This window comes from Trachurus trachurus, assembly GCF_905171665.1.
Source record: "Trachurus trachurus genome assembly, chromosome: 1".
Classification (NCBI taxonomy): domain Eukaryota; kingdom Metazoa; phylum Chordata; class Actinopteri; order Carangiformes; family Carangidae; genus Trachurus; species Trachurus trachurus.
In genome coordinates this window covers 24,921,503-25,054,815 of record NC_139891.1, presented here as the reverse complement: position 1 = coordinate 25,054,815, position 133,313 = coordinate 24,921,503, and the positions used below count along the sequence as shown (strand labels likewise).

The window sequence follows — 133,313 nt, the reverse complement described above, 5'->3', positions numbered from 1 at the left end:
TAAATGAAAAAAACAAAACAAAACAAAACAAAAAAAACGGGTTCCTCCTCGAGAAGGGCTCGCTCCACTCGCACGTTGTTTCCCCACGTTTGTTCAACAAACTTCATATCGATATCTCGTCGTGTTTCCTGTCTCGCCTCGGGGGTGCGATGACCCGCGCGGAGCCACGGACGGAGACCAGTGTTCACCAAAGTGTCGTCTTCCTCCCGTGGCTTGGCCGACGTCCACAAAACGTCCACACATCTGTCCGAGAAGATGGGGAAAAAGGGGGGGGGGGGGGGGGGGGGGAGACAGGCTGTACTTTTCTCGTTGCCATGGCAAAGGTCGGGGGTTAACAGTGGCGGGGCTGCACAAGAGGTCAGAGTGTCGCGGGCTACGTGTGAGGTCATTTCCTGGTGTGAAGGCTCTCCTGGAACTTGGTGCTCGTGTAGCGGATGTGGAAGCCCTTCTTGCTGATTGTGTCGTCGCTATGGAAACGGATCAGCATGGCGTCTCCGGGGGAGTAAATCCCCTCCCTTGGCTGAGGAAAGGGAAGATAGAGAGACATGTTGTGAAGCTTCTCTTAAAAGGTTCATACAGGAGTTCCTGCATGTTTCAGCTCATTTTACAAATCAAACAGCAGCGTCTTTGCAAAAAAAAAAACATTTTGATGGATACATTTTGTATTTTTTACACCTTTCAAACAAGTTAAAAGACCAAAAAAGACCAAATACAACAATACATTACTCCATCTCTTAATACCTGCCCCAGCTGGACACTGTGACTCATATTGGAAAGAATGGTGCATTTGTTAAGTGCATTTTTTTCCACAAATGAACAAGCATGTACAGTAGTGTGTTAATGAATATTTATAGCAACAGGATACGGGTACGTGGAAAAATTAGCTACAGTTCATGGATCACATGATGTGGATGATATGGATGTGTTTTTATTAGTGTTTGGATGAAAATGGGCTTTTATCACAGAGAAATAAGCAATACATAAAGATATATGAGATCTTTTCATGAAATCTGTTGTTAATAACAAATATATTAAAGTCTACTACGACTACTTCACACTGTTCATCCTTTTTTTCTATCCCTCTCTCTCTCTTTTTATTCTCAACAAATTCAATATGCCTGCTTAATACCACTTTTCACAATTCCATTCCCTGTTCTTTGTTTTGTTCTGTCTTTGATTGTTTGTTTGTTCTGTAATTGCCCTTTGTCCCATACTGTCCTGTAATGTGTGTATAAATGTTCAATAAAATTTTTTTTTTTAAAGTTTAGGATCAAAAGGAAATGAATGAAAACTAACAACTGCCTTTCCATCATTTGGCAACTGGCAACTCTAATGAATGAACCATGTATGAAGTCATGATGACGTCTTACCCCTGAGCCACAGAAGCGTCCGAGTCGATGTGAGTTGGCGTCGTACCCGTTGTACAGCTCGATGTAGTCATAACCACAGTCGGCTTCCTCCTCGACCTCGAATGTGATGAAGCTCAGCTCGATGCCGTAGCCCTGTTCAGCCATCAGCAGCCACTCGCAGTCGGTGTGGCCCGGGTAGTTGTTGTCTCCAAACTGGGAGTGAGAGTAGAGGTTCTTCTGACGAGCTTCTGCCTTCAGACGACCCCCGCACTCTGAGGAGAGACGGACGGAGGGGAGAGTGAATTTTGATCCTCTAAATTTGGCATTTATTAGTTTTTGTGCTGATCAAGAGAGAAATAAAAGTCAAGTCAGGTTTCACGAATGACTTCCCTCTTGTATGTGCTGTTAAGAACCACTAGAGGGAGATAGTGCTCTTAAAAACCTTAGAGATTCAAGTTGGTGACTGTGAGTGATGCTCTTGTTGTAAAACACAAAAACTCACCAACACAAAGTCCTTTTAACCTAAGTCATAATGCACACAGAGACTCAGACACACGTCCACACAGATACACACCTGTGGAGTGTGTAGCTTGGAAGCCCTTCCTTTGCACCGAGGCGTCCGAGATGAAGCGGAGGTACATCTTGTTTCCGGTGGAGACCAGAGGCTCCGGGATTTTACTGCCGCACAGTCGACCCAAGATGGCCGCCGTGTCACTGTCGCCGTCGAAGGCCTCCAGGTGGTCGTACGCACACTCCTGGTGCTGCTCGATCTCGAATTCATTGAAGGTCTAAAGAGGAGGAGGCAGAGAGGGAGAGAGAGAGAGGAGACAGTGTTGAAACGTGACCTGTTAACCTCCACTGAAATATTTGATATGTCAATCATCCACAATAATCAATAATAACTAACAAAAAATAAATGCATTTCTGAAAAGACACTTTGCTTTTCTATTTTTACTGCAGAACAGGTAAATGGGATGATTTTTTTCTTTGCAAATTGGGTGAAATTACCCTTTAAACCTGCATTATGAACTTAATGCAGGTTTTTTAAAGTGACTATGAGGACTTTCAAAAAGCGAAAGTGTTTTCACATTATATTTCCCATGAGCCTCCACGCGCACGGTGAAATTCTTGGACCGGCGCAAGACGGACGAAAGCAAAAGCATGCCATGTGCCAAGAATGTTTTCATGAAACAAGAACGAAAGTCGGAGGTTCGAAGACGATCAGATACCGTCGTAGTTCCGACCATAAACGATGCCAACTAGCGATTCGGCGGCTTTATTCCCATGACCCGCTGGGCAGCATCCGGGAAACTAGGAAACCAGAAAATGCTGGGCGAGTCGACCACTAATAATAATATCAAAATAACTATTAAGACAAAACGATATATTTATCGAAAATGGACCCATTAACAAGTGTGGGTAACGTAGATTCATCCACATTAACATGAGACTCTTTTATAACCAAAAGCAAACTCCTCGGGGTCTCTTTAATGAATGAAAATATCTTCTCCTTATGTCACATGAACACATTAAATAATAACAGAGGAAGGGTGTTCAGAGGCCTGTCCAGTCGTCCCAGTGATTGTTTTCACTGTTTATATGGAATCAAAGCAAAAGTCTCAACTTCACAAACTATATGTTGAGTCCAAAAGAAAAAAAAAAGTCTGAGACCAGTGACTCATGAAAGGACTGGAAGCAGCAGAGTGAGGAAGAGAGGGACACTAATGAGCAGAGTGTGTCCTCTGCAGCAACCATCATTATATTGTGTCTTCATTAAACACACTTTTCTTCATGGTGTCAAAAGTATCACTGCACAAACAAGCTCGGCCTTTAATTAACTTAAAACACAACAAAACTCTGTCAGCGCTAACTCAGCTGGAACAAGATGAGAGTCAGTTTCTTTCCAACCATCTTTCTAAAAACATATATCAAACTCTTTCTATTGTGGTAGAAATGATATTTTAAAGTCCATTTAATCTGTGTCTGATGTCATGAATGTTGTAAACTATCTATTTCTTGACAGTGTGGAAATGGTTTTTTCTATAATTCACAGAGCAGTGACGACAACTGGATATTAGTTTTCCGTCGTTATTTTTAACCCAATTAGTTGGATTATGTTGTGTGGAGATAAATAAAAACTCAACATTTTTACTGAGAGTTAGACATGTTTTCAAAATATATATATATACACGTTCTGCATTTTTAAATACATCAGAGGAGGAACCCGCGGCCTCGCTCCGTCTTTGCCTACACATCGCTGACACTCTGACATGCATGTAACACAGGAGTCACGATTCATAATCTAATCAAGTCGCTGTGAGCTGACTCATAACACCTTGCAGGCCTCTCTCTCTCTCCCACGCACAGTCACACACACACCCTGACTCCAACTCGTCTCCTGAGCCGCACTCCATCACGCCACCGCAAATCATCACCATCACCACCACCGCCGCCGCCGCACCGACGACGACCGACCCAGGCGGAAGGAGATGCGGCGTGTGAAGGTGGGCTGATGTTTCTGAGGATGTCGTTTTGCTGTGAGGGCTCTGAGTGTTCGGTTGTGAGGACGATGGTGATGGCTTCCAGATGTGTCTCTCTCTCTCGCTGTGGCTCGGGGTGAGACACTAGAGTTTGTGGATCTGTTTACTGTTCCCAAGTGAACTGTGTGTGTGTGTTTGTGCGAGTGTGTGTGTGAAAGAGTGAGAGTGAAGAAGCAATAACAGAATGACCTTCATGGCTATGTGCAGATTTCTGGTATTAAATTTATCCTGCTGTGATGTCATTACTGTGGATATAGAGCGCACCCTTGCTAATCTCAGCAAACACACACACTCACACACACACACACACATACACGATTTGCTGAGTGTGGATAAAAGATAGCAACACTCAAAGTACCCATCTGCTGAATCTGTGTATAGATCACATGTCGTCAAGGTGTGACGGCACGGTGTAAAAAAAAAACAGTGTCAACGTGTGATCGTAACCGGTAACGTACGTGATGTAATATGTTTTTTAGTTGTTGCGTAACCGATAATAAGAGATTATCAAAACTAAATAACGGCTGATGAGGCTGATGACAATTTTGATAAGATGCAGCCAGTAAGGAGCCAAATCCGAATATTCTGTAGGACTACACACTGCAGACTGTGTGTGTGTGTGTGTGTGTGACACTACTTGCATTTGGGAACACGAGTAGGTTTTAGGAGGATTATCCGAAGCACGCTTTGTAAATGTGACTGTGTCTGTGTCTGTGTCTGCATTTGGGTCTTTGTGAGGACACATTTGAGTTTTGTGTTTGTGATATTCAAGTTTTAAATGAACTGATCAATAGTCTAATAGTCCAATTGAACAACCAATGAATCAGTTCTCAAACTTAAACACCAAAGTTTAGCTGCTTTTCTTTGTCTTTAGCCACAGTAAAGTGAATATGTTCAGATAAACCTTCAGCTTCCATCAGCCAGGACGGTATTTTCCTCTATTGTGATGTTTCACACACCAAATGATGAATTGATTCATCAAGAAAATAATCACCAGATTGATCAAAAATCAAAAATTCATGCATTCAGTCACTTAGCTGCAGCTGTAGTGCATTTAACTGTGCATACCCAGGAGTGTTGCTTGCATGCTGCTGCAGAAATTAATGTCAGATGCCTTTTGAGATCACAGTTAAAGCACGTGAACAAGTGGGAGCGGTGGTCTGGTGTTAACTAAACATGGTGAGATGCTGACTCTGATCGGCTGTGGTGGGAGAGACTTGTATGCGCAGGTATGTGAATAATGTGACTCAGATTGTAGCCAGTTGTTTGTGTGTACGTAGGAACTGATACAAAGAAAGTCTCAGATGTTAACAGGGTCAACTGGTCTGGCACCCATTTCGTCGATGAGCTGTTTGAGGGCATCAGGTTCACAGTTACAACACAGTTTAAGTTTAAAGTAAGAATATGGGTTGTGGGTGTTTTGTATCTTGGATGTTTAATCACTCCACTAGCTAGCCTGTGATATTTTACAGAGCTTGAATCTTCATTTAAACTTAATTTAAAGGGGAACTATGTAAGTCCGGTCGCTTTACCACTGTTTTGCTAACCATCCTCCTGGCCATGTGCATTTGTTTACAACAAAGCCAGCGAGAAATCAATCAATAGAGCGGTGCATAACGTTATATACCATATACGATGTTACAACGTGTATATTTGTGTAGTCTTATCTGTCATAAACAGGAGATGGCGGGTTATGGGGCGTTTTTTTTGTTGTGGTGCGCGGAAACGAGAGCTGGGACACCGGGTCGTAGGCTCTGATCTTACAAAGTTGTTTTTTCAGCCAAGAGACGCTAGGTGGAAGGCAGAGAGCCTCCATGCTCCCACGTAACAAGTTACATGTCATTTTTTAAAACACAACAACACAATTACTCCAAAGCTGTTTAATCAAGGTAAAAATGTAGCATAGTTGAGGTTAAAATCCTGCATAGTTCCTCTTTAAATAATTAGTCGCTTGGGAAAGCAACTTTTGCGTTTCGTTTTTCTTCAGTTCTCTAATTTATCTACAGAGGGGCTGTTATACTGTTGTTCCGGCAGCACAATGTGGGACATGACAACTGTCAAAGATCATCAAAAAGTGTATCCATTATCTCTTGAACACAATAAACACATGTATATAATGTAAATATGCAGAAGTGAGATGCTTGGTTCGGCGCTTTGGAAAGATTCAATTTTCTGGTCTTTGGCGTGGAACAGTTTCCAACCAGCCCACAGACGACAGCGCATCACTATATTCTTGTCCTTTATCTCGAGGAGGGAAACATAACGTCTGTATTTTCCAGGACAGTCAATTCAACCCTGGACAGTCCGTCATTGTGTCGACTACTAGTGGTGTGATCACACCCACCAAGTCACGTGATCAATGACCATAAACCGTATAATCCTCTGAGGTCTGCGATTTTCAAATTAAATAAGAAGTTAACCCATTGAAGTAACTGTATTTGTGTTACTTCAAAATTACATTTGAAAAAAATAATTCGTTACACTACTCATTACTGCAAAAATTAGTATAGAAGTACATACTCATGAATGTCAAGACCACTCCAAGTGAAGTGCAAACAGTGTCGAGCATCCCTCGTGAACACACCTGAGACAGGAGATCATCTCTTCAACATCCTGCTCACACTGTCAGTCACACAACATCTGTCTGAGCTGATGTGCCGTCACCAAACTCTATCTCTCTCTATTTCTGCCCCTTGTCGCCGTCTCGTCATCATAAATAACAATAACAATGCAAACATGAGCTGACAACAAAACTCCAAAGTATTAAATATGTTGTCGGGTTGTTGAATCATAACTGTTTCATTCATTCATTCATTCAGTGTTTTAATGAATAAGTAGAACTGCAGTAACTAACTATCTGTGTCGACACACAAAAATGCTTATACACACTCAAACGTATGCATGTGTGTGTGCGCGCACATGCAGCCTGCAAACACACACACACAGAAAAACACAAAGACACAGATGGCCACTGCCCAAGGCCTCTTTCTAACGCATGAGCACACGCTTGCAGTTAGCCTGAATATACAAACGTGCTCTCTCTCTTTCGTTCTCTCTTTCCCCCCGTTCACATTTGGATTTCATATGTGGAACATGTGAAAGAGAGATCATCGTGTAAGAAGGAGGGGGGGCAGCCCGAGGGTTTTTTACACAACCCACAGACAGAATAATGTATTGTTATGAGGGAAGGAGGAGGCATCCCAGTGATCCTCAAGAAAATGTGTTGAGTGCTGCTTCGTTTGATGAACACTTACGATCTTGACTCTGTGGCCCGGCGTGGCTGTGATGTCCCAGGTGCACTCCTTACGGCTGGGATACTTGTCCGGCCAGTTAGGGCTGCTCAGGGTCCCACTGGGGCTGTGGATCTTATGCTCACACTCAGCTGGACACACGCACGCACACATAGAAACACGCAAGCACACACATGAAGAGGAAGTTAAAAATCGTGGCTGCACAGGAAAAGGTCAGAGGAAATGGAAAGAGAACAGGAAGGAGAGAAATGAGAGAACCAAACTAGAGAGAAAAGATCTCAAAGAAACACATCCTGGTGACAAGTTCACTGAGGATTTCATGTGCACAAAGACACTGTAGTTTGTGTAGTTGCTGTACTGGGCAAACTTCATTCACAGACATCATAAAAAAAACATAGAGAAACGATCAAATATGATACTAAAATGTTACATTTTCATTAGTTTTAGCAGTAGCAGGAGATTAACTAAATGTTAAGTTTAAATCCATGTAGAAGTCAACCAAATGATCATCCTACAGTATGTCATTTCTTTGAATGTTTACATAAGCAACTACCCAATAATATTAATCTATTATGGACTAATAAAATACATCTTTAAATATTCGTACACACACAGAATTTGTTGCAGACACTGCAACTTAAAGTCCCGAGCCTTATTTACACCGATGTTTAGGAGCATTGTGGGTAAATTGAGATGTTTGCAGTGGCTGTGTTGCAGGCTTCTTTTTTTTTTCTTTTTTTTTGCACCTTTACTGTTCCTGTACAATCCAAATCCTCTTGACCAATCAATACTCTGTTACTGTACATCATGGAAACAGTTATCAGCAATTTATCTGGGCAAACTTTTTGGGTGTCTCAATGTGATGATCCCACAATGCATTGCTAAGAACCCTGATTGAAAAAAAGAAAACACTACTTTGAGATTTACTGCAGCATAGAAGCTTGGTTTCACTCATGGGCAAGTGACTAAATCCTGGCAGCAATGCCACACACTAAGTTCTTGGCTGAAGTTGGACTCTTGGAAAGTTTGCATCAGTTACAAACTGCACCAGATGAAGGAAATACAGCACATGTGTGTTTAGTGTGTTTGTGCATTTGGTATAGGTTAAATGGATGTGGCACAATGAAGATGATGGGATGCAGGAGGCATTCACAAGACAACACAATGTGCTCCAGAGAGACAGTTTTTTTTATTTAGAGTCAGATAAACTGGACCCATGTACAGAATGAGACCAATGGATTTACATGAACAATGTAGAAATGTAAAGGAGAGTTTTACAACATGCAATATAATGAACACAGACGTCATATTCCACAGGAGACTCTACAGACCCTCAGACTGTCAGCAGTTGAAAATAAACTATTTGCATGATATAGATTTGATCTCTGACATTGAATTCTGTCATAATTATCGTGCCTGACAAAGCATCAGAGGCAAAAATACTCAAATCTTTCACATTGTCAAGTTGATGACAGTAACAGAAGTATGACTGCATCACAATATTAAAAGAAATTAGGTTAAAAAGAAAATCAGCTTCACGAAAAGGAAGAAACTAAATCTCTGAAAGTTTACTTGTCTTTCTTTCATTTCCTCTTGTCTCATAGTGTTACACACCTCTGGCAGGTGAGAGACATCCCTTAATCCAACACGTTAACAGCACATGCCAGTCTGTGCAAATGTGTCTCCACAGGTTGGTCAAACCACACGCACACACAGTATGTACAATATGGATGTAAACACACATACAAACACACACACACAGAGGAAGACCGCACTACATGCGACGCTTTTTAAGCTCCCAGATGTTTGAAACATGAGTCTTTTTATGAGCGGCACAGGGAGCCTTTAGTGAGGTGTGTATGTGAGTGGTGATGTGATGTGTGTGCGTACACGTTCAAAAGTTCAACTTCAAAGGGATGAGTATAATATGTCAATTCAAGAGTTGTGTATTTGCATGTGTGCGCACATGGGAATGTGTCGGTGGCTTTTAATAAATAATGTTTTATGTCAAACTGAAACCCCCCTGTGATTTGTGTTTCTCACACGCAAACACACATCACAGTAAACACAGCTTTGGTGACTTACAGGCAGAGCTGTTTGTCTTTTGAAGCAGGTTCAAGTCCAATCCCAAGTCATGTCAAACAAGTTCATGTTAAGGTTAAAGTCTGGAGAAGAAAAGCATTGATTCCCAACCCTTGTGCTGCAGACTGGTGCTCGTTAACAAACAAGCTTCTCAGAGGGGAACTGTGAGGAACATAATAACGTTGTATCTTCAGAAGATTTTCTTACAGCGGTAAATTTGAACTTGTCATTTGTGCTGCATGTGCTAAAAAATGTTTTTTTAAAGTCTGCAGTGCACGAAAGGTAAGAAACCACTACTTTAGACCAAGTGCAAGCAGAGGCGATTTTAGCCCAAACTCGCTTTGCAGAATCTCATTTTCATGTCTCTTTTCTCTTTCCATGATTGGCTTCTTCCCCAAACTTTTACAATTTTTTAAATATACGGCTTTATGTTTGTGGGTGGTATGGCGTGACACATCTCTGTTTGTGTTGTGCTGTTTTTATCTTTACGTCTTAGAGCTACGATTTACCTGGCATTCATCGCAGCATTTGTCTCGCTTCAAGACAGTTTACACAGATTATGACTAAGACTTTAAAATACCTGTCTTGTGCAATATGACGTGTAAGATTGTTGTTTTTATATAGTTTACATCAAACAAATTGCAAGTTAAGTCTTAAATCTCTCAGATAAAGGTTTTAAAGGACGTTCGAGTCAAGTCTCGTCGTTAAGATCAAGTTTTTTAAAGGACCAGTGTGCAGGATTTAGCGACATCTAGTGGTGAGGTGTTGGACTGCACCTAAATGAATACCCCCTACCCTTTAAAAGTGGGTGGGAGAACCTGCAGTAAAGACTTTCTCTAGAGACTGTGTTCGGTTTGTCCATAATGAGCACCAGTAGAAACATGGCGGGCTCCATAGAAGAGAAACTGCTGCCTATTCAGATATAGGCAGCGCGAAACCCAAGCTAACAAAAACACAGTTCATAGTATTACATACATTAATGAATGTATTATCAATTATATATTCAATTTCACCAATAGGTCATTTGAAATCCTACACACTGGTCCTTAAGGAAAAGTTTAAATCACGTCTTATATGTTGAGTCTTTTATATAACTGACTCCATGTGCTTTCACTGCACAGACTTAATGATTATATATAATAGAAAGAAATCACATGTAGCATTAAAAGTGTGTTGCAAGGCCTGTCTGGCACTTTTTTTTGTTTTTGTTTAGTTTTTTAGGTCAAACCCTGAGAGTTTCATGTTTTTGTCTCCAGCCTCAGGTCGACAGGAGATTAAAAAAAACAAAAAAACCACCAACCTTTCCTCAAATGGGGAGGGTCAGTCTGCTGTCATGCGGACTCTGATGCGGGTAGACAGAGTAGGGATTGTACGATGGACGATGACTGTTTTTATGAATGAGCACATGCTTGTGTGGGTGTGTCAGGACATGCATGTGCGCTCCAATGTTTTTGTGCCAGTGTGTGTGCGGATGTGAATGTACGTGAAACCCACCTTCCTTACAGTCATGTTTGTTCTCATGCAGTACAAAGCCATGGCGACACTGACAAACGTAAGAGCCCACTGTGTTGATGCACTCGTGCTGGCAGCCGCCGTTGTCCTTGCTGCACTCATCTTTGTCTGTGAGAGATACACATGCAACACATCACTCATGTGGAAACAGCAAAGAGACTGGGTGGAGGGAAGGAAGAGGTCAAGCTGGGGGAGAGGAGTGGAAGGATGAGACCTTAAGGACGAGGGGGTGGGGAGGTGGAGTATGAGAAAGAAAAGATAAAGTAAGTAAGTAAAGGAAGGGAGGGGAGGGAGTCAGTGAAGGAGAATGTGAGGTAAAAATTAAAAGGAAAGTGACAGAAATAGATGAGCAAAAACCAAGAGTATGAGCTGACACGTCCACCCAGATCATTATTCAACTGTCAACTCAAAGTTTTAATTAGGAGGCTGATAGTTAAAGCCCAACACGATGGCCCAAAAAGGCAGAACCATCACAGCTTTAAACACAATCTGCAGCTCAAACCAAAACCACACAAACACTTAAAGCTTTCCAACAGGGTGAGGTGAGAGGAAACCAACGACTAACAACAGAAATCAGTGTGTGAACAGGGAGCTAAAGAGATAAACGCCCTCAAAATAAAAAGACACCTCCAAAGAGTTAAGTTTGTTTGTGTGTATGTGTGTGTGTGTGTGTGTGTGTGTCAGGTTCAGTTGGTCTGTGAAACTGTCTTTGTGCTACTCGGGGTCATGGCTACAGCTGCTCTGTGGTCAAACGTCTCTTGACCTCAAAAAGCTCTTTTCAGATCAGCTGTGCTGTCCTCGGGCCAGACCACCACGGCTCCGTCAGTCTGAGGAGAAGCTGTGAGACCTGACGGGAGCTTCGGTCTGTCTTCACGTTACAGTATGAATCCCAGAAATACAAAAAAAAAAACCTCTCCACAGTAACAACTGAACCAGACCTACTTCTGTGTGACGTCCCGACATCACAGTAACATGGTAGGATATGTGGGACATTAAGTTGCCATGGTGATGCCGTAATGTAGACCACAAATTCTCCCTAAAAATAAACTGATTAGTTTTTGAAGAACTTTGGTCCATAAATTTGCATACTAACAAGGAGGACTGGTTTTCTTCAAAGAACAATAGCAGCTTTACTGCTGCACATGAAATGAATGAAATGTGTGTTTTTTTAAGTCATTAACAGCTGCTTATACTGTGTTGTTATGATGCTGGTAGCTACACGTACAGTAGTGCACTCTGTGAGAATAGTTTACTCAGTTAAAGAGCAATTCCTGTCGTAATCAATGTTTACCTCAGATATCAGGTCACCTATGATCAGATCATTTCATACCATCCATACTCCCAACTGCAGCGTGTGGACGTTTACATTTGTTTTTGTTCAAGAATCTATCGTTTTTTCAATGTTCATTAATGAGCTCCAGACTAATTTTAAAATTCTTCTGAGGTTGCAAGTAACGTCCTTTTGACCATCACCTAAATTTTAAAATCCGCTTTACAATTAAATTAAATCAAAATTCAGACGCATTTCGGACGCATTGTTTCTTTCCGGGTCAGAGAACAAACGCCTCAGACGCCTCAGACTCAAATTCAGCGGCTGCAGCCTTCAGTCCCTCTACTGTTGTGTTCTCTGACCCGTGGTACTGTAAGTCCGAATTTGCTTTAATGCATTAATGAACATTGAACAAACGATAGATTCTTGAACAAAAATGAATACAAACGTCCCGAGTATGGATGGTATGAAATGAACTGATCATAGGTGACCTGATATCTGAGGTAAACATTGATTACGACTGGAAATGCCCTTTAAGTATATTGTTACCACTCTTGCATTTGTCTGCTAAATATAAATCTATATGCTGCAGACAGCATATGGATACCAAATGGACTACTACTCTTTAAGACTTTTGCATGATTTCATACATACTTCCCCAATTTCCAACTGATATATTTTAGCATCTTTGGGAATTTGGGGATCTGCACTGATTGTTTGGCTGCCAGGTGTGAATTTAAAACGATTGACAGACTGACATACAGTATGGAGAGACCTCAAACAACAAGAGCCGACACAACAAAGGTGTTTTTTTTCTCACTGCATGCTCATTTTACTCTCCCTCATCCTCTAATTTGTGGCCTTTTTTTTACGACCACATGGCTCCTCCACCAGGATGTCTGGGTGATGATGACAAAGGCCCCTGTAGTGAAGCCGAACGCTGTGTGGGGAGCAGAACGGATCACTGCGTGGAGGTGGAAGAGGCTCTGTGTGGGGCTGCTGCCACGTTGACAACGACCACAGTGTCAGAAAGACAGAGAGCAGGAGATGGACAGATGACCGCACAGGAAGACTGAAGAGTGTGGGAGACGGAGCTGTGTGTGTGTGTGTGTGTGTGTGTGTTTGTGTGTGTAACTGTGAGGGACAGATTCCTATAAAGAGATGTGAGATTAGACACAGACACTGAGTCTCACCTCAACTCCAGAGCTTGTGAATCAAACTAGATCTGCTTTTAATGAAACCACTAAATCCTTCTCTTGCTCTCTCTCTCTCTCCCTCTCTCCCTCCCTCTCTCTCTCTCTCTCCCCTACTCCGTGTGTGTGTGTGTGTGTGTGTCTGTGTCTGATGTGGTATTACGGTGCTATTGTGGGCTCAGTCTCACCCTATCACAGGCTAAGAAGCTTTGCGGTTGATGCTACACAGTGTTCATTGTAGCTTTCTTCAGGTCAAGCACACAATGTCCACATGCACACACACATGCACGCACTCACACTCACACACACTCACACACACACTCACACTCACATGGATTAGTAGTGTGTGGGAGGTTTGAAGGGACCTCCCTAAAGCTGCTGGCGTGTCGCCAACCAAAAGCTATCCCTGGAAGTTTCTGACAACAGCTGAGCCACTCACAACAACTTTTTACACATGCACTCGAACGCATCATCTGTGTCTGACTAAGTCGTTTCTGCACAGCCGCACTCCACTGAGCGCGTCGGCCGTGTGCTGCAGGTGTTCTGCAGGTAGCTGACGAAACAGTCGACAGCTCTACGTCATCTGAAGTGGGAGGAAGTCGTTTTGGAGCAGAGAGAGAAACTGGCGTCTTAAAACTGTTATTATAACCGATAATCTTCATTATCTGGTGTTAGCATACAACAAATTCATCCGTGCTACAGCGAGTAGAGGATGTTTGTTGCGTTTTGACCGGAAAATCACAGCTGTGTCCAAATTCCACACTATGTAATAATAATAATTCTCACGGTATACACTGTATTCATACTAGCGAAGTTAAAAAAAATAATTAAATAATATGCATTTGATGTATGTCTTGACTTTTCAAGGTGGTGCTGACGGTGCACTTTTGTCCCATAATGCAATGCACAAGAGAAGAGCTTCTCACAGCAGCAAAACATTGAGACACTCCTGAAGGATCACTAAAAATTTTGAAACTGACTCTATATACTGTAAGTTGGCTTGCTTGGCATCTATTTGTACACATTATGTGTGATTTCCTTGTATAAATAACACAGTATTGTAATACAGATGTGTAAATATTTTACTGATGTCTGCAAAATCACATATAAAACTAATGTTGAGAGCAATGACGGCTCCATTTGCATCTATTAAATTAGAAAATCTCTTGATTACAGCTGACAGAGAGGGAAATGTGTAAATCAAAAATGTTTTATTATTAAATGTGACTTGGTTTTGCATCTTGAAAACAAAAGAAGGATCAGAGACCTTCTATTTAACAAAAATGTTCATGCCTTTATATCATCCAGAGCTTTTTACTTCTATTTTTTTTTGTTTCTTTTAAGCACATTGAATGACCACTACATATGATAATGTGCTATACAAAAACATTTGTCTTGCCTTGCCTTTCTTCTTGATACTCTTGATTTCTACTGGCTGGTGTGGAATTGGGACACAGCACATGTTTCCCTCTGGAGGAGAATGGATTGGACAACGATCCACGCCATGAAAGCAGGATCCATCCATTCCCTTGAATCACCAATCAGAGAGGCCGATTGTGAGGTCATGTTACCTCTGACCTTTGATGAGGCCGCCAGCTTGTTGTTGATGCGGCCACGAGCGGGAGAGCGGCCGTGCTTTATGTCCTGGCATGACTCAAACACAAACATACGCTCCTGACACAGAGCCAGCCTGTCTGAAGGAGAGAGGGCAGAGCGTGGGGTGGGTGGGTGGGTGGGTGCAGGACGACAGGGAGGAGGCTCAGGAGGAGCAGCAGCACAGACAGACACAACACAAGCAGACAAACTTATACTGTATGGACACAGACATATGCATATGGACACAAATGCAAGCAAACGTACACAAACACAAAGCAGAGGTGGGCAGATATGAAATGTCAAACAGGCCTCCCTCCCTATGCTGTGGATGAACTCTCCCAAAGCCAGCAGCAAAGAGAGGAAACTTAAATACTCAGCACAAGTCCACAAAGCTCTGTTCATGCACAACGCAATGAAGTTACTACAAAAAATCTAATTTCCACCTGTTACAAACCTACTTCAGCTAAACTGCTCTGCACTCTCCTGGCTCTTTATACAGTGTCTAAGTGCAGATGGCACGAGCTGTAACGAACGGCCCAAGTCCAGTCCAGCCCCCCACACCCTCCCACGCTCAGTCAGTTTGCACGTTCCTACGAAGGGTCCAAGTGTTGTTCCGACCCAACGAGCCTGAAGTGGGAGTGGGTTGTAAAGCCGTTCCAAAACCAACAACAGGCCTGTATCGATGCAGGTTTACCAACCACTCACACTGCCAGAGAAGTTGCAGCTTCACTTCTTTGCTTCTGAGCGAGATTACCTCACCTCAGACTATTTCTCGTGCAAATTATCTTTCAGATCAATATTGATATAATTACAATATCCTGTCTGGTATATTTTGGGGTGAAAAATTAATTTCCTGTTTCAATCAGAGAGCAGCGGGCGAGGACGTCCCAAAGCTCGCCAGTAAATTTATACCTTCCCTCTATGAAACACTCACTCCATCTCTGAGCAGTAGCGTGCAGGGACGGTACTGAAATCGGGCCTATTTCCAACTGTGAAATGTCAGTCCATTGAAACTACCTCAAACTGCTCCTGCAGAAAAATCAACACATCTGGTGTCCGTATGTTGTGTATGCTAATTATGCTCCAAACACTCACATATTTGCACAGATATGGCTCCATGGTTCCACCCACCCACAAAGACATATAAACCCACACACACACACACAGCACACACTCACACACTTGTCCTACCTGAGAAGAAATGGGCCTTGAAGCCTTTCTTGGAGACAGTGTTGTCAGACTTGAACTCGATTCTCATGTTGTTGTACTGAGAGGTGATGACTTCAGGGACCTCGGTGCCGCAGTATTTCCCATGCAGCTTAGAGTCGGACGAGAGGCCGCTCCGCACCTCCACATAGTCGTATTTACACACCTAAACACACACACACACAAACAACTCTATGACACACACCCACTCTCCTTTTGTATTGTGATTAACATAACGCATAAAAACACAGACACACTCACCTCGTTTCCCTCCAGCTCAAAGGCCTCAAACTGCATGGAGATGCGGTACTGAGTGGGAGCGACCACCTGCCACACACAGTTCTTGTTTGGTGGATACTCTTTAGGCCAACCAGGGGTGCTGATGGTCCCATTCAACTTAGAGAGGAGACCGCCGCACGCCGCTGCAAACACACACACAAACCATTCAGAGAGAGACAAGATAGAAAGAGCAGGAATTTGAGACTGAGTGGTGTTTGAGCTAGATGATAAAACATGGTGGCAGACAGGTGGGATGACACTCATATAACAGGGTCTATAAGTCCCTGCTTGCTCTCCCCTCATCTCTTGCCACCTCTATATAATGTGCTGTCCAATGAAAGCAACTTGCAAATCTTTAAAAATGCAGAAAATACTATGTGTTTACTTGTTTTACCTGAATGCAAAAGTATATTGTCATGTCAGAGTAAACTACATCTTCAAAAGCTGACAGAGCACACAGTTGATTGATGGACGTGAAATACTTCCCCAATGATTGGATGAGAAGATCCCGTAGCATAAAACTGCAAAGAAGCTGCTGAAATGTATCGATCCAGCTCCAGACAGTCGGACAAATCATATATTGACGGCTGATTAAATCTATATACTGTAAAATCATCGGGTTCTCCCAACTGCAGAAAAATGTAGTTGGGATGTTCATCCTCTTAATTTATCAGCATAAACCAAACCATGTTGAATCAGATGGACTTTTAGTTTTTATTCCTTAGTTTGGTTTCTAATGCCTTGACTCTTGCGTGCAATGGCTTAAATTACTTTAAGGGATCCTTTGTGTATAAGGCAAGAGCATGGAGAAACGCTCACAACTTTAGATTTTAATGGTGTATTGTGCAAGTGTTTTTATTTCAAGAAAATCTTAAATTGGACTCTAATGACTCTTACTTTAAGATGCTTTGTGCCACTGGCTCCAGGACTCTCTGACTATCTGCCACAGCCCACAGTGCTGACAAAAGCAGCCATTGTCTTTTTTCTTCTTTTTTTTAAACAGTTTTGGTTCAAGATTTACTAGTTTTCAAAATTGTGAACTATTGCATTTGTGAGTGAACAGACTCCAGCCCGTCATGTCCACAATTTCTCCACCGCAGCTGTGAGTTATCATGGTTGAGCAGTCAGCTTTGTGCATGCAGGGTTGGGATTTTACTGCCACAGCTGTGCGTAACGTTAATTTTGGTCAGGAGGGTGATATTCCTGATACAGTAAAGGCTGGAATGTGGAAAGCCTCTGCTTCCATCCATCCCAGTGGGAATATTTTTTCCCCAGAGCCCCCCCAGAGTCTGCTAAAACGGAAATGTGCTTGGAAAGTCATCGCTACTGATGTTTGTTAATTTCTTCACAGGAAATGGGCAAAGTTACTCACAAAAAGCACCTGTCCACTTCACCACATTTCCTGATGTGGCCCAGCAGCTATTTCTCCTGACCCCGTTCTCACCGCCAGGCTCAGCGTTAGACAGCTACAGACCTCAGCATATTTCCAAACTCATAGGTTTCGTGTTTGTTTTTTTGGGATAATCCACTTTCTTCAACATTTTCTCACACTTTTTATTCAAGGTGGATGCCAATGGTAACTACTGCTCTTCAAAGAAACACAGCAAAAAAACAAAAAAAAACCCACAATTTGGATATTTCACTAGCAGAGCTTTTTCTCTGTGCCTCTGAAGTGGTTTGCTCAGTTGTTTCAGTATGTGGGTCATTACGGGTTGTTAATCTATTTTGCGGGATTAAAGGACGTTCACAGCGTTTGTGGCACAGGAACAACGAGGCATGTGGCTTTGTGTCAGAAAGATGTTTTTTCCTGTTGATCGAGGCCGGTCGGATGTTGTTTTTTTTTTCTTTCTTGATGAGTTCGACTCATATCCGACAGAAACAAAGGAATGCACACGCAATCATGAGTTTAGCATACCACACACATACACACACGCGCGCTGTTACCTTCACAGCTCTTCTTGTCAGGAGCTAGTTCATAGCCAGGGTCACAGGCACACTTGAAGCTGCCCAGAGTGTTTACACACCTCTGTTCACATCCTCCATTGTCTGGTTTGGCACACTCATCCTCCTCTGAAAAACACACACGTCAGAGCACATTTTCACGCACATAAATAAAAACGCTTTGGTCCATGTGAGCAAAAAAAACAACACACAATTATACACACACGCACACACACACACACACACCTTTGAAAAAGTTTGCAGCAAAGCCGGCCTTGTTCACCGTCCCGTCGGAGACAAACTTCATCCAGAGGGTGTGTGACGTGGAGCGCACGTCCTCTGGTTTGTCGTAGCCGCAGAAGCGACCAATCAGGGGGCTCGTCTCCAGAGGGCCGTCCCGGACCTCCAGGTAGTCGTACGCACAGCTGTCGTGCCTCTCGATCTACAAAAGCATTCACGCAGGTGCACACGAACACACAAATACACAAAACATCACAGTCAGCTTCAAATATCTCTGTGACAAAAACATCTTACGAGCTACATAATATAGCACAAAGTTTTCAATACATATTTTTGTCGTGAAATTATAACAGGCACTGCAAAACACATACAGTTTGGTCTCTTTCATGTATGAACATTATCTACATTATTTATTACTTATGTATTATTATATTTACATTAAATTTTATTGAGCTAGCACCAGTGCTCTTAAATTTTATCATCACTTTGCACAATATGGGCACCTTTTTAATTGAATTGTTGAATGTTGTTGTTGTCTGTTGTTAAGTGCGTGTACTTAGTTTAGAGTATATCAGTGTGTTTTTTTGAGTTTCCTTTAGTCAGATTAATGTGCTGTCTTGTCATGTTTCTTGTTTTTCTTAATTGCACAGTCACTGGAGTATTGCACATATTATTTCACTGCAATGATCCTGTATTATTGTATGTGACTGAATAAATTCTCTTGAACTCTTGAAAATCTTTTAAAAGAAAACTCAATGTTTTCACAAGCTGGGGTTTGTCCATCATATTGGTTATAAGAACGTACAGTAATTGCGGTTTAAGAGAGGTGGAGATGCTGCTTTCCTCAGCTGCATCTTAAAGGGTTAATACTATGCAACAGCTGCTCACACACAATGTAATCAGCAGCATTGTTTCACCTTGTTATGCAAAGTTGTTCATTAAGTCTAATTCATGATTAAAACTGTTCACCAAGTCTGATCGCCAAAACAAACTTGATGCCAAAACAACAAAAATTAAAACCAGATAAAAGACTAAAATTAGCAGCAGCAAGAGACATCATGAACACTATCGGATATTTCCCCCCCTAAAATATTTAGTTTTATGTCCAGGGATTATCGGGGGGGGATTTTTGTAAATGAATCATAAAAAGATTTAAGTCCTGTGTGTCACAGAGTGTGTGTGTGTGTGTGTGAGGCTGGCGCGGTGTGTAAGAGGTTGATCTGAGCAGCAGCAGTGAACTTTTTACCTTTCATGTGGGGGAACAGATCAAGTCATTTAGCACGTTGACAGTTTTAAAGCGTAACGACAAATCTACTCCTCAACTGTCTGCTCTGTGTCTCTATACGCCCTCTCTCTCTCTCACACACACACACACACACACACACACACACACACACACACACACACACACACACACACACACACACACACACACACACACACACACACACACACACACACACACACACACACACACACACACACACACACCATCTTTATTAACTTCCTAGCAGTTATACGAGCGTGAAATTTGACCCAGACATTCCTAAACACACACACACACACACATGAACATGAACACAGAGGGAGAGACAGACGTAAAGAGAAATTGAGAAACACATGCACATGCACACGCGCACACACACACCAAGTCACCTCAAAAGCCTGGAAGCTGAGCCCGACGTTGTAGCCCTCTGACACCGTGATCCTCCACACACACTCTTTGGAAGGTCTGTAGTCATCGGGGTAGTTTGGAGACTGAATCTGTCCCGAGTCCTTGGTGATCTCACCCCCGCAGATCGCTGCACACACACACAGAGACAGACACACACACACACACAGACAGAGAGAGACAGAGAGACGGTGAAAGAGAGAAGGGCAGATGGGATGTGTTACCTCTCACTGCACTGACCCAACGCACCTGAAACACATTCTGTGTTCCCTCTGAATAATGAAAGCCCCGAGAAAACATCACACCAAAGTCACAAGTCGAGCCTCTTCTTGTTTCACAGTGTGCAGCGGCTCTGCAGTCCGTGCATTATTCACATTGTGTGTATTTGTGTGTTTATTTATTAATTGATTACTGAGTGAGTGAGTGAGTGAGTGATGGAGGTTACCTTCATAAATAGCAGCGAAGCCTTTTCCCACCCAGTTGCTGCTGCTGCGGAACTCAATCCACATTCGGCTATCGGTGGAAATCAAGACGTCAGGAACTTTATCTCCACAAAACCGGCCTGTAAAACACACACATGCACACACACGCATTAACCCTGTGAGGACTGAACTGTTGAAAAAATTTGGGCAATATTATAAAAGATCAAAGTGAAACTTCCTGTAGTGAAAATAAATGAATACATAACTTCTTGCATGGACAATGTAGCGTTTTGCTAAATAACAAACTGCGATAACGTTCAGTAATTGTAAAATCCTGCCTCTCAGACGTGCACAACAGCTGTGGAGCATCTGGGCTTCTAATAAGTCAACAGTCACAACGTTCAAGTCCAATATTTTCCACTGAATTGCGGTGAATGATAAAAGTTGGAAAGTTAATATGGGAGTTATTTGCATAATTGATCCTTTACTACAGTTAAACAAGCTGTGTAGTTCAGGGTGTCCTGGCAGGTCGAGTTGCTAATTGTGTCTTAACTTCTATGAACTTTATATGAACAATTACACAGCTGTTTCCTCCTTTAATCAGTCGCTCGGCGTATACGTATAGGCCATTAGAAGATCTATTTCTAATGCATTTACAGTGTATGTATGGTAGCCATTATTCTGTGCAAAGATGTGTTGAAAAGCTTCAGTTGATATAAGTCAAACCAGTGTTTTTCAACCCAGGGATCGGGACGCCACGTGGGGTCGCCTGGAATTCAAATGGGGTCACCTGAAATGTCTAGTAATTGATAAAAAAAAATACTGATAAAAATATTTTTTTAAACTAATTCAAAATTAAAGCAGAAGTGAGTGATATATTTGTGTTAATATAAGTCTTAAATAGTTATATCTTCCGACAGCAATCACTTACATAGAGTGTTTGGACTGAAACACGGGTCTCTCAGTCCCAGGTCGGAAAAACACGAGTGGGTTGCCTGAAACGCTACAAAGTCGTAAGTTGTGACTTGAAGCTGTAATTTACGATTTCAAAAGCCTGCCTGGAACGCAGCATTAGCGAAAACGACCGGATCACTCACTTCTGCTTTAATTCAAATAAAATGTAGCATATAAAAATATCTGAGCTGGCGCATCCTGATTGACGGACGCAATCACGTGACTGCACATGATTGCCAAAAAAATGGGGTCACGAATCACGAACCACTCAGTTAAACTGTTGAGAGAAGAGAGCGAGAGCTTCATACTAAAACTGTAACTTATTGATAAGATGATAAGAAGGAGAAGAAAAAGCTGTTCATGTGAGCACCTGAATGATTTTAAAAGACAGATTTGAGAAATTGTGAGGCTATGCTACTGTGTGTCAGATCACTTCGTCTTGATCTTACCGAGCAGTGGAGCTTTCCTCCAGTATCCATCCCGAACCTCGATGTAGTCATACCAGCACAGGCTGCTCTTGTACAGATCCATGGTGGTGAAGTTCAGAACAATCTGGAAGAGTAGAGACAGGATGAAGGAGGAGGGAGCGGGGGGTCAGACCTTAGGAAGAGGGTGGTACCTGTAGTGTTAGGACTTAATCAATATACAGTCATTCTGTCAGCAGTCTCTTATTGTTACTGGCCAAGCATGCACATTCACAGCACTGCAGGGTGCTACTGTGTGTGTGTGTGTGTGTGTGTGTGTGTGTGTGTGTGTGTGTGTGTGTGTGTGTGTGTGTGTGTGTGTGTGTGTGTGTGTGTGTGTGTGTGTGTGTGTGTGTGTGTGTGTGTGTGTGTGTGTGTGTGTGTGTGTGTGCGCGTGTGTGTGTACCTTCTCTCCGGGTGTAACAGATATTCTCCAGACACAGTGAGTGTATGAAGGGTATCCGTTGGGGTAACCAGGAGACGAGAAGTTGCCCGTTGACTCTTGAAGCGTCTCTCCACACGCTGCAACGCACAGACACACATGCAAAAACACACACACACGCAGATGGAGTTACATTTTTGTGGCAACTCCTGCTGTTGAGCATAATCCCCTCGACTGTGCGCTGCTGATGACTTCAGATCGGTATGCTACTAAAGAGCACACGGCTCCAGCATCTATTATTATTATCAATCAGCACAAAACTATTATTTTTTACTGCCAATTTACCCAAATAAATACACATCGGACTATTCTGTCAAAGCAACAGCCTCACACATTCTTTTGTGCCAATGTTTGTGTCTGCATTATCCCATCTGTCCATATGGAAGCTGTTAGAAATGTATTTTGAGTCAGAAAACAGTAAAGGAATTAAAACCTCCCTCCCAAACAAACTCATGTTTCATGTTGTCTTTGGCTGCTCTCAGTTTTGCATGTAGGAGGCTTCAGCCTGTGTGTTTGTATTCCTGTGTGTATATCAGTACGCTTGTGAGGTCCGACCACGATCATCAAGCCCCGTCACCATTTAGCGGCAGGAAACGAACCCCAGCGGAGTCGTTTACTGTAAGTGGATGAGAGCGATGGACAGCAAAGGAAATAAGCAGCACACTGAAGCTGAATGGGGTCTTCATGGAAAAATATCCAGACAATATTGTTTCTCTTTATGCTTCGTTTTTTTGAGTTTAACGCCGTCGCTCCCTTTCAAAAGGAGGTTAGCCAAATGTGCCCCTCCTATCCCATCATGCATGCTGTTTTCCCCCCACAATGCCCTGGGGCTCTGTTCATCTGTCAGTGAATATGGTATCACTCAAATATGACCTTATAAGGTTGAAGTTGTTTCTATTTCCAGCTGGGACACACTAACACAGTCTTCTCCTCTCTCCTGTATCAAAATGGATTTAGAGGAATTCATTTAATTCAGATTAATGGCATTTAAATAGAGCAAAATCAGCCAGAAAGAATGAATGCACACTAAAAAAAAAACTAAGGCTTGTGTGAATCTAACTGGACCCACATTTATTACATCATTTAATCGGTTTGTCTCGCTGACAATACATCATGCAAACACGATGAATGAGTGTCTGAGGATGTAGCTGCGCGTGTGTGGGCCTGACGGGGATGGCAGCCTCTGCGATCGTAAACGTTTGCGACATTAACTGCACAGCCCGGTTGGAGAGCAGCTCCAGATCACGTCAGAGCAACTCACCAGGGACCAGAGGGACGCCAGCACATCAGCAGTGTGCGCAAGAACTGATGGGAAGAGTGTGTGAGTGTGTTTATGTTTGAGATGTGTTTGAGCCCCGGAAAACAGAGAGAGGCGAGCGTCACATGGAAAAACAAATTACTCAACTTCACCTCTGTGCCTCGGAGAGCGAAGGGGTGAGCCAATTTCACACTAAAGATGTGAGAGTCGGACAAACAGGGGTCGTCTTTTTTTTTTTGTTTCCCAGCTCTGACGACAGCACACACATGCAACAACACAAACCGCATGCACACTGTGGTCTCATAGTAAATGTAGCAGTACCTGGACATCTATACAGCTTCCTTGCCTGTGCAATGTCTCCTTTACTGAGCCTGGTCCGCTGGCCAATAGCAGGCCGGACCCCGTTTTCATCTCTGGATGGAAGGATGGTGTCGAGAAACATCCCCCTGCAGAGAGCACAGCAGAGATTTCATAAACACACCCTGCTCTGATTTCAGGGAAATTAAATGTGACCCAACACATGGGTTTATCTGGAAAACAATAATCATTTGATTCGCTGTAAGAACAAACTGTAATTCTGAAACACCAGTGACCTGCATGCAAAACGTTGTTTCCCTCAACCGTTGTGTTGTGTTGTGTTGTGTTGTGTGTTTGTGTCCTATGTGTGAGAGTTAGGGCTGCGTGGGGAATGGGAGAGGTTCCTGGGAGAAGATATGGCAAAAATTTCAAAAGCATCCTCACATGAAAAGCATGTAACGAGAACACATGATTGGTCTCACATCCAAATCTTTGGGAAATTGGGAAAAAATAAAATAAAAAAGGTATTTCATGGTGCTGAAAACTTTCCATCAGTTTTTATGGCTAGAAAAGTCTCAGCGTGTGTTTAGAGCTCAGATACGCAAATATACACATCTCTAACCCCCTCAAAGGAGGTAAAGTCCAGCTGAATGACTCAATGGATGAAGGAACATTTTGTCTTTATTTATATTTTCACCTCAACATTTTTCCTTTTGTTGTGAATGATGCATGAAATATTCAGGTTGTGGCCACATGTTGGTGAGCGGTCCGAAGCCTTAAAGGCTCACACAGACACATCTGTTCTACCACGGGCCACAAAAAACAACTGACGGTGATTAAAGGGATACCATAAAACAATAATCAATGAAGGGTTGATATCAGTGCAATCAGGAGTGTGGAGAGTGTAAGTGCTCGAAAACAAAGGGCTAACAAAGAACTCAACCATTTCCTGTGTACAACAATTGCACAAAACAGACAATAGCACCTGCTCTGTTTTCATTGTTCCATGTTATTGTTTGTTGTATTACTTGGAAAGAGCCGGGACATGACGGCTCACAAGGCTGACTAGAGTTAATGATGCAAAATGCTGATGTTGATCAAAAGTTGATGTTGATCAACGATCAGTTCCACCCAACAACAATAAACCACATGTTTAAGAAAAAAAAGAAAAAAAGAAAACATCAAGGTTTCTGTTTCCCAAAATATGGAGCAGACTTAACAGTTGAGAAAAATCCATTTTGGCAGAGTGTGTTGTCTGATCTGTGAGTTCAAAACAAGTCAACAGATGATGAGACTTTGCTGCCGCCGCTTTCTGCTGCTGCTGCTGCTGCTGCTGCTGCTTACCGTGAGAAGGTGTTCCTGGCGTAGTGCATGATGCTATCAAAATCATATGGCTCCCCGAGAGAGTTGACCTCCCCTGGCTCCATCTTGAGGAAGTTATACTCCTGGCCTGGGAACCACATAAATGCGCACACACAAACACACACAAACAAACACACACACACACACACAGACAGCAGCATGAGAAAGTTTAGTTTTACCACAAGTTCAGAGTCTTCATCATTTTGTGTGTTTGTGTCACAATAAACATGATTTATTTGATTGAGTCTGAACACATGAGACGTTTTAAGGTCATTGCTTGGAGATGTAGTTTCTAAATAAAAACTTGAGGTCAGGGTTGATTCCCTTCGATACGTCATTTTGGTTTAACACCTGTCAGGTGCCGGACGCCTTCTGGTGCTTCGGAGCGAATGAGAGGAAACGCAGCCGGCGCTCTGGGGGTCTAGGTGACTTCACAGTCATTAAAAGCCTCATTCACACTCGGCACACAGCCGGACACGAGTGTGAGATTGAAAACATACACTACACACACGCCGTCCACTTTAGTGTTTCCTTGTCTCCAGATTAGGGATGTCACAATTACTTGTTTTCACAATTAATCGCGGTATTAAATGCCACAATTAATTGATCGTAAAGATCCCTAAATACCGTCACTTTCTGAAAAAGATTATGTTGGAACCATATCGGCAAATGTGCACCAATGTAAAGGTTTAACGCACAGATACTGGTCCATTTACCTAACGTAACACTGAATTGGTAGGAAGTGCTAGAGTGTCATTTGTACTGTAACTAAAAGAAAATTATTCAAATGAACTTAAACATTTGGTATAGATGACAATTAATGACTTGAATATTTCAAACACTTCCCCTGGGGGAGTAATGATTGGTCATATTTTAACAGATACTGTACTTAAAATATTTTAATAATTAATAAATAATTAGTAATGAATTATATTTTGACTATATTTGATTTTACACATTAATAGTGTTGTGAAATTAATCCATGCATAATAATCGTGATAATCGCAATACCGTGATTATTTCTCTGACAATAATCGTACCAAGAAAATCTATAATCTATAGAGACGACGACGTTGTATCATCATTCAAGCAGAAACCCAGGTGCATCATGGGTATCAAGCCCCGCCCGCCCTCACCTGGCTGGATGTTATCCCGGATGATGGTCACATGATCGTCACGGTCGGGCCGCGTGTGCTCGTGCCAGAAGCCGATGACGTGGCCCAGTTCGTGCACCACGATGCCAAACTTGTCACAGTTCTTGCCGATGGATATCGCCTGGGGCCCGTTGCCACGACGACCCACATAGGAACAACACCTAATAAGGATTAGTAGGAAGTTGATAGTAGGGAGATGACATTTACTACAGGTTTGACAGTGGAAAAAAAGCATCAGCAGCAGAGTTGTATTCACTTTACACTGACCACACACACACACACATGCACACACATGCACACACACACATACACATACATGCACATGCACACACACAAAAACACAAAGTCTTTTCAGGATTTCCTGCCACGTACTACATCCACCAGAGGAAAAGCGGCAGGATTTGTTTACATACAACGTTCCAATAACGCTGCAGTTTCATAACCCAAAGTGAGCAAGCTGTGAGAATTCACATATCGCTGCTCACACAACACACACACACACACACACACACACACACACACACACACACACACACACACACACACACACACACACACACACACACACACACACACACACACACACACACACACACACACACACACACACACACACACACACACACACGCGTTCATTCTCTTTTTCTGGTTAGCCGAGACATCCGTGCCAGGCTAACAAATCTGATTAAAGTTATCCAGCGAGCTGATTGCAGAGTAAGGATCAGGAGTCACTGGAGTAGATAGAGTCTTTTCTTGCAGCATTTGCAGAGCCTGTATCAGTACAAGTACTTCACACACACACACACACACACACATACATACATAAACACACACGCACACACATACATACAACAGGTGCCATAGAATTTACTGTGCTGCACTTAAACCAGCAGCACTTTGCTTTTCTGCCTCTCTTTGTCACACACATCACAAATCCAAGCTGCAGGATATTTATACAGCAGATTAAAGCGTCTAATCTCTGATGCGGCCGAGCCTATCACAGAACACGAGACCGACGGCATCATCAGTTAACACGCAGATCTGTGGCTCATCTACACGCCTGCATCTACATGCCTTTAATCAATTACTCAGAGAACTTGTCCACCTGCAGAATTATGACATGACGTTGTGTAACTACGTGTTGAAGTGAAAAACAGAGGTATGCACATCCGAGGAAACTATTCAACAGGAAACAGGAAATATAAAGGCAAGAAAAAAAACATGCCTCTAGTTCCAACAATAATTTTCTAATCACAGTTTCAGTGCGATGTTTTGATTATATAGATCTTTGTCAGGCACAAAATATTATTTTAGGAGAAAATATATTGTGTGAGACTTTTCTCTCTTTTACTATCATTGTTCAATTTGCAGAAGTGCTTTCAAATTTTAGGTGGACTTGAAAATGTTCATTGCTGGGGTTTTAGATTTGAAAATTATGTTTTTGGCATTTTATTGGAGAAATTAACTAAACTGAATCACAAATCTGACCAGATATTCAATGAGAGATTTCAGTGGTTGACCGTTTTTTTTTGATGATTAACGGTGCTCTGGACACATAAGTCACTACTACAGTAACAGCAGGTTTTAACCACAAACTTGTGGTCCAGATCTCAAGGTTTTCAATAAAATGTGTCGGTGTGAATGAAAGGAAAGTGTTGACAAAAAAAAGTGGCACAGCTTCAGCTTTGAAACAAGTTAACACTGAATATTTGATCTTTCACTTTCACTTGAAAGTTGCCTCGTGAGTGGAGACAGAAAGACTTTGATAACATATTTTTACTTTTGCTCTTGATTAATATGTTGCCTTTTGTTTTTTAAATCAAGTTATTAGAAATGTTATTAGAAATGTTTATACTCATTTTACTGTCCAACACACTGTTAAACTGCTAATTAAGTTAAGAAAATTAAGTTTTTGTATTATTATTATTATTAAATCTATGAATGAAACAATAGACTCTTTGAGATCGAGATATCTTCGTTGAGAGCCCTGTCTACAAATTAACATTTTACACACTGACAGAGACACACAAAGAGGCTCTGTACATTGTGTCCAGATTATTTTTACATCAGTGAACTTACTGTTAACTTCAATAATTACATAGTGAGAATCTAACCTATCAACATGCTAATATTCATTCACCTCTTCACAGAGTTTTCAGCATAGTTTTAACTGGAAAGTCAAGAACTGTAGTTAATTATAATTATAAAACTGAAAAAGCATCAAAATGATCATTTTATCATAAGCTGGAACCTGTTTGTTATCTTTTGTTTGATAAATGGTTAACAGAGAAAAGCTGCTGTTGGTTAATTATTTTGCTGATCAACTTATTATTTGAGCCTCTAATACTGAAAGTTCACAGATGCAGCTATCCTGCTCTTTCATACCCAGATGTCCTGATCTGAGCCGCTCTGAAACCTCACCACTCACAGCCAGTGAAGTGCCACCACTGTACAAACACACTCTGACCCCGCCGTGCTGCCACTCAACAGAACAATGCAACTTCTGCAGAGTATGAACAAAAAAACTGCACAAACATACAAACACTTAAACCGAGCCGCGTGATTGGTGGGATGGGGAAACAGGAGGAGGACAGGAAGGAAAGCGGAGCCATTGTTGAGTGACCATGTCGTCTCTCGCTGTGACAAGGTCACTACTGAACTCAAGGTACACACACACACACAAATACACACATAATCACACAAACACAATCACGCATGTCACACAGAGACCGTTCAAGCTCACCCGCAGGGCCTGTAGGTGAAGACTATGTAGCTTTCCTCGTCCGTCTTCTCAATGAAAGTTACGCACGTCTGCTTCTCCCAGTGACGCATGGCCTGTTTAAACATGGCCCTCTGGCTGCCTGGAAAACACACACATTTTACATCCTACTTTTTTACACAATCGCACTCGGTGTGTGTGTGTTTTACTGCTGAGCAGCACAGGCAGCGGTCCAGCAGAGTTGCTTACCAGTGAAGTTTCCTCCTATGACGTAGGGGATGACTCCTCCAGGCCATATCCTCTCAGCCCGGGATGTGGCCGCTCGAGGAATACGGCTCTTTGCGACGCTCGCGCCTCTTCCACCTTTCCCAGTTTGGCTCTTGGGACCGGCAGCTCCCTTGCTGGCATTCTTGGGGAGATAGTCTAACAGAGTAGAGATGGGTTGAAAAATTACAGGCTGTTAATATCACTATCAGTTCATACTATCTGATTACACCATTTTTTATTATAGGTAGCCTTTTCAAAGTTTGTTCTAAGATCTGAGAGTAATAAAACCCAGACAGAAATAGTCTGTTTGAGTAAACATTAATTTAAAGAAGGTTATTATCTAAACTGCAGGAGCTACAGTAGAGTAAAGGTTTCTCACCCACTTCATCTACTGAAAAGTAAAGTGTGTGGAGTGAATCTTGAATTGTTCACACACACATGTAGTATTGAGAATAACCTCATGATAAAAACCTTTCAGTCTGTGGCCGTCATTCTTAAAATAACAGAATCTTTGATTCAGTGAAACAGACATTTACCATTTGCCAGTGGTTTGCATGACATTAAAAATGAAAAAAATAAAAAATAAAATAAAATAGAATTACCACTATGCAGTTTTCTGCCTCCTTTCAATCCCTGTTTATCTAGAATAACACAAAATGTTAAAAAATATGTGTGAAATTTTGACCATGAAAGTCTGATCATTTTGTCTCAGAGTTCAAGTCAATGTTTTTTTTTTTTTTTTTCCCAAATGTGAAATGAGATTTCTTCTGAGGAGTTCTCAGGCCAAAATCATGTTTTGTGAGGTCACTGTGACACTGTGACCTTTGGCCACTAAAATCCCACCAGTTGGTCCTTGAGTCCAAGACAATTGCTCGTACCAAGTGTGTGGAGGTTCATTGAATGAGTAACTGAGTTGTCATGTCGCGGAGAACGGGTTGAAACAACCGGGGAGCAATCTGCCCTCCGAGGCTCTTCTGAGAGGGTGGTGATCGACCATTTGGCCATTTGATTTATAACAAATATCAAGTGGCAAATACAGCTCTTACAGTTCATTCCTATTTGTTTTCAAGTTTTAAGAGGAGCCAAAAGAGCTGCAGCTGCACCACATGTTCATGTTGTTGCAGTTACAGTGGTTGGATCACAACAGAGACTCGAACTGGAACAAGATTTAGCAACTAAAAGTTGGCAGCTGAGAGGCTGACAAGTCAATAATTTCATTTAGTTCAGTTTCAAATGATTTTTTATTGTATTTATACAAATACAATTGTATGTCCCCTGTCTTTATTCATAGCAGAAAGGAACTCAGAGAAAGAAACTGCTTGAGATGATCATGTATCACAGTGAGCAAGTCATCATCTCCGTCATCAAAGTTTGAAAAGCTGCAGTTGCAACACAAACCAAGAGTCGAGTTGGAAAACGAAGTGTAAAGTAAAAATTGAAGATTCTGCAGATTTTGTTTTTTAAGTGGACTGAAATGAATGGAAACCAGTGGACTCCACTATGTCATGTATGTATGTGTGCATTAATGGAAAACATAGTATTTGTGGTTAATTGGCTAAAACATGCAGAAGCACCTGTGTGTTTTTGGTATTCAGGGTCCTTACCGAAGCCGAATCTACGTATTCTTTCCAGCAGCAGGTATAACGAGCTTCTCTTCTTTGCAATTTCATGTTCCTCCAGGCCACCTGTCACACACACACACACACACACACACACAAACAATGTACAACAATAAATGATGTCCTCAGGTGTCCTGCTGCTGTCTACTTCCTGTCCAGGTTGCTTCACACTGCAGCTGATGTTGTGATGAGAGAGTTTCAGTAGGAAACACCACAGAGATCATCGATTACGTGTCGACTGTACAAGTGAGAGTGAGATGCTGAGGTCGACTCACCAGACGTGTGCCCCTGTCGGGAGTGTGTGCGCATGTGTGTGTGCTGTGTGAGGTCTATCGTCCTGTCGATCTGGAACATCCGCAGGTCCTCCTCGTCTAAAGCGATGTCGCCCCAGAAAACAGCTGGAACAGAGAGGAGAAACATCATCATCAGCTCTGTATCACTATCAACTATATCATTGTACATCATCTTTGGAAATGATTGCATGAATATATAAAATTGTAATAATAATAATTCTAATAATTCTCTTTATCCTGTGTGTAACTAGGTTATAAACAATGTAGAAGAAGATTTTCATTTCCGCAGTACAGCCATCTAACTACCATTTGAATGCATTTAAAAGCATCGATAGGTTTAAGGTTTCACTGTCACACTTACAATACAATACAACTGAGTCTGAGACGAGCTGCATACTTCGCCATATTGTTTTTTCTGTATCTGTCTTTTTCCAGTTCAGACTAAATCCAACTGAGACCATGAAAAGCATGTTCATTCAGTGTTCCTTGTACGTATGTGGTCTATTCAGTCATTTTCTCATCATTATTGGGTATTTATCACACTAAATTACATAACGTTTGACTCACGATTTCCTATGTACCTGTACTGTGATGTAAACTTGTGCAAATGGCAATAAAACCCCCAGATCCCCAAAACTGATGGAGAGATGGAGCAGGGACCGCCTACTATATTGTATAAAATTGTGTTTTATATTAAACAGGGCCTAGTGCCATGTATATTCTATTTTGATTCTCTCGTTTTCGAGTCCGTACCTGACTGTGCACCTTAAATTTCGTTGTACACACGTGTATAATGACAATAAAGTGTCTTGAATCTTGAATCTTGAATAAACATACCTTGATATTGTGCATTCAACACTAAGTTACTCAAATAATACACAGGTTCATATATTAAACAGGCATAGTGAGTGACTAGTAGGGCTGTTAACTGATACCAATGCAAGTATCAACAATGTCGGGGCGTCGCGTGGCGTAGTGGTTAGAGCAGGCGCCCCATGTATAGAGGCACAGTCCTCGCTGCAGTCGGCCCTGGTTCAAGTCCTGCGTCGGACGCCATTTACTGCGTGTCATTCCCTCTCTCTCTGCCTCCCCGTTTCCTGTTTGTCTCAACTGTACTATCAAAACATCAACAATGTCTGTCAGGGACCCCCTGTTGAAGACCTCTACTCTGTTCTATATAAAACCATATTTCTTATTAATAAGATGGTGCATGGTTTGAGTCAGACATGGCGACAAAAATAAAACCTCCCCCAAGAGACTGGAAATTAATTGTAAGCGGTGTCTTCACAAACAAAGTGCACACTGTAGTAAGTAACCACAGAAAAATGGGGGCATTGAAACCAACTGGGACAAAAAAAAAAAAAATCTAATTAACGAGGATATTTTTCAGAGAGAGGCTGATGTTTTGTTTTCTTCGTCTTAGAGGAAGTTTCTGAAATAAACTAAGACCTCCAGTGCAGAGCCATGAGAACTGAAGCTACATACAAAGTGGGTAGAGGAAGTAGCTACAGTACTGTGGGTATCACACCAGTGCAGCCCTGGCACACCAGTGTTGCCAGGTTATAACTGAATCCTCTGGTTATTGATTCTCTGAGTTATAACATTACAGTCATACCACAGCACAGAGTCACCGGGGTTTCACCCACTCCAGTCATGCATCCAAAACTCCACCCAAAGATGTAGAAACTTGTGTTTAATATCAACAGGAGGAGAGACTGAGCTCCGGACAGCTTTGTCCTCTCTCTGTACTGTAGCCCACACACACACACACACACACACACACACACAGAGCCACCAGCACCCGGTGGTCTTACAATGGTACGATATCAGGCCATGTGTAAGCCTTTTGGCAAGTGACACTCCCACCGCTGTTCCCTCCACTTCTCTCCCCCCTCCCTCGCCTCCCTGCCTCCCTGCCTATTCGTACCACTCCAGTCTCTCCCCCCTCGTCCTCCCGTCCTCCCTCGTTTCATACAATCTGACTAAAGGTTTCCACACACTGTCCACATCCATTAATGTACACACTGCAGTGCTCTCAGCCATGCAGCAGCTACAGTAGCACTGACTCGCTGGGTTTGCATAGAGGACGTCACCTCGGCCTCTGAAACTGGAGACAATGACCTGACATTGTATTTTTTTGTGGTAATTCAGCCTAAAGCTAAGAATTAGCTGCTTTGATTTCAATTCTTTTATACATTAATTTCTCCTGTCGTGTGCCTTTAAGGTAGTAAACTAGAAGTAGTGTGCTTATTTACTATTGAATTCTACTGCCTTTTTTCCCAATGGGATGTTTACGAGTCCTGCAACAACTGCAGATTAAAAAGCCTTTTCTTCTTCACAGCTTGCAAACACTTTTTTTGTGTAGCAGCTTCAAGTCTGTCTGTGTGTTTGTCTTGTCTTATTTTTTTGTCATTCCTCCTGCAGACCCTCAAGTTCTGAGATATTTTTAGACGTCTCACACTAAAGAACCAGCATGTTTAGCTCATGTGTCTGCAGAGCAATGATGTACGCACAGAAACTGCCAAAAAAAACTTGAATTCATTGAACAAATATGAAAATAAAAGTTATGTGAAACCCAAGCTAAGTCGGACTGTAGTGGTCACACAGACCAGGAATCGCAGCAGTCGGTGCGTCACAATGTTTTTTCGAATTAGAGACACAAATTCAAAGTCTATAGGCTGTAATGACATCAGCATCAGTAGGTTTGCAGCAGCATAAAGAACAATATGGATCAGCACAAAAGGAGTGCAGTGCTCATAAACCCAGAAGCCCTCTGTGTCTTCATCATCATCATCTTCCTCCTGCTGCTGCAACCTCCTCCTTCTCTGACTCTCATGCATCACAACACTATCGCTGTGTACGTGGCTGCAGCATCACACAACAACGGCACATCTTGGACCCCATGGTACTCCGTTCCTCCCTCCTCCCTCCATATCTACAATATCTGTCACAAGCGTCTAACAATGCACAACTGAACGATAACCATCACTAAATGATTAGCCGAGCAGAGTTATTGCCCTCCACGGGGACTCTAGACACTGATACATTAACAATGGCATGGGAGAAGCTTGTCACTTAGCTAATTAGGATTGCCACTAAAGGAAACGGGGGGTCAGGGTGCCATTGTGCTCAACTCTGTGCTATTGTTGGAGAAAGGAGAAAAACCACAATGACCACAGATGGTTTACAAATCAGGATATCAAATATAGACTAGGAGTGTGTGCTGTTGAATGGTGGTATATTAGATTTTGATCGGACGGACAGATAAGAGGCTAATGTCTGATCTGGAGGGTGGAGCTCCAGTACTCTATTTATTATTGCATATAATGTATCTATTATGTAGACAATAACACTGAATGGTTCACTTTCACATCTATAAATAACTCAAAATGACCACATAGCACAATGCATTAGATTATTACACAAATAGAACACATAATGAATATCTGTGCATAATTTATGGTTTGATTAATTCAAATGTAAAATGTTTTATTACAGTGACAGTTGGACTAATGAAGCCAGCCAGCAACTGACTAGTGTATGACTAGCATAAAGACTGGAAACGGGGAAACAGCTGACCTGGATCTGCTTAAAGGTAAATATTTGGTAAATATTTGGGCACTGCTACAATAGAAATGTGATGAGGTAATTAGTGAGGTTCACTGGAGCTGGTTTCCTTTAGACAAATCCAGATTAGCCACTTCCCTGTTTCCTGATCCATGCTAACCTACTCACATAGTTAGATTTTTCTTTTTAATTCATCACAATTTGCTAGTTTATTCTGTCTATTTTTAAATGTATTAGTTTATTTCATAGGGACAGTGCACCACTAATCAACAGAGTTAAAAGAAAAACTGTAAGTGGACCAGAGTTAGCCAACAAGGCTAGTTTTCATCCATTGTCCCTGGCCAGATGTTAAAGGCAACCTAAAAACCAAAAAAGGGGCAACAATTATAATTAATTATCATTATATCAGATCATATCACTTTTATCTGTCATATTTTAACAATCTTAATATTGTTATCTCTTTATCTGCTCTAACCTGCCCAGGGACTACAGGTGGAAATTAGCAAATGTTGCTACAACCTGGCTCAAGGCATCTTCTCTTGTCTCATGATGTCCTGTTCTAAATAAATAAATCCCTATTCCTATTCCTATTCCTATTCCTATTCCTATTCCTATTCCTATTCCTATTCCTATTCCTATACATAATTATTGGTCTGGGGATGGTTGTAACAAAGGGATGGTTTTAACAACATTAGAGTGATGTGATCAATATCATGTGTTATCACTCCCTCACTGATATTGCATATGAATTTGAATGGCTCTATGAAGAAATGTGTAGGTTTTACAGCCCAAAAACGTCAGAAACTAATCTTTTAGACCAAATCCTAGTTCTGACGAGTATCGATACCGTTGGCGTTTGAATTAGGTAGCTTGTATAAAATGAAAGAGCAGGTTCTTAGGTAAAATGTGAGTCATTTCATCAATGTTTATATCAAACCACCATGCTGGTACAGCTGGTCAAACAATGACTGACAGGGGTGGGGATGGTTGTAACACCTTTTATCTTTGTTGTTTTATTAAGTGTCATTAAGTGTCACCATCTTTCCTGGAATTATACATGAGTTATTAGCTGCTTCTGACCTCTTGCTGAAGGTTTACATTCATACATGTTCACCTTTCATCTGTATTATCAGAAGATGTTCTTTAAGAAGCTTTCTAATGTTAGGATCGACACCATTGTCACTGCTTATTTAGCCGTCAGTGATGGGTTTTTCTGTTCATACTGAACCACAGGAAGACGCTTTAGTGTTGGAACATGCACAATAAACTTACATAGATCCATATTTTTTGGTTTGGTCTCAGTTTTTAGTTTTTAATCTCACTGTTACAATTTACCCCAGGTTGTGTGTTACAACCTACCCCGGGTAGGTTGTACAGTAACAGTGGCACTGGCACTCCTTGCATTTGACATCAAATAGTGAATTCTGTGATACAGTTTAAGAAGTTCAAGGCACTGCTACTTGTAGTGGACAAACGAGGGTATTCTGTGTCAAAATTTGAGAGCCCCACCATGAGCCCTCTGCAAGTTATAGGAGCTGAGACAAAAAAAAAGTTACAACCATCCCCGGTCTCCCCTATTCAAACAGGTGGCAGTGGCACAGGTCTGACTGGGGCGACCTGTTGTCACCAGTCAAACTCCTAGCTTTGTGGGGCGGTGCGTGGCGCAGTGGGTAGAGCGGCCGCCCCATGTAGAGGCTACAGTCCTCAACGCAGGCGTCCCCGGTTAGAATCCCGCGTCGGGCAGACCTTTCCTGCATGTCATTCCCCTCTCCCTGCCTCCCCCTTTCCTGTCTATCTATACTATGGCTATCAAATAAAGGCATAAAAAGCCAAAAAATATACTTAAAAAAAAAACAAAAAAACTCCTAGCTTTGTGATGTCACCACAGTGTTTTCTGACACATTTCACCACTTGAAAAATACACAATAATTAAATCTTCCCACATAATAAACTCTGTGGCGTAAATTCAAAAGTGTTCCTCGTGTGTTTTGTTTTTGATGTCAGACATTTGGAAAAGGCGGCATCCAGTGCTGTATCACACATGTGTAAAAGAAGTTTATGTGGATCTGAATTGGTTCATGTGGGTGTGACTTTGCCTTATAAAACAGCAAAAATAACAGAATGAGACCAACATGTGCACTTAGATGTGGTCTGAACATGCTCTGGTACAACTGTTATTTCTGACAACAAATTGCACTGTGGGCAATACAGCGCCGGTCTCTGCAGTCCCTCCCCTCGGCTGCAGCCTCTGCATCGGTCGTGTCACACTGAGCCACAAAAACCAAATAGGTGCAAAAAAAAAAAAATCCACTCACGCCTTCGGAAACTTCTGCTTCAACCATATCACATTACACCTGCATTAGAAATGATATTCCCTCAGCTTTTGTTCCTGGTTATGGGACAGTGAGTTTGTGACAGTGCACCAGCTTCACACTGGTATTTTAGGACAACAAGCAAAAAAAAACCAAAAAACACAAGGACTAAAAGTTTTCCAGAAAAAAAAAAAAAAAAAGCTGACACAAGCAGAGGTACAGAGCAAGAAGAGGAGGAAGAGTACAGTAAATGTTAGTTTGGCCCATTGATTGTCGGGGTCCTGTTAATCCATAGAGATACCATAAATAGCCCAAAGTCAAGCCAGTGGGTGAGGAGGGGTGAGGACAGTGAGGCAGGGAGATGCAGGAGGAAAAGTATTGATCCAAAAAACCCCAGGACGTCCCGGGGGACCTACATCATGCTGACCAGGGCCTTACTGCATGCCCTTCAGCAGGGGCACTGCAGCAGACACACACTCAAGCACACAAGGACACACACACACACACACACACATAGGAGTAATGCACCAAACACAAACTAAGAGGAAAACTTCCTTCCCACGCACCCAGCACCTCCCACCATGCTCGCTGTTTGGAGAACAAGGAGACCAGTTTGAATCGTATTGATCAAGTTCCCTAGACTAATATTGGCTTTCTGCATGTTCACTCTGCAGCTCGGGAACAAATGTCAAACACTCACACAACAGTCTGGCTCTGTGTGGAAGATGAATATGTGGATATGTGACCATGATCATCGTCTGAAGCATTGTTTGCACCTGACCATTGTTACTTATTCAGACAAAACTTTACTTACTATTACTCTTATCCGTCAATTAACCTATACATTGCAGTACAGTAAAAGCATTTGTTGCAACGTATATTATTTCTATTATTATAGTATCTTGTACATTATTCTGATTGACAATTGACATGTTGGTGACAGTGTGTGCATGTTTTTGTTGCTTTCAAAGTTTCATTCTTGACAGACATCATGTTGATGTTGAAGGTTTCTCTGATACTCTCCTCCATTATGTGAACATTAGTTCAGTTTGCAACTATCCACGGTCCACAGATCTGAACTCATTTAATGTGTGTTCTTACAGCTGCACTGGTCCCAGTTGGCGGGAGAAAAGATGCTTAGATACATGAGTTTTTTTGTTTTTTTTTGCTGTACAATATCGTTTATAGTTTCCCTCATTATTATTTACTGCAGACTTAATCTTTTTCTTTTCCTTTTGACATTTTATAGACACTCCAGCACAGTACAATAGAGAATTATGCATTGCTGAGTTCATGCTGTAGTCAGTGGGGTGTACTAATACAAACACACACACACCTCACTAAGCTCCTCATTAAGCAAATATAAGGTCACGCTGTAGGTGGGCTGCTATGCGTGTGTGTGTGTGCGTGCACATGTGTGTGAGCATGTGCATGTGCACAAGTCGAGCCACCTGTGTAATATTATTACAGTGTATATAGCGGTGACTGTGAGCGTAGCGCGATATTAAAAAGAGATTATCTTGGCCATGTTGGCAGATTTTCTCTGAAACTAATCATTGTGCAGGTTTGATCCATATTAACACTTTGTGAGCAGGTTCAGTGGTTTATAAGTTCAGAGTGCACCGATGAGGAACGGTACCAAAAGCACCAAAGACTCAAAAACTGTGCAACACATCAATACACACAGCAGCACACAGTCCACCTGAGTGGAACCACTGATGTGATACTCTACCCAAAAATCATTTCACTATGAAACACTAATCTCTCAAAAATGGGACGGTGGTTGTAAGAAGTCTGTTCTCTATAATAATATTAATAATCATATATTTTATTTATAAGTGCCTTTGAAAACACCCAACCCAAGCACACTTTGAATAAGACGTATACAAACAGCAGCAACAATGACATAAGTATAAGTAAAAGAATTATATATTGTGAGACAATGGTGTATTTTCACCAAGCACCAAAAAAGGCCGGTTTCTAAGTGTCTTTTTTCTAGGTGGTGACGTAGAAGAAGCAACAGATGTGCACTGGTACAAACCCTGAGGGAGAGCATTCCAGAGGTTGAGGCCAGATACACTACAGACCCCGGCTGCACCCATATTACAGAGTCTAAAGGGGGGTGGTGGTGGGGGGGGGGGGTTACAGAGCAGAGAGATGGGCATCATATCAGATGGACATAGCGATGGAGCCCCAGGTTTACAGGGATGGAAAAAAACTGGACTGGCAGGGACGCACCGAGCCACAGAGAGACAGATTAAACGAGGAGAAGTGCTTTAAAATGAGTGCGGTCTCTAAATGGGAGCTGGTGCTGTTGGTGATCTGCCCCCAGGACCATGTGCAGTCTGTACACTGCCATTATTGTTGCTTTTTTCTTATTGTGAACACCAAAATTAGAAATTAGCCTCGGCTACAATCTCATGGATATTTACATGGAAATGTTAATTAATATGTTTGTCCCATTTAAAAGACATAAATATCACACAGAAGAGAGGAGTGAGGCTTTAAAATAATTACTTCAGGTGTAGATGAGAGACTCCACAAACAGAAATCACTGTCATAATAAAACAGAGGCTTTGTTTTCCTTGAATTCACAGTTTTTTTCAATGAATTCTCCTAATGACAAGTTTAAAAACGTCACCGCTTCCTGCTCCTCTACTGGGTCACAACTGCTCGAGGTTGGGGAGAGGTCATCGTTACAGTAAAGGGTGAATGCTGATTGCACATCTGTGACCTGTGCTACACACTCATCCAACACCTCCCACAACTCTCTGTCACGTCAGAAACTGGACGTGCATCCTAGTCGACTCGCAGCTGATTGATGCCTTAAGAGCGGTTTCTATGAATGGATGCAAAATCACTAGGATCCAAAATAAATCTATTGTCCATTGCGGTGGAAACTATCACTTAAGTTTGCATTTTAAACTTGAAATAAACCTTCATATTTTTCTTTTTGACGGAGGAATAATGATGTGCTGCCTCGCTCTGTAAGGTGTTGGAATGTGAAGAGATGCTGGAGTCGGTCATGTCACTGGTCAGAAATGTGCTTTTAGAGGAAAAAAAATAAAAAAAATGTAGAAACTTAGGCCAAGTTCAGAAAGTTCACACCCCCGCCCTCCTGTGTGTGAGCGTGTGTGTGAAAAAGAGACAGAGAAAGAGGAGACAGATGATAATGACAAACTTTACAAACCACCAGTGACATGGACAATCTCAGCTTTGACTTTTACCACTATTCTTCTTTTCCAGATGTTCAGAGCACATCTGAGGAGTTAAGGATAGTGTGTGTGTGTGTGTGTGTGTGTGTGTGTTTGTGTGTGTGTGTGTGTGTGATGTCACAAGTCCACAGGCCCAGAAACAAACAAATGCACACACACACACTTAATCATATGTTTTTTTTTTTTTACTGGCTTAAACACAGTCCCAGACGCTGCCAAAGACCCAATTACACACCTCTACACTGACACATCACTGTGTTTACCTCCAGCACAGTGTGTGAATGTGTGTGAATGTGTGTGTGTTTGTCTGCAGACTCTCGCAGGCTAAGTTTCCTCATGCATGAACAGATAAAAACAGATGGTGAAGCAGTCAGGCGGACGACTGGACATCTCAAACGACCCGGAAATAAAAACCCAGACTGATCATAAACAAATCCAATTAATAAGGAATAGACAGTCAGACTGTCATCGGTTACCGAGCAGAGCTGTTAACCTTTTTAATCAGAGATAAAACTGAGTGTCCGCTCAACCAAAACACCTGAGAAGACACAGGATTACGTACAGTAGAGTGACTATTAACAAAAAACATGCCGTGTGTTTCACTGTAACTGAAATAAAATGTAGATAATTATAAGATCCAGGGCAAAAGTAAAAAAAAAAGGAACATCTGTAACTTCAAAAGCACTGCACACTTAAATGGAGCTCCGCCACATAAACTGGAGTAGATAACAGGCAAAGAAATGTTTGGTATGAGACAAAATAACATAATATCATATGACACACACACACTCTTTCACACACGCAAACACGCACGCACATACACACACAGCACTGGTGTAAACTCCTAATCACATTACTGTGACACTGAGATTCTTCTCCAGCAGGTCATGGGTTTGGCCAGACATTGTGACGGGACATGATCAGGTCTCGATTTACCACCAGGACGCCCTGGATGTGCACTCGTCAACAAGCTCTACCAGGTACCAAGATCAAATTAAAGTTATATAAGAGAGTTATTTTTGTGAAGATGGAAGACAGTTCTGATCAGATCATCAGGTGTGACTGCATGTCTCCACTCACTTGCAAGACAACGTGTCTTTTTTTTTTCTTTTTTAGCTTTGACGCAGCTTTGATGTCAGTATAAATACTATGAGGAGTGAGTTTCAGGTTACCATGAATAATGAATGAATAAATCAAGTCAGGACATGAAATGTGACACAGCTGTGTGACACAGTTTCAAACCGCCACTGACTGAAGACACTCATTCAGTGACGTTTTTTTCCAAGATATTTTTTTTTTTATATTGCTGGTCAGGTACTGAGATACTCTACATTCATACAGTAAACACACCTGTTAGCATCTATCTATCTATCTATCTATCTATCTATCTATCTATCTATCTATCTATCTATCTATCTATCTATCTATCTATCTATCTATCTATCTATCTATCTATCTATCTAATGGGCGGATTCAGAATAAGTTTAAAAACACTGTAGGAGCCATGATTTATAGATGTAGAAATAGGTTGAGATTTAGATTGAATTTCATTATTTCATAGTTTGTATTTTTGATCTATGTGTTGTATGTCTCAGTTGGACGTGAGAGCTGTGATAGGGAGCACATAGTTTTTCTATGGAGTGAAGGAGTGATGGATGTAAATAGATTTTTCTTTAAGTAAACTTTTGTTTCTGAAACGGATACAGTACATGTCGTCGTTCATTCTTGTATGTAACCTTAACATTTAATGCCTCTCATGTGGCTTTGACACCACGAAGGAAAGCCACAACAAACACATTTAGCGAAGCAGCAGCCAATCCACACACACCTAACTGATGTTACTGTAATACAGAGAAAAGTCTTTTCAATCTCTTCATGTTGGCTCTGCTTTAATTCTCTTCAGCTTTGCTTCAGTCTCAAAATACAGATGGTGATTGATCACATTCAAGTGTATCCTGTAGCAGTCCAGTAGGAGCCTGTTTGTTTGTGGGATGGATAACACTTAACATGAGACTCTTTCTATGCTAAACTTTCTGCAAACTTCAGTGTAAAGAACACACACACACACACACACACACACACACACACACACACACACACACACACACACACACACTGATATCAAGAACCAACAGATGCTGTTTTGAAACAACAGGAAACACTTGTTTCTTGCCTCCAACTGAGGTCATTTTCTTTACTTATCTTTGCAAATTAGGCACTTTCAACAGGAGAATCGGAGAAAGCCCGGTCGCATTTTCTCTGCTTCAGTTGCTTTCTTCTCTACAGAGCTCCTCCTACAGTTTCGGAAGCGCATTATTTTCATTGTCATTAAGAATCACCACTAACGCCTCCTCCCTCCATCTCCCCGGCCATGTGCATTTGTTTTCAACAAAGCCGGCGAGAAGACAATCTGTGGACCGATCTCTACCGAGGTGGGTAAGGTAAACAAGAGATTACAGATTACAGGACGTGTTTGTGTCGTAGTGCCGTAAATAAATCCATGATTCTCGCGAGATGAGATCTGGGACATCGCGTCGGAGGCGCTGATCTTGCAACAAGGTTGGTTTTCAGGCCAAGAGACGCCAGGTGGAAGGCAGAGAGCCTTAATTCTCCCCGTGCTAAGTCATTTAACCATCACAATTACTCTAAAGCTGTTTAATTAAGGTGCAAATCTTGTATAGTTCCTCTTTAAGTACTTTGATAAACTGCAGTGACTTGAAATATCACCACCATGAGTTTGGTATTGAGTTAGTAGATGAAGGTTCAAACTGTTAGTCTGTTAGTTGTGCATCACCTGTACTGTACCTGCAGTATTGTCGACTCTTTGCACATTTTTACCCCTAACACACAGTTGAAGCTCGTTCCTCCTCAAACGTTTATTTCTACAAAATGACGTAGCAGACCGAGCTAAAAGTGTGTCCTACAATACTTAAAATAAAATAAAAATAGTTTGACTGTAAGGAGACGGCGACTTCTCCTCAGCCAATAACGTTTGTTTGCGAATGACTTTTGCTTCTATAAATACCATGAGGAAAAGCTAGGTGACATAAAAGCACCCAGACATTTAATAATTGAGCAATGCGAGGCAGGTGGGCCGAGTGACGGTGGTGCTGACTCATGGCTTCTGCAGCTCCGGAACAATGACGCTCCAAAACAAACAGTGGGCTCTCAGCACCGGCCGCAGAGTTTGTGCTGAGGCGGGAATCCTGAGGAAGACTTCGGAAGCTCAGTGGCAGGAGCACTCTGCTCGGGAAAATCCTGTTTAATATAATATGAGTGAGACCGCTTGCTCTCTCACTAACACACACACACGGCGCAGCCACACACACATTGCTCTAGTTTCCTTCCTACCGAGGAATGGGGGAAGGGGTGAACAGTAGCTGCAGCTCACTGTCACGACATGGTGGGCTTCGGTCTCTGACTGAGAAACCCCAAAGCACACACACACACACACACACACACACACACACACACATGGGCACAGGTCCACATGCATTCACCTGTCTAGTACTGATAGTGATAGTTACACTTCAATGGAAACACCTGGATAAGCACCTGACAGAAACTATAATGACACCTGGATCCAAAAAAGAGCAAAATACTGGTTGTTTGTTGTTTCTTTAAAGTTTTCCTTCAACAAAGTGAAGCTCAGGGATCAAACATCCAACATCCTACTTATGTCAACCAGCACACCAGATCTCACTCACAACAAGAAAAACCCTTCTGTGTCATAGTGTTGTCACAAGCATCTACAGTACCCAACCATTTACAATGCATATACTGTAGTCCAGAATCAAACTTATTTGCACTTTTTATTTTGCTTTTTAAACCCACAAAGGAGCCTGAATGGAAAGTAAATGTTGTGCACAAACCTGTGCAGATTCATGCACAATGTTAAAGAGGGACTATGCAAGATTTGCACCTTATTTGAACATATTTTGAGTAATTGTGATGGTTAAATTACTAAATTGTTACGAGGAGAACGGAGGCTCTTTGCCAGACAGAAACATAGACTGCTTTACGGCACTACGACACAAACACGCCCGTTAATCCATAAACTTTTTTTTTTACGTTATACCCACCTCGGTAGACATTTGTTTTCGTTGAAAAGGAGGGAAGGAGGAGGGTTACAGTACCTGTGAGTTTTTACAACGGTGAAAATATGCACTCGACTCCTGTACTGGGAGAAAAAAAGAGACCAAAACAGCGAAAAAGCGACTAGATTTGCATAGCTCCCCTTAAAATAAAGCAACGATCTGAGATCTGAAAAATGTGTTAATCATAACACTGTATGTATGATTCAACACAATCATTAAAGCACAGATAAGAGAAAGACGAGGAGAATGTGCGAGCTGCCACGCCGACAGCTCTGAGGCCTCCTCTGTGTAGTAACTCCAAAAACAGCCAAGTGGTCAAATTAGTGCAAATAAATCAAGTCCCAGTGTTTGTTTTGTGTTAAACGTGCAACCTTAAAACAGTTTGCACGCACACAAAATATGACCTCTCATGGAGATTTATGCTGTGTTTTTACAGCAGTTACTATTTAAACAACCATAGGCATGAATTTATATCCACCAGACTGAAGAAACAAACACACTGACTGAATCTAGCACCTCTGACACCTCTGGTGGACTTGAAAACGCTTCCTTAGACCTGATGCACGTAGCCTGAGTCACTGACTGAGACATAAAAACCTCCATAACAACAGTGTAACAATACTCATCAGAAGAAGCACATGAATTTTATCTGCACATCACATCAGAATGAGCTCCGGCCGACGTGAACCACTTCATGTCGGCAGCAGGGCGGAGGTCGTCCCTCAAGTGGAAGGTCCTGCCTCGAGCCTCGCAAGGAAACTGTGATAAAATGTTACTCAAGTGCTCATGAACTTCACATTAAATTAACTGTTTACCCAATGCGGCTCTTGGATACCTGTTGGGTGAAAGAGTATTGCATCGTGTCTTGAATGAAAACCTCCATCGCCAATAAACCAACTAAAACATCTGGATCTTGGATCCCCATTAGTCTCTGCTCATCTTCCTGGAGTCCACATGAAAACAGTCAAGCACAAACAGTACATAAACAAACGACAACAGAATCTAAATACAGTAATCTAATGCTGGCGATTACAACAAACAACCTGACAGGTGATATCAGCCCTGATCTCTTTCATCTGTTTCTCTTTGGCTCATTTGTTTTGAACAGCGAGCAGCTTCTGATCTGATTTATACTGTATGTGTTGGTAGTGAATAGCCACTCACTGGAGACCCAGCATGACCCGCTGCCTGTCTACAATTAAATTACTGACAAATGTGAGAAGGCTGGATGTTAATTTACTGTTGTGCCAGTGCATCTTAGTGCATTTTTGTGATGTGAGACCATGAGAAAATATACATTATGTGTTGCGTATGCGGCGACTACTATACATTCCTCTATTGTATCTGCAGAGGAGAACAAGCAGTCGGTCGGTCTCTCTGGGGTCGCTGCTGAAGAAAACGGCCCCCCAGCTTCATTCGGACACTGAGGTTTGTTTAGCTTTCGCTCCGTGTGTGTGAGCATTTATGAGAACAGTGATTTGGAAGGAAGCATGAATGACTTGAGTGGAGCGTAGGAGCCCGTGCACATCTGTACGACTGTGTGTGTGTGTGTGTGTGTGTGTGTGTGTGTGTGTGTGTGTGTGTGTGTGTGTGTGTGTGTGTGTGTGTGTAAGTGTGCGCGTGTGTGTGTCATCTCCAGCTGAGTAGCAGGATGCAGACAACCAGGAAGAGATAAGCGCGGGTGAATGGAGGGAGCTCTGCGTGTGTGTGTGAGTCGAGTGTGTGCGTATGTGCGCCTATGTGTGTGTGTTGTGTTCGCATGGGGAAATCACTTCACAAAGGCCTGGAAGTGTGTGTTCTCCTGTCTACCAGTGCGGGACTCGGAGGAGATAAGCAGCCAGCCAAATATTCCCCCCTTGTGTTTTCCCAGCAAAAACAGGAGGCGGAATACCAACCACTCAGACTGATGCCACAGGGTCAGGCCTGGAATGAGCCGCGCTTCCACTTCTTACAAGCGGCACACACATTTTACACACACACACACACACACACACACACAAATGCAACGACACAGCCACCAAATCTTTACACAATGACAAACCATATGGGTTGATGGCAAGGATGCAACTAAAAAAATGTTGTCATTTACTGGTTAATCTGTTCAGAAAACACTGAAAATACGTTTGATTGTTGATCCACAGATATCTATAAATTTGAAAATCCATACGTCTGCAATACGCAGCCGACTCTGTGCATTAAATGTTGGAGGTTTGTGTCTGTGTGAGGTATGTGCATGTGGATGATACATATATTGTACATAACCAAAAGATAGAAAATAGTATGAGGGTTACATTAGTTATGTGGGATGTGTAAAACGGTATTAGAGAATGATTTGACTGACATGTAAACAATTATTCAGTATAATCTATAAATATCAGATGGACTGTTGTGTATCTACAAAAATTGCAATGTCAAACTTCTTACAGCCCAATTCAGTTTGCAATATAAAACTTTTAATGCAAAAGTATTCAATTTGAACCAGAAGATTCAGCAAATCCTCAAGTGAGAAGCTGTTATCAGTGAATGTTTTCTCAATACGGTAGAAAAAAACCAAGCAGTTAATCAATGAAGAATTGACTGTTCATTATATATTTTTTGCATATTTCTAAATTTTTTTGCATAAATAAGACGTTATACATTTATTCAAAATGATAGATGGTGTTAACATTGCTACTGTTCCAGAGAAATTTAAGAAAACTCTGCACACATCTGCAGATAAGGACCCTGAAATTACTACCATGACAGCGACTAAATGGACCTTTAATCTGATTCATTTTCTGTCAGTAATCATTTCAGCCATAGTCTTTGCAACATGCCAATACTGCTCACATGCAATGAATTTATGTAATTCAAAAGCTTGTCATGAAATAAGAAGATAAAAGTGACTTCATGTGAGGAGGCAAAAAATATTGAAAATGTTTCGTCTCAAGAGAAACATGAGCAAATATCCTAATGTACAACACCAAAAGCAGAAATTAAAAGTGTCACAATAAAACTTTTGAAATGTGTCTCATGTACCGAAGCATGTTTTTTTTTGTTTTTTTTTGGTGCAGTAGCTGCAGCAAACGTCCATACGGTCCGTCAGGGATCACGTCCCTTGGTTGTTATTGAAAAAGCACAAGCTGCCTTCAACCTTTCCAACTGGCATGAACACATGGAGTCTGACATTTGATTTGCATTTAATCTGAACAAAACATGTGTACCGTATAACACTGATGTTCCCGGTTCAAGTCCAGATCCAGACAGGGACCTTGGCTGCACTGCACACACCACCCCACTTATGAGTTATTGGTTGCTCTCTCTACCATCACATACCCAGTAAAGACAAAACAAGGCCTTAAGAATAACACTGAAATGGTAAAAGACTGTTTCAAACGTGCACAAGAAAACTGAAACAGGTGTGTGTAAAATGTGATTCTCATGTGTGACGATGGCACGTCATTACGCATTACACACTACAGACCCTTGGGAATGATCAATGACCTGGTTTTCTGAATGAATTGATCATAAAATGTGACCTGATCTCAATCTAAGTTACAAATATAGACACCGATAACGTTTTTGAGCAAATAATGCAGTAATGGGTTTCACTGAACATTCACTGTGCTCATAGAAAAAGTAAGTGAACCCTTGGATTTAATACTGGGACTGGTCTTCTGACCTCAAATAAGTGACTCCAGGAGGAGTGAACATTTATTTTCACGTTAATTCAGAGCATCTCCACTGGATTAAGTTCTGGGCTCTGACTCTAACAAGTGGATTGCCTGTGTTTTGAAGTTTATTTTAATATTCGGGTTGTGGTTCTGCTACATCTACCTCAACAGGTAGACAGCCACAGACCTTGATGAACTAGAGAATATATGTTTCATGCATAATGATACTGAGCACTAAGAGGGTCCAGATCATGAAGCCCCGTCCACCATATATCACTTTATGGGATGATGTCCTAATCCTGCAGTTTCCCTCTTAGCACCATTTGGTTTCACTGGTTGGTCTCCAGGTTTGTGTTTAGTTGTTCTTCCTAAATAATTTATCAGCCAACAAAACATTTTAGCATTTGTGGAAACACAAGGTGCTCTTTGGCAAACTTCAGGCATTTATACTTACGCGCTATTGTGTGTTTGTGTACTTTAACAGTGGTGAAACAGAGCTAATGGCTGGAGTTGGAGCCAATAAATGTTGAACAACAGTTACTGTGGTGTGTGTGTGTACAGTACAGTACAGGCAGAAGGAAGGTGAGTTTTTATGTGCCTGTCGGGTCACTGAGAAACATGGAGAAGACCGACCACCGATCACAGTTGCTATTTGACATGTAGTTGCATTTCTAGGAAGCTGCACATCAACCACTGGAGTAGAGTATATCACACCTTTGCTGTACTTATGGCCTCAGTTTTAAGAAGGCATACTGCAGTTTTTTTTTTTTTAATAAAAGTTCAAATAGCTCTAATTGACACCTCCTATCTGTTCAGTGGTCGACCTCTAGGTTTGATAACTCCTGAGGTCATTCGCCGAAGGGTCCAGGTGCTTTTTCCAACCAGCACTGTGAATGTTTGAGTGCTGTTTTTAATATGGACATGAACGATACAATACTTTGTGTGTTTTGAGATGCAGTTGGTTGTGTGTGTGTTCAGTACTGCAATTTAGATTAACCTGAATCTGACCCTATTTTAATACTAATGTATATATAAATACAGGTTAATTTCAATTCACTTACTTCTTGCATTTACTGTATATGCATTCCTCGTGTCAACTGATATTTCCAGCAAATAAAAACACTTGTGTGCGTTTTTTCGCTCTGTTATTTTAACCTACAAGAGTTGCTCAGTTGGCCAAATATATGTAGACTGACTGTCTCCCTTTAACCTGCCAGGCTCGCATCCAAACACACACATACACACACACCGTTAAGAGTTCTTAGCATAACTAAAAGCCACAGAGTCATGGGACTGCAGTATCAACATAAAAATCACCCACACAGAGATCACTGTAACATGCACATGAGCAAACACACACATACACACACACACACACACACACACTGGCCAGTGTCCAGGGTTGTCAGGTTTGTGTATTTGGTATGTGAGGAATGCGTGTATTGGTCGGTGTGTGGACGCGCACTGCTCTGGGTGGAGCTCTTATCAGTCCAATGTGTCATCACAGACAACATTAAGTCCCATTAAAACACACATGAACGTACGTGTGCACAATCACACATGCACACAAGACACGCCAAGTCAGAGCGGGTGTAACCAAAACAAGGCTCTGGACTTAAGAAGATGCTTACTGGTCTTAACAACACCACAGTGTTTCCTTTGTAACTTTCATGCACACACAGCAGAGGAGGAGAGGAGAAGAGAGGAGAGGAGAGGAGAGGAGAGGAGAGGAAACAAGAGGACAGGAGAGAAAACGAGAGGAGAGGAGAGGAGAGGAGAGGAGAGGAGAGGAGAGGAGAGGAAACAAGAGCGGAGGAGAGGAGAGGAGAGGAGAGGAGAGGAGAGGAGAGGAGAGGAGAGGAGAAGAGAGGAGAGGATCTCCTCCATCTAACATGTGATGTAACATGTCCAGTATCAAAAGTTTGACATTGAATGTTTGTTCATATTTTGGGTCTTGTTTATTTATTTTGGCTGATATTTCCTGATCCAAATCATGACATGTTGCTAATTTTAGCCGGCGAGTTTATTTAGGCAAAACGCTGGACCGTGGCTGACCATGTTGAAATGAAACATACTGATGCACTGAGACGTTTCACATCTTTCATTGTGGATCCTTGAATTGTTAAGACATTGGAAAACAATTACTCTGGTGTCAATCCAAACGCAGGTTGCTACTGTCTCACACCTGTGTTACGAGTCGTTTCAGATTCACAACGCGACACCAAATCATCCAATCAGGAGTTACAATGTCTACTACAGAAGTACAGGAAGGAAGGTCACTTTAATACAAGGACTGCGTGAATTAAGTGAATCTCCAGGCGGCTCTGTGATGGAAGTATGAGTTCATATGGGTGGAGTGGGTCAGACACACAACGCATGAAACACACACACACACTGAGGAATATATAGAGGAAATAAACCACGTCTTTTATGTATATGACATGGTTTACATCAGTGCGGGCAGTTTGTCAACACAACGGTCATATTATTATAATAATAAAACTGCAGGGATGTTGCCTCTAACATATGTACACACACACACACACACACACACATACAAAATTTACTGTATGTCTTGCGAGACCAAACAGCTGCCAGTCTGCCATTAAATGCTCTGCAAAAAATGTATCAGTGTGTGTGTGTGTGTGTGTGTGTGTGTGTGTGTGTGTGTGTGTGTGTGTGTGTGTGTGTGTGTGTGTGTGTGTGTGTGTGTGAGAGAGAGAGAGAGGAGAGAGAGAAAGGGAAAGGAGAGAGGGTGAGAGAGCATCAGCCCATGTTTTGGTACAGTTGAATCCAGCTGTTTCTCATCTTTGTTGATGGTTGATTTAACATCTGGTCACGACCAAACATATATATACACACATATCCATACATACATATATACAATCATACATACACACACAAATACACACACCCTAACATCTGCACATGCACTGTCTGTCCTTTTTAGATTCCGCCACTATCGCAACCGAAATTTCGCCTGCTAGTGATGCACGCGCTATAAGTGTGTGTGTGTGTGTATGTGTGTGCGTGCAGACAAAAGTGCGGACCGTCACCGGGCTGCACGTGGCATCCACCCACAGGATCACCACACATATACACACACACACACACACACACACACACACACTGACTTATTGGTTATGAAGGTTGGGGATAGAGGGACATCTGGACCGGTGCACACATACACACACACGCGCGCGCGCTGTCATCTCTCATTCACTCATACACGTGCCACCTCTGGGCGCTCAGTAAGAGGACAGGATCACAAGCGCAAAAAATACCTTTTTTTTCCTCATGTATGTGTGTATGTGTGTGTTTTTTTGTTTTTTTTAATAACTAAAAAACTGAAACAGAGTGAATTCAGGACTCACCAGCTTTGCATGGGTCTTTGTAGTCAATGGTCTCATCCCTCTCCTCTTCATAATAGTCATAGTCTGGCTCCTCGTAGTCGAAACAGTTAGAAATAGTCACTTTGCCCCAGAAAGTCAAGCCGGCAAGCACCAGCGTGATCCAGCGCATCTTAGCGGCCAGTGCCGAGGGCACTCGGTCCATCTGAAGACTGAAAGAAACGAATAAAAGGCCTCTGCTCGTCTCCTGTGCCGTTAGGAGATGGTCAATCCACTCTCTAGAGAAAGCATCGGCGGCAGGAATTTAACGGGTCATCGTGAAGCTCGGTGTCTCCTCTCTCTCTGACAGTCAGTCTGGCTCTCTGGGACACCGGAGGAGGCTACTGGAAGTTTTTACTGCGCCGGGCTCTGCTGCTGCTCCATGGTCAAAGTAGCACTGAGGGATCTGCCTCCCGGTCAGCAAAGTGTCCGCTGAGGAGCTCCGCTGTCCTCCGCTGTGCTGCTGCTGCTGGTGCTGGTGCTGCTGGTGGTGGCGGCTTCGCAGGTGAGGCTGCTGCTGTGGGACAAACAAGAGAGAGAGAGAGAAGAGGTAGAGAAGCGGCCAGGGGATCAGGAGCGGATGATCTCCGAGCGTAAAGACGCACGACGGCGGCGGCGTGTCTGCTGCTGCTGCTCACACAACACAAGAGTCATCCGCCGAGCGTATTCCCAAGCAGCACTGTTGTCTCGCAGTCTGATCTCTCTCTCTCTCTCTTCACTCACCCTCTCTCTCTCTCTTCACTCACCCTTCTCTCTCTCTCACTCGTGTCCGGACACACACTCTCTCTCTCTCTCTCTCACACACACACACACACCGCCACTCAGCCTACCTGCACTAGTGGCGCAGAACCGAAACTTTCATTGTTCACTTTCCTCCTTTCCACTGATCTTATATGCAAAGACCCCCCTCCCTCCCTCCCACCTTCTCTCTCTCCCTCTCTCTCTCTCTCACACACATACAAGACGCACACACATAACTGAGAGAGCGTAAACTATAGCCTACAGAGGAAGCGCGCACGGATCATTGCAGGTTATTGGAGCTCAACTGGCACGGATCCGTTAAGTCAAGTGAACTTATACAGTTGCACAAAACCGGTAGCCGTAAAAGTAACACGGCGGTCACAAACTTGCCTGTGGGTGTTTAGTATCTATCAGCCCTTATAGACCCGGTGCATAGTGGGAGTTACCAGGTAATTAAGAGGCAGGTGCCAAGTAGGTGACAGGCAGCTAAACCATAAATGCCCAGGGGTATGTTGTAGAGTTGACTAATGACCCTTTTATGGCCATGACGTGACAAGTCAGTCCTTACACTTTAATACAGCTACAGCTTCTCCTTATTTTCTGATATGGGGAGGAAAAAAAAGACTTGAGGTTTTATTACTGCAACTGCAATTCCAGATAATTAATCTTAATCTTAAAGTTCAAGTAAAGCTGCAGATCATGATCATTGACTTCCCCGCGCAGCAGCCTGACTGCACAGTGTGAAGTGGAGGAGAAACGGAGATTAAAATAAACTCTAACAATCAGTGGGTAATTAGCACGAGGCAAAACAGAAGCACCGGTATCTAGGGAGGGAGATTGAGAATGATCGTCAATCAATTAACCTATAGATAGATAGATAGATAGATAGATAGATAGATAGATAGATAGATAGATAGATAGATAGATAGATAGATAGATAGATAGATAGATAGATAGATAGATAGACCTATGATGTTTTCTCTAATCTGTCATAAATACCTTTGCCAACAGTAGGTCAGTCAAAAACAGATGAGTGAATTGAGTTCATGTGGGTTCATCCTCCACTGCATCCCTGACACCCACAAGTACAGTGGAGGAGCAACTTCTATTTTATGAGTGTGTGAGTGTGTTTGTGTGTGTGAAGGCCACAACGGTTTGGATCTGTAGAAAATATTGTTTTCAATGACTTTGACTTGGCGTCTCTCTCCTAATTTTGCACGGACTGCAAAGTTGTCAACAGCCGCCCATAATCTCCCCAAGTGCAGCCTCTCTTCACGAAAACACACACAGGGCGGACACGGGCAGTAAAAATAAAACAGCAGCAGTTGTTGACAGACAAGCAGTGCAGCCTGTGAACAAGGTAAATCCTCCTGAGACGAGTTCACCCCGCGTCTCCGCAGCTTACCTGCTGCGTTTACCTGCCCGGGGCGCGTGCTGCTGCTGCTGTTGCTGCTGCTGCTGCTGCTGCGGCGGCGACGTGAAGCGGCCCATCGTGGCTCCAGTGCAGGCAGCAGGGGTCTTCTTCTCCTCCGGGTTGGGTTGGCCAGGCCCCTCCGGTGTCAGCAGTCGGTGTACCGGCAATTCCGAACGTGCGCGTCTCCCACCATATATTACCGGGAGATTACCGGAGCGCTGTCTCTGCTGCTGCTCCCGACTAATCCTGCCCTCGGGGAGAAGTAGCGGCGCGCTGACGTCACTCCATCAATCCAACAGCAAGCTGTCCACTATACACGCCCCGGGGCCACGGACACAAATCCCCTGGCGCGCGCGCGCGCACACACACATACACATTCACACAAACACACATACACACGGGTTCAGTGCACGTCAACACACTCGTGATTTTTGCTCCTTAGGTGACTGACAGCTTATAAACTTTATGGCATGAAAGAGGCAGTTGTTGAGCACTAAAGGCCGGTTCTGATCCAAAATCAGCAAGTTGACATACATTTCTATCCATACACCGCAAAAACTCAAAATCTTTTCAAGAATATTTGTCTTCTTTCTTGTCAAAATGTCTCATTTCTAGTCAAAACTAATCTCTTTCCACTTAAAATAAAACTCATCACCTAAAAATGAACTTGTTTTTAGATCACTTTCACTTGTTCCAAACACATTTTCACTTGAAATAAGTATAAAAATCTGCCAGTGAAGGCAAGATTTTTGTGCTTGTAATAAGACAGAAAAACTTGTTCCACTATCAGATTTGTCTACTTATTTCAAGTGAAAAAATGCTTGAAAGGAGTAAAAAGTGTCTAAAAACAAGCTACCGTTTATGTGATGAGTCTTATTTTAAGTATAATGAGATTTGTTTTGACTAGAATTTACATTTTGACTAGAAATGAGACAGATATTCTTGGAGTTTTTGCAGTGTAACACTGGTCAGAAGACATTTATAAGGAGTTTTACATGTCTACAGCCAGGCCTGTAATAGTAATAGTCACTACTAGTTAGTTTAGCAAGGTAAATCCTGTAGGCTGTTGGGAAACACAATTAGTTCTGCAGGTGTCTGTTCAATAACCTTAGTAGTAGTGGGCCTGTTGCTTGGACTCAACCTGATGGTGGCACTGGATGGATGAAAAGTCAAGAGATCATCACAGTTATTCCTCTACCTAACCATCACCTCAGTCAATAATACTGTAGTTGCAGTGACGTTTCATTCAAAACCAAAAAATGTGAACAAGTTGCCACTGGAGGAAAAGTCAAGTTCATTACAATTCATGTGTCAGCTTTACCAAGACATAATATACTGGGATTTTCCACGAAAACGTCAGGGCATCTGATCTTCAAAGCCAATAAGATTCATCTTCTGGGAAACATGAATATCTGTTGGTAATTTAGATATTTCGTCCCCATTTAGAGCCATTAATTAAAGACTTTCAAGGTAAGAGGTCTGTTGGCGGAACAATAAAACTGTCAATCACAGGAGCAAGATTAAGAAATGGTTGGGTCTATAGGCTAATTGATCTCACTTCTGATTAATTATTAAAGGTTTTGGAAGAAGAAACAAAGAAAATGAAAACTGTACTTCAGTTTGAAGGACATTCCCTGATTTGTGGTTTGTTTCTTGCAAGAAAAGCTGTTTTCAAAGTTGGTGGTTTCATTTGTTTGTTTTCATTTGATTTAATTTCATATGCATGAGTTGCTTTATCGGTTCTGTTTTCAGGTGAACTTCTTATCAATCGACCTTTAACAACTGATTAAATAAGCACACAGTGATTTAATACACTGTATTTAATTTGTGGCTGGGTGTGTTCCTAAGGCGACACTGCTGGTGTCTTTTTGGAGTATGTGTTGTATGGGCTATTTGTGTATTAGTAGCAACATTTTTTGTGCTTTCATTTAATTTCATATGGCATCTAAAACTAGTTTACAATCTGGGGATTAAATTTAACAAACCAGAACTCAGGCCACCATGCAGCCATATTGTGTGTGTGTGTGTGTTTCTCAGTGTGTATCTGTGAGTGTTTGTGGTCTGCGAGCAATTGCTAATTAACACTGGGGAAGGCATTGAGTGGCATTTGGGCCCCTCCAACCACTTACTGTGGCTGTGTGTGGTTGCCATCCAGCCAATCTATTCAGCAAAATGCTTCCTTCTTAAATAGGATCCAGCTATTGAGATTAATGCTGTGTGCAGGTATTTGCGTCCCTATTTAAAGCATGTATTGATCAGTGCGTCTCTGAAACTCTGTGAAAGTACCTCGCCAGCATTCTGACCCAGCACACTGACCACCTCCCCGAGACCACACACACACACACACACACACACACACACACACACACACACACACACACACACACACACACTCCCATAAACACGCACGGCATGCACACAAACACACAAGTCAGGAGGAACCCTCAATCTGTGCAGCAGCCCCTCGAGACTCCGCCAAGTGCTGTGGTCTGCAGGTACTGGAGAACTATTATTAGCTTTGTTTTCCTCAAACACACAAACCCATCAATTCTATATGCAGTAGTTCGACTCCACAGCGTTTGCACCGTAATACTTGTTTAACTTGAAAAAAAGGTACACGCTGAAAAGTGGTCGTCAAAGTTTGTAGCGTTCGCACGCCAGTTCACTGTATTCACCCAACAGATTCCTACAATGGGACATTCTTACTCCAGAGAAATAGTATAATTTTATTTTTTCTGTGCCTAAATATGAAACCCTTATAATTTTGCCTAAATATAGCTAATTACCATGAGCTGTGCACTTTAGACTTGACTCAAGACAAGACAATGACTCAGCTGACAACCTGTAATGTGCAAGGAGTCACTCATAGTGATGAATCCACAATGAAATGACATGATACCCGGTTACTGTCATTGCTCAGCTGCATTTTTAGAGCACTGACTTTCAGCGTATAGTTTTGATTTTATAGTTCGCTACGTTGTTGATTTGGTTGAGTCTTAACTTGCACTTTTCAGGACAACAGAAACATGACTCCAGCTGAATGTTTAAGGTTAATAATTAAATAAATGTAAGACCTATGCATGTATACTGGGGTCAAAAAGTCTGAAGCAAGTATAAAAGTCAGTCAGTGTTTTGTTTAGAGCTTGTTTTGCTGCCCCCAGGTGGCCAAAGTAAATAAACAAATAATGCTGATGAGAGTTTTCAAAGAACAAGTCAGCAGCAGATTATATATATTCTCATATTTCTTGACCTACACTGATTTAACCTCTAATGTGTCTATAACTGTGATATCAGTGTGAGTGTGGCTACAGCAGCAACAGAGCACACTTCAGTCCCCACCCAACCACACCCACCATGGATACAGGGTGTGGTCGCAAGTGAAACAGAACTGAAACTGTGAAACCAGAGAGAAAAGCGAAACACTGCCTCTCAGTCTGTTATTATTTGGATTTGTAAGTCTTAAAGCTTTTTATTTAGAGTGTTTTTTTTAGTTGTAAACACAAAGTTCAGCAAAGTTTAATTGTGACAGTCTGCCATTCAGAGACCTGAAAAACTTTGCAACTCGATTCCTCATGAAGTCTTGTGGCAGGATTTAAACTTGCCCTTAAGCGATTTACTCTTGAAACACAACTTGCTTTGACAAGACTTGACACTTGACTTGGACCTCACAAAATTTAATAAAGTGCTCAGCTAAAGACTCAGCCTCCGTGGGAAACCGCTACGGCCCACCTCGGACCAGTGTGATGATCGCTCCCTGTGCAGCGATGCCTCACAAAGGGAACTGGCACATAAATGGATGAATGGATGGACGCACGGGCCCGAACGTTGGTAAATATACAGTTGTTATAATGTTGAATGGGACTGTTTGGTTTCTCCATCAAAACCACTGAGCTGAGGGTAAGAAATGAGATAAGATGGTGGTCAGTTGTTGTGCCCCTCTAATCTTTCTTATATAGGATGTGCTTTGAAAGAAAAACACTTGAGACACCCAAAAAAAGACTGGGACAGAGGAGTCAGAGCAGGCCAAGGAGGGAAAATGAAGACAAAGCTGAAATGATAAGAATACCTGAGGTAAGAAAATAAAGGAAATATTATGTTTTCTCTGAGGCCTGCTGACTCTGATAGTGTCTTAAGTGTTTTATGAAATTCCCCCAGAGGTAGCAAAGAGGTGGCCAGAGACATCCATCACCTTTTGGCTAAAATGCCACAGGAAGACAGTCTGCTGACACCACAGAGGAGCAAAGGATGATAACGCATGGATATTACTTAGTGGCTCCAAAATTGTCTATGCAGTTTCATTTCTTTGTCACTGTCATTTCTTAAATTTGTGCCAAATATTTAAAAAAGGAGAGTTTAGCAGGATTACAAATTATAAAATAATTGAGTCACACCTGCGTTTTTTAATCCACGTGTGAAACTTTATCTTTGGATCTTTAAGATTATAAATGAAGGCTGTTACTAAGGAGAGCGAACACATATGCACAAACACACTCTCGGACACTCGAACAGGGGTAAGGGTTAGGGAGGTGTGATGTGAAGTGATCTCTCCTTATGTAAACAGAAAGAGCAGAGGGAAGACGAGGTACAGAGAGGAAATCCTCTGTTTAAATGCCAAGCTGTGCTTGTCATTCTCTCTCTCCTGTTCTTGTTTCCTCTTTTTTTGCCCCTCTCAAGGCTCCGACTCTCCACCTTCATCTCTCCTCCGCTGCCTGCTGTTGTGCGTTCGTGCATGTGGGCGTGACTATGTGGGTGTGCACGTGCCAGCTCGGGGCTCACATTCATGATCCTGGTCGTGCGTTAGGGAAGGATGACACGGACCAGTTTTTGTTTTCGTGCCACCAGAATTTACCGACTGGGGAGAAGAAGAATGAACGCAGGATGCAGGCTGGCATGAAAAGATGTCAGCAGCTGCAAAGAGAAGCAGATGGAAAAACATAGAGAGGAATAATGGAAAAGGGGACAGGAACGATGAGACAGACAGTGACGACAGTGTTTTACATTCTTTTCATAAATGCTGATTGTAAAATGACCCTTTTACACCCCTACACACCTTTTATACCCATAAACCTTCTCGAGCACCGACATTAAAAATATTCTGACAAAGTACACCCCAGTCCAACGCAAGGCAACCAAAGATGTTAAATAGTTCAAAACTGTACCATAACTGCAACTTGATTTGGTATTTGGTCTTTAAAACTGTAGACTCCAAACTCTGTGGATTAAAAGTCAATTTACCCGTGAAAAGGATTATTACAAAACGTCTTATTTCCTCTCTGCTACTGCTGCTTTGCATCTGTGCAGTGGTCACTGTTCAGACCAGTGTGTGTATTGTTTGAACATGTATTGTATGTTATTAGTGCTGTTTACCAATAAATCTGTCCTGTATTTTAACATGTGCAGATTTTTTTTTTTTAAAGAGAGTAAAAGCTAAATTAAATTATTAATCACTAATAAACAGTGTTCATGCACATGAAAGTAGATTAAATGCTTTTTTTGATACTAAAAAGTATCAATCAAACCAGAAAAGGTTACTTGATTTATTGATAAGCTGAGCAACAGAAAAGTCATAAGTAGGAACCACCATGTTTATCGTTTCAGTCGCTCTTCTGACACGTTTCTTAAAGGTGATGATTTGTTACTTTATCTACATTACTTGTAAACCTGATATTTTTGGATATAGGACTTGTATTTAAATAAATAAAAAGTATTTGAATACATCATTTTGAATGGAGGGTGGGACATCATAGGGAATTGTTCATTACTTTCTGACATTTGACAAGTAAAAAAATATTAGTAGAGTAATTCTTTCACCCACACCATCCCAAAATTTCCCCATTTCCCCACTCATTCAGAGTTTATATGCCTTCAGGGACAGAGGAAAGTTTATTTCCACTCAGTTTAACAGCGTCCCATATATCTCCCGTACAGTACATCGTTGTTTAAGCGCTTCATTTAAGCCAAGCTACATATCATTTACACTGTGTAAAATATTCAAATCAAAGACGCCTTTCTTCTCTTCAACATTACATCAAAAGGAAAATTGTAGGTGTCTTGTGATGAAAAATCAGCCATGTGACATATTTAGCATCTTTGGAAATCTTTGCTAAAGTGGGGCGTAATTGTACGCTTGAACACACAGCATGAGTTAGTAATGTTCATTTGGACATTGTTTTTTGTGCTCATATTCATGAGGAGCCTGAAATAAGAGACACTTTTCCAGGGTGTCATGCAGTGAACTTTTTTGCGCCATGTGTATAGTATATAACCCCAGATTTTGGCATTAGAGGCATAAAAGAGTGTAAAACTAGATGCTATTATACTGAATTATTTGTTGGTCAGAGCATTTTTTCATTGCTGCAAAAGGAGCGAAACAGTTAAATTAAAAAACCAAAAGATGCTGAGTTAGATTTATGTGAATCTTAAGTCCAGAACAGACCAAATCCTCCTGTCTGCACCACTTCGCTGCTCTGAAAGCCGAAGATGCTGTGTGTGTATGTGTGTGTGTGTGTCAATGTAAACAGTAGCCCCTTGCTGACATAGCACTTCTCCAGGAACTTGGGATTGTGTGTGTGCCCTGGCCTCTGCTCCCTGCAGATATGCTTCCTTTCAGAGAGACTGTAGAAATAAGCACTGAAGACCTTAGACTTTGTGTGTGTGCATGAGTGTGTGTGTGCATGTGCAAGTGTGAAAATTGATGTCTTCCTCCAGTTCGTAAAAAAAAAAATTGACATGACTGAATCAGCTTAAAAGCATTTTTCTTTATGCAAACTACCTCTGTCCTTGTAAATCATTCGCAGGTTCACATGAAGCAGATTCTTGACAGGAGGACAGCTGTTCTACACCTGTTAATCTGCACCACCTGCAAGAGAAGAAGGTATCATCAGTGACAAATCAGACCCTCACAGTTGTGCACTCAAACATTCAGGTAAGGAGCGAAGAGTCACGCTAGCGGGCGTCTTCGTCCAGAGTTTATAGACTCAAGCTTCCACCCAACAATCTGTTTAACTATTGTTTTTCTGTTCAAGCACTGACAGCTATGAGGCACGGCAACTCGTATCAATACGCTTGTCAGTTTATGTTGCCGAGTAAACTTGTGTAAATCTGTTGTCTAAAAATCACTGATCCCATGTTTAAGAAAGGTTTTGCACAAAGTTTAAAAGGGGAACTATGCAAGTCTGTTCGCTTTTCCGCTGTTTTGTTAACCCTCCTCCCGGCCATGTGCATTTGCTTTTCAACGAAGCCAGTGACAAAGCAATCAATAGAGCGATGGATAACGTTATTTACGATACGACATATTTATATGTATTTGTGTATTATCTGTCATAAACAAGAGATTGTGGGTTACGCGGTACATTTCTGTTGCGGTGTCACCAAAATCAAATCTGGGAAACCAGGTCGGAGTCACTGGTCTTGCAAAGTTGGTTTTCGGGCCAAGAGACGCTACGTAGAAGTCAGAGAGCCTCCATTCTCCCTGTTACAAGTTACAAGTCATTTATCTAACCATCACAATTACTCCGAAGCTGTTTAATTAAGGTAAAAATGTAGCATAGTTGAGGTTAAAATCCTGCATAGTTCCTCTTTAAGCATAGCTTTCTCACTTTCTCCAATTGTTAGCGGATATTCAGGGGAGGTGACCCACTGCTGGACTTCATCATCATTGATTGTGTTGCTCTTTCAAAATTCATTTCGTGCAAACATCCAGTGCTGAACAAGATTGTTGACTGATTAATCAACCGTTTTTCAGAGAAAAAAAAAATCAAGGGACAAATTCAGCACCATTTACAACAAATATTAGCTGCTTTCCGACTGTCTGTGAGGTCGGGTTTTCCCTCTGCAGCCACTTCTCCTCACGCTGACCGCACGGCAGCTGACATGAAAGAGCTTCTAACTTTCTCTCTGTGGGATTATTTTTCAAGTAAATGGAGCTGAAATCACAGCACAACTGCTGTGGTGTCCTGACATCCCTACTCATTATAGATCATAAGCTTCTAGACATAAATCATCTCCACTGAATAAAGAAGAATTCCAAGAAACATGAGCACGAAGATCCAATAACAATTTAACGATCGACCAAACACATGATGATTGCAGCTCTTTAAATGGATTTTACTTTAACTTTTTCACCTTTGCTTTGATGAGTATGTGCTTTTGTGATACACTGTCTCATTGTTTGTAGGGCAGTTTGCTCCACTGATCCTTGGCTTTAGTTGATTCTGAACTAAAACTAAAGCAACCAAGGCGCGCGCACACACACAGATGAGAGGAGAGGGTGCACTGTTTGGTGTTCTTAGAGTTTGTTGCTGTTCTCATGGCCACCGACTCCGCTTCGTACATCTTTTCTCTTACATATCAGATGAAAAAGATTACATGCGCCTTCTTGCACAAATAAGTATGATTTTCCAGTTATACGAGGCTGTAGCCTGCAGACACTTTGAACTTGTGGGAGTCGGTGGGCTCTGAAGGGGAAACCAGACTCTAATGAGGAACATTAAAAAACTCCACAACTAACAACAGCCACTTCCCATGATGCAAGAGCTGAAATCCACATACGAATAATGATCCGTGACGAGGCGTTCGATCCTGCAGAGAGGAGCCGCACTGAGACCTTTCTCTGTGATTGTCAGCTCATCAGCACACTACTGTCATCTGCAGGATTAAATGAGGAACGGCAGTTTCAACTGAGAGCCACGAACCACAGCACGTAAAAGATAAATTTCGGATGTTTTACACTTTGAAAATGTTTTTCTTATCTACAGTCATCTGTGTAGAGCTGTTGAGCACTGCTCTCACGAAACTGTTACTGTATACTTGTGTTCAGTTGTATGGCCATTAATTATCTCATCTTATTTAACCATTTCTTTTTTTTCCAACTCTGTCTAATTTACTTTACTTGTAAATATTTTTTTTATGTTTTTACTTTACTTTTACTAGTCTGTATTCTATTTAATTTAAAACATTATATATTTAAAATATATATAAATATAATACATTACATTTTTACAACCTTTATTGGTGATTGATGATTGATAGAGGTGCCATATGAATAAAGAATATTTATTTGTCAAGTGATTCCAACAAAAGTAGGGTTTTTTTTGTTTGTTTGTTTTTTACCTGAGAACCTTTTTATAATGTGCTATCAATCTGCCTTTGACCATGATTCCTTAATGCTCAAGATTTATGTCTCGGACTGTGAGTAACATTTTTTCAGTATAAATTCTCTAAATTACCTGATTAATAATTTTGTCTATAAACTACCATTGAACTGTGAACAACAAGAGTTCAACTCAACTCAAACAGAGATGATCAATTACTGTAAGTGACTGATAAATTAGGACAGGTTTTCATTTCATCTCATTAATTTAATAAGGAAAACCTTCATTTTTTAAACACTATCACATTACACAATGCAGACTTGTTATGTCACTCTGTAAAGCTTCACCTCTTGTACTATTAGACGTGACTGATGTCGACTGTCTGATCAGATTAATGTCCTATTCTCTCACTGTGTACCCCTCTCCTGAAGCCAGAGCAGCTTGATCAATGGTATTGATGAGGAGATGCTAATAGCAGATGCTAATAGGGCCGGTATGACTAATAGACCGAGAGGGCCATTGATCTGCAGAGTTAGCATCTAATGTTAAAACAGCTGATTCAACTGCATAGTTGGACTAAAAGTGCCACCCTTGCTCAGTGTGTGTGTGTGTGTGTGTGTGTGTGTGTGTGTGTGTGTGTGTGTGTGTGTGTGTGTGTGTGTGTGTGTGTGTGTGTGTGTGTGTGTGTGCACAAGGGAGTGAATAGTTAGGTAACAATGCACTTCTGTTTTAGGCCAAAGGATACACATGTATGTAGAAGTAAACAGTCGTATTATGTTCAGTATAAACCAAGGGTCAGTATCAAATCAAATACATCAAATTAGAGAAAATTTGATCTGATTTAAGTTGAAACTTTGAAATAGAAGAGAATAGAGAAGGGGCCAGATAAACCATGGGCTTCATCCTACTCCTTTTGAACAATTCTTTTAATGTTGTATTGTTATTTTGTGTGTGTGTGTGTGCGCGTGTGTGTGCGTGTGTGTGTGTGTGTTTCATTATAAAAAACAAATAAACATGTATTCACAATACACAAGCAGGATATTCATAACATTAACAATAACTGTGCACTAAATGTTCCAGTAAACCAAGAGTGTGACTGTGTCCCAGCATGCACAACACCAGGCTTCATTAACTTCATTATTTACACCTGTGCTTTTCCCACATAAACGTGTCCTCTATGGGAAAGAGGACCTATTGTGCCCAGTAATCGTGTTAATTAATCCCAGCTGGTTCTTAAAAGAAAGCCATCTGTGAAGAGGTTTAAAGAGTTTTTGTTTTTTTGTAAGAAATAATGCAATATAAGGTTTCTCAAGAGGCAGTAAACATGTTTGAGGTAAATGTTCAGCCAAGATGAGCAGCAGCCACACACAAATCACACAGGAAAAAAAGCTTCTACGTAGGTAACTTGCCCTGCCCTCATATTCATGTGTCCATACACAAGTTAATGAGTCTATCTTACCACAGTGTGTTCCTCATTGGTCATTGCTGTGTGGAGTCTGTGCACAGACATAGACACACAGGTGTTTCCACTTATTCAGCCTGAGTAGCTGCTGGTTGGAGGTATGCTGGCTGGGAGGAGTCATGTGGAGTGACTGGGCAGATAAGGCCGTTGTATTTTCTGCCTGAGAAAGCAAACAGATGTGGTAAACCAATGCCCACACCATATCAACCAAACTACCTGTGCAAATGAACCAAACTGTAGATGTGCAAGTGTCTGGGCTTGGCATGGTGTTTTCTCTTTCTTACATTTCACTGACTTCATTCAACACAAAAACACGACGTCCTTCTTGTTATTTCAGACTATTTCCTATTCATTCAAGTCATTTCACTGCCACTTTTTCAGTGGAAAACAAATGTAAAAGCTTGTTTTGCTAAAACTGAAGGGATTTACACACAAACGACATCCATTTAAAATACAGACATGAAGAGGAGGAGTAGGCTAATATGTGAAAATGCAGTGTAACAAACATTTTTGTTTATTCATTTGATGATATCCATGAGCCAGATTACCAAATTAAATAGGCTACTGAATGATGTCATTACGTAATTAATTTAGCCTAGCAGCAACTTGGCTAGCCTGCTATACCTGTGTGCTATCTTCCACTTAAGAGTTATTTTGATGAAGACCAAAACAAGGCGAAAACGTAAAGACAAAACTGGACTTACATTCTTTGGGTGGACAAAAGTCACGACTCCTTGTGGCCATAATGTAGCCTAACTTTTTACAACTTTCTGGTTTGTTTGTGTTGCGGTGTTTCTTCGTGTTGACCCGTTCATACTTTTCTCTGCCCCCTAGCGGCCGGCGACAGAAGCGACTCTGTTAAACAACTTCTCCCAGAACAATAAAGTTTGAGTCTGCTTACGTTATTTTTTGTATTTTTAATTTTTTTTTTACCATATTAATACATTATTATAAAGAATATAACTTTGTATGCATTTCCCCAGGAATTGTAGGCTATTTATTAGAAGTTGGTAATAAATAATATAGATAATAGATCAATCATATTAGCTCTTTCTATATACAGTCTATGGATAAGCCAATACATAAGTAAGACTGCATAATTAATTTGGTACCGGCCTTCCCTATCTATCTATCTATCTATCTATCTATCTATCTATCTATCTATCTATCTATCTATCTATCTATCTATCTATCATTTGTCTTCTGCACCTACAGGGAACTGTTTCTGTTGAACAAGTACTGTGCGACAACATCAAATATTGATTTGATTTAGGTTTACGCTGTATGAAGTTCATCATTAGACTGAAATTATGGTCATCATGGTATAACTTTTTTTATTTATTATTTTATTAAGTCTTTTAAAGTCTTTTGCAAGTTATTTGACAGTGTGCGGGAGACCCTTTTTTCCATTGTCCACGCCTATCCTATGCTCCAACGCACCTGTTTTTCAAGATTTTTTAGGTGTGCATCAGCCTCCACAACTTCATGGTATAACTTTTGAAAGCATGAACCCCTGTGTCTGTGTCTGTGTCTGTGTCTGTGTCTGTCTGGTGTAGCTCCTGAAATAAGAGACAACAACGATGCAGTTTGACAACATAAAGAGGGGAGTTTTTTATTGATCAGTTCATTCTTCAAAGTTTATATCAGTTTCTGTCGTTATACATTCAATAAATTCCTTCTGCGATCTCAAGCTGGGTGAACTGCATCCATGCAGTCATCTGAACGCCCTGTGTCCACTCAAAAGATTAGTGTTAATATATCATTGAAAAACAACCTCTTCCACAGTTTCTTACATACTATAGTTTTCTCTGTGTAGTGCACATACAAAGGAATGGCTTTGGGTAGACTGAGGTGGACAGATTTTATATGTATTGTATGTAACCTTGTTTTCTTTGTTTTTCTTTTGTTACAAAAACCAGAGAGTTCTTGCTATGCCTACTTCATAAATACAGTATATATTATAACCATTCACCTTGTGCTAAAATCAAAGCTGTGCTGCAATCAGTTTAAAAAAAAAATCTCAACATCAATAACATACAGGGAAATAAGCTTGCCTGTATAGATTGTTTACAATATAATGTTTACAGTGGTTTTACAGTGTTTTTAATGTCCCTGATTATCTCAAAACCATAGTTGTATTATTTATTTTATATTACAGGAAAGAAACAGAGTATTTGTCTGTGTGTCTGTGTGTGTTTACAGGTACTTGGAAGTGAGAAGGTGTGCACCAGGGTAGTGTTTGTGTTTGTATCTGCACTAAAGCCGGGAGAAACAGAGACATTTAAAACAGGAAAAATTACAAATTCTTATGAACAGAGCCATGTGGTAATGATGTAAACAGCTCTTTTACATCCATGATTACTCAGTCACTCCTTGGTTATATAGATGGGTGCTATGGTTATCAATCACGTGTACAATAAAGAACACAACACCACAGAAATCAACATCAATCCCACTGCCATCAAACTACCTGCAAATTCCTCCTGTGTCCGTTCGTGTGTGTGCAGGATACTTAAACAGTCTACAGGAGTATGAAGCAAACCATTACATTAATAAACAGTATAATCAATTAAAATAATGATTGAAAGAGAACAAAACAAATAAGAGACAATATATTCTTTTTTTTTCTTAGAGTGGACGGGCACACATAATGCTGAATATATTACATCGATGTGCGAACGGTCCGATGATTTAGAAGTTCAGTGTCTCTGACATCATCTTCCACCAGTCCATCAGCTCCTCCCGCTCCTCCTCCTTCCTCTCCATCAGAGACTCCAGCTCAAAGTCCACCTGAGGTAAGAAACACAGAGCGACATGGCCTCAACATGACAGGTAAGAAATACAAAAAATAGATACTAATTGCATCCAGTGCTATAAATGAGCTGTCCTAGGATGATAGACAGTGTACGAAAAACAACATTGTGTGCTGACCTTAGCATTATATATTAATAGGAAATGATTCAAGAATCAAATCAGACTGTCATTAAAAATTTCAAGGATTTAATAATGATTTTTTTATGCTTCGCTGTCATTCACAACCATTTTGAATTTCCTTTGTGCACTGCATTATGTCAAAACTAATGACAAGCAACAGCACAATCAAAACTAACTCAATCCATTTTCTAGGAAGTGTAGCCTAATGACTGTTTTGAGTGTGCTTTCCCTGTACAAACACACTACATAGCCAAATATATTTTTAAAAGAAACACCATAGATTAGACAGAGTTTCTCTTATTGTCAACAATCCCTTCAAGAGAATTGGTGGCAAGATAAACTGCAACCTGCCACAAGATACTGTACATACTATAGGCATGACTTTGTTTTAAAGGTTGAGAACCATTCACTTTTACCCGGCCCTTCATGAACACATTGACACCACAGTGCTCTTTAGCAGTGTTTCCATTGGTGCATTTGTTTGTTGGACTCACCCTGGTTGCAGGGCTGTAGGGAACAGCCACCTTTTTGATGACGGTCAGGTATCCTGGAGCAGAGGCCGCCACTTTGTAGTTTCCTGGAGCCAGCAGGCGCCAATAATCTCCATCTTTGGCTACAAATCATAGATCATCTGATTAATAGATGTAATCAAACAAAGCCAATGCTTATATTTACTTTATTATCACCATTATATACTCTGTGTATCAGGTTCAAGTGAGCCTAACAAGTGACAACAGAAAATAATAAAGGGTGCAGTACCCACTACGTCCACAAGATGGAGGCATCTTACAGCATTTTACCATTTCATGTCTCATATTACAGGTCTCTCTTCCAGTGGAAAGATGTGTAATCGACTTGTAATACACAGTAATGGTGTGTGTACATCTTAATTTGCACTGTAATGCTGATACCTGTGGTGATGTCATGGTCAATACCCTCCACGGAAATGGTGGCGTTGGAGATCGCGTTGCCCTGGAGGTCGCGCACAAAGCCCTTGACACCACGGTGAACCTACATACAATACACACACGCACACGCATAAGCATATTCAGATTGGTTGAAAGACAGGGATCTTTGTTTCAGCTTTAAAAGGAAAACGCCACAATGCTCTTTGATTGTGAAAAACAACTGACTCACTGTTGGACACTTAAATCGACCAGTGTTGCATTATCTTGCATTTTTGACCATTTACTCATCGATCAAAGATGTAAGTGGTGTTATGTTACCACAAAATCTCTAAGTGTGTGGAGGATGGTCGTGTTATTGACACTCTAACACCATGAACCCATTAGACCTATCACCTCACAACAGGTAATGTTAGTTTCTTTTTACTTTTAAAGAGCATAGTTTTAGTTATTAAACATTACCATCTTCTAAAAATAAAGGCGTCATACCAGAAACACATCTTTTCGCCCTCCTTTTCTCTTGAGCATTGGCATCTTACTTTGTGAAGATGAAGCACCTTCATTTTGTTTGTGCTGCATCAATTACTGTAATACACCAATGAAAACAAGTCGTTTAGTGGCATGCTGCCTACCTGCTCAATGTAGCTGACGAGCGAGTTGCGGTTCTGCTCCCAGTAGGTCTTCAGCGTGTCCTCGGTGGGGAACTTGTCACAGCTGAGCTCCAGGGTGATCTCAAAGCAGTTGCTGCTGAGGTAGTTGAAATCCTGCATTCCTGTGATCAGAATCAGAATCAGAATCAGAAATGTTTTTATTGCCAAGAGCAGTAAAGGTCATTTTACAGCACAAGGAATTTGACGTGGTGTCACAAAAAGTAGCGATAAAATAAATGTAAAATACTGTACTGCAAAAAATATGCATATAGTATATACAATTTTGGATTCATACACAATAGAATAAAGATATATATAAACAGAATATAGAAAAGTTATTGTGCACATTTGTTGAGAGGGAGCATATACAGTTTGAACAAAAGGGGCCCTAGAAGGGATCCCTGTGGGACACCTTATGTTATACTGCTTTTAAAAGCTACAGTTACAAGATAAAAAAGAAGTTACTGCCTTTTGCTTTGGTTTGACCCAGTATATTCTGGTAAGCCATACAAAGGAAGATTACAGTAACTGCCAAATAAGGGTCATAGGTCAAATCAAAGATCAGGATTAATATGTAGGAAGAATAACCTAATAAAAAGCTAAAAAAAAAAAAAAATAGCCACAAACCCAATGGTCTGCTTGCAACAATATTGGCTGGACAACAAGAAAACTTTACAGTTATTTTTCTCAGTTCTTCACTTTTGGAAGTTACTGCCTTTCTCCTTTGTAGGGCAGTATAGTGGTCCCCTCCTTCTTATTACGCCCTGAACTAGGTGAGGTACTGTAACAAGAATAGAGCATGGAGTAGAGAAATGCTCAAGATATACTGTTGCCTAAACTGTCCACCAGAGAGCACTGTTAAATATCCCTTCAGTGCGTGTGCTGCTCGAAGCCAAAGCCACTCATGCTGTGAGTCAGTGGTTTCCTTCCTACCTCCTGGGACGCTGTACCAGGCCCCTCCATTAGTGATGCCTTCTTTGAAGCTGGAGTCGTCGTCGTTCTTGCGGCATGGGGCTCGGTGTGGGTCGGACATCACTGGGTTGTACATGGAGTAGGACCTGGCCAGAGACTTGAACATCACATCATCTGGGCTGGCACTGTACTCATGAGTGGATCCTGAAAGGTGAAATGAGACGGAAAGGTACAAATAAGTGCACAATGTTTAGACAGTGGCTGTGATAAAGTATCAATTGAGCACCTGCATCTGCAACACATTAAACCTGTGCTTGCGCAAACACGCTTTGGTTACTTTGGATAATGGTGCACAGGAGGCCATAGAGGGAAACATTTTCCATCTGATCTGAATTAAAGTTACGACACTCTAAAGTAAAACTATAAAAAATGTTTATTTCAGTTTCAGGTCAAAATATCTGACTCATTAAATCTGTGGAAAATGTCTCTTATAGAAGAACAACACATTTTATATACATTCAAACAAGCTAAACAGAAAAACAAGATGTGTTTGTGTGATTGCTTGAGCATGTGTGTGTTTGTGTACCAGTGCGGGTCTCATCATATGGGTAGTTAGCCACCACATCTCCTCCGTGCAGGTTAGCTGAGAGCACAAAAGGGATATCCATGATCCAGTGGATCACTGACTTGGTCTCTGGAGCCAGCTGCAAAGGCAAAACATCATAAATTACTAATACATAAAAATACACACACAATACAGGCTACACACAACAAGAAACTGCCCTATGAAGCATTATTAGTATGAAGAGGACATTGTCAACAAACGGCATGAAAATATAAATAACTAATAATGCATTAATCCTGTAGTCTGACATAGTCCTTTATTCTGCTGTGGCAGATTCATTGTTGCCAGTAACTTAATGAGTCACACAAAAAGAAACACATTATGAGCACAATACTGGCATATAACCAGCTTTTAACATGATATCAACTACACATCCAGCAGTTACAGCGCAGTATTATCATCCAGTCCCAAGTCCAGTGTGGTTTTGATCTCTGCCGATAAATTAGACTAAACATCTGGCCCTATGGATGTTTAATGCTCCACTACGTTCACCAGGTCGTCTCTGACTGTCTCTGTGCTGTTTAATCCTGAGCAGGTGGGTGCACAGTGGATTTTACAGTCTTTTCTTTTGCTCAGAAAAGCACTGTCAGAACCAACACTATGAGATTCATTCCCAGTTTATCCCAATAGGGGCAATTCCTTTGCAGCTTCATCAGGCCATACACAGAACTTAAACTCTCACAGGCAAAGTAGGTATATGTCAGAGGAAACTGAACTGTATATGTCCATTCAAATAACGAACAACAAGCAATAATACACAATGTAAGTACAAAAAATAGTACACAAATGACATTAACAAGATTTTTGCACAATTTATCTTGGTAATATCTCCCCAACAATCAATGTTACTGATAAGTATTTGATTAAAATAATGTTGGTAGCCAGTAAAAAAGCTATTACAAGAAGATGGCTATCAAAAGAGTCCCCATCAAAAGAGGAGTGGATTGCAATTGTGAAAGAAATATATGACATGGAAAAACTGACTTTTCCCTTGAATCTGTGCATAAACAAATTCACTACATACTGGAGGAAATGGACAGCTCATCTGGAATAAGTGGCCCCTCATCACAACAAGACACATTTACTAATATGATTGATTGTGTTTTGTTTAACAATGAGCTAATGTGCACCATAATGCAGAGGAAAGCTGCAGATTTGGGTGATTCATCACTACAAGTGACCCCTTTTTACATCCTCTCATTTGAAACACTGTCATTATGGAATTAAATAGAGATCTTTTAGAATCAGTGCATCATAAACTATCATGTGGCTTTGGATACTCACAGGACTGAGGAACCAAACGTGCATCAATCCACATTGTTTTGTTCTGTTCATGGTATATCAAGACAATCAGCCTGATCCTTAAATGAAATACACTGACTTCATCTGCGTGTCTGTTTTCGTACCTTCGTATTTTCGTCCACGGCCTTCTTCATGTTCTGCAGCAGGTGGTTGTTGGCTCCACCCTCCCTCTCATTGATGTAGATGATTCGGTCCAGATCGGGGAAGTTACGGTTCAGATCCACACCCTGCGCGTTACTGCGGCCCACAAACCAGTCCTTGATCTCTCCAGGCTGAGCGGGAAACAGAAGAAGAAGACGTGTCGGTGGATAGAGATTGTGCTGAGCTGCAATAATCGTCGCTCTCGAGCGCTGGATATGTGTAATTTAAAACCGAGAGTTGTAGTGTCTGTGGTCTTTTGAGTTCAATCTGTCTGGTGTTGAATCGATTGTGTTTTTTTTTTTTTTACTGTTATGCAGTGTTATCACCTGCGATGCGGCCTTCTCAAAGCCATCTGGGTTCATGGAGGGCATGAGGTGGATGCGGGTGTTGTGGATGAGGTCGATGATGGTCTCGTTGCCTTGCTGGTACTGGTTGCAGAGATACTGAGCCAGGTAGACGAGCAGCTCTCTGCCCACCGCCTCGTTGCCGTGCATGTTGGCGATGTACTTAAACTCTGGTTCGCCTGCAGGGGAACAACAACGACACATGCGGTGTTAGTGCGTCATACATTGTGGTGCTATAATTATTTGACATTAACCTTTAACTGTGTAGCGGTGCGAGGCTGAACAGAATTTGAATGAGAGATGGAGGATTGATTTTTTTTTTTTTAAACAAGATTTATGATTAATGCATCTTTGACAAGCTTAAACCAATCACATTTAGTGTCAGGAAACACAACTGGCTACATAATCCCAAATAAAAATGTCATGATAACGTCACACTCTTTGTAGAAAGAAGTGATTTTAGTCTGTATTCATGGAGACAAACATTTCCTTTATCTCTTTTGCACAGAGAGAAGGTCACTGATAAGACGTTCCTATTGGTTATGGAGGTTACCTTGGACACAACCAACCAGACAAGCTTTAACACTGGACCTTCACTCCAGCAGTAACAAACACGCTGACTCTTGAGCCGAGGGGGTTAAATAGGAGTGAACGCTGCAGCCCGGGACTCCATTTGGACAGTAATGACTGAGAGGCAGAGGATTACCGGCCGACACTGTCACAGACCGTTCTGTCTGAATCTTGCCGGAGTGACGGGATCAGATTCGACTAAATCACGGCCAGAGTTTAACTCCAGGACCTGATGTGACAAAATTAGGGATCCTCAGTTCAATTAACAACCTATAAATCCATCCACTGACTGCTGCTCGTAATGCCGCTCATCAGTCACTCTGTCAGCCTTCATGTTGGTAATTACCTCACAAAAAACAAAGACGAATGAGAGAAATGTGTGATTTTCTTTCACGTCATGTTAGCATGTCAAGTCTTACACAAAAGGCACAGAAGCAATATGTCTGCATCAAAATTTGCACATGAAATGTGATTTAATTACACATGGGAAATATGCTTTTTTCTGTGTGGAAGATAACGTAATGTAAACAATGTTAAGTATGGATGCAGAAGAGGGGTAAACCACTATGTGTTAATGACCGAGGCTCTCACCATCTGTTTGAAATGCTAATTAGCTCTTAATTTATACGAAATGCACACTCAGACGTGATGAAGACAAGTGCAGCTCAGTAGCTATTAAAAGTTCTTTAACAAAATGACAGAGGCGATGACTAAGTATGAGCTGCAGCACACACACTGATTAAATACAAACCAGAGATTAGTGGCTTTCTGTGTCTGTACGACAACAAAGAACGTCTCTGAGGACTGAGAACAAAAAAAAAAAAAAGAAGAAATTCTGTTGTTCAGATCAGTAACGAGTTATGAAATGTGGCTCCAGATCGGCAGATGGTGAGGAGTCTGTGTGTGAAGCCAAACTGCAGCAGGGGTTCTGGTTTATTGGGGGCTTTGAATGTGTTTTTATCGTTTTTTTTTGCTTTATTTCTTCTCTGATGGGACCGTTTCAAGGCTTTTTTCCTCCTACTTTATTAAGTTATTAAACTAATAGTCTGATGAAACTTTCCCACTGCATGTGTACGTGTGCATCAGTATTCTCACATTTGCATCTTTTTTTTTTTTTTTTTTTTTTACATATTCCTGAGTGTTTGCTGTATTTGTAAAATAATCCCAGAGGCTTCATGAGTGAATAACACCACACACACTCACACAAACACACATAATATACACACGTACACACTGCCCAGCACACATCTGGTAGTCAGGTTATTTTTAAACACTCGAATCTGGTCCCTCTCCGAGTTGCTACTAATGATTTCAAGACTACAATTAACTCTTTCCGTCCTGATGTTGGTGAATGGTTTTTACAGGCCTCGGAGGCCTGACAGAGCTGTCAAACACATGCACTCACAAGTTCACACACACACACACACACACACACACACACATACACACACACTTACTTTGAAGCTACTACGATTCAAGCTATTGCACAGATGCTCGACATCCAGAGACCTTTTCTTTCTCCCTTCAGAAACATATTTTCATGTTGTTGACTGCCATGTTAGTGTGAAAGAAAACAGAGCTGTGCATGTTTCAGACATGTTAGAACAGTTGACCTACATAGATGAGATTAAACTGTATGGGCCAACACATGCATTGGTCTGTTTGGGTGTAAGAGGGGCAGCTGAGCGGATGATTAAAGATGAATAACATAATTAATTTCACTTACTGTAATATCATTCGATTATTTTTTTTGCGAACTCATTCTTATGTAACAGCTTTGTTTGCTCGTTTTACACACACAAACACACACACACACATTATTGACCAGAGGATGTATTTTGCACAAAAGCGAGTGTGATGTGTCACTGCGTAGGTAACGGGCTGTTGTCTTCTCTCTTTTTTCTAAATTTATCCCTCCTCTCTGTCAAACTGTGACTGAGCTTTTTATTCTTTTGGACACTTCCTCCTTTTGAAATGTTTTAAAAAACAACATTTCAAATGAAGGTACGTACATGCACAAATGTTTTACTGTTTGAACATTTAAAGCAAAGAGATTGAGGACGGTGTGCAGTGCAAAAGTGTAATGATGCAACCTTGTTAAAATTCAAGGCAGACATGGGAGCAGTACTGTAGGATTGCTTTTTTTACTTCATGTTTTTTTTTTCTTCTTTTTTTAATCTATCTCAGTAGTCGTTGGGTGAAGGTAGGGTTCATTCAGGACAGGTTGTCAGTCTATGACTATGACTGATTTACAAAGACAAACAACAAGTAAAAGTAGTCAATTTACTATGACGTGTGCTTCTGCCTTTCTTGGCCATGTCACACTTGTGAAAGAGGTCTTGATCTCAATGGGTCTTTCATCTGGTTGAATAAAGGTTAAATAAAAAAATAAAAAAATTAGTTAACATAACGTGTATGCAACCATGCCTGTCAATCGACTAAATAGTAAATTAAATTAAATATCTCTCAGTATAAACTCCTCGCATTCATATGCATGTTTACCCAACTGTTGAATCATTAAATGTTTTGTGGTTAATAATCAATGCGTGCACTATACCTCTCCTATTCATATGTAACCAATAAACATACTGTCTGTAAACACCTTCATCTCTTCTGCTTTTTTGTGATGGATCTTTAATATGGTTATTCCGAAAGAACAGCTGAGATGACACAGGCTTCATCATAGGTGCCATTTAAAACATTATTTCAGTTTTATTTTGTATAACTTTGATCTATCTATCTATCTATCTATCTATCTATCTATCTATCTATCTATCTATCTATCTATCTATCTATCTATCTATCTATCTATCTATCTATCTATCTATCTATCTATCTATCTATCTCTTTTGTTTTTATTTGTAATTCACTTTATTTCTGAAAGCTGCTTTGTAACTTTGTTGAGAAGAGTGCTGTATAAATAAAATGTATAATCATCACTGAGCCATCGTATTGTTGTCTTGGATCTTGTTAATGCATTTCTGCTCACAGATCAATACAACACATCTGGTGCTGACTAAAACCCGGTGTGTGTGTGTGTCATCCTAAAGGCTTTGTCATGATGACTTGTCATCAGAGGTGTGTGACAGCCAGGTGCTCAATACGGTCTCCTAGGCGACCACGTCATAATGACTGCATGCAGCTGCGATGTCATTAAGGAAGCGCCACATTAGAGGGCTCTCCGTCGTCGTGGCAACTCTGACAGGGGCAGGTGCTCAGGGAGACAAATCAACTCTGGGGTTGAGTAAACAACCCACACACACACACACACACACACACACATAGGTTACAACTAGTCTGTTAGCTTTGAATGACTGACAGGTTTTTTCATCTGATATGAGACACACACACACGCTACAGTAGAGACAAAGCGGCAACACAGGTGGAATAAAATTTGCATTTCTGAATAAAACTGATTGCTAACACTTGAGAGACAGAAGCTGCAAACAACATGGGCAAAAACCCCACTATTGATATCTATCTATCTATCTATCTATCTATCTATCTATCTATCTATCTATCTATCTATCTATCTATCTATCTATCTATCTATCTATCTATCTTTCTATCTATCTTTCTATCCATCTTTCTATCCATCTAATCTATCTCAATTTCCTTTTGTAAATAGACAAGATGCTTCATCGGTGTCAAAAACACGTCGACAGGAGCCATTGGATGAGACTTGGGTTGGACTTCGCTTGTCTACGGATTGTAATGGCGAACACACACGCAGCGTGATGTGAGGAGACATCCCACATCACCATCAGGAGGCAGGAGGTAGAGGAGGCCGCATCCCAGTCTGATGTATAATAGATGACTTCTGGCTGATGCCTCTGCCTTCCTCTCATCCTCTTTCCGTTCCTGCCGCTCTCTTATTCCCTCCACATTCTTTCACCCACCTCGCTTTTTCCCAGTTTTTTCCATCATCATTCCTTTCTTTTTTATCTCCCTTTTCCATCGGCTCCCCTTTCCTCTCAACTATCTCTGCAGGATATGTTTCTCACAGCCAGACTCTTCCACACATCTACAGGCTTTTCCAGCTCTTCTCCATTTCTCTGTTTTCTATTAGGAACATGTTTCATTTAAAAGCGCCTTTATATTCAATATACCATATGTCATTTGATATGACTGTGTCCCGCAGAGTGTATAGTTGCTATTGACTCAACTCCACATCTGTGTGCGTGCTCACTGGGGATTACATACGTCCTCCGTCGTCTGATAAAACAGTTCAGTGTGGAGTCTTATGACAGTCTCTGCCACATGAGATAGTCTACAGCTGATTGGCTGAAGCCTTGTTTCATATTCACTCATTTTTTTCACATTCAAACCTATTACGAGATAGGGTTTCTCCTCATATTAGAAGCCTCGTAAACAGTTCCATACATGAGAGTCAAAATGGTTTAGGCTGAGGCGGAGCTCCTCTTTTTTCAGCTCTTGTACACTCAAATGCGATCCAGCTGTGAGATGTAAACACTCCCTACAGATGAAAAAAACCTGTCACCCATGTTCAGTGGTCCAGCATTCGAAATCCAACAAAAGTATAGGCTACATGTTTATGTGTGACCGAGTCCTACAGTATCATCGCTTTAAGTGTCAAATGAAAAGTTATGCAGCATTGGAGGGATAGCTAGTATGTTGATGATGTTTTATTGCATAAAAGAAACCATTTTAATCTTGTAACTGTTGAACAGGGAGGTAAGTTTAATTACTTTACATAGCTATTGTAGGTGCACTAGATAGTTTACTTCTTTCTAACCCTATAACCCAAAGTAAGTGTTAACAAACTGTAAGTTAGGTGTAGTGAGTGCAAAATTTGAAATAGCCAACATTTGCAGGATACACTCACGTTCATACTACACTATTATGAAGTCAGGAACGATTATCTTAGGTAGGCTCAGAGTAAAGGGTAAACTAGCTCGCTAACTAACCGGCTAACACTAAAAAAACAGAAGTTATTAAAACTCACCAGTTAGCATGGTGTATTTTCTGTTTGTTTGATACATACAGAATTTAAAGAGTAAAATGTTGAGGGGTTATTGTGCTGGACTATTGAGCTAAGAGAGTTGGTAGAGAGATACCACTGTTTTGTAGCCTTATAATGTAAACTGTTTGTTTTAAATCTGTAGTTTTCCTGAACACCTGGGAACAACAAGCTTAGAAGCTGCCATTTTTACGAACATGGAGCATTATTAATATTCATTTGGGGTCATGTTTGCATTCCCCTGATGAATGTGGCCTATACACATTTAGCCTACATCATATCATTCAAATCGATTGAGGTGAGGTTGTAACAGTTTACGTCAGACTCCCTATTGTCTAATTCCAACTGTGAGATATCAATAATTTCTGACAGGGATTATCGGCTAGTCCCACTTTGGGGAAAACTGGCTGCACTACTGTAACAGCATCATGATGAATTAAACTAATTTAAAGGCTGTTTGTAGGAGTAAGTCCAAGTCCCTTTCTCCTGTTATTTCCAGCATACTGTGATTCAACATAACATCCCCCTCCTCAGCCTGGTTTTGATCTCCACCAGTTTCTTCGGGGCGAATCCAGCTCTTTAGCTGCAGTGCTCCATTTTCTGCACTTGCTAGTTGTTAACTTTGTCTGCTGCCTATTGTTCAGTCTTCTTCTGTTTTTATGGCTGGATGCAGTTGCATCTTTTTATATACAGTCTCTGATCTCATCAAACTGATGAGAGCACCAGAGACTGAACACAGACACTGAAGACACATCTGTTCAATGGAGCTCAGAGTCTGCAAAGTGGAGTGGTAATTTTGTTTTTATGGGTTTTCTCACTGCCATTGAGTAATATGATCCATGGTTAATAGAAAAAAAATGACTATAACCTCTTTAAGTGCAGCGGTTGCGTAAATGTCAGTTACTCTCCACCAGGGCAGCATCGGGGAGAAAGGTACAACAATCTTAGGGGCCCACAGCCCAATAGGGCCCCATGAAACTCCCCAGTAGCCCAATCTTTCTATGACTAAATTGTTGTGCATGTAACACTGACTAATATTCATATTAATGCTGCATCAGCATCAAAACTAAGACACAAAACATGCAATATTCATGAAATATTATTATTTTCCAAGCACTATCCCAGCTGCCTTCTTTCAAAAAAGGGTTTAGTCCATAGTGGAGCAACAGTCGGCCCCCGCAAACTCTATCAGCTGATGTAGCACAGACAGGTTACTAGTGCTAGCTGAAAGAACAGAGATAGCCAAAACATAAATCTGGTTAGTGGTTACCAGAAACAAGTAGAGAGAGAGCAGACAAGGAGCACAGAATATAAAAGCTTTTTTTTTTCAAGAAGGTTGAGAGCATTAAGATAGCTAGTTGTCTGTACACGCTGGACCTGCTACTACTAACTAACATTAGGGTTGCCAGCCATCCCATATAATACAAGATCGTCCCGTACTGAAAAATAAAATGCATTGTCTCTTACTGAATCAATACAACTCAATTCAACTCAATACAGCAAGGAAGCACTGACGAAGAGTTAGAGTGAGATTATATAAAAAGTCTTGTAGTGGTGTCATTAAAACTAGAGCTAATTTTAAAAAAAGCAAACAAACCTAGAGCTTATAAAAATGTGGGACATCGTCTCAATATGCGTGACAGGGGCAAGGGATGTAAATGCTTATCAGTCCTACACAAAGCAGAACACATGGTCACTTCAGCCACGAGTGGGATTTGAACCCCCAGCCTCTCAGACAAGGCTTTACCCACTGACCTATCTGGCTACATAGGTTAACCTATTAGCAGCTCCATACTATTATCTCACAGTACTGTATATGTGTCACTCATTCCTGATTCAAAGCTGTGATACAAACTTGCCTAAAACATGATTTAACATGATGAATAACCTGATAATAATACTGGATCATCATCCCGTATATGAGATCGTCGTATTGAAAAATTAAAATGCACTTTCCCTTCCTGAATCGATACAGGATGGTCACACCCTGCTCTAATGATACATGATACGTTTTCACAAGACGGGTATGGCATTAGAAACAAGAAAACCAAAAGTTTCATGAGACGTAGTGGAAAAGTATTAAATCAGAATGACAGGCAAGTTGTCTTATACTGCCATTCACCGTCAACTTCATGGTTAAAATAAATTTAAAAAATGATAATACATAATCTATAAAAAAAAGTGGCGATTGAAAAGTCAGAGGGTCCACTTCAGTATTTTTTCAGAGGGCCCAGAGTTACTAGCGACAGCCCTGCTCTCCACCATCTCCCATGTCCTCTAGTGCGCCGTGTACTATATATTTAATATGTAACCAGCGTGTTTACACTCTTGGCTATAGGCACTTCCTGTTGTCACAGTGTGTGACAGATGGCTGCTTTACTGACAGATGCATGAGCTCAAGACCGTCGTCCTCCGGAGTCAGCCACCCAGCCAGTCAGCCAGTCAGCCGGCCGGCCCGTCCAGCCAACCACGAGCTCCCAGTCAGCTCAGTGCACTAAGCCGATCTGTTGCCCCGGCAACCGCTATTTTGGCTCCACCTTAGGGTTTCAACACATCACAGGATCAGATAAAATATTAGGTAGTATAGGGCGCCTTAAAGGGAAGCTTTGAGGGTGTCTCCGGTCTCTGCAGAGTTCGCCCTCCTCGTCTCTCACACTATCATTTATCATTTGTTTCCCCTGACACGGAAACCATCATCTTTTTTTCTCCTTCTCTCTCTCTCTCTCTCTCTTTCTCTCTCCTTCTCTCTCCTTCTCTCTCCTTCTCTTTCTCTCTTTCTTTCTTTCACTCTCCTTTGCCCTGTCAGAGTCTAGAGCTCTTCTTCCCTGTTTCCTCCTCTCTGTTTCATCCCCCTCCTTTCGTGCTGTGGATGTTTTGCTCAGCAGAGATGGAGGGAGAGGAAGGGAGGGGAGGGGGAAGAGGACAAGGAGGAGGAGGAGGAGGAGAGGGGGGAGGGAGGGAGGTGCTACCCCTGTTGGTGAGGCAGCAGCTTGGAAACTCATCTGGTAGTAATAAGGGCTCCACAACGCTACTGTGACTCATGCCTGCCCTGCGCACACCCACCAGACTATTACAGGCTTATTTAGTACGTGCGTACGGTCATTAGGCTCCGTGACCATGCGAGCTGCAAAACACACAAACCCAGTGGTGCACCATGAAGACCACACAGAGGAGAAAAAAAATACACCTTCAGAGAGAAAAACACTGCATGCATGCAGGACGCATAGGCGATACTACTGCAGAAAGGACGCAAACTACAATGTAAACTACAGTAATTACAGGCAAAGTTTATTTTTCTTCGTTCGTCTGAGCATTACTTACTGTGGTGAAATTAATCACTTCCTTCCAGCGCATGGGTCAGTTAGTTTCTGTTTGGGGAGTTGGACAGGAACCACTGACCCGTTCCAAGATGTTCATTAAAGGCTCATCTGAAAGGTTAATCCACTGATGGTGTGAGCAACAGTGTTTCCTCTCACTTCAGTGCATCTTTCTCACACTTAACACTCCTGATCTTTCTGGGTCGTGCACTGAATTTTTCATTTCTTGATCCTGATCCAGTTAATTCCCTGCATGGTGTATTGATATGATATTATCTACACAGCATATCAGACTGAAGTTCTGGATTTATTCCCTTCTGTTCACCATTTATCAAGGTGGAGTCAGGTATTAAATGTCAAACAATAAGAAACAGACAGTAGACACAGCTGAAGAGCAAGAAAGATCTATCACAAATCGATTCCAACCTGAGGATGAAACACAAAAGAGAAGCTCTCTACCGGCCCATCCTCCACCATCAAAGCTTCTGAAGTCTTGACATAAACAGCTTTTCTTTTCCTTTCTTTTCTTTTCTTTTAGGTGTATGGAAATACTGTCTGGTGTCTATTGTGACTTTAAAACCATCTGGTGAATCTCAAGATACAGCTGTGCTCCTAAAATGGACTTTTAAAGACAGACAGACAGACTGTGGATTTGTTTTATCAGGTGGGACTTTAGGAGGTGGCCTGTGTGTCTGAACCTAAATGCAGCAGTGGTGGTTGCCCACATTTGCCAGTGTGTGTGTGTGTGTGTGTGTAAATCGTGCATCTAACAAGAAGACCTCACGTTTTGTGACATCACCATGGTTCCCTTCAAGTCTGCAGTCCAGCTCTCTGACAGTATGGAGCAGTGTGGTGATGGGAGACACTGGGATGCCCTGACATTGCCCATCACCACCATGTCCACTGTCTTATAACTGACCCCAAAGGCACGCACGCATGAGGGACCTCCACGGGTTCATTTAATATTCATAGGGTTCCTCCTTTTGATGCTATAGGTGTGACTCTCTACTCTGGTATGTTGCAGCCAACACTGCAGCTTGTCAGGGAGTGTTAATTTGAAGGGAGAGAAAAAAAAAGAAGCTACTCATTGAGCCGTGGCCTGATGATCCACCGCCTTCGGGATGTTTCCTCGGTATCACGACTCGGGATAAGCACGGATAGAGATCCTTATCAACCAGCAAAATGGCGGCTTTGCGTGGCAGATCCCCACAATCTATCATCATCATCATCATCACCATCTAGATTCCTGTCAAGTTAACACAGCAGGCCCCGCGCTGGCCGCTTTTTACGCACACCTGCGCTGCCTCCACCTCGGGCAGTTTTCTGTCCGTTTGGGGGCAACAGCCAACAATCAAGTCACAAACCCCCCCCAAAAAAAACGCAACATTGAGGAGAGCGTCACAACCAAGTTGCGATGCGCAATAGTGCGTGATGTGTTTGTGTTATCACAGCGTGTGGTGGTGGTGGAGGAGTGGGGGACAAAAGGGTGCGGGGATGGGATACACAACACCGCAGTGTGGAGCAGTGTGTGTGTGCGTGTGTGTGTTCGTGCGCGTAAAGACTGACCAGGCTCGTGCGTCCCGGGGTTGTCGGACATCTCCAGCACCAGCAGCTCGCGGCCCTCGAAGCTCTCCCCGATGGTGTAGATGCGGGTGATGGTGGGACACTGCAGCCACACCGACACCAGCGCCTTCCGCATCTCCTCGTAGCGGTGGTACTCGAAGGAGATCCCGCCGTCGGTGCCGGCTGCGCTCACCAAGGAGACGGCCACCGCGGCCCCGAGTAAAACTACCGACATGAATGAAGGTTTCATTTCGACGTGTCCTCTCTTTCTTCCTAAGTCCTGTCTTCTTCTGCTTCTTCTTCTTCTTCCTGCCTGTCTGCCCGCGGCTTGGTCCCAAGCCTTATCTCTGTGCTGCAGCCTCGCTGTAGGCTATAAATATCACTCCCTCTGCTCTCTCTCTCTCTCTCTCCTGTGATGCGCTGCTCTACCTGGGCGCAGACTCCCACCAACCTCCACTGTGAAGACAGACGCACTACAGGAACATATCCGGTCGTTCCTTCTTTCAAAATAAAGGTATAGGTTTTTGTTTAAAAAATAAAATAAAAATAAAAATACGATGAAATAATTGTTTTCTCGTCAAGAGGATAGGCCTACTGTACTTTCAGAGAAGAACTGAAAAAAGTAAAGTAAAAACTCAGGACATTATTGTGAAATGCTTTTATTCCATGGCTCAAACTGTGTTTAACCTGTTTGTGTTGACTAACAAATAAAGACTTACCAATTAAAGTGTCCTTTGATAAAACAGGACATTTTAAAATAAAACTACAGGAGATCAATTAAAAAAGGAGAGAGAGAGAGAGTGAGCCTACATACTTTGTTTTTCATTTGACTTCATTCATGATGTGTTATTTATTTATTTAATTCTGAACACTTTGATTGCTCATTGGGGTGTTTATGGAGGAACATTTTACTAGATTAAGAGTGTTTTTCCTTTTTCCACTTTACTTTATGTGTGAGTTCATGTCCGTCTGCACAGTGTGATTCAGGTCTTTTATTGCATGTCGGCTACTGAGCATGAAAAAAACAACAGGTGAAAAGATCTAAAGTAAAATAAATACTGTTGGAGAATCAGTGGTGTGTGACAATAACAAAGCTATTTATTTGACTGTTTCATTTCATGATATCATCAGATCATTTTGCCCTCATCAGTATGATTTTTCTAAGTGGGAGTTGGTGTTTAATTCACCACTTCCTGTTTGGTCGTGGCTGCTGCTGTCTGACTTGATGCTGCTGAGTGTGCAGGATGGAGCTGTAGGGGTGTGTCCACAGTGCAGCAGAGAGGAGATGAAGGGAACCTACTGCACAGAAACCCACTCACCAACCAGCCCACACCCACTCTTCTGTGTGTGTGTGTGTGTGTGTGTGTGTAATACAGAGACCCTGACAGAGATGATTCTGGTATGTGATGTTAATCTGAACCGTCGTTGAGCCGAGGCTCTGTAGAAATGTGTTTAAGTGTCAATAATGTAATGTAATGTCTTAAAGCAGAAGTAAGCAGAATGTTTGTGTTAATAATATAAGTCTTAAATAGTTATATCTTCCGACAGCAATCACTTATATAGAGTGTTTGGTCTGAAACACGGGTCTGTCAGTCACTCTGCTCTGCTGTAAGCCGAGGAGAAAACTTTCCTTTAGTCGGGGAGCCACAGGCTCAAAAATGGGTTGAACCTGACATCGTCCGTTATACTTTTTATTTGTGTTTTTTCTGTTAACTTTGACACTAAGGAACAATAATTGAGGGGTCTGCTCTGCCGGAAATATCGCGAAAAAAAATTGTGGCCATTTCACCGTATGCACCCTTTATTTTTCGACAGGAAATTGTAAAAAATGATTTTTTTCTTCAAATCCTCAGTGGGCTGGGTAGGCTGTCAATGAATGCATTTCAGATACACAGAACACATGTGGTGACAACATCCACTGAAAAAATAACTCTTAAAACACATTTCTACATGATTTTGTATCAATTTTATGGAAAAAAATTAGGCGTTTTCTCACTTTTTCCCAATATTTTCATCTTTACTTCATTGGCAATCAACTATGGGTCCAGGTTATGACATCAGTCAATGTGTCATCATTTTCAGCAAACAGTATACTCATTCCAGTGAAAAAATTATAAAAATCCAACCAAAATAATTGGTTCTATGATAATTTCACTACTAGCTGGCAATCAACAGGGTCAGAGCCTCAATGGAATTTTAGGCTAGGCCTACTCTCGAAATTCCAAAAGACATATTGGATGTTTAGCATCATGGTACACTCACAAACACGATCTTAGTATTTGAATGAGTTTGAAACAACCAACAGTTACCAGTGTTTCTAGTTTAGCTGTTAGTTGAAATTCAACTCCCGTGGAAAACCCCCTAAAAAAAGTAGTTGGGGTAGTTACCTGTAACCGGACTTTCAAAAATTCCGAAGTTTTTAATTTGGCCTTAAGTAAGTTGTGAGGGGTCAAACTAGGGGTTTTTCACGATTCTGAGTTGATTGCAAGCATTAGCTTTTCATCCAAAACACTCCTTGGTGTAAAAAAAAAACAGCCACACCCACTTTTCCTGTTCATCGGAAAGGAACAACCCCCTCCCCCCACCAATAGAATGTATTAGAAGTTATTCTTTAGCATGGCACAGGTTGTCTTTAATGTCACATATACTCAATATAATATAACTTACATTCTACCCCTTTTTCTTGGTAGGACCCTCCAGGATTTTACAATGTTTTAATTGCAACTATTAACGCAAATTCAACCAGTCCTCATGTATTCTCATCCCCCACGCAATTTATCACCACAACCTCTCTGCAAATTTGCTATCATAGACCGCTGTGGCTAGTTATGGTCACAGGAATTATTGATGTTGTCAATAGCTGTGATTTTTTTTTTTATTATTAATAATATTTTTTAATTATTGTTTTCATATATTAAGCTATTATGTGGATTGGGAGTGTGAGAGAGAGAAAAAACACTGGGTGCACACCAGATTTCACATACCAGTAAAAGCTGAAATGCACACACACACACCCTTCTCACTGCTGGGTATACATGTAAATTAAAAAGTTGCTTTATTTGTTTCCTTTTTTATTATTTGCCATGGTAAATAGGCCTAAATGTTGCTTAGTGGTAGTTAGTTGGTTGACAATATACAACTTTTTACGTCTGATACATTAAAGGGACAACGAGGAGTTTCTATTTGGTTATAAAAAAGTCTCATGTTAATGTGGATGAATCTCCGCTACCCACACTTGTTAATGGGCCCATTTTCGATAAATATATCGTTCTGTCTCTATCGTTATTTTGTTATTATTAGTGGTGGCGGAGATGCTGGTCGAGCCGACCAGCGTTTTTTACTTTCGGTTTCGCAACGAATCATGAGAATAACGCAGCTGAATCGCCGTTTATGGTCGGAACTACGACGGTAACTGAACCTCTTTGAACCTCTGACTTTAATTCTTGATGAATGAAAACATGAGTCCGTCTTGCGCCGGTCAAAAGAATTTTACGGTGCGCGCGGAGGCTCATAAATGTAGTGTGAAAACGCTTCGCTTTTCCAAAATTCCTCGTTGTCCCTTTAATATTATCTATATCTTTTTTGAAGAACTTGACGTTTTTCATGCCACTACATTGATAACATGCATAAGAAACCTATTGTCAACTTAGCTTAATTGTTAGTTGGCTAACAGTAAATATCATGGCTCATTAGCCAACTCTATGTATGTGTTACACACCCCAAACTGCATCTGATGATCATTTCATTTTCTTAAATGCTCGCTGACTGCCCCAATAGCTTTCTAGCTATGGCTAAGGCATGGTCTTAGAGAGGATGTGTGCAGTTGATTGATTGATTCTTTTTAATGACCACACAGCCAGGCTGGTGGATTTTGCTTCCAGTACAGCTCATTGGTACAGGTTCCTGCCAAACATTTAACTCATTGAGTGCCAACCACGTAATTTTACGTGCCCTCTAGGAGCCAAAACGCGTTCTCAAGTGCCCTCATGGAAACCAAAATGCGTGCTTAAGTGCCCTCATGGCAGCCAAAACATGTGCTAAAGTGCCAACTAGGAGCCAAAACGTGTGCTCAAGTGCCCTCATGGAAGCCAAAATGCGTGCTTAAGTGTCCTCATGGCAGCCAAAACATGTGCTAAAGTGCCAACTAGGAGCCAAAACGTGTGCTCAAGTGCCCTCATGGCAGCCAGAACATGTGCTAAAGTGCTCTCTAGGAGCCAAAACGTGTGCTAAAGTGCCCTCTAGGAGCCAAAACATGTGCTAAAGTGACCTCTTGGGAGCCAAAAACGCACACTTAAGTGCCCTCTAGGAGCCAAAACATGTGCTAAAGTGCCCACTAGGAGCCAAAACGTGTGCTAAAGTGCCCACTAGGAGCCAAAACGTGTGCTAAAGTGCCCACTAGGAGACAAAACATGTGCTAAAGTGCCCTCTTGGGAGCCAAAAACGCAGACTCAAGTGCCCTCTAGGAGCCAAAACGTGTGCTAAAGTGCCCTCTAGGAGCCAAAACGCATGCTGAAGTGTCCTCTTGGGAGCCAAAACGCATGCTAAAGTCCCCTCATGGGGGCCAAAACGTGTGCTAAAGTGCCCTCATGGCAGCCAAAACGTGTGCTAAAGTGGCCTCATGGGGGGCAAAACGTGTGCTAAAGTGCCCTCTAGGAGCCAAAACGTGTGCTAAAGTGCCCTCTTCAGTGGTGAGGATGCGCTATTATGTGCCCTTTTTTTTCCTTTTCGCCCCTGCCCTTCAAAAAGTCTGTGCACGCCACTGCTCCAGCAGCTCGGAGCCGAAACAGGAAGCTCTCAGCCGAGAGTCCTGCCCGGTCTTCATCTGGAGCAACACCGTGTCCTCCCCAAGGTCCTCCCGCGGTAAAATGTGATGGTCTCTGGGCCAAAGCAGGCCGGCACCACCGACCCGTACCACAGAAGGACCGTGACCACCGGTGGGGCCGGTGTTCCCGACCTGCTGTGGCCGAGAGACCCTCACATTCCGCGGCGAGAGGCTGTGACACGGCACGGTGCGTCTGTGTTATTGTTGTTTATTTTTAACACCATTTTAACATCACCTTATTTTAAGAATAATATCTTTTTCTGGAACCACAATAAGGTTTCACCAGCTTTATCACATCTGATATTCTCATTTTGCTTGAAGGCATCATTAATGAAAGAACGTAGTTAATATTATTTTCATTCATTATATTCATATTTTATTTTTATTGAGAAGATTGTATGCTAGCTGTTCAAAATCATATTCCTGTTCTAGACATGTGTGCTGCTCGTATGTCAGGAGTCAATGTTGCTCTTTACTGGATTGCCAGCCCCAGGTGTTTTACAGTTGTTCTACCTGGCATGTCACTGTTTACACCTCCCTTACTCACACCAATGGGACTGGACAAATTTTGGGTGAATTCCATTTCCTCTCTTTTTTAACCCTCAATCTTAACCCTCAATCTCAAAAATGTGCGCTCCTGCTAGTGCTAGTGCTGTCCTGATTCTCAGAAAGTGCAAGTTTAAGGGCTGTATAGCCCTCAATATTGAGATTTTCCGACACCACCCTTGGGAGCAAGGGCTATCCAGAATGCAGTATTTTCTTTGTTAATAGAGATATGAATATTACGAAAACCATTGTATTATCTAAGTCTAGGGCCATTTTATGGAGTATTTACCTCATTGTTACATAACATTTATTTTCTTATTTTAGGGGTATCGGCATTTAAGGGGTGTCCCATTTCTAAGTCACAAAATAGCCCTTAAAGCTGTAAAGAAAAGAAAAATGAATTTGAGCCCACTGTTGGTCCTAACATTAGTGTAATAACTCATCTATCGGACGATGTAGCCCAAACTTTGTGCAAAATTCTATTTTCGAGTAAATCAGGGATGAAAGTGTGGTAGTTTTTTTCCGCATTGGATAATGCAGACGCACGGGTTATGCGTCACGCTGCTCACGATTCATCAGCCACTGATATTGGATCCATTATCCGTCAATCAAACGTCTGAGACAACACACACACACGGAGCTCGGTCTCGACCCAAACATTGAATATCCCGCCCGCTCAATAACGACCAATCAAATTTGTTTTCCTGGCTCGGGTAAACTCGTGTGGCAACTTGTGGAAAATCGTAGAAGGAGGCGACAAACAGGACAAACACAAGCTTGAGGGTTGAGGTTGAGGGTCCTGGAGATATCTGTACAGTGCTCAACATACATCAGCACACATGTTATGAGTTTTTAACTCATAACATTAAAGTAAGGTTAATAATATTACTTAGATTACAAAATCTTTAGCACTCTATTAGTTGATGCAAAGATGTATACACCCCACAACAAAAGCTGGTACCTGACAGCACTATGTGTTTTTTGTGTCCTCTCTTCATTTCTAGCAAACTTGTTTCAGTTTTTGCTGGTATGTGAAATCCAGTGCATGTCCAGTGTCTTTTCTCTTTCGTTCACTTGCTCCCAATCCATGTAATAAATTACATTTAGCCTATTGTAATTTTTTAAGAAATTTTGCGACATTGCAAAATCCTGGAGGGTCTGTATAATGTCCTACAAAGAAAAAAGGGTAGAATATAAGTTATATTATATTGAGTATAGTAGTGACATGTGACAGACAACCTGTGTCATGCTACGGAATAACTTCTAATACATTCTATTGGTGGGAGGAGGGGGTTGTTCCTTTCCGATGAACAGGAAAAGTGGGTGTGGCTGTTTTTTTTTACACCAAGGAGTGTTTTGGATGAAAAGCTAATGCTTGCAATCAACTCAGAATCGTGAAAAACCCCTAGTTTGACCCCTCACAACTTACTTAAGGCCAAATTAAAAACTTCGGAATTTTTGAAAGTCTGGTTACAGGTAATTACCCCAACTACTTTTTTTAGGGGGTTTCCCACGGGAGTTGAATTTCAACTAACAGCTAAACTAGAAACACTGGTAACTGTTGGTTGTTTCAAACTCATTCAAATACTAAGATCGTGTTTGTGAGTGTACCATGATGCTAAACATCCAGTATGTCTTTTGGAATTTCGAGAGTAGGCCTAGCCTAAAATTCCATTGAGGCTCTGACCCTGTTGATTGCCAGCTAGTAGTGAAATTATCATAGAACCAATGATTTTGGTTGGATTTTTATAATTTTTTCACTGGAATGAGTATACTGTTTGCTGAAAATGATGACACATTGACTGATGTCATAACCTGGACCCATAGTTGATTGCCAATGAAGTAAAGATGAAAATATTGGGAAAAAGTGAGAAAACGCCTAATTTTTTTCCATAAAATTGATACAAAATCATGTAGAAATGTGTTTTAAGAGTTATTTTTTCAGTGGATGTTGTCACCACATGTGTTCTGTGTATCTGAAATGCATTCATTGACAGCCTACCCAGCCCACTGAGGATTTGAAGAAAAAAATCATTTTTTACAATTTCCTGTCGAAAAATAAAGGGTGCATACAGTGAAATGGCCACAATTTTTTTTCGCGATATTTCCGGCAGAGCAGACCCCTCAATTATTGTTCCTTAGTGTCAAAGTTAACAGAAAAAACACAAATAAAAAGTATAACGGACGATGTCAGGTTCAACCCATTTCCTTGAGCTTTTGAGCCTGTGGCTCCCTGACTACTTGTATCCTACAACCTTTATCCAATGAGGAGAGAGAACGGCATAAAGGGGCGGTCCTCTCTGTGTGTGCAGCCAAGGGATGCGCGTGAATGTGGTGACGTAGGGACGAGGGCGGGGACTGCTAACTCCATCGGCTGACAGGAAGTTAGCCAAAACGACCGGATCGCTTACTTCTGCTTTAATAACAGTGGGACACATATTATCTCACCTCATTACATTTAGTAATAAAAAAACTACTCATCACAACCACACTCTTGTTCAATTCTGTTCAAATACTTTATTCTAATATGACAAAACAGAGAAATAAAACAAGTCCAAGTTTTCTTTTGTAAAAATTATAACAGCATTTTTATTACAGTCTCCAACAAAATAGTCTTGAACAAGTCTGTTCAACATGAGCCAATCCCTCTTTCATCAAAAAAAAAAGAAAAAAAGTACACCTGTTTCCATCCAACAGGCCTGACTTACAGTAAGTCAGAGGTCAGCACTGAGTTTAGACAGCTCCTACTGAACTGTGGCTCCACAAGAGTAACAACAACACACAAAAAAAACCAGTGTCATGGTGACTTGGGTCAACTCGAGGGGAAGTGTTAAAGTGCTGAGACATTCAGAGGTATACAGAAGCGTTTCACAAGAGAAGTCGTGGTGCAACTTCAATGACAAAACAAAGCAAACAAATCAAAATGAGGATGTCGATGGTTTTTATTCAGCTATCAGAAGCAGACAACAGGTAATGAATGATACCTCTTTAGCAGAAAGGCACAGACGGTGGACTGAAGTCAACGTGCAGTCCCATTCAGAATCAAACCACAGTAGAGATGATTCTTTTAAAGCACACCTTCAGTCTCTGTGTGTGTGTGTGTGTTTTATTAAGTGTCGTCACGTGAGAGGAAAGCAGCAACTGTCTGATTGCTCACTGTGAGACTCACTTCCCTCCTCCTGACAAACCTGGTGTGTGTGTGTGTGTGTGTGTGTGTCTGTGTGAGGGTGTGAGTGGTTTACTTGTCCTTCTTCTCTCCCTGTTTCTGCATGTGCTTGCTGTACTGGTTGTCTGTGTTCAGCAGCTTGTCCCACCAGGTGAAGGTGGAGGCGTAGTTCCCAACGAAGTTCATGTGGTGGAAGTCGTGGAAACGCGCGCCGGCGTAGAACGGGATCAGGTGGAGCGGGTTGAGAGGGATGTCGTAACCGCTGACAGGAAGAAGAGGGACAGAAAGGAATAAGTTAATTCCCCTAACATTTAAAAATCATACAGGAAAGGACTCAGTATTTACAACAACCAGGAATAATTGTACATTGAAGCATTTTCCAACAAATGCTTTTTAGGTTGGATATAGAAATTAATCAAAAATGCCATTCATATACTGAAGATAAAATACATTTATTATGGTTCTTTCCTCCCAAGACAAAGGTAGCACCTACTTTTAAATAAGATGGCTAAATGCTATTTAAATTATAGAAAATAGTGAAAATTATGATTTTTTTTCTTTTGTATTGTTTTACCTCAACCTATTTTGTTTCTATAATATGTACTGTAACTTAATTTAGCTTATAACAATAACAACAATATAATAATAATAATAATAATAATAATAATAATAATAATAATAATAATAATAATAATAATAATAATAATAATAACAATTATTTCTATGCATATATTATGTTTATTGGGGTGTGCAAACGTTGTTTATACATACTTAAACTATTTAAAGAAAGCACTTTTGTGCTATTATCTATACAACCATATTGTATGAACTTGTCCCATGAATTATGAATGACTTCCCAGTTGTTTTTTAATCTCCTGCATACATCTGTATCTGTATATTTCCATATAAACATATTTACACAAAAGCATAATAATGAGTCTATATGATAAATGGGTTCAATCAGTTCAATCGCCTGCAGCAGTCAGACACTAACATCTGGTGTTCTCCTGCTCCCTCTAGTGGTCGACCTCACAACTTACTGACAAAGTTCATGTGCTGAGCAACGTGCAGGTTCACATGAACCGTCGTCTCACTGTGCATTGTTATGCAGTGATGCAAGTGTTACTCTTGCTCTGTTGCTACTTTGTTAGCTGCTGTCTTTTTGTCATAATAATCATCGTAATATGTAAAAGTCTGGGGAAAGAAATTATTATCGATATTGGTGAATTTGGAGGGGATTTAGTTCAGAGTCTTTTTGCAAAGGGGTAATAGGGAGAAGTTGTTACTGTGTCCTACCTGTGAACGTCGATGGTCTCCAGCAGGCGGAAAGCGACCCAGGCCCACAGGAAGAACACGTGGTTGCAGAAGATCATGATGCCAATGAAGAAACCAGCTCCCAGGATGAGGGTCTCAGCTGGGTGGGCGTACTCGGCCTGCATGCCAAACGGAGACTGAGGGAACAGCGGAGAGTCGACGGTCAGGTGTCACGATGTGTTTAAGTAGACGCATGCTTCCATGAAAACAAACTGTCACATGATTAATAAGTAACTGTGCCGTGAAGAGAGAGTAACCACCAGACCTCTGTGTGTTTGTGTTTATTCATCTTATCACTTGTCACTGTGTGTTTTACTCACAGTGAACTCGTGGTGCACTTTGTGGATGTATTTGTAGATCCTGCGGTGATGCAGCAGGCGGTGGAGGAAGTAGTGCCAGGTGTCTTCAACAACAGCACAACCAAAGCACTGAGCCAGGAGGAACGGCCTGGTGGAGGAAGGAGGAAGGAAAGAGGGGAAAACCGTTCGATTAAACCAAAATGCAACATGTAACAACACGGAACAAAATAAAAAAAGACGTACAACTTCAAGATACTATGTGATTATAACATAATAATGTTGAATCTGATTATATAATGTATTACATCCTATTTTTAAAGGGATAACGAGGAGTTTATATTTGGTTATATTAATGTGGATGAATCGAAGTTACCCACACTTCCATCCATTTCGGATAAATATATAGTTTTTTCTTTATCATTATTTTGTTATTATTATTAGTGGTCGGCTCGCCCAGCATTTCCTACTTTCGGTTTCACGGACGCTGCCCGGCGGGTCATGGGAATAACGCCGCCGAATCGCCGTTTATGGTCGGAACTACGACGGTATCTGATCGTCTTTGAACCTCCGACTTTCGATCTTGGTTAATGAAAACGTTCCTAGCAAATGTTTTTGCTTTCGCCTGTCTTGCGCTAGTCCAAGAATTACACCGTGCGTGCAGTGGCTCATGCGAAATGTAGTGTGAAAACACTTCGCTTTCCAAAACTTCTCGTTGTCCCTTTAATCTTTTTTTTTGCACATGAATCAACTTTCAATGTAGAACAAATATTCTATGTGATGTTTTAACATGTAGATATAATGGATAACATGTACAGTGATACGGGAAAATAAATATTATTATTCAAGGTGGAGTCAGGTATTACTGTAAATGTTCACTTGATCAAATGTAAATTAATTTATAACCTTTATATAATGATATTATTTCTGGAGGTTTTGTTGATATTCTGTCTCTTTCTGCTAAAATAAACTTAGTGAACTATAGATAGTCCATTTCTTTGTGGGGTAGAGAACTAACAAAATCAGCAAGGGATCAAATACTTATTTTCCCCTCTGTATGTGTCATTTTTGGACATGTTCAGAAATGTTCTGTACTGTACTATCACACTAACCAGCGGGGCATGGAGTCCCAGTCATACGGGATGTTGAAGAACTCGGTGAAGTAGTAAGTGCCGCAGATCAGAGGCAGCTGGATACAGAAGTGGTTGAAGAGCAGCATCTTGAAACACCTCCACTGTTTCTCCCAGGTCTCTGGCTTGTCCTGCAAGTGAGAGAAGGTTTATTTAGAGCAACTGTGACGACTCACACGGTAGAAATAAAAAAAATCATGTCCAACGATCGCACAACGCGCACACAAACCTGTTGGATCTTGTATTTCTGCATGAAGGGCAAGAACTGGAAGAGGAAACCGGGTACGCAGAAGAGGAAATAGATGAACTCGTGGACGATGAGCGACCCCCAGGTGGCAATCTGGAACTTGGTGTAGTTGTCCAGCATGTAGCCCCAGGCTTGTTCCAGGGAGGGCTGCAGGGGGTTTTCAGGCAGCACAGCGTCCACATACTCCACCGCGAGGTACGCTGAGCTCAAGATGTCTGCCGTGCCGTTCACTGCCATGATGGATTCCCCCGAGGTAACTGCACGCCTGGAGAGAAGACTGCAAAAACATAGACGCACTGTTACAAGTTATAATGTATTATAAGATTCTTCTCTTAGTTTCTTATTTAAAACTATAACATGAGAAAGAGGAAGGCAACAGAAACAGGCCTTAAAATTAAGAATGAGCTTACGAAAAATATAACTGGTATAATATGAGTTGATTTAACTTATTATATCAAAGAAAATGAATCAAAGAAAACATTAAAGTCACAGAAATGAACCATCAGTTTAAAAAAAAGTGAGGAAGGTTATGCTGCACATACAGTACATTACATAATTATTATGTAATGTATATGTGCAGCATAACCTTCCTCACTTTTTTATACACATGAGCTATTTAAGTTGATAAAGTCAATGTCAACATGCACTCATTACACTAAAAAAAGCAACATTATTTAAGGTAAAATGAAAATGACACAGGAAATACAACAAAGCATAACACAAAGGAATAAAGCTTTTGGATTATAAATTGACCATATACTCTCTGGATAATATGCAGTTTGATACAGTAATTATAGGCTACTTTAATCCTTATTTATAGATAGCATTTATAGGCTACCTTGTCCACGTTTTGGTTTTTTTTAACACTGGGTACAGATATCGTTTTACACAATGGCAGAGACGTAGTTGCCTATTCAGCTGCAAGTATTGATATATTGATATGAAAAACACTATTCAACTCAACCAATGCTACTTAACAAGACCAACAGAAATGCACTAAAAGCAAACTGTGTGCGCTAAAACATGTATACTTCAATGCTACAAGATGAAAATATATCGTACTTCTTCGGCGTATAAAACATCCCATTGCCTCTCTCTGCCACCTTAATATGTATAATTGTTATAATACAGTAATATAATAACAGTCATTTCTACACACTGTCCTGGATAAGTGGTTATAAAACCTGACTGTCTCAGATAGCAAAAGGCTAAGCTCTGTTTTACCTGGTCCCACAACTAAACACTCAACTTCCCGTCTCTATTCTCGGCTCTAATGTCTAAATAAGAAATAAAACTCCACCGCTGCGAAAGCACATTCTGCAAAAAATATGGAAATTATAGAGGAAAACATCGTCAAGTCTCTCACCTTCCGCGGATACGTCCTGTCCTGTCTACCTGAGCGAGAGGCGGACGGCCCCGGTGAAGTACAGAGCGATCCGATGATCCGATTGGCCGAGGGGAGAGGACGCTGACGTCGGGGGGCAGAGCGTCTCCTCTGATTGGTCCGCGGGATGGAGTGATGATAGTGAGACTGGAGGTTTCTACAGCAACAGCCAATCGGAGGCCAGATGTGCTTTCATAACGTTAGCGGGTGGTGAATGGAGTGTCTGAGGGAAGAGATGGGGTGGTTGGTCACTGGTCACACAACTTTTGAGTCATTATGCATTTGTCCTTCATCTTAAACTTACATGACAACAGACTGTTACCCCACGTGGACATGTTGTAGAAGAGCTGTTTACAATTTAAATGTGACCACTATGTACCTGAATGTAACAATAACAAATAAAGTAGCACTAAACTATTTATGTTTATCTCCTTATAAAAGGAAGGTAAACTTACATTAGCATTTATCAAATATTACATTTTAAATGCACTAATTCTTATATCATACAATTGCATCTATTGCATGAGGACACTAGTGCATTTTTTCTTCCTGTAATTGTTTATCTGTAGGTAACTTAAAACCAAATCAGTCAAATAACCTCAGTATTTACTAGGAAATAACAGAAGTACCACCTCACACCTGTTCTTTTGTACAGCACTTGGTTTAAATGCATTTCGCTGTTTTCTCACACTGCTGAAAACTTTTCTTTCTTTCTTTTTTTTCATTTAATACAAGAAACTAAAAAAAGTCAAATGTCAAAAATGAGCAGAATGACTGGAAAGGTGTCCAAATAAATACAATAGAATAAGTACAATACAACTTTCATCAGCAATTTGGCAAACAAAAAAAAAGTGATTTTAAAAGTTCTGTTTAAAGGACAAAATAAATTTGAGCAAGCAAATTACGCAAAATCTTGTTAACTCATTACAAAGGACACATTCTGGCATGTATCAAAAAAAGAAGAGACAAACTGTTTTACACTAGGCTATAATAAATAAGTTAATGTAAAATTATTAAAATATATCACACATTTCCATTTCCATTTCAATGTTTTACTGATTTGGCAAAGTTTTAAAAACAGATTATATCATTTCACAGCTTTAAATACAAGAAGCATATTTATTAATGATAATATAAAACAAATAATGAAACATTATTCAAAGTCATTAGCCTACATGACATTCCTCAATACACTGACAAGAAACAGCGATAACCAGTTACTAGTATAGCAGTTTTCAATATAGGAGCAGAGGGAAGAGAAAGAGACTGAAGAGAAACGAAAATCGAGAGTAGGTTTGGTCACTTTCCAGAGAGAGAGAGAGAGAGAGAGAGAGAGAACAGATTAGTAGAGTAATAAAGAGAGACAGAAAAGAAGAGACATATTAAAGTTGGCACATTCAAAGTACGTCAGGGTGTGCAGTAATTAATAGGGTTGCTACACCGAGGGAGAAGAGGGTCGGGGGGACCATGCAGTGAGTTCAGGCTGTTGTTGTCATTAGTGGTTACAACCACAGTGAAGACGGCTGCCAGGTGACAGTAAAGCACTGATACATCCAACCAGCAGCTCCTCCCTCTGTCTGTCACTGGTTTTGGCAACCAAAAAAAAGAAAAGAAAAAAGAAAAAGTAAAACGAGGCCTCTCCTCAAGCTTTACCAGAAGAGTGAGTACTCCAGTTTTCTTTTCGTTAAGAAGAAATGTACATTTTCTGCCACTGCTTCTCACATAGCTATTCTGGATTCATGCGGCCGAAACACTGATCTCAAATCAGTTCTCTATAGTGTTATTTCTTTATCCCAGAACGGCGGTTCAAGTCCAGCTTTATGTACTGTATGTATGTGTGTGTGTGTGTGTGTGCTCCGCCCAATAACAGTACTCTAGGCAATGACAAAAAGGTATAGGAGAAGAGGGGGGGAAGCAGGGGTTTTAAATTTGACATTCAGGCACTCGTTAAACAGCCACACTGCAACACTGTAAAAGGTCGAGGTCAGACAAGAGTGCGGTCATGCGGCGTCGGACCGGGCGTCACCACACAAGAGAACTCAGATGCGCACAAACACACGTGCTCACATATGCAAGCAACGGAGCACCTTTAAATGCAAGCGCACACACACACACACACAAACACACACACATACATACACACTCACTCAGACATACACACGCGAACGCACACATGTCTCAAGAGGATAAAAACGAAGGAGAAACAAAGATTTCAGTCCCGAGTGCTCGTTCTCTGCCGTCCTCTTTCCCCCGCAGATCACATCAGTGGTCTTCTTCCTCAGAGCTGCTTCGTGTTAACTTTAGTAACGTTAAAGTAACTCTGCAGCTCTTAGTAGCTTCATTTCAGTAGTGTTTCAATGGCACTGCATTGGTACAGTGGTGCTTCCAACTGGTTTCGTCCAGTCGCTGCTGCAGTCCTGCCAGGAGGGTGAACAACAAAACACCGGGTTCCCGATATTTGTTACAGCTCCCCCACCTCCCGTTCAGGTAAGTGCAAAAATCTTCAACATCATCCTCCTCCTCCTCCTCCTCATCATCATCATCATCATCATCAACAGTAACAACAACAATCTTGTTATTTCCTTCATCTGCGTCAGTGCCGGTGCTGATGCTGCCCCGACATCCAAGCATTTGGCGTCGTAAGACAGATCCAAGACCAGTATTCAGCAGGAGAATACATTCTGCTCCGAGTCAGTGGTGGGTGTCAAAAGCAGTCATAACGGCTTGTCAATCACAGTCACACCTGTAGTTAACAACAACAATAAACAAAGAAACAAAAAAGATTATCACTCGGATATATCACTGATATCATTTTAAGACACAGCAGCTGAAATAAATGTGGAAATAGAAGCGTGACGAGCAGGGCTGAACGATATGTTTGTATTTGTTAATTGTAATTGTAATATTTGCATTCGTTTTATGTCTTGGCCAGGCTTCCCTTGTCTCAATGGGAACGACCTGGTTAAATAAAGGCAAAATAAAATAAATAAATAAATAAAAATTTGCACCAGTGAATATTAGTCCAGTGAAAAAAATATGATATATATATATATATTATTATTTTGTGGGCCTTAATGCCAGGCCATTGTTGTAGCAGCTCAACACTTATTATTTATTATATTTATTATGTATTTATCAGTTGTGGTGCCACATTTTACCATTGTCAAAACAAAGCAGCTCCTGTGATTTGCATGATATTATAATAATGTAATTACTTGCTGTCTTTTTTTTAAGTTGATATCATGATGTCATTCTCTTCATCTTCCTATATGTTGTCTTTTATTTTGTTTAGCACCAATACCTGTATGTATGACCTCATCTCACTCTCTCAAGTTTTCCTCAAAGGTTAGCAGGTTTTTTTTTTAACTCTAAAATATCTGTCAGTATCAGCCCCCCCGCCCCAAAAACAGCCATCTCTACAATTTAAACCTGACTTATATGCCAAAATAAACCTCCAGTGCTGGATATATACTGTACATAAATATATTATATGATATTTTCCTGCCCACACACCGTCTCACATCAGACTAAAGATCAAGATACTGTCTCCTGAACAGCAGTAAGGCAGCAAGCGCTGGCTCAGCAGGATCTGATCTATTGCCTTCTGCGTCCCCTCGGTATCATTTGGTAAACATCCGGCTGCTGTGTTCAGTTCACTGACGCTACATTTCTCTACATGAGTCCTGGGACAGCGCTGGGCAATACAGCTGAAATCAGCTGTGAGAATATTTATTTTTAGTACTTTTTGGTGGATGTGTTTAACTTTTCAGATCAGACACAACAAAGAATTCAATAATTAATGTTAATTTTAATTTTTAATGATGGATTGGTTCGCAGCTACTGGAGTGAGCAACAGGACAGAGGCAGTAAATCATCCTGTCTCATCATGAGCGCAGTCAGAAGGAAGGAAGGAAGAACAAAGGGAAGGAAGGAAGGAAGGAAGGAAGGAAGGAAGGAAGGAAGGAAGGAAGGAAGGAAGGAAGGAAGGAAGGAAGGAAGGAAGGAAGGAAGGAAGGAAGGAAGGATGAAGGGAAGGAAGGAAGGAAGAAAGGAAGGCAGGAAGGACAAAGGGAAAGAAGGAAGGAAGAAAGGAAGAAAGGAAGGAAGGAAGAAAGGACAAAGGGAAAGAAGGAAGGAAGGAAGGAAGGAAGGAAGGCAGGAAGGACAAAGGGAAAGAAGGAAGGAAGGAAGGACGAAGTGAGAGATGGGAGGAAAGAAGGAAGGGAAAAAGGAAGGTAAGATAGATGGAGGGAACAGATTGGGTCAATTGGGTCAAAAAGGAAGGAAGAAGAAGTATGGACGAAGGGAACAAAGGAAGGACTGAAGGAAGGGAAAAGGAAGGAAAGAAAAATGGAGGGAAGGAACAGATTAGGTCAAGGAAGGAAGCAGAAGGACGGACGAAGGAAGGAAGGAAGGAAGGAACGAACGAACGAACGAACGAACGAAAGAAGGAAGGAAGGAAGGAAGGGAAAAAGGATTGTGGAAAGAAGGAAGGGAGAACGGAAGGAAGGAAAGAAGGAAGGATGGAGGAAGGGAACAGATTGGGTCGATTTGACCCAGAAGGACAACAGGAGGGTTAAATACACACTTCAGTGGTTTAACAGCGTACACATTCACACCTGCATAACTGCGTCCCGTGCTCATGCAGGCCGGCAGCAGCGTCCACTTGTCTGAGTTTGGGTTGTAGAACTCCACAGAGGCCAAGTTACAGCTGCCGTCGTCTCCTCCCACCACGTACAGTACGTTGTTCACAGCACAGACGCCTGAAAACACACACAGAATTAAAGATTCATGGACATCAAACAGGGGTTGAACAGAGGAACATCTCACACCTGGTGTCTTTCTCACCTGCGTTGCGTCGACACATGTTCATATCAGCTACTTGTCTCCAGGTGTTGGAGGCCGGATCGTAAACTTCACAACTCTTCCTCACCAACGGACCGTCATGCCCCCCCACAGCGTAGAGTAAACCTTTTAACACCCCCACACCTGAGCAGACATTAGACACATGGTCAATAATAATAATAATAATAATAATAATTGTGGCAATAGTCATTTTGTTAAAGGGATACTTCACCCAAAATAATCAAAGCAAGGAACAAACTTTCGGAGTCATCAAAACGCTTTTGGAGTTCCAGGGGGGGTCCGGCTGGCAACGGATTTTCATATAATGGCGGTGGTTCACTTTGAATCGTCCAAAACACACACTATGAAACATCCAGATACCTCCTTAATGCTCGTCCGTACTGACCCAAGTGTCCTGAAGCCGCGACATGAAAAAGTTGTTCGGAAAAATTGAATTTGATCTCTGTTTTTAGCCTGTTGATTTATCTGTTGATGTTTGTGCGCATGTGCGACATTTGCTGCGCTGAGATGTTCGTTCGTTGTTGTAAACCATTGGATGTCTGATGTAAACATGGAAGAACATCTCGCAGCAAATCTCACGCATGCACACAAACATCAACAGAGCCACTGGGAGCTACTACTACAACAACTTTTTCATGTGGCGGCTTCAGGGCACTCGGGTCAGTACAGACGAGCAGTATAGAGGTATTTGGATGTTTCATAGTGTGTGTTTTGGACAATTCAAAAGTGAGCACTATCCGCCGCCATTATGCGAAAATCTGTAGCCAGCCGGACACCCCCCCCCCCCCCCCCCCGGAATTCCAAAAGCGTTTTGATGACTCTGAAAGTTCTCCGAACCCTTCCTTGGCATGTCGGTGAGAAGAAAATTGGTGAATTATTGTTTTTGGGTGAAGTATCCCTTGTGTTTATACAATATGCTTCCTCTTCCTGACTCTTTAATGTCCTATAAATATATAATCTGTGTATCTTTGTACGGATTGACACTAAATACCTAAAGAACCATTTATCTATATTTTGCTGAACATTTTCAAGATTTCAAGAAGTAACCAACCACCGTGCTCGTAAGGTTACACGCACAGACACACACCTGCTCCACTGCGTCTTGTGCCCATCTCAGCGATGTAGCTCCATGAGTTGCTTTTTGGGTTGTAAGCTTCTACTGTGCTCAGACATTGCCTGGTCGCTCCGTCATAACCTCCAACTGCATAGAGGATTCCTGTAGAAACCACACACAGGGTTGTAATGCATAACTAAAGAATGAATCAACATAAGATAAATGCAATAGTAAAACAGCTGTACAGAATATGAACTGACAGAAACTTTGTTTTACAATGTTTTGATGCAAAGTACGTCTTTAACCAGTTTGGTATTTAAAATTTTGAGTTTTAATTGAGATTTCATTTTTTTCACTTGATAGATTTACATCCTCATTTTTTCGTTTCATATGTTGTCTTCTTTGTCAGGAATCAACGAGGTAGTTTGCTGAAGTATCTTTCATTTCATGTGTGAATGGAATTACGTTTTATAATGCATATGACGCATTATTCCTTTGGTTTTGTGAGTAATAATTTGGATTTACACCTTGCCATTTTAACTTGTTTTTCAGAGTTTGAAAGTTTTGAAATGGCAAAAAGAAAAATCATTAAGTATATGAAACATAATTATGACCAAACAGGGAAACTGCACTGGGGCTGAGGGAAATTACAATACTGACAGAATTAAATAACATAGCATCATATCAGCCTGAAAACCTCAAAAATAGTTTTATTATTAAATAGTTACATTATTATACATTCTATTTTCTGTTTTACTTTATTTACCACAAGGATACAGTATTATTATAGTGTTGGGTGTCTCTATTATTTTGTCCATCTCCATCACTCTATTTCAAAATGCTGCCTGCAGAACCAAAGTGGGAATTGTACTCACCATTTACGACACCCACTCCTACACTGCTGCGTCGAGTGCTCATGGGTAACACGTGGAACCACTCGTCTGTCTTAGTGTTGTAAACCTCGACCGTCGACAGACCTGCACACACACACAGACACAACAACACAGATCAAAAATACCACTAAAAATAAATCACACGTCGTCTTTACAACTCTCTCACAAACAACAACTGTACCCGTGCTGCCGTCGAAACCTCCCACAGCGTACAGCAGCCCGCTGAGCACAGCAGCTCCCAGCGTGGAGCGGCGGTCCTGCATGCTGCTCACGCTCGTCCAGCGGTCCATCATCGGGTCGTAACAGTCCACCGTCCGCACGCGCAGAGAACCGTTGAAGCCGCCGACTGCGTATACACATCCACCCACGTACACCACGCCTGGGGACGCCGACAGACAGAGGAACATTAAACATCAACGAACGTTTACAGGCAAAAAATGCAAAAAGAAAAATCATAAAGTGATGGTCGTGACTCGTAAACAGCTGAGAGGTCGAGGCCAAGGTCCGACCGACCTGAGAGTTTACACACCTCAAGTAACGAGCTACCAACGTCTGCTGCTGCTGCTGTGTCCCAGTTTAAGATGCATTTCTCTCTCTAAAAAAAAAGGTGAAAATCTAAAAAAGGCACTGAGGCCTGCTCTATTTTTATCTGCTGCTGAGAAATAGACTTTCTTTTTTAACCCGAATTTCAAAGGTATGGCTAGTGTATGTTCTTTGCAGGTATCAGTATCTCATGTTGTACGTCATCAGTCGCCAGAAAATATATATCAACAAAACTAGACCAGTGTAAAAGCAGTTAGAAGGACAAAATAATCAAAGCAGGGAACAAACTGCAGGGTTACAGGAAATATTTACACCCTATTCCCTATTTAAAGGGATACTTCACCCAAAATTGATAATTCCTCAATTTTCTACTCACCCTTATGCCAAGGAAGGGTTTGGAGAACTTTTGGAGACATCAAAATGCTCTTGGATTTCCAGGGGGGTCCGGCTGGCAATGGATTTTCATATAATGGCGGCAGATAGAGTTCACTTTTGAATTGTCTAAAACACACACTATGAAACATCCAAATACCTCCATACTGCTCGTCCGTACTGACCCAAGTGTCCTGAAGCCGCAACATGAAAAAGTTGTTCGGAAAAGATTAATTTGATCTCTGTTTTTAGCCTTGTTGTAGTAGTAGCTCCCAGTGGCTCTGTTGATGTTTGTGCGCATGCGCGAGATTTGCTGTGAGATGTTCGTTAGTCGTTGTAAACCATTAGATGTATGATGTAAACATGGAAGAACATCTAGCAGCAAATCTCACACATGCTGCAAGAGCCACTGGGAGCTACTGCTACATCAAGGCTAAAAACAGAGATCAAATCATTTTTTTCCAGACAACTTTTTCATGTGGCGGCTTCAGGACACTGGGGTCAGTACGGACGAGCAGTATGGAGGTATCTGGATGTTTCATAGTGTGTGTTTTGGACGATTCAAAAGTGCACTCTATCCGCCGCCATTATATGAAAATCCGTTGCCAGCCGGACCCCCCCTGGAACTCCAAAAGCGTTTTGATGACTCCAAAAGTTCTCCAAACCCTTCCTTGGCATGACGGTGAGTAGAAAATTGGTGAATTATCGATTTTGGGTGAAGTTTCCCTTTAATTGAAATGATCCAGTGACACACCTGGAAGTGTGTGATTTACCATCTGAATGAATCATTAGTTTTGGTGATACCAAATCGTAGTTATCTGGCCTTCAGGCCCCCTATGGACCCCCGTTCCTCAGAGGGTCCAGGTCCATAAATGTGATGTGATTTATGTTTTTGTTGATCAGGGTCTCCCACCTGCTCTGCACCTTCTGGTGGGGAGTTCAGCCACCTGGTACCATCGCTGCTCCTCAAAATCATAACATTCAACACTGCGGATAGCTTTGGGAGCCTGGCCTCCGACCACCACCATCACCTATAAAACCAAACCAGAACAGCAGCGTCATGACAACTGTAAATCAGGTGTTGTGTCTTCATTATGTTCTGATGTGGTGGATTGTGTTTCTGTACCTTAGGACAGCAGGCCGGAGTCCTCATGCGTGTGCGCGCCGTCTTCATCAGCGCTCTCTGGTCGGCTGGCAACAGGTGATACTTCATGGCTTCGATCAGGTAGTCTTTACACGCACTGCTATTCTTAATCAGAGACTCCTCTTCTACCCGCTGAAACAACCAACACAGAGAGAGAGAGAGAGAGAGGAGGGAGCCATTCAGCAGGCAGGATTTACAAAATGCTTCAGTGTGACTCTGACTCAGCAGCTCTTTACTGTTGTGACATATTTGAACTAAAAGAAGCAAATCAAACTAAGAATTTATTCTGCATCACGAACAAAAAAATTGAAGCACGACCCCAGTTCTTACAGAGTAAAGGGCCGCATCGAGTAAAACAAACCTGAGCATATAAGGTTTTGTATATTTAAAGAATAAAGTCATAATATCTTGGGGGGAAGAAACTAATATAAAGTTATAGTATTTCAAAAGGGGAAAGTTACAGAGGAAACTGAGGGGTGTGGTGGGCCCTCCTCTGAAGTTACAGTATGCTTAAGCATATATTTCACATAATAATATTCTGCACAAACAGCAGCTGCCAGTGACTGTTCTTCCTCCTGTTTAATTGGGGTTTGTCTCTTGAGCTTTTACATGTTTAATTCTCATAATATCCCAAAAGTTTTTTCTTGAAATATATTGACTTTTTTTGGGGTAATATTATTATTTTATTCTCAAGATGTCAGATTTGATTTTTAGTTCTAACACACTGTTGTAAGAATTGCTAAAAAAGTGCAGCCACGTATTCGAACCACCTAAGGGTTGTTTAGTTGGCAATAGAAGGAAATCAGTCAACAACAACACACACAAAGAGCGTCCTCATCACAACAACCTGTCGTCTGTGAGAGAGAGGATCCATAAAATTCACCCTGTGGATGTCAAATTAACAAACACATCTGCTCTGCTTGTAACTAGCTGTTGTAGCTCCTCTCATACCCCAACAGTAACAATAGGGATGTGATTAAATATTAAAATCCTGATACTGGTACTACTTCACTTTACAATATGGAAATTATTATCCTTCAAAAATATTCTCTTGCACACTGTGCATTGTTTTGTTTTATTTTGTTGTACTTTTTTTTCTTCTTACTGGAATTTGTTCTTTAAATGTTCCTTTTTTTTTAAGTCATATAGTACATTTCTACTACAGTATATCAATATAGACCATAATATGCACAAACTGTGGAGATGATAGTCAAGCTTTTCACATTAAGTTGTATGAACTGCCTCTATGTGTGTTACATTTACATTTTTGAGGGAAAACAACCAGTCACTGGGGAATGACTATACTATCTATTTGGACAAATCATTGCTTAGTTCTGTCCGAGTTAAAAAGAGAAATATTGACATTTGAGGCAATCTATATCCGCAATTGATTACAGACAAAAGACAAAGAAAACTACACATCTGAGAATATAAACCAGCAGAGTAGCTTCAGACCTCCAACTCATTTTGAATTTACTTTTTTTCCATGTTGTAAATATTAAATTACATACTTCCCGGTTAGTGTAGGAAAAGACATCACCTTTTGTTTTTTGCAACGTAATCTCTGATTCAACAAAAGCAGTGAAAACTAGTTTTACCACATCTGTAACTGGAGATGTAGCAACATTACAGCTCAGACATCTTGAACAGCAGTGATGGTCACCTTGACTGTGATCTAGCCACAGACCTGAACCACACTTAAGAGACGTTATGTTGCCCCTTACCATTAAAAAAAAGGGTCCAACACAAGCATGCAGATGCAGCCCCTCATACCTGCACTAGGTACTCTCTGGAGAGAAGCGGCAGACGAACGTGCTCCATCAGGTGAGCCAAGTGTTCCTGGCGGACATCTTTGTCATGGTTGACCCAGGCTATCACCGCTTCAAAAACCTACACAAGAATTAACACAAACACCTTCAACACATCACAGCCAAAACAAAATAAAACACTTAATCTGGTCCAGAGTGTTTGATATACTGAGCAGTGTGTGTGTGTGTGTGTGTGTGTGTGTGTGTGTGTGTGTGTGTGTGTGTGTGTGTGTGTGTGTGTGTGTGTGTGTGTGTGTGTGTGTGTGTGTGTGTGTGTGTGCATATGTGTACCTTCTCTTCTGTGGGGATGGTGAGCTTGTCGCTGGCGATGAGGCTGGACACCTGCTCCATGCCCAGATTTAGGAACTCTTCACTCCCGACTACCTCAGTAAAGTGTTGCTCTGTCAGCAAAAACAAATTAAAAACATAATGATTGCAGGTAAACACAGTTTTAGTTTCTCATTTCTGTTCTTATTCTGTCTCATCCCACAGTGCCCCACATCATCTGACCAGGACACAACCACACACACACATCTGCTTTAGTGGAGCGATGAAAAAACATTACATATACAAAAACAGAGTCTGTGCACGCACAAACCTGCATAGCTGTTTGCCTGTGCGAGGAGCTGAGAGCAGGCGTGGAGGTCAGCGAAGGCTCGTATTCCCAGACAGTTGGACGGATGAAGCTGAGAGCTGAGGAACTCACAACAAGCCTTTTTGACCTCGTTCAGCTGGAGCAGGCCCGCTGCAGGGAGCAACGCCTGTCACACACAAACACACACACAGAGTATCCTGTATAAAGTGATAGTCTTGGTACAGCATCACACTTAGAGAAGTTCAATCATCCAAAATAGCTGCTACAGTTTCCCAGAGAAAACCACTTTGTTAATAAAGTGTACAGTAAATAACAGCAGTAACACAATCCTTTTAGTTTTGTTTTCATTTTTTTTGCCCATTGGTAAATCAAGTATTTAAAGGGATAGTTCAACATTTTGGCAAATTGTCCCATTGCCATAATCCCTATAGTTTTAGGAGTAATAGTACTTGTCGGTGCAAGTTATTTTTAGAATGGCGGAGCAGAGCCGCGAGCTGCTCAGAGCTACGCTACGGAGGCTCATAATGACCAAATGTTTTCTCAATGTGTCTCAATACCAGGAAAGTATTATCATGTTGATAAAGAATGCAGAAAGTGACCATGGTAATACACAAGATTGGTTATGAAGTAACACTAGAAGGAAGGTGATACCTGGAAAACATAGTCTTAAAGGGATAGTTCACGCAAAATTCAAATTTTACTCATTATCTACTCACCCTCATGTCGACTAAGGGCTGGGAGAAGTTTCAGAGTCCTCCGTGCCTTCTCGGAGTTACAGCGGGGCTCCGTGCAGCACTGCATGTCCATATACGTAACGGTTGCGAACTGGGCTCACTTTTCTTCGTCCAAAAAGACACACCAAAAGCATCCAAATACCTCCATAGTGCTTGTCTGTAATGTCCCTCTTGTATTGAAGCCCCAACATGAGAAATTGTTCTGAAAAAATTAAATAAGTATATGTTTTAAGCTTGTTTGTAGCGGAAGCTCCCAGTGTCGCGCTGCCGGAATCTCGCGCGATTTGCAGAGCCGTGAACTGGGTGTCAATGCAAATCATACGAGATTTGATGATTTGCTGGGAGCTTCCGCTACAAACAAGCTTAAAACATATACTTATTTAATTTTTTTCAGAACAATTTCTCATGTTGGGGCTTCAATACAAGAGGGACATTACAGACGCAACCGTCATACGGACATGCAGTGCTGCACGGAGCCCCGCTGTAACTCAGAGAAGGCACGGAGGACTCTGAAACGTCTCCCAGCCCTTAGTCGACATGAGGGTGAGTAGATAATGAGTGAAATTTGAATTTTCGGTGAACTATCCCTTTAAGAATATGTTTTCCAGGTATCACCTTTAAAACTGACTTATCAGGTTTTTGAACAGGCTGCCAGGGAAATCTGAAAACTGACCAGCTCCATATCAACTAGGTTTTTAACAGCTGACAACAACAAAAAAAAGGTTTAATAGCAATTAACCCATAGAAATTTGCAGTAAATGTATTATACCAAGATTTTTGTTAAAAACGAATAGTTAGTGCGGGAATATACACATGTGTGTTTACCTGCACGTTATCTTCTGTGACCTGTATCTCTGCTGTGTAGATGTAGTCCACCAGCAGGCCCAGAGTCCAACCATCCATCTCCTTTATCCTCACTCGTTTCGCCCTACTTTCTGCCATCTCCCCTGTTAGTGCACATACAAAGTATTAAAAATAAGGAAAAAAAAACAAGCAAGAAAAGAAAAATCCTCTGCCAGATGTCATGCAGCAAAGGACTTAGGATCGTTCTTACCTGTGAACATAGCGTGGAAGTAAGGGCTCCCTGCAGCCAGAACCACTCTGTGAGCCGCTATTTCTACATCCTCCGCCACTATGGTCACATCACACAAAAGGTTCTGGCTGTATTGGCATCCAGGATGTGGACGGAGAGAAAGGAAATACATCCAGTTAGTTGGGGGTTGAAAAGTGGGACAACAAAGGATCTATAGATGACGAGATTAGGTGTATCGTGTATCACCTGCGCAGCTCGTTCATGACTCTGAACGCCTTCCTCATGTGCCGGTGGTTGAAAGTGACTGGACCTTGCCTCTCGACTCCATCTTCTTTGTCCAGACTGTGTGGACAAAGCCTAGTGCACCTGAGAGAGGGACAGCGCAGATTAAGCAAACACAAACATGAACATAATAATAGTCCAGACAGAGAGTGCTATGACAGGACAGATAGAAATAACAAATGATATGACGTGTAAGGACTTCTTGGGGAGTAATCTCGGGGATACACCACAGCAGACGTTGTGTTTAAAGTGCCATCAACTCTTTAAAAGCTGGTTTCATTGAACCCTGGTGGTTGCATCTGTTTCACCAACGAGAGCTGGTTCATCTGTTGGCAAGGAGGAACCGTAGCAAATACTGTTGCTTTGGATACCTGGAGTTCAATATTTGGTTTCACTGATTTACAACAGTGGTTAAAGGATTTCCTCTGCCGGACTACATTAAACATATACACTCTCAGAGGGCAATTTATTAGGTCCAAGCTGGATCATCAATCAGGCAAATAAGGCAACTACCTTGGGAACCCAGACCTACAGGTTCACTGTCTGTCGGTAAATTGATTTATCGTTTATATGTTCAAATCAACTACAGCCAGACCTATGTTATTATTATTAGCCAGTTTTGTTGTTGGCCCTGCATGCCATTTAAGATATTAATTATTAGTTTATATCGGCCTCACGTACAATTCACTGATAAAATGCTGTTGAATGAATCAAACGACTTATTGACTAATTGAAACTCATTTCTGGGTCAAACTGTCATATACAGTCCCTCAGGTGTTCTGTTCTGTATTTAATGGTAACTTGAAACAGCAGAGGACGAACAGATAGGAGCCTTGCAACAGTCTTTTCAGCCCTTGGACCTTCGAAACAGGTTAATTCAATCATATGTGAGCAACACCTGCACAATCTAATACACTTTCATACACCAGCTGTGCAACAAATTAACCTTTATGAAGCTCACTATGCAATATACAGTGCAGTAAATCTAAATCTGTAGATGCTGCACATCTTAAGTGCGTTAAACTAGACAAACACATCCTGCTCCTTTACTTAGGTAATAAAACAATAAAAAATAATCCATTACAATTCAAGTAACTTCATTAGATTGTTAATACTGATGCATCAAGTAGCCCTTTACTGTTGAAGCTGATTACTACTTTATATATTGTTAAATATATAAAGTTGCCAGTGGTTGCTTCCTGTCTTCCCGTCATCCTGTGATGATCTTGGGCATCGTACTACACAGATTTCTTTATTATTTCATTGTTTGTCTCTCCTCTTATCTAAGCTTTTGCATTTTTTTTTGTTGAAACATTGGATTAAGGCCCAGGTATGGATTATTTTCATGATAGAATAATCTCCTGGTTATTTTCTGGATTAATCATTAGTCATTGAACATTTAGTCTAGGGGGTTTATAAAATGTCTGAAAAACATGGAAACGTTCCCTCCCACGTTTAAATGTTCAGATGTCTTGTTTTGACCTATAATCCAAGACCCAACAATACTGAGTTTAAATTGACATAAAATAGAGACATCATCTGACAGACTAGAAACAGGATTTTAGGGGCATTTTCTTAAAAAAAAAAAATGTACACAAACGATTGACTTTGACCATGACCATCTATTCTTTAATCTATTGACCTATTATTGCAGCTGTTCACTGAATGATTTCAGTTTGGGAACCACTGGTCTCATATTTAAGAATAAACCCATCCCACCTATGGGACCCTTTCTGACACTTAAATTTTAAAGCATTACCTTGAAAATAAGACCAGGTTTATGACTGAAGGGCAATAATCTTCTTATTCTTCTTATTTATCTCTTATTTCTTATATTCTAAGACAGAAATGTGGTGTATCAGGGCTCCAGACTAAACAATGGCCTCTAACTTAAAATTTTAGGAGCGCAAGTTTTTGGGGTGCACACCATAAATAGACTTGCGAAGCCAAAATTCACATTTCCTTTTAATTCATGATCCTCACACACATTGCCCTGCCACCTGTAATGACAGATTTCAGATCCTTTGAGTCGGCCATCACCAGTATTAAAAAACTTACTGGTTGCATTATGCGCAAGTAGCCTAAATGAAAAATGTACTTGCACTGACTCAAATCAAATTTTAGGGGCAAAATGTCCCCATTTAGGAGCAGTCTGGAGCCCTGTGTATCAAATCAAATATGTTTGTATGTGAAATCTGCAACAACAACAAAAATGCAATAAATGCATTGGAGTAAATAGTACTGTATACTGTATCTGCCTCTGAAGAGTAGCCTACAGAAAATGCAAATACTTAGGTTAAGTACAAGTACTTCAAAATTGTTTCTCTCCATCACCTGTCTGTCATAACAAAATCACCCAACACTTACAAATAATTATGTTTTCCTATGGCAAGAAATTCACGTGTCCCTTGTTTTCTGTCACAAACACACCCACACACACATGGTGGCTCCATAGCAGTGAACGAACACACACACACACACACACACACACACACACACACACACACACACACACACACACACACACACACACACACCCTCTGTGCTGCAAAACAAAACACCTCCGTTATCCCACCACCACCAGCACCACCAGCAAGAACCAGCTCTTCCTCCAGCCTAGTGTTTCCCCCCGGCATGCGATGCACCGACAAAGGCTCGGTGTCAGTCAGTCAGTACGACCACCACCCCCCACCCCCCACTCCCACCCGGACCACCCCATCCATCCATCCATCCGTCCATCCCAGCGGTCAGTGGAGCAGCAGCCACGCCGGGCTGGCTGGCCGGCTGGCCGCTGTCTCTGTCAATGCGGCACCATCAGTCAAAGCAGCAGCAGCAGCAGCAGCAGCAGCAGCAGCAGCAGCCACTGGGAAACGTCAACACACACACACACTCACGCACGCACACAGTCATGCACACACACACACACACACACTAACACAGGGTTTATTGCACTTACAGCGGATGACTGTCCATGATCCCGGTGTTTTTCAGAGGCGGAACACTTGGCCCAGCGGCATGCACCATTCCATATCCACGGTGTCGTCTATAATAATGGCTCTAAAATTCAAGCGTGAATCACGGCGACCACCATCCGTCCAGAGGCGGCGGAGAGACGGGCTGACGGCAGCAGCCCGATCACAGCAGCCAGCAGCTTCATGTACAAAAAAGAAAAAGAAAAAAAGGAAAAAACACACACACACACACACAGCTCCGACCGACTGCGGTGACTCTCTCTCTCTCTCTCCCCGTTACAACAAACACGTTGCGATTCAACCCGGCTGTTGTACCCAGCGGACTGCTCCCTCCTGTCGGCCACAGACACTGGAAAAAACACCGCACAGGGACTCACACACACACACACACACACAACAGCCTCCGTGTCAAATATAGTAGGCTATATGGGGTGGGCTTATTTTGATTTCATAGCAACCCCCTCACCCACACACCCACTCCTGTATTTCCTCCTGGCTGGGTGTCTATGGGGTGCGAGAGGCAGACGGACAAGGCTACCTGTTATTTTCCAATCGCTGATTAAAACGCACAAACAAGGACATGACGGCAAAGACGGTCCTCGGAGCAGCCAAGGCGTCCCGCAAGAAAGCACTGTCTCCCTCTAGCTGTGGAAGACTGGCCGGGGACAGGCGGGCAGATGGTCAGGGACAGAGATTATAATCATATTCATCATAATAACAATGATAATCATCATAATGATAATAATAATAACACTATCTGAAATCTGACTTTACATATACTTACATTTTCATATCCCATAATGTAACTGCACCATAAATTTGACTTGATGTTACTATCTCTTAGATACAGTTTGTGAGTAAATATGTTCATTTACTAATTTATAAAATTTGACAAATATTTGTGTTATAATTGCTATCATTGTCTTTTACTGTTTTCTTTCTTTCTTTTTTCTGTTTTGATTTTAATGTATTTCTATGCCTCTGTAAAGCACTTTGAATTACCTGGTGTTTTTAATTGTGCTATACAATTAACTTTGCCTTGCCTTATAATGCTTAACTTTTTTTTTTTTACCAACAGGCTTAATTAATAGTTTTCACAATTAAAACTGATTCAATACATTAAATATTACCTCAAACAAGGAGGAGAGAATCAGGATCTGCTGATGAAATCCTAGGCCCACAGTTCCTAGGTTTTTAATGTGAAGACCCATGTGTTTGCAGAGAGCTTTGACCCCCCACAGCCCCCCTGTAAAGACTTGTGTCTGCTCGTACTGTCAGTGGACGGGCGATAGCTGTGAAACTGGGGAGAACAAGTCTGTTGATTTGCGAAGGCAATGAATGCATTAGAGGCAACCAGCTGTCAGGAGGCTCAGTCTCTATAGTTACTTCTTTGTCCTGGTTTAAAACGAATGACATGGAGTAAAAACTGTAGACAAGTTATTTTCACTCATAATTGCAAGTTTACATTTTTTTTAATGTAAAAAAAAAAAAGTGAATGTTTCAAATAAGGTATCATAGATATGTATTTTTGTAAATAGCACTATATCTGGTATTCTTTTACATCAGGGATAAGATTGTGGTCAAAAGGAGTAGAGAATCACTTTTAGGGGAGTTGTAATAAATAAGATTGAATACAAGAAGCATATTTTCTCAATTTTCATTGAAAATGCCTAAATGTTTGCACAGTAGGAACTAGAAAAACATTAAAGACTTCACTCCATATTCCAAATACTTAGATTTTATTTTTTAAGTAAAAAAAAAAAAGAGAGAAATATTTACATTAATCAAAATACTGAAAATAGTTGAAACAAAACAATGTGTGAGAGCAACTGTTGACCAGTCTCCTCACATGTTGACAGTGGATGTACATGGCGTGTAGTTTCTCACAGTGTTTCTTGTGTCAGTTTGGTTTTAAAGGGGCGGGGGGCAGACTAGCTGAGGCCTGCTCCAGGAAGGCCAACGGTCCAGGAGGAGGAAGGTCTGAGGGTTTGCGATGTTGAACGCTCACATCCTCCAGCACTTGTTGCCAGTGGTGTAATTTGGACAAATGTTTCTGAACCAGCAATTCTTTCCTCTGTAGCTCATTACGCAACTCTGACACATCCTGGAGAGACAGGGAGAGAGAGAGAAAAAAAGCACATGAAAAGAGAGACAGACTTGAACAAACTGGGAGAATGAAATAATTCATAAACACTGATAACATGTCAGAAAGGCTTACAATATGATCAATCCTGGATATGACCCATGTAATGGTTGTCAGTAAGGGGATTTAGGATATCTACAGATTTGTTTAGTGTTCAAGAAATAGTTCCCAAGTAGGTTTTACCAAAACCAAAAACTAAGTTGGTAAAAACTTGGGATGTGGAGGTGGAAAAAGTCAGTCTAATAATTTACCTCTTTCACCACCTGCTCTGGTTTCTGCACAGACAACTGAAGCCTTTTCTGCAAGAAGAAGCACTCTGTCTGTCGAGCCACGTCCAGAAACTTCTGTATGCACTGGTCAACACCTGCAACCAACAGACAATACCATGTTCAGCATGTACAGCAATACACACAATTGTGCAATACTCCTGAAAGTTTAAATCATTTAAAACCGAGAACTTTATTTTTAAGTTGGGATGTAGGGTATTTAGTTTTTGTTCCATTTCAAAACACACTGGCGAGCAAATATGTTTGTATACGCAGGGTTAATTAAAATAACCTAAACGTTCCTCAGTTTTACTCTGAGCTGTATCTAATGTTGTAAAATGGTAAGGACATGTCTGAACATGTAAGAAACCAGTTTGTAAGAAAGACTACATAAAAAAAGAAGGAGGATGCAACAGTATGAGTAGGCTAACATGTATAACCTGAAACACATCTGCAGCACCATTTAGGAGACACATGTACACAATTTTTATCCAACCTAGTGTTGAGAAATGGTGTGAACCGATGCAATGGGTTCAATAATATGGATCTAAATAAAGAGTGTCAAATAGACAACATTTGTGATTAACTGATAATGATGAAGGTTGTACTACTCAGTAAACTGTAAATCAAAATAGAGAAGGCAATATAACTAATGCAAAACAACAAACAAAACAATCCAGAGCTTCACTCACCCGTTCGAATCTCCTCTTGGTCTGTTCCGTTAACGTAGTCTTGACTCACCAGGGACGCAAAACATGCCTGAAAAATAAACAGAACAACAACAATAAATTGGATTTTGTCTATATGGGTGGTTTTCCCCTTTTCTAATTAACCAACGTAAATTTGAATTACAAAAATGGACCAAAGTCAGCATGTCTCAGGGAACAAGCCATATATTTTACCCCATTCACATGCCAATTACTTTATTAGATAAACTAAATAATGTGCTACAAATACCAACACTCATTTTTATGAATCTGCTTTTTGTTTCCTGAATCTTGTCAAAAAATGCCAGAAAATAGTGGGAAAAACCAGATTTCCCCATTTACAAGACAACATCTTTACATATCTGGTTTTATACTTAGACTAGACTTTGACTTTATTTGTCCAAGAAGGGAGATTTGTTTTCACTTGACTCAAAACACACATACGAGCATCATCATCATACGAGCAACAGAAAGAATATAGTCCCAAACCCTAACACATTACAGCACAAAATGTATAAGAGTATGAAAACCAGCATTATTATTATTATTATTATTACCATTATTCATTGCCAGCAAACACACAGTACACTGTTGGTATTATACTCCTTATAAGTTACTCAAATCGTTCTATTGTGGCACCTCTACTCTACAATAAAGTCTGCAGAGCACAGTGGCCCTTGACTTATTTTAGGAGCGCAAGCAGAACATTTTCGTTGTGCACACACACTGTAAATCGACTTGCAAAGCAAATTATTCACATTTCCTTTTCACTCATGATCCTCAGACACCCTGACAAACAAACCAACAAAAAAAATGACTGGTTGCACATGTGCAAGTATGAAAAATGTACTTGCACTGTCTAAAATGTTAGGGGTAAAAGGCCCTCATCCTGGGGCAGTCTGGGGATTTCTCCTGTGCAAAACCAAAGAGCTGCAGCACAGTGAGTGAAGGAACCCAGACTACAACTGAGTTATTACTGTCGTTGTTTCTTAATAAAGGATTTAAGAAGCACACAACGCCGGGGAAGGTTGCAAACAATGTCAGCTGACTTAATGCAGTCTGTGTTTGTATTGAGATAGGCAAACTGCTGTTAGTGTAGCAGTGGGTTATGACAGTAGTTAGCATTAGCGCTAGCAAATTCTCCAGCTTTATGAGTGTTTTCCTGAATGAGCTCGTTGTATACAAAAAAAATAACATAATAATAACAACAACCACAGGTGTTTCGCAGTAACAGAGACGCTGCTGAGTGAGTGACACCATGCAACTAAACACGAAACAATAAACAACAGTTAAAGTTAGCAAACACGCAGCTAACGGCAGCTAGCAGCACGTTAGCACATCGGTGCTACCTCGAAAGACGCCTCCAGCTCATCCACCAGCGTGTTGGTCGTGTTGCCCGGAGGTCTGGGAGCGGTACCGGGGAAACCCGGCTGGCCCGGTCCACCGGGACCACCGACGGGATGAGCACCGGGAGGCTGCTGACCGGGAAACATCCCACTCATGGAGGACGCCATCTTGATCTGGACGGTTCCTGTTGCTACGCAGAGAGGAGGAGGACATGCGCACGAGCAGCTGCTCTGTTGGCTTGTTGTGGCCAAAAGTTTATGGACAGTAGCTACACCACTGGTAGCCGCATAGCTACATCTACACTGTTGCATCTCAAAAAATTAGAATATAGCCTAAGGGAAAAGTTTATTTATGTCAGTAATTCAATTCAGAAAGTGAAACCAATACATTATATAGATCCATTACACACACAGAATGACAGGATTTACGTTTAAGTTAATGAAGACCTAAAATTCAGTAGGCTATCTCAAAAAATAAATAAATAAATAAAATGAACATTACAAAAGACCAAAGGCATTTTTGATATGGAAATGTTGGCCTTCTTAAGAATATGTTCATCTATAATATATACGGGGCTATTTGACTAGAACTACCAGAAATGGACTTCTAATTTATTGAGATGCACCTGTATACATCCTGCAATGAATCCTATTTGCAGTAAATAACTTGTTTGATTCAACTTTGATTCAAATTTTGAATTTCGTTGTTTGTGGAGAAGTAGTTAAATAGGTGTTTCTGTTATTTTGTCCAAGTCTCAACTCTTTGTAGGCTACTGTAGCCTAATGCAGTTTAACACCACAAACTACATCCTACAAAATCCAGCCTCATATAAATTGACCATTGACACTGACTTTTGTTGGTTTGATGCTGTTTAGGCAAAACCTGCCTAAAATCTCATGTAATGTAATATGTTAAAGTTCGCAGTTTATGTTGTCCATTAGATTTAATTAGTGTATGCTTGTCTTTTTTTTCTTTTTCTTTTTTTAGGTCCAGAGAGGCTAGCAGCTAATGTTACCCTTTAAATTTACAACTTGATACTAAACTTATAGCAACCTAAATTTAAAAGTATGACAGCTAATGCTAGCCTAACAATATGTTATTATTTATGTTAGTGGCACTGTATTGCACTGCTTCATGCTATTCTATCAGTTAACTCCATAGGTTAACTAATGTAGCTAAGTAGCATAGTATGCCAGATGTGTAGCACTCAGAGGTTAGAAAGAGTTAAACTTATCTTTGTCACTGCAATGTACAAAGGTTAGCAGCTAGTGTCACTATGACTTATTTTGGTTGATGTAATCAGTCATGTTGATGTTTACTGATAAATGTAAGGTATTCAAATTCCAAAAGGTTTAGAGTTCATTCATGATAAATTATGTATGAGTTAAATAACAATTGAAGAAAATGAAACAATGAAACAATCAAATCAATTTATAATCCAAAAAGATCATAGAAATAAATAATTAATACTGCAGTCCAAGCAATAATCGCATCATTGGCAAAATGTCAGCAAGACGTGTTCAACATTCAAACATAAAAATAGCACATCACTGAGACCGTCAGTTCATCATGGTAGGGAAGAAGGTGAGGGTGGATTTGGAAGAAAACTACACACTGAACCCAGGTTGGAAGAACATCCCTGAAAACCCCACAATCTTGTCTGACTGACAGTAGCTTGAAAAGATGATTGTAAAGTTGTTTGAGACAATAAAAAGCTGTTCTGCTAAGCTGCCCAGTGAAAATTAACTGTAGTATATACAGTAGTAGACCTATTTTAGAAAGGTATCATATCAACATATGGGTGATGAAGGAAAGACTAGTCAGAGCTCTACTGGAGGAATGAACACCATCTTTCCAAAAGATATTCCCTGATTCTGTGTTACAAAACTATGGTTACACATACAAAACCCTGTTTTCAAGTAGGCCTACACCTTATTGAATGATATAATATTCCATAATACAAACAAAGATTAGGGTGTGACTGCATGCTCTGCAACCTCTGGTCACGCTGCTAACACTTAGCGTAACGATGTGTCCTGTGACTTTTTCTCTATGATCGCATCTGTGTGTGTATGCACACGTGCATGATTATATCTCTGTGTGGATCTTAATCTATTCTCTTATTACTGTTACATAAAGCTATGAAATATGCCCACAGAACTCGTATGAAAAGAAAAGAATGTAATTTATCCAGTAACTGAAATATTTTTCTGAACAAAGCGATGAGGAGGATTTGTGCAATTGCAAAAGCAGTTGTGTCTGTGTGCATGTGGTCTTGTCATTGGCTCAAGTCAAACAAATTTTTAATCACCTTCATAATGAATGTTTTTTGTTTGTTGTTATCTATTCTACATATTTATAAAGTATCTTATTACTTGTAATATTCTTGTTTTATGTTATCTGCTCAGGGACAAATGGAACTTCTTGCTGCAGTCCAGCATTTTCCACTGGCGTTTACTGACATGTGTTGGCCCTATACAATAAAATACATTCTCATGTCCATTTGTGCCCGTGTTTGACTACATGTGTATCTAAACCAAGGCTTTAAATGCTGCGAGACCCAAGGCTAGCAGCCCAGTGCTCATCCTGACGCTCCACGGTGCTCCACATCTGACTGTGGAGTTAGCACCAAACAAGGCGCTCAGGATAAGAGGGGAGATGCAGAGGTTTCTGGTTAAACAGCCTTGTTGCAACGAATCTACGCCTCCGGGCGAAACTGCAAAGAAAGGACACATGAGAAGGAAAAAAAAACAGGAAAAACTAAATGACAAGTATACTTAGTTGACCATTTACTTCAGGAACTCACTGATGCCACTGAAGCAGCTGTCCTCAGCTCCAACACAGGTCAAAGTCGCATTGCAGGTCCCCGCAATGCTGTCGGCTGCGCTCGCACAGGCAGGACACACCTTCCCATTTTCAAAACTACTGGGAGCTGGTAACATAATGAGAAAGAGGTCTTTACATGTTTGACCGGCTGCTTCTACTCTGAGACTCAGAAAGAACACAACACATGTTAAGAGCATCTCTCAACATTTTTAAACCCCAGAGACAATTAAGATTAGGATCAGACCTTGATAGATTAAAGTAGCAGTACATCTTACTGGCGAGTGTCTGGAAGTTGCAGTTGTCAGACGTGCAGCAAAACTGATTGTGGGCCGATCGCAAGAAACCTGGATTTACAGACCACTCAGTCGGTATGTTGAGAGGAGTGATGCAGGTCAGCAGAGTGGAGCAGTTTTTATTCACTGTCACAGTTGTAAATGGACCAACACCCGTCACTGGATTGAAAAAAGGAAACAAAAAACAGAAAACAACAAAAATCAGCTTTATCTAATCACAAAAGGATAAAATGTTGATTTAATTTAATGATACTTTTTCATCATTTATTATCATAAATGCTCTGGATCGCCCACCGGAGGTGATGGTCTGGCATGCTGTGCTGGTGACAGGACACTGGACTGAGGTTGTGTTGGTACACGTGTCGTTGCTGCACGTGTGGCATCGTAGCGACTCAGCTGAGAAAGAAAAAGAAAATCATTTACAGCATTCAGTTAATGTCTGTCTCATTTCAAGACACAGAAGAAGCTTCAGCTCCTATACTCCACCTTACAGGCAGCACACAGTCGGAAAATCAGAGCATCATTATGAAGATGTTGCTGTATGACTGGAGGCTGCTCACTGTTTGTTAAACCAGATTGATCCCTGTGACATTTTTTTTCTCTTTTTGACACTGCATTATTTATCACAACTCAAAAAAAGTTCAATTCAAGGCACTACATTAGACTCAGACTCACCAAATACTGTATATAATATACATTATATTACAGATCGCTGTTCTGTATCTAAAATATCATAGATTTATTTAGCATTCATACACTGTAGTTTTTTTTCATGAAGGTTGCTCTTATTTTTTTCTGTCCATTTACATGTGCAAGAATAGTTTGAAATCATTTACACCACAGGAAATACAACAGACTCCATGGTTCAGATCCACACCAACCATTTGCAACAGTCAGTTTTCATCAGTAAGTAATGTAATAAATAAATGATAATAATAATAATAATAATAATAATAATAATAATAATAATAATAATAATAATAATAATAATAATAATAATAATAATAATAATAATAATAATAATAAAATGAAGAGGACAAATCACTAAACCACAATGTACAGATATTTAAAACAGTAAAAGCAGCAACATTTGTATTATGATTAAAGATGATTTACTTTTCCCCCCGACCAATTAATAGTTTTAAAACTGAACTGCAGATTTGGCCTCACACATGTAATCACTGTATGTTGTAAGTCAAAAAGTGCATGGCAGTTAAGTTGTGGTTGAATTTCTTTATTATAGATCTCAAGCCCCTTCAGCAGCTAATGCAAGATAAAAGACAAAAAGACACAGTTACCTGTGTGGAGCAGAGCCCAGGTCAGACAGACAGCCAGCAGCAGCTTCATGTTTGATGGAGGTTGGTGGGAGTCTGGTGCTTTGAGGCAGAAACCCTGCAGCTTATATACAGATGTGCAGTCCTACAAAAGCTCAACAGGTGGATCGGACGCATCCTGGGTGGGTTAAAAGAAAAGATCTTATCATTTTTCTTCTAATCCAATAAGGAGGATTTGGTAGAGATGCAACACCTGAACACCTGACCATGATGTCAGCTCTTTCTGCTGTGGAACCAGTTAAACTCTTGTTTATCTGATTTTGCTTTTTAGTTTTCTTTCTACAGTGATTCTGCAGGGGCAACTAAAACTCAAGTATTCAGTTCAAGTGTTTCCAGACATGTTCATTTCTTTCATAGTCTTTGTGACAAACAGTGATGTACAGATAGGCAGATCTCACAGCAGGGATGCCATGCCCATTTCCTGTACAGTACATACCCATCATGCTTTTGACTGTCATTTGCAAGTGAGTTTCACTCAGGATTCCTCGATAAGCTACCCCAATCTTCAAATTAGCTTGTGATCAGGAAGTACATTGTTCTGATAGAAACAGAACAAGTTTCATTTAAATTCAAGGATGGCCTGAACAGTTCAGCACAGATCTATATAACATGTTGATGTTGGTCAGCATGGGCATGGTAGTGGGGGGAAAAGGGGACTTGACTACCCAATGCCATAATCCCTATAGTTTTAGGAGTAGATTTGTTACCTTGAATTGTCGGTGCAAGCTATTTTTAGATTGGCGGAGATATGATATGAGATAATAACAGAACGTTACGAGTTGTTTTCAAGGTAAATTCAAAGCCAGTATAGATCCGAAAAGAGATTGCTTGCCGAAAAACTGCCCCTGACGGAAACACACTTTGTATAAATTTACCTCAAAAACAACTCTGCGCTTTGTGCACTGGCATGGATAGGGGCCCACTGACATTACAAGTGTACGGGGCCCAGAATTTGGTGCTACACCCCTGTTGGTCAGTGTTGCTCTCCTCAGTCACATCCTCCTGGTCTTCCTGAGTATGACTCCAGCTTGTTCTGGCTTTATCAAAATTCGTTTATACCTTGGTATGAATGACAATAAAGGTATTCAAGAACAGAGCAGAAAATCAGAATCTCATGAATCATCTGTCACAGTTAAAAGTGAAAAGCAGAGACATTCACACACTATGTCATGAGCAGCACAACACATACCACACAACACAGCACCACACGCCACAGAGTGCTACGGTATCACTTATCACTGAATGAGACGATGAATGATAAAGAGGCAGCACAGCTGATGCAGCCGAGTTGTGAAACTGCATTCCACTGTGGCAATCTCACGCGCATGTGCCCCACTCTGTCTGTAACCTTTCACAACAGAGTTCATGAATATTCAACTTTTAAAACATTAAAATGAACTGGGTGTCAGGGAACTTCAGCTGCTGCTTCAAGATATACAGTGTCATGCAAAAGTTTGGGCACCCCTGGTCAAAATTTCTGTTAATGTGAACAGTTAAGCGGTTAAGTGGAAGATTAAATAATCTCCAAAAGATATAAAATTAAACATGAAACACTCTTTTGCAATATTTAAAGCAAAGGACTGTGTAATCTATAATTTCTATGCTTTTTGGAGATCATTTCATATTCCACTTGCTGCCCAAACTTTTGCATGCCATTGTATGTGCTTGAAAGTTATCACAATCACAATCCATGATGTGATTATCTACAGTGTCTTGTCTGAGTGTGACTTCAGAAAATGCAATAATTTGGGAGAATGTGTTGTGTGGTTCCAACACACAACAAACACATCATGTGTTTTTTTCAGGGACGTCTCTGTCAACTTGTTCCACAGTACAGCATCACAAGAGCAGAGCCATATTGGCTTTATCCGCCTGCGCTTTGTCCCTGGATGAACTAGTTGTTGGTGATGGTGACGGATTCACGCAACAGTTTTCTGTTAAAAGTGCAAAATCATACTGTACTTCTATTGCTTGTGACGTATTATGTCATGTAATGCCTTGGATCATTTCCTTAACTCTTCTCATGCCGATCTCAAGGGAATGTTCCAGAGAGATCTCAATGATGTGACGATCAAATAATAGACGTCAGATAAAATCTAACGCAATCAGATTCGCTGCTGATGGTCTACTACCCAGGAAGTAGGCTACATTAATCACCAGGCCTTCAAACAACTTTGATTCTCATGACTTTGTAAACTATTAAAAAAAGAAAGAAAAAAAAAATCTGTAGCATCACTTATTTTTTCATTGTTCTGCAAAACATGTAATGTCTGGTTGCCCACATACTTTGTTTAAATCAGAAGCACCACAGAGATGACACTCTTTGTGCAATTGTGTGTTTAGTTCACAGTCATATTACTTTAATTCTGTGACATATTAATATATTTATTGTTTATTTATTTCTATACTTTAGGAAACCACAACACAACACATTATGTAGGCTACCTTGTTTATGTGTGGAACCAGTAAAGAAGGATAACGAAACTCTCTGGAGTAGCTGCAGTTTGTGTACGCCAGCATACAAAAAATAATCAATCTTCATCTGTCTATGTCTATGTGAAAGTTTTCTCTTTGCCACACAGACACAAACACCAAACTAAAACACTGTGTCGAGTTTATTTATGCAACATATAAATTATCTGGACTAGTTTTTTCAGCCAAAATCACAACCATGTGAGGAAGGAAATGTTTACCACATTTAAGTCGAAAAAATATATATTAGACTGATGTATTTGTGTCTATAATCAAAGGTCCATCACTGTCACAAAGTAGCTGTACTTTACATTACTATCATTCATTTCTCCAAGGGTATTATACAGTTTTATCATGTGTTTAACCCTTGGTATTCAGCTCTCTGTCTCTCTGAGGGAAGATCACCGTTGAATCCTGACAGAGGACGGTCAGAGAGTCTCGTTAGGTCTTTCAGATTCTGCGTCCATCACTCAGCTGCTGTGAGTCAGTCGAGCGGCAAACTCCACCAGCGTACGTGTCGGTCTTCCCGACATGCCCTTCCTCAGGTAAGGAATTTCATCTTTGTTACTCATCACGCCAGCGATGTCCAGATGAGCCCAATGAGGAGCCGTGACAAACTCTCTCAGGAATGCAGCTGCCGTGCATGCGCCGCCAGAGCTGGAGGGAAAAATAAAAAATAAAAAAAAATCAACAGGCATAACGTACAAAAAGCAGGTAAACAAAGTCACGAAGAGACGCCGACTGAAAAAGCGGCGGGACACGTACCGGCTGTATTTGCCGATGTTGTTGAGGTCGGCCAGCTGGCTGTCAGTCACCTGTCTGGTGTAGTGCTGGAACAGCGGCATCCGCCACACTCTGTCACCTGTCACAACGCTGGCCTACAACACGCACAAGACAAGACACACGCCATTCGTCAACACAGGAGCTGACAGATAACAAGACGTTGTGTGTGTGTGTGTGTGTGTGTGTGTGTGTGTGTGTGTGTGTGTGTGTGTGTGTGTGTGTGTGTGTGTGTGTGTGTGTGTGTGTGTGTGTGTGTGTGTGTGTGTGTGTGTGTGTGTGTGTTTATTGTGTGTACACAGTACCTTGTGCAGCTGCTCCCAGAGCCAGTCAGAGTTTGTGAATACGCCAGTTGCTGCTGAGCCAAGAGCTACATCCATCGCACCTTGAAGAGGCATTTTAATATTTATGAATGACACCAACATACGGCAACTCTCATTTACAACAATAGAATCACAATTGTAGGAGCCATGAATTGTGTTTTCTGTTAGTTAAGGTTAAGGGTTATTTTTTGTGTTGTTTGTTTTGATTATTATTTTGTTTGTGTAAAATTATATTGAGTAGTAGCGCCGGGTCACGTGATTATGGGCAAGGATAACAGTTAATATGTTCACATGTTGGATATTTTGTTTGAGAGAGCTTCTTAGTTGTTTTTCACTGATAACTGTGATTACTTTGGTTTAAGTTCAAACACTTTATCATGAGTTTATCTTCTTTGTGTTTTGTTAATAAACAGTTCTTTAGTTCGGAAATCCCAGTGAGTTTCTTTTGTTAATGCGTCGGACATCTGGGCTCTTAGTGGCTCTTTTGGTTGAAGTTAAAGGTAGTTTAGCTTTTAGTCAGTCTTTATGTTTTGTCACTTTTGGTTTCATGCCACAAAAAACTCACCACACCGGAGTCAGATAAGAATCAAACTGAGAAGTCACAGTCTGGTGGTCTGAATCCAGATGTGCAGTGTGCACACACCAAATAGTGCCAGACACAAGTGCTGTTTGCAAACCACTGAGTTGTGTTGTGTTCTCACCTGTTAGAGTAGCAACATTGACAATGGCCCTGGGCTTGAAGGTGTGTCCGTAACAGAGTGCATCAGCGAGAATCAGCCTTCCCTCTGCATCTGTATTATCAACCTGTATGTGGATGGAAATCAGTTTAAAAAACAAAGACACACACAAATACAAATGCACATACACACTAAATTTACCACTTTCATCATGAGTTCCCTTACAGTACCTGGATCGTTTTTCCATTCTTGGCCGTCACGACATCACCAGGTTTAGTTGCCTTTCCGCTGGGCATGTTCTCACACAGAGGAGCCAGACCTGATCGAATGACACACAGCAGACAGGCAGGATGAGAGGTTTGTGTTCCCTTTGATATTTACAGTAAATATTTTATTGTTTAATTGGTGCTGGCTGGAAAAACATCAACAACCACTTTGGCTCCACTAGAGCTGGGTGATTAATCAGTTTTATCAATTAATTTTGAATTAATGCACACTCACGGAACAATGCGTCACTGTGCACGAAGCCAGCTGAAGGAATGTGTTTTGGACACTTTCTAAAGATGCTTCCTGATTACCATATATGTGAAGATAAAGAACTGAATATATTCTACATGAAATGTTAATAGTCTCAGTGCACACCAGCACATCACTCCTCTGCTGCCTCTGGTAACTGGCAGTATGCTGGTCCACATCTACTGCAGCTAACTCACCGACAATGCAAAACTACCTAATACGACCCCGCGTCAAATATCCTGAACTGTCTCTTTAACGTCGTGACACTCACCAACAATGTTGACTGGCAGTTTCAGAGCGGCTGCTGTGACGATGGACGCACACACAGTGGCAGCTCCGCCCATGTCGGCTCTCATAGCATCCATGGAAGAAGAAGGCTTCAGGGAGATACCACCACTGCAGCCACACACACACAGACACGTGACAGGTGAGATGTGTGTCGTTTCATTAGATATCCCAGTGAGCTGGAGAGTGCATCATCATGGTTTACCTGTCGAAGGTGATGCCTTTGCCCACTAACAGCAGCGGGGCCTGCGCGCTGTCAGGTGAGCCGTTGTAATGTAGCTCCAGGAAGACGGGGGGCTCCTCTGAGCCTTTGGAGACGCTGAGAAACGCTCCCATCTGTTGCTCCTCTATCCAAGCCTGAGATCTGTATAAAACACACAGATTGTGAGACAAATCATCGTTCACCTAAAACTCAACTTTCATGTGTCAACATCAGTGATCTAGCCAGAGACAATCGAGCTGCTAACACAAATTGCAAATAGAAATCCTACTAATTTTTCAGTTTGAATACACAAAGCAAAAGGTCTGATTGAAGATGCAGCTTCACATTCCTCTGTGTGTGTTTGAGTTGGGTTCCTGAAGGATATAAACAAATTAACTCAGAGTTGACTCATAAGTGCTTCCACATCAGACCGAAGCCGTAACAAACACCCGTTTGATAGATTTGCTCCTCTTTCTGACTCTATAATGTAAAATAAATTGTTCCAAAACCAAACAACAGTCAGTTACCACGACTCACAACTGAGAAGCTGGGACAGAAGGATGTTTGGCATTTCAGCATGAAAAATAAATTACAAGCTGAACCGATTTTATTGTTATTGCTCGCTGCTAGATTTTTGTCTGTTGTTGAGCTCTGGACTTGATGGTCTCTTTACGCCAATGTCTTTTGCTGTTTCTGCTAAAGGACGGAGAATTCAATTGTGTGCTCTATGTTGATTCCCCCCCCCCCCCCGAAATCTAGTAAATTTTTCCAAAATGATCCAGTAAATTATTAATTCAGTCAGTTATTGATGTAAAAATGTCAATGACTAATCCATTACTTATTTCAGATTTATATTGACAATGTCTCTACCAATAAATGCTCAAAACCTTCAAAATATACAGAACACATAAAAAACTAATTAGTATATTTTCCCCAAATTATCCTAAACCAGGTTGATTCATTAATTCATCTTCCTGCCAATAAGTTTTCCCACAACACGCTACAAAAATAGCCGAAAATCTGGCAACAGCATGTGAGGCAGTTGGCTCTGTGTGTCCCACAGTGGCCTGAAAACTCATCATTAGAAAGTAAATAAAGGTCAAAATGCCCTTCAACATTGTGACTAATTAAAATTCTGTTCTCCTCGTCTTAGCTGCACTTATTCACTTTCTGACGACAGCGTTAACTTTTGCATCATCAGTAACGATGATTCACAAACCTCTTGTTTATTGTGACTCGTGCAGCATGTGGCGCTAGTTTCTCTTCAATGGTGTTGGCAAAAGCTGTAGGAGTGATGTGATTGGCCGGAGCCTCCATCAGTAGCCGTGCCAGGTTCTGGCCTTCTGCGTACACCAGTCCTCTCTCCCAGCCGGCCAAGTCGGCACTGAGACGAATAACACAAAGCATTGAGTGATATTAATTTACCACAGTGTCTAAAAGCTCGTCCCAGTTTTTCAGGTTATATTTTTATCCTTCTACCTTCCGTGAAGCTGCGTCGTTACTTTGGTCTTCTTCTTGGATTTGAGTTGGTCGTAGTGAAACAAGCCCAGAACAGCACCTTCAGCGGCCGACTGGGTGTCACCGCAGCCGTCCACCTCCACGTGGGTCACCTCCAGGTCCTGAAGTAACCGGCAGCCGGCTGAGCACACACACACACACACACACACAAAAACACACACAGATATGAGACAACTCCAGAAACTCCTCCACAGATCCAGTGCGAACAATAACAGAGGACATCCGTCTTACCTGACACTGCCTGTCTGATGTTCTCCTTGCTGATGTCCCAGCTCTCTGCTTGACATACTCCCACATCGTTCTTCCCCAGCCCCACCACTGCCACACAGGGGAAGTCCTGGAGAAGAGACACAGAGTCCATGCCATTACTCTGATGCTGTCATGTCATGGACTTCTGCTAACCTCACGCCACAAATCCTTAAGTTGTTACCTTATGGATTCCATAAAATATTCTGCTCTTGCCTTTCTTCAGTGCAGGTCCAGAGCTGGAAAATTAAACAAAACACCAAGTTCAAGAAACAAAACAATGAACAGAGGAGACAACAAGTTTGTTTAAGATCAGCACGTGGTTAAGTCTGATTGTTTCCATCATCATTTACTTACTGACAAACTATTCAGCTGTCAGCTGGGCTTCCATCTATAAATGGCTCTGATCCCCAATCACATCCCTGGTTTGTTGACATGATGTGATTTATGGCAGGAAACCAGCAGCAGGTCAGCCCAAGGTCAAGGTTTAAGAGCCCCTGCACTCTGTAAGTCTCTTCTAGATTAAATCAGCTGCTGGAAATCTTTACTTTTTATACTTTACATTGTCAATTATTAAAACACATTTCTTTGTTTTGATCTTTGGTATTATCTGCTATGTGTTTTATTTCCTAATTATTGTTTTCACTCATGGTATTGCCATTTTTCCCCTTTACAGTCAGATCTTTTTGCATTGTGTTGAGTTAATGTATTTGTGGTTCTGTCAACGCTTTTTGTCATGCCCAGCTACTTCAGGTTTTTTTCTTTTTTTCCTCCTATATGACTTGGTGTGTTTTGGTTTGTCTCAGACTTGACTTCACACTTTTAAGAAATTGTTTGAAAGCCCTAATTCTCACATCACTGCAGCAGCTGATGCAAACTTGGGCCACAGACAAAGGTTTGGACAGCATAGGCCTACTGACTTAGATGGGGTGCACCCTGTCTGCTTTTCACTTTAACAAACAAAACAAAAACACGCCAACCAATTACGTCGTTATCCTTCATGAAGACTCACATGTTCAGTAGCTCAGAGAGTTTTCCAGACAGGGTTTGGTCAAAACCTGCAGCTGCTTCTGTCAGGTGAACTCCGCCCTCCTGCTCAAACACTCCCAACACCAGACCCTGCACACACACACACACACACACACACACACACACACACACACACACACACACACACACACACACACACACACACACACACACACACACACACACACACACACACACACACACACACAAAAGGATAAACACACGCTCACATGAACAAATAAAGCTAATAGAAAAACAGGACAGTTGTGAGCCACTCTTGTCTGTCATGCTCCTCTCACCTTCCTCTGGCTCAGGTGAGTCTGTGAGGCGGAGAACAACCGGCTGTGGTTCCGGTTCGTCCTCGCCGCCGCCGCCCGCACCGCTCTCCTCACTAGAAGCATCGTCATCTGCTGAACATCAATGGACTGACTGACATAAACATAAACTTTAACTTTGACGTTTTAGTTGTTTAAAGGTCGTAAACATGTGCAAAACGCAGCCAAATTGACGTAACACCGTCGCGCTCTAATTGCGTCACCAACAAGCGACCGAGGCGGCGGATCACTGTCGCCACCTCGCTGCAGAAGAGAGTTAAGACAAATCCTCTGACCTTTTAGGCAACCACTTGTACTTCCCAACCTCTAGGTCACCCAGGGACTCCAATGCAAGACACATTAAAAAAAAAGAAAAAGGCATAGTCTATTTATTGCTGCATTTAACCTCTTAAGGCATCAAATTTGAGAAAACATTAAGAACACATGGCAAAATGTGCAATAATAGCCTGAGCCTATTGAGCTCTCACATGTTAAAAAAAAGTGGGGAGCATAGTAGGCTAATATTAAAATAAACAGTAGCCTATGAGTCATGTAGCCTATTTATTTATTTATTGGTAAAAAATACAACACCAGCATTACCCATTTCATGTCATGCACCCCCTAGTTGCAGCTTGCGCACCACAGATTGAGAATCCCTTCACTAGACTTGGGACTTTATTCAGTTCTGTTACTACTGGACATATATGGGGGAAAAAATCATCATCCATGTACACATGCAGCTATAGACAGAATATACAGCAGGAGGTCCAGAGGTCAGAGGCTGAGTTCAGGATGTGGGACATTAGTTTGTCCATTAATGTGGGCGAGGGTCAGTCAGTCCAATCTCAGCAACAACAACCAACCAACCAACCAGTGATGTGACATTTGGAGTCAATTGTTAATAATATTGTAACATCTAAAAAGAGTTAAGCTGTGATAGGCTTCACAGCAGGTCTCCACCCTGACTTGTCCACAGTCTCTGTCTGGATGATCAGTGTCTCCTGTGACCCCTCTAGTGGCGTAGCTACATTGGCATAATTTCAGGCTATATTAGGGGAAGCAGCTGATTATAGGCTACTATTTTTCCAAACAGATACATGTGTCCATTGACTATCTGTTGTTGAAACAATAAAACCATCATTTGCTTGTCACATGCTACTGTACAAAGGCTTAGTGACATTATCGTCCTTAGCCTTCGATTCATATATTTCATTTTTTACATAATATTCGTAGTTTGTTTCCCATGAAAGAACAATGTGTTGTATGTTGCTCTTTGTGGGATTTATGTCCTCTCCTTTGATCTGGATCTTTTTTTTTTACTTCAGAGAAAAATACCCTGAGGCGAATTCATTCAGTTCATTTCATTCATTCCTTCATTTTTTCATTCCCTCACAGTCCAGGCAGCTTTTTTTATGGAGCATGTCAACAGTTGTCCAGATAACTGTGACTAATTATAGGACGTCACGAAGTGAAACTGTGATTATATAAGGAGCCTAAGGGTCCAACCATTAGTAATATAAGTGCTAACATGATGCTCCTTGCGTGGTCTTTCAGTAGAGCAGGTCCAGAGAAGAGATTGTGGGCTCTTCAGGCTTCTTGATCTCTGGTTTGGGCAGCTTGATCCGGCTCATTGCGACCACTCCGCAGATGGCAAAGTGAGTGGCGATGCTGCCTACGCCCAGCCAGAAGGACCAGTCCAGGCTGTCATCCAGGACCACAAGGACAAAGAGGTTTTCCTGATAGTTTGCCACCCGGTCGGTCAGACTGTGGTGCCTCATCGCTGCCAGGAAGCATAAAACACCCAGTGCACCGAAAAAAGCTGAAAAGAAATAGATGTATTATTGCTCAACAGCCAAGAACTGGGCCACAACAAGCGAGTAAATTGAGTTGTATACCAGCAATGAAGTTCCACAGGTAGAGTCCTTTGTGCCCCTTGATGCTCTGGTAGGGCACCTTGCGTGCGTTGTAAATACAGAAAGAGAGACTGACCAGAGCGAAGCCGATGGCCACCAGCAAGAAGAGGATCACCATCACGTGAAGGCCACTGTTCAATGTTCGTATGAGCTTTGGGAAAACTGGACAGTCAGACAGAAAGAGAGAGAAACACACAGTATCAGCCCTGCATTATGGTTTGTAGCCTACAAGTCCAGAAAGACATGAAAGCCATAGTCCTACCAAATAAATGTAATTCTGGCAGTTTCCAGGAATGGAGTATGTTAATTAGTCTACAGTATAATAAATATTAACTAACAGAAAAGATTACATTTGCATATCTTAATTAAACATAAGCTATTTCACTGTGTAGGCTATGTATGATAATAAGAAAAATGAGAAATAATTTTATTCCACTGTCTGATTCCACTAGGCCTATCTACAACTCTTCAGTGCAAGTATTTACATCCAATTTAATACTCAAATCAATGCTTTTCATGCTGCACTATTTCATTAACTGAAAATACATGTTGCTTGTTGTCTTGTGCATCATGTTGTAAAATGTTTCCCCCAAATTCAGCCTGATAAAGGCCTATTTGGTAGTTCAGGGATCTCTGTTGGACTTGTTTGGCTGAATATCTAATGCTGTTGATGCAGTAATTGAATATCAAACAATACTTTATAGGCTATTGTAGTTATCTGGATTAATTTGTTCTTGGTGACTTCATAAAAACACGTCAGGACCCCAACAGAGACTTTGATGTTGTAGCTATTTGATCTTACTATATATTTTGGAGCGCCTCTTCCCGAGCCCGCACTTCTTGCTCTTTCCTCCCTGGAACAAACCATAATAAATATCCCCGATGAACTGGTCCAGCTCCGGATGTGAAGCGTTCACTATTTCCACTCCGGTTTTGCACAGGATCCGCCCGGCGACCCACCGCTCCGTGGACAAGGCCACGACCAACAGGACGACTGATAAGACGCAGAGCACCGAGGCCACCGTGAACGTTATCCGTTTCCACAGAGAAGGCATCTTACGAGCCCATGGTGCCTCGACGGTGGTAACACGACCTCCGGCAGCGACCGCGGAGCCCACTCGGCGATCACCATGAGTTTATTCTAGAGTTTGAAGAGTCGAAATAAATCATAATACGACAATAAGAGTCGTTTCTCTAGATGCAGTGTTTCCTATATCGATGCTGCAGGAGTCACAGTGGTGGAGAAGAAACCGAATCTATGGCGGTCAAAGAGATCTCTTACGGGGAGAAACTCTATCCCTGCCCTCAGCTGGGCGCCTGGTTTCTGCTCCCTCTCTCCCACACACACTCCTCTTTATTCAGGGGATGAATTAACCTTTGGGACTTGGTATTTGGCGCTGGGGATGTAATTGGTGACCTTAGTGGTTGAGACTATAAAACCATATGCAGAGTTAATTGTGTCAGAAAGACAGATGTGGTTAATTAACATATAGCTACACACCAAAGGTCAGGTGCTAGTACCAATGAGTTTAGCATATTTAGGCTTTAAAATCCTAAACTTCCCATGTTATTGTCACGCTCCACTTGATAATTTAAGTCTATCTGTAGGCCTACACCAAAGTCTGTATCACTGTACTGACATAGGCCTAGCACTTGCTCTCCTCCACATTATATAGCCTATAACCCAATCACGTAGTAGCAAATTACATAATAATAATGTTCTGTGTAATATACAAGCAATACAAAAATGCTCAGAAAGTGAGAATGTACAAAACAATATAGGCCACATACAGGCTATAAGATCACACTCCTATTTCAACCATAGCTTTTATGAACCCATAACAACTGGACCCCAGGAAGAATAGTCCTTACCAAGGTGAGGACTAATGGGGATCCATAATAAACTAAACTAAACAATAATAACCTATAGCTGGTTGTAATGCTTATGTGTTCTGTATACCCTTTGGGTGTGCAACAGAAGCATATAGGCCTATATTCTGGGTACAGGTACACTCTGTACAATGTACACTCTGTGCTTACAGTACGGAGTGTATCCTGGTACAGCCAGATCTTCATCAGGTTCAGTGCACATAACTACTCCACCTTTTTGTATTTTGCCTAGAGCTAAGACATTAATAGAAATTTTTGACACAGGGCCCATGCACAAGACAGGCTCTCAAGATTAGATATAAGCAGAATCAGTTTCTTATGATTTTTAAATGTATTAAATGATTTAGTGGGTCAAATTATTCCATAGTGCAATAATTGTTTTTCCACATTATTATTGTAAATGTTTTTAAATGTAAGTTAAAGCAGAAGTAAGTGATATATTTGTGTTAATATAAGTCTTAAA

The 133,313-nt window shown here is 41.3% G+C and overlaps 8 protein-coding genes across 9 annotated transcripts; all 8 read right to left on the bottom strand.

Moving 5' to 3' along the window:
• Positions 1-272: 272 nt before the first annotated feature.
• On the bottom strand, positions 273-52,015 carry tll1 (tolloid-like 1). Of its 2 annotated transcripts, none has more exons than XM_083971566.1 (21): positions 51,601-52,015; positions 31,365-31,487; positions 31,075-31,155; positions 29,453-29,626; positions 29,228-29,345; positions 26,467-26,645; positions 25,313-25,418; positions 23,993-24,117; positions 22,378-22,493; positions 21,957-22,059; positions 20,577-20,693; positions 20,116-20,261; positions 18,466-18,661; positions 18,223-18,348; positions 16,261-16,421; positions 15,985-16,165; positions 10,717-10,842; positions 7,144-7,271; positions 1,924-2,137; positions 1,371-1,621; positions 273-520 (listed from the first exon to the last, which is right to left on the bottom strand). In XM_083971566.1, the coding sequence occupies exons 1-21, from the start codon at positions 51,779-51,781 to the stop codon at positions 386-388; spliced, it is 3,087 nt and encodes a 1,028-aa protein (XP_083827692.1). In that variant the 5' UTR covers positions 51,782-52,015; the 3' UTR covers positions 273-385. The 2 variants fall into 2 exon arrangements, with proteins under 2 accessions (XP_083827692.1, XP_083827693.1); XM_083971567.1 differs by having other exon boundaries at positions 29,453-29,596.
• A 13,982-nt stretch (positions 52,016-65,997) lies between these two features.
• On the bottom strand, positions 65,998-82,945 carry cpe (carboxypeptidase E). The gene is made up of 9 exons (XM_083972822.1): positions 82,572-82,945; positions 72,120-72,316; positions 71,757-71,924; positions 70,312-70,429; positions 69,747-69,929; positions 68,796-68,935; positions 68,170-68,269; positions 67,753-67,871; positions 65,998-67,114 (listed from the first exon to the last, which is right to left on the bottom strand). The coding sequence occupies exons 1-9, from the start codon at positions 82,816-82,818 to the stop codon at positions 67,016-67,018; spliced, it is 1,371 nt and encodes a 456-aa protein (XP_083828948.1). The 5' UTR covers positions 82,819-82,945; the 3' UTR covers positions 65,998-67,015.
• Positions 82,946-90,428: 7,483 nt separating this feature from the next.
• On the bottom strand, positions 90,429-95,490 carry msmo1 (methylsterol monooxygenase 1). The gene is made up of 6 exons (XM_083977041.1): positions 95,456-95,490; positions 94,072-94,366; positions 93,825-93,973; positions 92,737-92,863; positions 92,399-92,553; positions 90,429-91,364 (listed from the first exon to the last, which is right to left on the bottom strand). The coding sequence occupies exons 2-6, from the start codon at positions 94,324-94,326 to the stop codon at positions 91,175-91,177; spliced, it is 876 nt and encodes a 291-aa protein (XP_083833167.1). The 5' UTR covers positions 94,327-94,366; positions 95,456-95,490; the 3' UTR covers positions 90,429-91,174.
• A 909-nt stretch (positions 95,491-96,399) lies between these two features.
• On the bottom strand, positions 96,400-112,264 carry klhl2 (kelch-like family member 2). The gene is made up of 15 exons (XM_083973828.1): positions 111,754-112,264; positions 108,762-108,881; positions 108,537-108,643; positions 108,308-108,429; positions 106,752-106,914; positions 106,445-106,554; positions 106,119-106,235; positions 104,328-104,477; positions 104,115-104,232; positions 102,468-102,665; positions 102,269-102,370; positions 101,427-101,555; positions 100,322-100,462; positions 100,093-100,236; positions 96,400-98,216 (listed from the first exon to the last, which is right to left on the bottom strand). Exons 1-15 carry the CDS (start codon positions 111,819-111,821, stop codon positions 98,188-98,190), a joined length of 1,818 nt encoding a protein of 605 aa, XP_083829954.1. The 5' UTR covers positions 111,822-112,264; the 3' UTR covers positions 96,400-98,187.
• A 1,279-nt stretch (positions 112,265-113,543) lies between these two features.
• Positions 113,544-116,413, bottom strand: med28 (mediator complex subunit 28). Its single transcript, XM_083974566.1, has 4 exons — positions 116,235-116,413; positions 114,871-114,937; positions 114,164-114,276; positions 113,544-113,873 (listed from the first exon to the last, which is right to left on the bottom strand). Exons 1-4 carry the CDS (start codon positions 116,397-116,399, stop codon positions 113,670-113,672), a joined length of 549 nt encoding a protein of 182 aa, XP_083830692.1. The 5' UTR covers positions 116,400-116,413; the 3' UTR covers positions 113,544-113,669.
• Positions 116,414-118,763: 2,350 nt separating this feature from the next.
• On the bottom strand, positions 118,764-121,125 carry LOC311001783 (uncharacterized protein; the record flags this gene model as incomplete). The annotated part of the gene is made up of 6 exons (XM_083992940.1): positions 118,764-118,948; positions 119,039-119,164; positions 119,334-119,510; positions 119,646-119,747; positions 120,650-120,743; positions 121,084-121,125. 6 exons carry the CDS (start codon positions 121,123-121,125, stop codon positions 118,764-118,766), a joined length of 726 nt encoding a protein of 241 aa, XP_083849066.1.
• A 2,163-nt stretch (positions 121,126-123,288) lies between these two features.
• lap3 (leucine aminopeptidase 3) lies at positions 123,289-129,267 on the bottom strand. The gene is made up of 13 exons (XM_083974808.1): positions 129,033-129,267; positions 128,717-128,823; positions 127,889-127,943; positions 127,690-127,795; positions 127,420-127,579; positions 127,160-127,324; positions 125,944-126,102; positions 125,725-125,849; positions 125,168-125,256; positions 124,962-125,064; positions 124,243-124,322; positions 123,923-124,035; positions 123,289-123,814 (listed from the first exon to the last, which is right to left on the bottom strand). The coding sequence occupies exons 1-13, from the start codon at positions 129,138-129,140 to the stop codon at positions 123,628-123,630; spliced, it is 1,557 nt and encodes a 518-aa protein (XP_083830934.1). The 5' UTR covers positions 129,141-129,267; the 3' UTR covers positions 123,289-123,627.
• Positions 129,268-130,407: 1,140 nt separating this feature from the next.
• On the bottom strand, positions 130,408-132,273 carry clrn2 (clarin 2). Its single transcript, XM_083974627.1, has 3 exons — positions 131,763-132,273; positions 130,943-131,122; positions 130,408-130,866 (listed from the first exon to the last, which is right to left on the bottom strand). The coding sequence occupies exons 1-3, from the start codon at positions 132,013-132,015 to the stop codon at positions 130,598-130,600; spliced, it is 702 nt and encodes a 233-aa protein (XP_083830753.1). The 5' UTR covers positions 132,016-132,273; the 3' UTR covers positions 130,408-130,597.
• Positions 132,274-133,313: the final 1,040 nt, after the last annotated feature.

Coding starts and splice junctions, on each gene's coding strand:
- lap3 (XM_083974808.1), bottom strand. CDS start 129,140: ATGACGATGCTTCTAGTGAGGAGAGCGGTGCGGGCGGCGGCGGCGAGG. Junction 125,257..125,724: donor ACTGCCAGTCAACATTGTTG/GTGAGTGTCACG, acceptor TCATTCGATCAG/GTCTGGCTCCTCTGTGTGAG. Junction 124,036..124,242: donor TCTGGGAGCAGCTGCACAAG/GTACTGTGTACA, acceptor TGCGTGTTGTAG/GCCAGCGTTGTGACAGGTGA.
- cpe (XM_083972822.1), bottom strand. CDS start 82,818: ATGAAACCTTCATTCATGTCGGTAGTTTTACTCGGGGCCGCGGTGGCC. Junction 68,936..69,746: donor CTGGTACAGCGTCCCAGGAG/GTAGGAAGGAAA, acceptor TTCTGATCACAG/GAATGCAGGATTTCAACTAC. Junction 67,872..68,169: donor TGACCATGACATCACCACAG/GTATCAGCATTA, acceptor TATGATTTGTAG/CCAAAGATGGAGATTATTGG.
- msmo1 (XM_083977041.1), bottom strand. CDS start 94,326: ATGGCAGTGAACGGCACGGCAGACATCTTGAGCTCAGCGTACCTCGCG. Junction 93,974..94,071: donor AGAAATACAAGATCCAACAG/GTTTGTGTGCGC, acceptor TCTCACTTGCAG/GACAAGCCAGAGACCTGGGA. Junction 92,864..93,824: donor TGGGACTCCATGCCCCGCTG/GTTAGTGTGATA, acceptor TTCCTCCACCAG/GCCGTTCCTCCTGGCTCAGT.
- klhl2 (XM_083973828.1), bottom strand. CDS start 111,821: ATGGTGCATGCCGCTGGGCCAAGTGTTCCGCCTCTGAAAAACACCGGG. Junction 108,430..108,536: donor CTTCCACGCTATGTTCACAG/GTAAGAACGATC, acceptor GTGCACTAACAG/GGGAGATGGCAGAAAGTAGG. Junction 106,555..106,751: donor ACAGGCAAACAGCTATGCAG/GTTTGTGCGTGC, acceptor TTTTGCTGACAG/AGCAACACTTTACTGAGGTA.
- clrn2 (XM_083974627.1), bottom strand. CDS start 132,015: ATGCCTTCTCTGTGGAAACGGATAACGTTCACGGTGGCCTCGGTGCTC. Junction 131,123..131,762: donor GAGGCGCTCCAAAATATATA/GTAAGATCAAAT, acceptor CTGACTGTCCAG/TTTTCCCAAAGCTCATACGA. Junction 130,867..130,942: donor CCTGTGGAACTTCATTGCTG/GTATACAACTCA, acceptor ATTTCTTTTCAG/CTTTTTTCGGTGCACTGGGT.
- tll1 (XM_083971566.1), bottom strand. CDS start 51,781: ATGGACCGAGTGCCCTCGGCACTGGCCGCTAAGATGCGCTGGATCACG. Junction 29,346..29,452: donor CATAGGAGGAAACTTCACTG/GTAAGCAACTCT, acceptor TGTGTTTTCCAG/GCAGCCAGAGGGCCATGTTT. Junction 22,494..23,992: donor GAAGCTGTATAGATGTCCAG/GTACTGCTACAT, acceptor TGTGCGTTGCAG/CGTGTGGAGAGACGCTTCAA.
- med28 (XM_083974566.1), bottom strand. CDS start 116,399: ATGGCGTCCTCCATGAGTGGGATGTTTCCCGGTCAGCAGCCTCCCGGT. Junction 114,277..114,870: donor CCAAGAGGAGATTCGAACGG/GTGAGTGAAGCT, acceptor TGTTGGTTGCAG/GTGTTGACCAGTGCATACAG. Junction 113,874..114,163: donor CAGAGCAGGTGGTGAAAGAG/GTAAATTATTAG, acceptor CTGTCTCTCCAG/GATGTGTCAGAGTTGCGTAA.